Genomic DNA, 144,179 nt, shown 5'->3' with positions numbered 1-144,179 from the left:
GTTATTTTTCCTTTAGTTTTAAGTTATATATATATATATATGTGTGTGTGTGTGTGTGTGTGTGTGTGTGTGTGTGTGTGTATAAAACACACATATATATATACACACACACATATATATGTATATGTATATATATATTTTCCATATGGAATCTATCTGCCTAACATATGAAAAAATGAAAGAAAAATACTGATGGCCAAACCATTTCACCAGTCCTTTCAGTTGCCTTTGTCTCCTACCTTTATTCTTTCTTGCTGCCCTTTTCTACTCTCTCTTCCTATGTATTGCTTTGAGAAGGTAATTATGTGTCTCTCTCTCTCTACTCTGAGGGAAGCCAGCTGCCATGGTGTAAGTACCCCTAGGGAGAGGCCTATGTGTCAGGGAACTGAGGACTCTGGTTAACAGTCAGCAAAGACCTGAGGCCTGACAATAGCCACATGAGTGAGCTTGGAAGTGGATCCTCACCTCGCTGAGCCTTGAGATAACTATACTCCTGGCTGACAACATAACTGCTTCCTCATGAGAAACCCTGAGCCAAAGGACCCATCAAAACTGTATCCAGATTCTTGACCCATAAACACTGTGAAATAGTATTTACTGTTTTAAGTAGCTATGATTTGGGTTAATTTGTTACACAGCAAACATAACTAATACAAAGGCAAGTCACTCATTGTTTGAGCTTTGGTTGAAGGCATGTCTCAGTTTCCATTATGGGTGCCAAAAGGAACCAGATAAGGTCTGTCCGCAATTCCTAATGAATATGGGCACACGTGAGCATGTGTCCAAGGCTCAGCCTCTCCTGGAATAGCCTGGGATTTCGTAACCTAAAGAAGTAGGGCTGGTGGAGAAATGATTCTTCACAGAGGCTGCTCTGAGTGTTCATGGCAGAGGTACTAATGGTAACTTCCTAGCCAGACTGTTCCTGCAGTGAATCTTGGTCTCTGGTCCTCAATTTTCCTATCTGTAAAATGGAGATAACAACAAGTCCTATAACATAGGGTTGTTGTGAGGATTTCATGGACTTAAATACTGAAAGTGCTTAGGTCAGCACTTGGCAAACAGTTAAGTGTTATTTTAGTGTTGATTTTTATTATTATTTTATAAATGAGGAAACTTAAGGCCCAGAGAAATAAAATAATTTACCAGATTGGAACTCTTACTTAAAAAAACTGAGAAGGGGGTATAGGAAAAAGGGAGTTCCTTTTCTCATTTGCTCTTAGGGAACATGTAGAAAGATGACCTACGACTGGGAGATGATACTAAAGACAGAGATTTAATGAGAGAATTTTGAGTAGCAATGTGGATTCCTGCTTCAGCATCCCCGTCATTTGGTCTCCCCTCCATGGGAGAGACTTCAGATTCTCAGTGCAGTTTGTCTCTTCAGGGTTGAGCTGCTGACACAACCTCATATTGAGAAGTAGGAACAGGGCATCTCCAGGTTTTCCCTGTGGGCTATCCCAAATGGTTAATACTTCTTGAAGGCTTACTGTGTGACTGGCACTAGTCTACCTACATGCGTTTTATGCATTAACACATTCCAGCAATCTTAGGGGACAGTTATTATTATTATCTCCATTTTATAAATGAGAAAAACTGAGGCACAGAGAGGTTAAGTAACTTACCCAAGGTCACACAGCTAGTGAGTAGCAGAGCTTCGAATTTGGGCAGTCTGACTCCAGATTGAGCTCCTAAACACATATCCCTGCTTCTCAGGTGAAAAGGTTCAGTCCTACCAACCTCAAAGCAGGCTCACTCAAATACCCAGTAATTACCTCATGTGCTGGTCACTGTGGTAGACTGAATAATGGCCACCAAAGATACCCATGTCCTAATGTCCAGAACTTGTGAATGTTACCTTATATGTCAAAAATTTTGCAGATATGATTAAATAGAAGATTAATTTTAAAAAAAAATTTTTCAATTACAGTTGACATTCAATATGAACAGAACATTTTGAAAGGCAGATATTATCCCAGACTATCTAGGTAAGCACTAAATGTAATCACAAGTGCCCTTATAAGAACAAGACAGAGGGAGATTTGAGTACAAAAGAGCAACTAGGAGACCTGAGGATGGTATCAAGAGGTGGAAATGATTTGGGGAAGGAGTCAGGATTCAAGGAATGCTGGCAGCCTCAAAAAGATAGAAAAGGCAAAAAAAATGGATTCTCTTCTATGTCCCCAGGAAGAGCCAGCCCTGCCGACACCTTGCCTTTAGCTCAGTAAATCTGATTTTGGACTTCTGACCTGAAGACGTATAAGAGAACAAATTTGAGTTGTTTTAAACCACTAGGTTTGTGGTCATTTGTTACAGCAGCAATAGGAAAATAATACAGTCACCAATTCCGAGGGTGCTTCATTTCAGGGGTCATGGCATTAAGATAGTGATTGTAGGCAATTCTGCCTCTCTGTTCCCTGTCCCCCACCCCAATCAGTCACCTATCAAATCATATGCCAGCAGCTCTCATTCCTTCATTCACATATTATCGAGTGCCTTTAGAGTCTAAGCACTACTGTGTTTCCCTGAAAATAAGACCTAGTCAGACAGTCAGCTCTAATGCATCTTCTGGAGCAAAAATTAATATAAGACCCAGTATTATATTATATTATACCCGATATTATAGTAAAATAAGACTGGGCCTTATATTAATTTTTGCTCCAAAAGACTCATTAGAGCCGATTGTCTGGCTAGGTATTATTTGAGGGGAAACACAGTATTATAAGTCGGGCTTATAATAAACAGTAAACAAGACAAAAATTCCATCTCATGGTTTCCATTTTTGTGAAGGAGAAAGTCCATATACACAAAAATGAAGACATAAATACCCTGAAGATAGTCATCTGTTTAGGTTCTGCTTCAGTCATTTCTGACCTGGGTAACCTCACAGACTTCTAGCTGCCTCATGAAAGAAATCCTTGTCCAGTTCCTATGTATGTCAGATGCTTTGTGAGGCACCTTCGTTCCTGCAGCCCTCTTATCCCAACCAATGCAGTCACCACATCACAGAATAATTTCTTAAATGGCCCATCTGCCTGAGGGATCAAGGCCAAATTCCTAAGCATGGCTCGAAAAGATCCTTCATGATTTGGTCCTTGCTTTCCACTCCAGCCTCATCCCACCCTCCCCTTTCCCTGCCTGACCTTGCCCCCCAGCCCAGCTGACCCACCAGTGTTCCTTACTTAGGCCAGGGCCCCTGCCTAAGCCGTATCCGATCTACTCTCCTGCCTGAAATGCCCTTCCCCAATCCTCTTCTGGAAAGCCTTCCCAGGACCTGCAAGTCTGAGTTTGTTTTCCGTAGTACTTGGGGCACATTGCAAATATAGCACCTACCATATAGTGAATAATGTGTTTACATGTATCCTTCCCTCAATGAACTGCGAGCTCCCTAGGGATAGTACTGCCCACTTTATCCATCTTGGAATTGTTAGTTCACTTTAGAAAACCTCCAGGCTCATGGAAAACCTTCATAAATATTTTCTGAATGAGGGTGTGAGTGAGGATGTTTCACAAATGTAACCATAAGAGTGAAGAGAAAGAAGTCATTCACGAAGGCTAGGTGTGTCTTTTGGAGAATGTGAAATTTCAGACATGATTCGTGGAAGGGCCAAGGCTTGCCAGGGCTTTTGCACTCTGGCAAGCTGGAACCTGGCTTTTGGAGATAAAGGTGAGCTTAGAAGTCTGGGGAGGAGGCTGAGGGGAGGAAACTTGCCCAGATTGAGGCAGGGGTTGCAGGCAGGAAAATTTCAAGAAAACAGAAAGGTTTTTTAAATGGCTTTGGTGAGATATATGAGCCTTAATTATTAAGGTATCAGAAAACTGTCGAGGGTGGGTAAGTGGTAGTGCTTCTTAGATGAATTGGACCATTAGAAAATCAATCTCCAGAAGAGCCACTTCTGAACTCTTCATCTCTTCCTGTGTAAATACTTATCCTTGAAGGAGACAACTGGAATGGCTCTTCCTTTATCTGGGCCAGGCTGCTTTAAGATGGCTCGGACTGTCCCAGGGAGGAGGAAGGACCCCAAAAGAAGAGGAGGCATTGCCCAGGGCTGGGTGGCAGTTGAGCCTCCAGAAAGCCAAATGGCTAGAGGCGTTCCTGAATCTCCTCAGAGCTCCAAGATTTCCATATGCTTGAAGGCCTTTTAAAAACAGGAAGTGGGGCGGCTGGTTAGCTCAGCTGGTTAGAGCGGGGTGCTCTTAAAAACAAGGTTGCCGGTTTGATCCCTACATGGGACACTGTGAGCTGCGCCCTCCACCACCAGATTGAAACAACTACTTGACTCGGAGCTGATGGGTCCTGGAAAAACACACTTAGGTGAATAAAAAAGAGTTAAAAAAAAAAAGCAGGAAGGGGAGTGAGCATTTTCATTGCTCGTCTTAAGCTTGATTATTCCCCAGGGCTGCTTCTTTGATTGCAGTGCTTCAGAATATTTGTATATGAATGAGGCACAAGGGGACAATAGTTACCTTTCTGGACCAGAGCTGGAGGATTGAACTTCAACTCTTCCAGGAATCTCTACAGCAACTTAATGGACTGCAGACTTCATACAGAAGATGGGCTGGGTGGGCCCCAAATACTTTATTCTCTTTTAACTGTTTTAAGGCTGAGAGGAGATAGGGGAGGATGAAATTTCTCTTTTGCACCAGCATCCTCCTTCCCCTTTATTCCAGCCCTGCACGCTGCCACTTTACTCCACAACACCTATGTGCTCCCACTAAAAGGGCAGTCCCCCTTCATTTGCCACCAGAGACAGGACTTTTTGAAGGGCCAGAGTTTTTGTGGTTGTTTCTGGTCTGTGACAGCATTCTGATGTCAAATCTCTTACCTGATTCTGTGTCTTCACCCCTTCACTAACCCCACATGGTGTCATCTCACTCAACATCTCTTCAAAGGCTGGCATTGTAACCTTATGCTGCAGCAGGTGCTACTAGTGATGTTGTTTGTGGAATGACAGTCTAAAACTGTAGCCCTTAAGTGAAAGAAAAAATGCTTAAATGTAATTGCAAAGAAAACTGGGGACCATATATGTCTTTCCTGAATTGGGCCTCCTGTAGAAAAGATTGCTCATCACTAATCTATGCTCAATTTACTACCTTCTCAAGGTTTCATGGGACAGGCACACAAATCCCTTAGTACTCAAGACTGTGAGATCCTTGAAACTCGAGACTGTGTCGTATTTATTCCTGGAGTGGCCACACAGATTACATTCAGTCAATATGTTTGTATATTTAGGAGAGAAGTTGCCTGTATTTTTTGGGCCTACTTCCCCCTGCACTCCCTTCCCTTTCTGCATAAGTCATAGACTTGGGTCTCATCCCTGAAAAACCAAGCCAAACAAGTGTCCCCATAATCCATCTCCGGCCTCACCCCACCTTTTCTCACTTGCCTCTGCCATCGGCCTTAGATACTGTTTTTTTTCTCTGTTTTTCTTGAAAAAGAGCAGCTAATTCCACTTTTATTCCCCAATATTATGAAATCTGCTTTCAATTTCCATTACTCACAGAAATTGTACTTGCTACGTTCATCAGTAGCCTCTTCATTGAGAAACCATCTGGGCCCTGATTAGTCTCTTGGCATGTGGTGGTGTTGATTTTTTTCATTTTTTCGTCTTGACTGTCTTCCCTCATTGCTTCCCTAACAACACACTGTCCTGGTTCTGTTATGGAGGTAGGGTTCTCAGGTTTCCGAAGACAGAAATCAAGAGGTAGCTCCAGAAAAATTTCCAGACAGATTTTATTAAGCTTATGCTTGAGCACAAGGGAGACAGCACAAAAGAAAGGAAGGTCCTTCAAACTGGCTCGGAGGCCTGGCTGTATTTGGCTGCATTTAGAAGCGGGGGAGGAAGAGGGCTTGCAGGAAATGGTGGGCTTTTTGAAAGTGGCAGGTTTTCTTTACTAGCTGTGCTGCCTGGTAACCAACCATATTCTGCGCCTGCGCTGTGGGAGCAAGATGGCGGGCTGCTCATTATCACCATCCCAGGAAGGTGATATAGCGGTCATAGCTTGATCCACTGCTCATGAGGAACAGTGGTTGCTACATCTTCAAGGGAGTTAGGAGATAATAATCAGCTACTTCTGCACTTTTGTGTAAGGGGTGATGGCATTCTTTTGGTCAGCTAATCCAGCGGTTCGTCCTGGCTATCCGGCATTCCTTCTGCCCCAGGCCAAGTCCCTATGCTGTCTCAGTTCTTCAAGGACATTTTCAGGCCAGTTCTCCCCTCCCCATGCTTCAGATCCTTTTCAAATTTTAGCCAAGGTTTCTAAAGTTGGTCTCCCTGACACTTCCTTCCCTTCTAAAACATTGCTGTCAGTGTGTTCCACCTGGACCAGCAGCCATGGCATCATTGGGAGCTTGTTAGAAATGCAAACTCCTAGGTCCTACCCTGACTCTCTGTGTCAGAATCTGCATTTTTTAAAGATCTTTAATGTGACTAATCTGCACATTAAAGTTTAAGAAATGCTGGTTTGTAGAAGCACTCTCCAGTGTTGGAGAGGCTGTGGAGAAAAAGGAGCCCTCATACACTGTTGGTGGGAATGCAGACTGGTGCAGCCGCTATGGAAAGAAGTGTGCAGGTTCCTCAAAAAATTACGAATAGAATTACCATATGACCCAGCAATCCCTCTCCTGGGTATCTACCCCAAAAAATCTGAAAACATTTATCCATAGAGACATGTGTGCTCCAATGTTCATTGCAGCTTTGTTTACAGTGGCCAAGACATGGAAACAACCAAAATGTCCTTCGATAGATGAATGGATAAAGAAGTTGTGGTATATATACACAATGGGATACTATTCAGCGGTAAGAAAAGATGATATAGGAACATTTGTGACAACATGGATGGATCTTGAGAGTATAATGGTAAGCGAAATAAGTCAGACAGGAAAAGCAGAGAACCATATGATTTCACTGATATGTGGTATATAAACCAAAAACAACAAAAGAACAAGACAAACAAATGAGAAACAAAAACTCATAGACACAGACAATAGTTTAGTGGTTACCAGAGGGTAAGGGGGTGGGGGTGGGAGATGAGGGTAAGGGGGATCAAATATATGGTGATGGAAGGAGAACTGACTCTGGGTGGTGAACACACAATGGGATTTATAGATGATGTAATACAGAATTGTACACCTGAAATCTATGTAATTCTACTAACAAATGTCACCCCAATAAATTAAAAAATATATATAAAAAAATAAATAAAAAGAAACAAGTGAAATTAACTGGAATCATAGTGCATTTAAGTCAATATATCCCAAAATGTTACAATTTCAACATGTAACTCACTTAAAATTATTGAAGTATTTTGTGCTCCTTTTTTTTGTAGTAACTTTGAAATTAGGTGTGTATCTTACCTTTACAGTATATCTCAGTCCACACCAGCCACATTTCAAGTGTTCAATAGCTAAATGGCTAATGGCTACTGTATTAGACAATGCAGCCCATGAGTTTAGCATGCAGATAAAACTTAAAGTATAAAGTGAAATTAATCTGTGTGTGAACCTAGCTTCAGCACTCATTAGCTTTGTGATTTTGAGCAAATTACCCTTCTGTGTGGGCTTCCTTTTCTCACCATGTTATCAGGGAATACTATTAACTATCTCTCACAGGGTCTCAGTGAAGATTAGAGATGATGTATGTAAAAGTACACAGTTAGCACTTGATAGTGACTATTAATATGCTCCTCTATTTTCTTGGCTTTAATTATATGCAAAATTTGTCTCCTTAATAAACAACACATTAATTACCGTTACTATTATTATTATTTTTGCAAAAAGCTTTCTTACAATTTAGTGGTTATTAAAAGACCGTTTTAGTGCTTCTTCATCTGGCTCTTAGTAACTGATTCAAAATATAAACAATTTAAATCCTTGCTCCCATAGTTAGATGATGGCATAGACTGTGGAGCCAGACTGCCTGGGTCCAAATCCTGGCTCTGACACTCACCAGTTGTACCTCAGTTTTCTCATCTAAAATAGGGCTAATAATAGTCTCTATTCTATGGGGTTGTGAAGATAACGTGAATAAATACACACAAATCCCTTATACCAGTCCCTGACCCACAGTAGGCACTGCATGAGTTATCCTGATAAAGGATCCATTAACAGTAACAATTATGAACAGTTTGGGGATATTGGAAATGCCTATAATGTTAAATAAAAGAAACTAAACACGAAATGGTTCTTATAGTATGATCACAACTTTAAAACAAAGTAGCTTAGAATTATGGCTAGGAGTAAGACATTAAATATTCATTGTGGTCGTATTTGGGAGACAGAATTTTGAATGATTTTTTTCTTTCTGCTTTTCTAAGTGTGCATTAATCTTGTAATGAGAACCAAATTAACTCTATTTCTTGAATTGCTTACTGGTTGAGAGCATGGGGTCTGGAATAACACTCTTTGGGTTCCCTTAAAAGCATTGTGCTAAGTGAAATAAATTAGACAGAAAAAGACATACGTCGTATGATCTCACTTAAATGTGGAATCTTAAAAAAGTAAAACTCATACAAACAATAGAATGGTGGTTGCCAAGGGCTGGGTAGGGTGGGGAGAAGGGGAAATAGGGAGATGTTGGTCAAAGTATACAAACTTCCAGTTATAAAATGAAGCTGTTTGGGGATCTAATGTACAGCATGGTGACTATAGTTAACAATACTGTATTATACACTTGACAGTTGTTAAGAGAGTGGTACTCACCACACACACACACACACACACACACACACACACGAATTATAATTATGTGAGGTGATGGACATGTGAACTAACCTTATTGTGGTGATCATTTTGCTACATGTATGTGTATTAAATCATCACGTACACTTCAACTTTCACAATGTTATATGTCAATTATATCTCAATAAATCTGGAAAACAAAATAATAAATGAGGAAAAAATTCACTTTATATAGTTCAGAGAAGCACATTTAAATTTTATTAAATAAAATGTTTTTTAAAATTCCCTGGGTTCCAATTTTTGCTACACTATTCCCTAGCTGATGACCTTGGATAACTTCTTTCACTCCTATGTGCCTTGATCTCCTCATTTATAAAATGGGAATAATAATTATACTTCAGTCATACGAGTTGTGAGGATTCAATTATTATAATACCTGTAAAGGGCTTAGGAAAATGCCTGACACATACAGTGCTTTGTAATAATGGAGATGAAGAAGATGATGGTTTATATTAGTGATGCGTGCCTGGGTTTGAATCCTGATGATCCCACGTATCAGCTGTTGGAATTTGAGCGTGTTTCTTAAATTCTCTAAGCCTTAGCTTCCTCATCTATAAAAGGACTAACAAAACAGGCAATACATATGTATCATATAAGATTGTAATGGAGAACAAATAAGATCATGTATAGTGCCTGGATCATAGTTATCAATAACATTAAATTTTTCTAAAAAATTAAAACAAAGTGGAATAACAAAGTCTACTCCATAGGTTATTGAGAAGATTAAATAAGAGCACTTTGGTAACTACCAAATGAAGCACTAGTTATAATGTCAATTCATTTCCACTAGATGGCAGTAGATACAACCAAATACAGCTCATACTGGCGAACACAAATAATAATACAGGAGAGTTTTTGTGAAATTACTTAAAACAGGCTTAGTCTCACTTTTGTGATTGTACTGAAACGTAGTGGGAGTGCATATATTATTTCAAATAAGTGACCTACCTGCTTTGGCTTAGGAATCTTTTTTATTTTAGGAATCTTTGTTTTGTTTTTTAATGTAGAGTGTAAAAAATGATTATTTTTATTAAAGAGCCTGTTCTAGTTCCACATCCATCTCCCTCATTCCCACCTGCATCTATGCTCTGGCCTAGCCCTGTGTTACTCAAAGTGTGGTCCATGGACCAGCAGTATCAGCTTGGAGCTTGTAGAAATGCAGATGGTTGGGCCTCACCCTAGATTTACTGAATCTAAGTGATTCACATCCTTATCAATGTTTGAGAAGCACTGCTTTAGCCACATTGAACCTCTTGGGATTCTCTAAAGGAGTGAGTCATGCTGTCCTTTGCACCTGCGGTCTTCCAAATCAGAAACACTTTCACCATCTGCTAGGCAAACTATCCTCTTATTTACTCTTCTTAACTCATTAGTGAAGGAACCAATAGGACACAAATGCAGCTCACAGGAGAATAGAAGAGACTGGTAAATATGTGTGTGTGTGTGTGTGTGTGTGTGTGTGTGTGTGTGTGTGTATAGTCTATGAAAAAAATGTTGGAATAAGACTGCAGAATTAAATGCAACACTGTTTTATATTGACAGTAATAAAATAGTAACCTTTGGAGTTATCTTTTCTACCCAAAAAGTCATTCGCAACTTTTCTTCTGTAAGTTAATATCTAATTTTACAGACTCTAGGCCCTATCAATAGTAACTGAAAAACCAAATAAGATGACACCCCCTAGAATAACATGACCCCTATGAAGGCATCTTAGCCATGCCCATTCATTGACTTGTGCTCCATGGCTGCTTTTGTATTTCAGTGGCACAGTTGAAAGGTGTGACACACTATAACTCACAAACTCTAAAGTATTTACTCTCTGGCCCTTTATAGAAAACATTTGTTAATCCTTATTCTTGGCTGACAGATGCTGAGACAACTATGTGAAAAGCACCATGGTATAAAAATATTGCTAAGGTGTAACATCAACTGTTTGGAACAAAATAACATAAAGGCAGCAACATCCACCTACATACATTTATAACAAATCTATTTTGAGGGATAAGTGGCTTTAAAAATATATATATATTTTTTTCAGTTACAGTTGACACTCAATATTATTTTATATTAGTTTCAGGTGTACAGCATACGCTCTATAGACATTTATATGATTTATGTAGTGATGCCCTCGATTAGTCTAGTACCCACATGGCACTAAACATAGTTATTACCATATTACTGACTATATTCCCTATGCTTTACTTTACATCCCCATGACTATTTTGTAACTCTCACTTTGTACTTCTAATCCCTTCACCTTTTCCACCATGCCCCCAACCCCCTCCCATCTATCATTCCCACAAATCTAGTACCAATATGACATCATACATAATTATTACAATAATATTGATTATGTTTCTTATGCTATATCCTACATCTCCATGATTACGGTGTAAAAACCAATCTGTACTTCTTAATCCCTTCCCTTTTTTCACTCACCCCTAATTCCCCTCTCAATTGGTAACCATCAATATGTTCTCTGTATCTATGAGTTTGTTTATGTTTTGTTTATTTTGTTCCTTGATTCTACATATAAGCAAAATCTCATTGCATCTGTCTTTCACTGTCTGACATACTCCACTCAGCACAACGCCCTCCAGGTCCATCCATACCACTGCAGATGGCAAGAACACTTTCCTTTCCATGGCCAAGCAATATTCCATTGTACATATATACCACCTCCTCTTTATCCATTCTTCCATCAACAGACACCCAGGTTGCTATTGTAAACAGTGCTGCAATGACATATGGATGCACACGTCCCCTCAAAGTAGTGTTTGGGTTTCTTCAGATAAATACCCTGAAGTGGGATTACTGAGTCTTTGTCTCTTGTTACAGCCTTTGTTTTAAAGTCTATTTTGTCTGGTATAAGTATTGCTACTCTAGATTTTTTTTCCATTTTAATGAACTATCTTTTCCCATCCCTTTACTTTCTACTTGTGTATGTCTTTCAATCTGAATTGAGTCTCTTGTAGGCAGCATATATAAGGGCTTTGTTTTCTTATCCATTTAGCCATTGATAAAGCCTCATGCAGTATGCAAGTCGGGTGAGGCAAGGTTTCAGGGAGTCACTAGAGTGTGAGAACTGTGGTCACCAGGTTTATGCAAATTCTGATTTGGTGCCAGTGCTAAGCCTGAAGCTATTCATCAAAAGTCTCAGCACACTGAGGTCAGTCAATGCCCGCCTGGGTCTGCCAGACTGATAGTTTTCCAAGAAAAAGTGAAATGTGGGCAGGGTTGGCTGCTCTTGGAGAAAGTGCCTCTAGCATTGGGGGAGTTGGGTGGGGTGGGGTCCCAGTGAGTCAGCAGGATGGAGCTTCAGAGCTCACCAGACCAAGCAGATTCAGATTTGCCCGTAAGCGTAGGGGGAGGGCTCAACACAGGAAAGATGGTGCCTGCCTGCAGCTAAATCGAAAGAGGACCCTTCACAGGGAAAATGCCAACTGTCCTCCAGTCCTTGTCTCAAAGCCACACAACTCAGTCTGTACCCCATATGCCTCCGACACCCCCCAAGTTATTGTCCCTCCACTGGAGCCCAAGGTGAGTGTCTGGGAGTGAGAGAGTCTGTGCACAGGCCCTTTAAGAGGATGTCTGGGTTTCCTGCCGCCTTCCGTCCCACCTGGATGGTCAGAATCACCACTGTTTTCCACAGCAAGGTGTTGTAGGGCTCCTCTTGCCAGCACCAGTAATCTGGACTGGCCAGTGTGGGGCTGGGGTCCCTCGCTCCTCTGGGGGGAACCTCCATGGCTGATATAACCTCTGGTTCTCACCTGCCACATGGAGGTTTGGGGTTAGCCAGTTCCACATCTCCACCCCTCTTAGCAGTCTCATCCTGGCTTCTTTATATCCTTAGTTATAAAACTTCTGTTCAGCCAGACTTCAGATGCTTCTCCAGGTTGACTGTTCTACAATTTAGTTGTAATTTTAATTTGTTCACGGAAGGACTCAGGCACAGTGTTTATCTACTCCGCCATCTTGGATTTCCCTACGTGGCTTTCTGTTTGAAGCTGAAATTTCTATTAATACAACTCTAAGCATTTCCCTGAGTCTCTGTCAGATTTCAGTGTGTGTTCCTGAAGCATCAGAGGTGAAGATGTATATAAGCAAAAGTATGTTATTTGGTAACAGAAATCCAACAAATTTGAGAAAATATTTTACGCATATATCCATGTCTATCTATGAATCCTGATGAAAGTCTTTGGCAAAATAAGCCATCTGTGTTTTTGACCTTTGTTCAAATAACTTATGTGACTCAGAAAAATATTAACATTCATTCCAAATTTACCCTCTGGCCTCAAACATGATACTAGCAAGAGTTCAGCTGTGCATGGCACCAGGTGGAGTTTAAACTGCATGTTGTCCTCTTATCCCAGTTCTCCAGGTTGCTGAAGTCAAGATGTGGGGTATGCAACTGTGCCAGTCATTAGGTTATTGTATGTCAGCTCTAAAATCACCCTTCCAGATTCTGTGATGCTAGAACTCATTTCTACGTTGCCAACTGGCTTCCTGAAGGTTCTGCCAATAGGATGCATTAGGGGGACTCTGCAAAGCAGGAGGCCGGAGGAGGGTCTCATTCCTGCATGTTCACTGTTTCTTTTTGGTGCTCCTGTAACTTCCATTTAGATGAGATTTGATCACATGCTGGTCCAAGATGGGCGTGGAGTGACAACATATAGAGCAGTGCCCCAGCAATGTCCCTTCAGCCAACAGTAGCACTTGCTTCCAGCCTCTAGCTTTGTCACATATTCTCAGATCTGCCTCATTATACTCCCTCAGACCAGCCAGACACCACCCTGCTCAGAGCTCTGAGTCCCAGCTTTCCAGGACCTCTCCTCCAAATTTCCAGATCATCGCAACCTCTTCCTTTTATTTCTTCAGACCCAGGTGTGATACCTATGTCCTGAAGTTACCATCTCTGTGTGTTACCTCATTCTTCACTTTCTGCTTTTTTCAGTTCTCTAGTACTGGCTTGGCTAATTTATTGCATTAAATTCTCTTTGGTGCAATACCTAGAGAGTCTTATGTTTTCCAGATTGGGCCCTGACTGATACAGGAAGTATGTCACAGAACATTTGACACATTGGCCTAAGAGGTGGAAAGAAAATGGATTTGCCAATGCACGAACTTGCTGTGCCTCTTTGGCAAAATTACTTCTGTTCTCTAAACCTCTCATTAAGGTTTGCTGAATAGCTGCCAAAACTTGTATTCCAAATCAGATAATATGTCAAAGGCAGCTTCTTAAAGAAAAAAAAATCAGTAAATATTCTCAGATACGGTAAGAGGTACAGTTGGAGAGCACTGATGTATGTGTCTCAGAATAACCTTCCTTTTATTTATTAAATTTCTTAAAATTTAATTCTTTTAATAAAAGTGATATATGCATATAATTTTAATTTTTTAAATCACTTGGACATGCTGTATTAGTTTTCTAGGGCTCCCATAACAAAATATCACAGACCAGGTGGCTTAAACAACAGAAATGTATTTTCTCACAGTTCTGGAAGCTGGAAGTCCAAGATCAAGAAAGGTGTCAGCAGGTTTGGTTTTTTCCGAGGCCTCTTTCCTTGGGTTGCAGAAGGCCGTTTTCTCTCTGTGTCCTCATATGGTCATCCTTCTGTGTTCTCTGTGTCCTAATCTTGTTTTGTAAGGACACCAGTCATATTGGATTAGGGTCCACTCTAATGACTCCATTTTTAACTTATTTATCTCTTTAAAGGCCCTATCTCAAAATACAGTCACGTTCTGAGGTTCTGGAGGTTAAGACTTCAATATGAATTTGCTGGGAGACACAATTCAGCCCATAAAACATGCAACGTTTGTTAAGAATAATAACAGTGGGCTGCTCCTACTGTCATCCTCCTGCTCATTTCCCAATTTCCGTAAGAAACCAATTTGTACTCTTTTAATTTGTACAACGTGGGTATTTACCGTCACATCTCTAAATAATATGTGTAAAAACCTCTTCTTGGTTTTTTCAGGTTTAGATTTTTATCCCTTGATTTTCAGTATTAAAATTTAAATTAACTCTTTCTCACTTCCTATCACACCCACCACCCATGTGCACACTTCCTCTCCTCCTGTTCTCCCCAAATAGTTAATTATAATTTTGGTTAGATCAGTGATTGATGTTTATATTATTGAACAACTTTGTTTTTCATGAAGACAATATCTATCTTTTTTTTTTTTTTTTTTACTTGCTTAGTTTTTTATGTACTTGTTACAATCAATCCCCGAACTTACCCCTTTGGTGTAAATCTATGTCAATTACTTACTGTAAGACTCATTTCTTATCTATCTATGTCATTCTCTATAAACTGTCTCCCAGAGACTCTTGCTTGTTCAAATCTGAGTTGGCTGAACTCTAAGACTGCTATACTGCTGGCTACAAGTTCCCTTTGCTTTTTTCTTGGATTGGACTTCTGTTTCCTGGATCCCATGTTTTCCTCTTTTTGGTTGACTACCTTGTTGTGATGTCAGTGTAACATTTCAGGGATTCACTGATTTCCCCCCTCCTTTTTCCGCCTCCCCTCCACCCCCCACCACGGTTCAAGCTGTTGTTTCTCAGTCTAGTTGTGTAGGACACAGGTCCCTGGCCCGTGCTGGTGGTATTATGAGCCTTGCACTCCCCACACCACTCACGCTGGCCACCGACTGCACATGATCGCCCACGGCCGCTCCAGCAGCAGTACACACAGCAGCCGAAGGCAGCACACGCTGGCTGCCAACCACTCACGCTGGCCATCCACCGCTCCTGGCAGAGCCCATGCCAACCTCTGGCTGCTCAGGGCAGCCCAGCTCCAGGGAGAGCTGTTATTCACAATCTTAGTTGTAGAGGGTTCAGCTCACTGGCCCATGTGGGAATCGAACCGATGACCTTGGCGTTAGGAGCACGGCACTCCAACCACCTGAGACACCGGGCTGGCCAAGGATTCACTTATTCAGCAAACATTTATTGCCTTTGTGTCAGGCACAGTGCTAGGCACTTGGATACAGAAGTCAGAGAAATAGACAGTGTCACTGACTATAGGCTGGAGATATTTAGCTCTGTGACTATACAACAGCCAATGTGACATGAGTTAGGAGCAGGTGCTTAGTTGCTTAGGAACAGAATAACTGCCCTCTTTACACATGCCATCATCTCTTTCCTGGATCACTGCAAAAGCCACCCAACAAGTCTATCTCCTGTCTATTTTTCATCCAATCTATTAAAACATAAGTCATATCAGGGGCATTTCCTGGCTTAAGACCCTCCCTTGGCTTACCACTGCAACCAGAAAAAATCCAAATCCCTTATCATGGCCTACCCCACCACAGGGGGGACCTTGGCCTTGCAGTTCCATCTCCCCCTCTCTCTCCCTCCTTTGCCCAGGGCTTCAGGTGAAACACTGAACTGGCTCCTGCCTCCTGATCTGTGCACCTGCTTTGCCTTGAGCATTCCCCAGGATTCCCCATGATTCCCTCTTCTCATGCTTCAGCTTTCAGCTCAAATGCCATCTGTGAAAGGCCTTTCCTGACTTCCCAATGGAAAGTCTTCCCCTTCCCCACCACTCTCTAGCACTTAATTTTAGAAATTATTGTATTTATTCACTTGTTTTGGAGTTCCCTGTGTCATCCCACCCCCAGCACCTACCCTAGAAAGCTTCTTGAGAGCAGGGAACTTCTTTGCTGAGTTCAGCCCCAAAACACTGCCTGGGACGGAGTAGATGCTGAAGAAACAGGGGTTGACTGACTGCACACAAGGTTGTATCCCAGGGCTCTTACAAGGTTCTTGTTTGCTGCAGGGAGAGAGCTTCTCCTTAATCGTTTACTCCCATCCTCAGCGGGATGGGAGAGTGGGGTGTTAGTCAGGGAGCTAGCATCAGGCTCATCCTCTACTTTCCCTTCCTTACTTCCTCCCCTGCCCTCCCCAACCCTGTCCTTTCCTGCCTTTCCCCTTCCTCCCCTCTCCCCCATTGTCCCTCCTTCCATTTTCCTCCCATTTCCCGCGCCTCCCTCACCCCACCCTGTCTCGCGTCAGACCTGTGCACGCCCTGAGTGTTGCGAGGGCACGGGAGCGCGCAGCATTCCGTTGGCCAGCTGCTGAGGGAGGATGGCGCTGGTGGCGCTGAGCTTGGTGCTATTATTGCTCCTGGCCAGGGATTTGGCAGGTAACGCTCATCAGCTGGCCTCGTGGGCAGAGTAATGAGATGGGGTCTCGCCAGCTACTACCCTTCCCGGTACCCAGGCAGCCTTGGCGTCCCTCTCTGCTCTGGTTACTGGCGGTTAGCCAACCCCTCCTCACCCTTCCGGTCCTAGAGGAACGAGAACTTTTAGGTGAGAGGGAGTGGCTGTGGAGCCAGAGACCCTCTAGTTGTCGTTTGGGCTTCCCTCCCAGCTTCTTCTTAGTGACACCACGCTGACTACTCTTTCTCCCTTAAAGCAGATTTTTCTGGAACCAAAGTCAGGAGTTGGGTTTTTATGCACGCAGTGGCCCTAGTGAACCTCGGCCGGAGATGTGCAGGCATTAGGAATGATGAATGTCAAGTGCATCAGGCACTTGGGGCTTATGAGAAAGGGGCTTTAATCCACCTACACTTGACGCCCATTCTAAAATGTAGGTAAAGTGGTAACACCTAATGTTAAGTTTTGTTACCCTTTGTGTTGGTGACCCTGAGCTGCTGAGGTAAAGAATATCATGAATTATTAGGAGTTACTTCTCTGATTTTTATTCCATAGCTCCATAGTCCTTTCTCAAGCATACCTATTAGAGTGGTCAGTTATGGAACCCGTACCAAATATTCTTTTGTGTGCCTGCCGGAAGAGGTACCAGGAAACAACTGAATATCTTTGGGGCTGGGAGTGGGTCAAGGGCTATTTCAAACAAGTCAGGCATCAGAGGGAAAGGGAGGAGGTGTAGCTTGGACAAATCACAAGCTGGATTTCAAAAGCCCCTTATGAACAAGAATTGACCTTAATCACATACTTTTAAATGTCTGTTTTCTTCTTGCAGCCTCTGTGAACCATCAATTTGATCAACTTTCAGAATATAGAACAGTAAGTAGGAAACCACTTGTATTGTTTCTATTAATATACTGACACCCACAACAATTTGAGGTCGAGGCTATTTTTCTGTTCTGATCTGCCACTTTTGAAACTTGTTGACTGCTTTAGAAACCAGATTCCCAGGCAGGCTTTTTAATACAGATCAAAAACGTAAATTTTGGTTGAAAGTAGATCAGGCTTTGAAGGACTCAGGGCTTTGTTTCCTTTAATGATTCAGAAGGTCCTTGGCCTAATAGTTATGATGTGTACTAGACATTTCTTGTGTAGTACATTATCAAATTCTGTGGAAGCACATGAAGACCAAGCAAATGAGAACAAACGAAAGCTAATTATTCAGAGCTTGCTGTAACAAGAGAGTCAACCATGTCCCTTGTATTTTGGCTGAGACTCAAAGGCAGGCAGATGAGTGGGAAATATTTATGGTGAGAGGACGGAAGGCTTCAGGTGTGCCCTGATTTGAGGCTGTTGGCATGCGGAATCTGTCAGCGGGGTAACTAGAAGTCAGTATTCTATGTGATTGGTTAGTAGTGAATATTTGGCTTTCTCTGATTAGTCCTAAGTTGGAAGTGGGGACAAAAATGGGGAAGCTGTCAGTTATTAATCAAATCCCAGTCATTTTGGACCAATTGTTACAGAGGCTATTGTTTGGCTTCTTGCACTGTCACTAGAGATAGTCATCTGATTTCTTACAAGTTTAACTTATAGCAGGCTGGCTTTCTGGGCTGGTTATTCTAAATAATGAGTTTGTTTCTTGGGTAGGTTGCTGCAGATTGTGGGTCAGAGTTCTATTTTAATATCTGGTCTGGCATTGCCCATTGGTATATACAGTTTCTCAATTCTCACAATGACATTGTAGGATAGATAGATATTATTATTTTACATGTATGGAAAATACTGACCTCAAGGGGTTAGCTAACTTTGAGTATTCAATTCAGAGTAGACCTCGTCACAGAAGCCTTTCCACCCCATTTTCTTCCTCCAAAGCGTATATAAATGTACTTTCTCTGTGCTTCCATTCAACCTATACTTCATCATCATCATCAAAAAATCTTTCCTCTACCCTTCTAAGTTCTCAGCTGGGGCCCCTATTAACAATGACAGATTGATAAGAGAAAAACAAACCAAAGTTTATTAACATGTACACTGCACATACACATGAGAGTACTCAGAGATGAGAAACTTAAAGAGGTGGCTTAAAACTCTGGCTTATGTAGCATCTTTAACAAAGAACAGTAAATATGTAGAATGACAGGACAAAGGAAAATGGTTTTAAGCTTCCAAGGGCAGCAAAAAATGGGAAGCTAAATGTATAGGAAGAAACTAATAGGGTAAGGTTTGTTTCCAGATTCTTCTGGTGACATCTCTGGGCTAATAAGAGTTTAGAATCATCCCCAGTTAAGGAGAATTTATATTCTGCTTTTAGACAGGAAAGGAGGTGGGGGGAGAGAGGAGCTTCTCCTGGGTTTACTGCTTCTTAAACTGCCTTTAGGTCAAAATAATTTTTATGTTAAAGAGCCATATTTTAGGTGTAACATATTCTGGTTTCCTTCAACAGTAAATGCTTACATACCACTTCCTATTGCCAAGCGCAGTTCTAAATACTTTATATATAATAAATCAATGTTTTATAGCACTATGAAGTCAGTACCATTATTATCCCCTTCGCCAAGGTCACATGGAAATGGTGGATCCAGTGCATCATAGCATTGAATTGAAATTACCTGTCTTCCCCCAATAAACTGTATACTCCTGGGGTCAAGGACGATGGCTTATCCAAATCAAGAAGAAACAGAAAATCTGAACAGACTGATCACTACTAATGTATCGAATCAGTAATCAAAAAATTCCCAACAAAAGTCCTGGATCCCATGAATTCGCTGGTGAATTTTATCAAATATTCAAAGCAGAATTAACACCAGTCCTTCTCAAACTATTACAAAAAATTCAAGAGGAGGAAAGGATCCCAAGCTCATTTATGAGGCATTAAGACCACCATGATTCCCTTACTAGATGTGAAACTTTTTACAGGCAGGACTGAATTTGTCTTTGTATTTCTTTATACCTATCCTAAAATCTTAGCGTGTTCACTTATTGAATGAATAAGGGAATATGTCTGATAAAGTGTTTAAGAACCGTCCAGAAGAAAAGTCTCAGAGTATAAACCTCAGAGAATTATTTGAAAGTATATCACATCCTTCTCTAAAAATTAAAATGACTCTAAGGAATAAATACATTTGCCAGGTGGCTGTCTCCCAGAGAAGTGTCTTCTGAAGCTCCGAGGAACAGTCTGCCGGGGGTGACTTCCTATAGTTGGCACCTTGTAGGGTATAATTTAGAGCTTCCCTAGATGATGAATCTATTTTGAATTTTTTTCCTTTGGCAAGGGTAAATGAATAAAACTAAAATTTTATGGGAGAATAATTAATGAAATTATTTGACCTCATTGATAAGGGTAAAACGTGTTTGTTCATACAGCCTTATACCTCAGCTCAGAGAAAATCCAGGAAGTGAGTAACCCAAATGTCATAAAGTTAAATGGTAGGTAGCCAAACCTAATTTTGAAATCATGAGAATCATGAGACTGGAAACAGACTGGAACACAAATATGACCTTCCAGCTGGGCAGATTCCTCAAAGATCTGAGGGACATCAAAAGTCTTCTGTTTAAAAAAAAGAAAAAAATCTTCCTTACGAGCTTGTTAGTGCTCTTCAAAAGTCATATATTAGTCACTTGAGATGAAAGCATTTGAAAACTCTTGTTGAATATAAAAAAAGCCTAAGACTTTCAGGCATAGATTGATTTTGATTAAGCTAGTTGTTTACCTGGTCAGTCAGAGAGTGGGGCATAGGCAAGATATGTCTTGGTTTAAAGAAGGGAGGCATGAAAGGTCTAGAGCAGGGGTTTCCTGAATTTGTGTGCCAAATTGTGTGTGTCTGTGCATTTTCCTTAGCTTTCACCAAGTAGTCAAAGTGAACTGGATGCCAGGAGTCCTGGGAGCGGGGTTCCTAAACCCAGTCCCAGCTGAATCAGAATTCAGGGACCTCTAGATACACAGTTTCTACCCCTGGCAATTCTGATTGAGTAGGTCTGGGGTGAGGCCCCAAATGTATTTTTCATGAGCTTCCAAGATGACATGCACACAGTCCTGTGTGGATCCACCACAGACTAGTTGTTAACAGTAAAATCACACTCAACAACCCTCCACTTAAGCAACTCACAAACACAAAATGGTTCTCTCCTTTCTGAACAATTTCCACAGCATATCGAGCACTCACTGATTGTAAATAGACTACTCTCTTGTATGCCAGTAGACTTGATTTCCCATCAGTCAAGTTGTATTCTTACTGAGACTCAAGTGTGTGTTCACAACCTATTATGAGGGTTGCCATTCTTATTTTAACAAAAAATGTAAAGACAACACAAACATGAGTGTCAAGAAATGAAGTTGTACTTCAGATGAGAACTGTGTTGAACATTTTTGGAAGATTTCGTGAAAGACAAATTGCTGAAAAGTATTTCTGTTGAATTAGGTACAGGTGAAATAACTGTAACACATTGGGGAAAGATTTTAAAAAATTGTATATTATGTTGTTTTGCAAGTGTATTTAAATTCTCACTGTATTTTAAAACAGTGGATCTCAACTGGAGGAAATTTTGCTCCCCAATAGACATTTAGACTGTCATTTTTGATTGTCATAACTGGGAGCTGATACTGGCATCTAGTGCATAGAGAACAGAGATGCTACAGAACATCCCACAAAGCACAGGACAGCCTTCCACAGCAAAGAATTATCTGGTTCCAAATGTGCATAGGGGTTGAAAAATCCTGTTTTAGAGAAACCTAAACAGAAAATCATAGGTGATTTACTATGGGTGTGATTTTGCAGTGATAGCACACAGAATTCTAATTAGTGAAACACTCCAAAGATAGGTTTTTTCTCTCTTGTATTATTTAAGATTAGATTCAGCTGCAAGTAACCAAGACTCAAAATAACAGTGTACAGTGCTGCCACCCTAGGAAGTGGCCTTTGTCCTCCTGGTCTATAAGATAAAGAAAGGTTAGTGCCTCATGCCCCCAGCAGCAGGAATGGAGAGACAGAAAAAGAAGAATAAAAACGGGGAAGCAGCGGACAGGTACCAGCTTTCTTTTAAAAGGAGGTTCCCAGAAGCTACTGCACAACAATTCCACTTATGTCCCATTGGCTTGACCTTAATCAGACGATCAGACCTAACATTACAAGTGGTCATGTGCCTTTTCATTGTTTTGCAGCAAAAGATTGACAATTTTGTTTTCATTGATATGTTTTAAGATAAAATGTTTATGGTACGTATTATTATTTGTTACTGTTTTCTTGTTTTAATTGAGTTTTTCAATTCAATGACCAACTACCACTTGTCTCAATCTCATTGGATAAGAGGGCGTCTCCTCTACCTGTGAGAGCAGCCCTGGAAGGCATCATCTTAGTGAGCCTGGGGCAGCAGGCACACGTAGTGTTCCTAAATGAGTGGAGAGTGCTGAACAGAAGATGGAAAGGGTCAGCATAACCTCTTTTATTTCAGAGCTTGGCCTCTAGCCAGTCCTGCTTAAGTCTTTATAAAAACAGATAATATCAATAGAAAGGTGTATTTCATTTATTCAGAGTGCTAAAACAGGGTGACTTCTTTTACTGTGATGTAAGGAAAGGTGATTACCATTTACTAAAACAAACAAAATATACATATATATACATATATATATATACACATACACATATATGTATATACATATAACAAATATGTTATGTATATAAAAAACAGAAATGTAGCAGACTATATATTTAACCTTTTGTCAAAGTAGGACTCTGCACTCAGTAATCTGATCAGTATGACCAATTCATATCACCTCTCTGGTCTCAATTCCATTAAATCAGAGACTTGAGTTCCATGACCCCATATCAGTTTCTTATGGCTGCCGTAATAAAGTACCACAAACTGGAGTGTCTTAAACAACAGAAATTGATTGTCTTACAGTTCTGGAGGCCAGAAACACAAAATCAAGGTGGTGGCAGGGTTGGTTCCTTCCGAGAGCTGTGAGGGAGAGAATCTGTTCCATGCCTCTCTCCTAGTATCAGGTAGCCTCAGACATTTTTTGGCTTGTAAATGTTGTGCTCTCTGTGTCTTCACAGGATTTTCCCTTAGTGTGTGATTTTCCCTTTTTATAAGGACACCAGTCATATTGGATTAGGGACCACTCTAATAACCTTATTTTAACTTGGTTAAAATTACCTATATAAAGACCCTATATCCAAATAAGGTCACATTCTGAGGTACTGGGGGTTAGGACTTTAACATATCCTTTTTGGGTGGACACAATTAAACCCATAATAACCATTAAGGTCCAGTTTTGAACCTGCTGTTTTCTTTAGTGCTGGTAGTTAAATGCCAGTATCTTAAAAGTACAGACTAAAAGATGAGATTCCTGAGGGTGTCTTGGCATTATGTCAAGGGATTAAGGTGGGATGTAATAGAACATTCACATGGAAATAGTAGTGAAGTGCAAATTATGAAGCTGGAGGATGGTAAAGTAGGTATGGTGGCATATCTTGGACTTTAATTTAAAAATCAGCCGACTGACCCTTCCTTGGAGAGCCTTATCTTACATAGTAGGTATTGAACAATTGCTTCAACATTGCATCTGATTTTTGCATTAGAAAAATCTTTTTTCTTTATTTGGAAAATAGAAATATTTTTTAAGGATGTTTCTAGGAAATCTCGGGAGACATGGGACTTTGTACTCCCCTCAGCTATTTAATGATGAGACTGTCTCAAGTTATGCTCTAGTTTCTGTCTTCCTTTCTCTTTTGTAGCCAAACTGCGATCAGTATAAATTACCAGGATGTCCCAGAAACTTTGACCCTGTGTGTGGAAGTGATATGTCCACTTATCCCAACGAGTGTACTCTGTGCATGAAAATCAGGTAACATAACTGTACAGTATAGAATAGCCAAATTTTCTTTAGTCCTTTTCTTGAATTTTGATTACTTAGGAAATAATGATTCTTTTCTTGGATGAAAGAATCAAATATAACATAAATCTGTTTTCAGACTGACATTTCAAAAGACACAGTGCATTTTCTAGGCCAAAGTTAGAGAGTGACGTATGCAACTGTAGACCAGACAATCAAGTTATGTTGTTATCCATGTATGGGTGATTTCCCAAAATTAAGAGAATATTTAAGCTCTGTGGAATATTTAATGTTCTTTTAAATTCAGGGGGCATTGTGCACATTACCTGCATACCCTACAGCACTATTCAGGAAATAGGTATTTATAACTCTACCTAGAGAATGCTAAGTAATAAGTGTATTACACCTGATGCCCTTCCTGTAACACACCTGGACAGGTGACCATGACTCCTCCTCCAGGTGTGCTGTTTTGTGTGTCAGGGGTCCATTCTCTGACCTCAGTCTTCAGTGAATTATTTAGGTCTTCTCACAATGATTCTTTGGGGTTAATGCCCTGTGCTCTTGGTTTAAGGGAGAAAAATGACAGATTTGGGGCTCTCACCCTCACTGTTTCCTTGATTTAGCTTTAAAAAATGATTTAAGTAAATGTTGCCCTAGAAGGAATCTAATGTACAATGACATGGGTCTTCTTGACACAAATAGTGGGACAGTGTCCATATGGTAGGTAATAGATGTGTTTTTATGGTTGTTCAATTTGCAGGGAAGGGCGTCATGATATTAAAATAATCCGAAGTGGACCGTGCTGATGGAGCAGTTTACAAAAGAGAAATTGGAGGAAGCACCTTCAACTGCATAGTAGATGACTTTCATTTCCTCTTTTTCTCTTTTCCTATGTTTCTTTGCATGACATCTGTTAACCCACATTTTCTGAGAGAAGGTGTGGAAGAGAACCATGTGAAGTGACTGATAATTAAAACAGAAACCAAAATCATTGTTTCTTGGCTTTTACCTCTCCAGTTAAGCTTATTGCACAGATGACTTGTGCGTTGCTTTATTTAGTTGGAATAAAATCAGCATTGTATTCAATTACTGTTGTTCTCTCATGAATATCCATTCCCAATCAGCAGCCTGTGGGTGGCTCTTTCCCTCTCAGGCGATGGTGAATTTCACTATGAGAGAAGTGGAGTCATTGTTGACAGCCAAGATTTATTCAAATTCCCCATTTCCCTGAATCTTGGATAATTATATGTAATTGGTACAGTGTTCTGGATATGGTGACTAACCGTGAAATGCTTGAAGCTGACTTTAGCCCAAACTGATAAAGTCAAAGATTCATGGAGGTTAAAAATATTTACTAGATTCAATATCTCCTCTGAATACAGTTTTTCCTCTGGGTTAATGCAGGAGTTTGGTTTTTCCTTCCTTTGAGAGCAGCTCTTTTAAGCACCATTCTTAGAAAGAAACTGAGGCCCATGGAAGCAAACCAACTTCCCCAATGTTATAGAACACATTTGAAACAGCGTGTACTAGATGCCTGGGTCTCCAAATGCCCAGTCCTCTGCTCTTATATAGAATAGAGGCAATGAAGTAGGGAGTTGTATAACATAAATATGTCACAGTTAGTGTCCTGCAGTTATTTTTGGTCTAAAAGTTTTATAAAAGTACAATATGCTTTTGGGAGAATTAAAAAAAATACACAACTGTATGAAAATAATAAGTGAAAGTCTTGCCCAACCCAACCTCCAGAGGTGACCAATATTAACCTTTTGGAATATTGTCTCCTTTTCTTTCTCCTAAGTATCTGTGTGTATATATTAATAAAATCACATACACACACAATCACACATGCACACATGCATGCATATACACACACATAACTATTCTGTAAACTTGCTCTTCTCCCTATATTTGGGGTTTCACACTAATATATGTAGTTTCTTCTTTTAAAAACTGCATTGTAGTATTATTGTACCATAACTTATCCAGTCTCTATTGATCTATATTTGGATTGTTTATTAGGATTCTTTTGGTTGAAAGTGAGAAAATCCCAGCTCAAGCTAGTCTAAGTTAAAGGGAGAATTATTGATTCCCGGGTATAGCAGAGTAACTAAGCACATGACCTCAGTCAGATATCTGCATTATTTATTTATTTGACTCAGTTTCCTCATCTGTAAAGTGAGGAAATATATCATAGGGTTGTTGTGAGGAATAAATGAGATAAGACAGGTAAGGTGCTTAGTACACTTGAAATGTTGGCTATATTATAGAAAACTATATCTTTAAAAAAATAACCTGCTTTCTTGACTTAGCCCCAGCTTTATAACAATAGGTCATGGATATTTTCCCAAGTCAGTACATATAGATCTACTTCATTTTAAAAAGAACTGCACTGTATTCTATTGTATGAACATACCAGAATTATTGATGTAATTCCCTAGTTAGGGACATTTAGGTTATCTCTCGCTTTCCACTCTCACAAATAATGTTGCAATAACATCTTTGTACACATATCCTTCTTTATTTGTGCAAGTGTTCTGTAGGATAAATTAATAAGATTTGAATTACTTCTTTAGACGATAAACAGCTTTGAAATGTTGAAAGGGACTGTAGAATTGTTTTCTGAAAAAGTTGTACCTATTTACATCGTCTCTGTGGTAAATGAGTGCCTGGTCTTTTCACAACCGCTGTGTAGTAGAAGCAGTGCTGCCCCCAATCTGCTCACTCAGAGTTGTATGGCAAACTCAGATGGGTATCCATCCTTTATTGAAGAATTCCATTTTTCCCTCTCTTAAAAATATTCTCATTGGAAAAGTGATATGTAATTATAATCACCCAAAGTGAATGGTGAAAAGCATAATCCAGTAGTCTATGGAGAGTTCTAGAGTTCTATAGAAGCTCCCGTAGGATAGAGGTCTTGATAGTCCTGCTATCTTGGCATCTTCAGTGCCTGGGCCTGTGCTTAGCCTAGTGCATATTTATTGATTGAAGGGATGGCTAGGAGGCCTCACAAAAGAATGACAACAATACCACTAACTTCCCTGAATTTCCTTCCTTCCCCCAAACAAGCAAGATAACTCAAACACACAACCCACACACAAGGGAAATAGGTTTTGATTCTTGCCCAATAGTAAATTACATTTTTTTTTTTCTATATTACTCTGAAAAGGAGAATGACACAGAATGCCCAGGTGATCTTGAACAAGTCTAGGAGCATACCTTAACCTTGGTTTCAATTTTTTATTAAGTCTTCCCTTTGTATCTGATCGTTCACTCATTTATGCTGTGAACATGTGTGGATACTTATTATGTGCTGAGTACTAGGTATACTGTGATGAATGAAACACAGCCCTGTCCATGCACAACTCACAGGAGCATTTCAGTTTCTCTGAAAAGCAGAACAACTCTGATTTCTGGAAACTAAGAATCTGATGTCTGCTATAGACTATAGGTTAGAATCTACAATCCATGAGGTTAGAACCCATACTGTGTTTTCTACAATATTCCCAGCCTGGCAGACGGGAGATGCTTTATAAATATTTGTGGGCTGGCTAGCTAAAGTCGGTTCTGTTCTGTTGGTTTCTGCAGTATATGGCCAGTTATAGGATGGCAAGAGTATTTTGAACAGGAGAATCTGGAATTCAGGTAGCAAAGCAGGTAGAACAGTTAGACATAAATCACTTTCGTTCACTCTTCAAGGACAGCCCCTTCCTTACTACATGCTGGAGGTGGCTCACCCAGGCCATGAGCCTTAAAATAAGGGGATCTAGATCTTAGTTTATTGGGATAGTGTTGAATAATATTTGCTTTTAAGGAAGCACTGCGTTTTGCTTGTCTTCTTTGTTTTTAAAGATATCTAGTTATTTTGACACACCAGGTTTTTCATCTTGGCTAGGCCAAACTTTTTCTGTCTGTGAAGCCCAAGTATAACATACACACAGACCCATAGTGTTTGAACTGGGACAGACATAGGTATAACAGGTTCAATGTCATTTTATAGATGAGTGAACTGAGGAGTAATTGAGTTGAGATTTGCCCAGATAGGTTTGATTGATAGAGACCAAGATGATAATTATGCTGATTGCTGGCGTGGCATTAGCTTTCAGCTTTGTAATTTCCTCTATCCCTCTTTAGAAACAGGCAAAGATGGCAGAGAGCTCGAGTAGGTAGATGGGTGGTACAGCTGCCAAATTTCCTAGGGGCATGAGGAATTCCTTCTAACAGTCTATCAGAGTGAAGGTGCTCAGCTGAGATGGTAAGAGAAACCACAAGTCAGAATGATTAGAGCTGTGAACATGATACAGGCACTTGGGTCCCTGGTTGGCTTTCTGCATCTCTAGTTCTGCTGAGCTGCCTTTTGAGAAAGGTGGTCCCCATCTTTTTCTCTGCCTGCACATGCTCTAGAGTTGAGCACTCTGTTATTACTTTTATAAAAGGTTGGTGAAGTAGATCTCTTTGGACCCTTCAAGTAATCTCCATAGACTGGTCTAAAATGAAAATCCCACTAAATATATGGGATACATATTTTCTACCATGACATACATTCGAATCTTATACACTTCAAAGAATAACAATGGATTTTAAAAAAATAAAGCACAAAGAATAGGGCATAGACTACAAATTTGTTAACATACAGAAATATGCAATAATAATGATCAGAGAATTTGAGGTGTTATTAACAATTTAATATTCAATAGATTTTTTTGAGTAAATTTTGAATGTACATATAATAATGGCCATTTGCAATTGCCAATAACTGGATCATTTAATTTACCAAATTACGTAACTCCGGTAGGTCATCTTTACAGAAGGAAGTTTTATTTTTCTGTGTTGAAAATGGTAAAATGTCCATATACATTTTTTAAAGTGATATACAGGAAGTAGGTAGTCTATAGAACTATTTTCCTATAGAATTAAAGTGATCTGAGGGTCAAAATCTGAGAACTCCTGTTCCAGGGTGCTATTCCACCTGTGACTCCTCAAACCCCTGATCAGGATCTGATCTTGGCCCACACTGAAATATCTTCTGAGGCACAAGGTCTCCAAAGAAAATAATGGATCAGGAAAGCCGCTAACGCTACGTGAAACTTCCTTCCAGCCCATTCCAGTTCGTGTCCACAAACCCTCTCTGACACCATACATCCATATTTATATTGTATTGTCTATACATCTAGATGGCACAGACAACAAATAAATATAGAAGAAAAGAACTTGGAGAAATAAATGATTCATTCTCAGCTCCTCTTATAATGCTCTGATCCAAGCCTTTGTTTCTATATTCTCCATGGCTGAGGGAAAGTACTATATCTACACACCATGCAGAAATCGGACTAATCACATTGGAAAGCAGTTGCTAATAACGGCACCGTCTAGACTGCCCGATTTCCTAACAATGACAGGCCATCTTTAGAGCCGGGAGTTTTAGTTTTCTGTCTTGAAAACGAGATCATCAATTCAATGTGTCTACTAGTTGCATTCACTACAGTATTTGTAATCCACAGAATGGAAATTTTATGAGGTTCTATGATTTAAAGTGTTATCCTTTATGTTTTACGTTTTTGTCGAGAAAAAGGAAACTCTGTTTCTTAGTACTCTAGCAAATTCAAAAGTTAATTTTCTTGTGGAGGAAAGATCATGTTTACATGACATTTATGATAAAACTAGATTGCATAATTCTTGGCGCTTTTTTTTTTTCTGTACCCAAGTAAAATTAGGTTTCCTTATATGGAGAAAGAAAAAAAATTAAGGAGGAAATACATGAAAACCTTAACAAAATCAAATAATTGTACCCAATTTTTTCTTCAAAGAGTATGCACTCTTTTGATAATTAAAATATGTCTTTTTAGAAATCAGTGAGGAGGAAGAAAAGCTATAATTTTAAAAGCCAAGAGATGAAAGGAAATCTTATTTGAACCAACGAATCTAAGAGCCAGAAGTAGCCCACCAATAATCTTTTACAGACTTGAGCCAAATGTTCTTTCCCTTCACGGAAAGATTCCGGGCCGCGCTGAGACACGAGGGGGCAGTGGCTCCCTGGGAACCTCCGCTGCCAGCGGCTCAAACCGCTCAGCCTGAAACCAGCTAAGTGATGCGGCTCTAATTCATCGCCGCTCTGGACAGTCCCATTTCACCTGCAAACTGCTTCTTAAATAAAGGCTTTGATTGTTTGACGACACCATTTCTATGAATAAAACTGAACTAATGGTCCAGCTGGAGTTAACATGGGGCCAAGGACCTAGGTGAGAAGATGGCAAATGAAGAAGTAGAAACAATTTACCCTCTGTTGTGGAGGGTAGGCAAATGCTTTCAGATTGTGGCTGGAAAAGCTGGAATTTGGAAAGCTGCTGGAAGAGGAGGGTTCAAGCTTTGCTGATCTGAGCGCATAGTTCTGATGCAGGGACCAGGGACTAGCCTAAGAGGAGAACGCTTTTCTGTGGTGGGCACGTTTGTGAGGAAGCTTCCAACCTTTCTTTTCTAGTTTTTCTGCCTCCTAGTCCTCCTCTGTTTCATTGTCTTTCACCCTGACTAAAACTTCTGCCCTGGTGAGCATATGCATTACTTCAGATAATGCATAATATCTAATATTTACTTGGCTAGTTACAGCTTACAAAGCCTTTTTTATATTTTTAATATAAGTATATTTATTTAAATATACATGTATATTTTTCAAGTATATTTTTTTATGTATGTTTTTCATTCATGCTTTGAAATGCTTTGACTTTTGACCCCCCCCCCTTTAATGACCTTTATTATTAGAAATAAGAACTCCATCATAGAGACTGAAACTAATATGATAAACCAATGAAATGCTGGGACCAAGTGCCAAGGACATTGCATAGGCCGGGCAACATGGACCAAGCCGCTGGTTAAAGGTCCTGATGTGGGCAGAATGGAAGTTTTAGAATCTCATTTATTGAACTCAGCAATAAATTTCTTTGTGGAAAAGAAAGCAAGGCGGCACTATAGAAGAATTTACCATTCAAAGACTTTCAGAAGCATTCATGCACATGAAATTGGCAATGAATAATTGTGAGACAGATGACCCTAATTTTCAATGTGGTATGTTAGTCTTCACTGGAGTGAAGAAATCCTTTGTTTGCCAGAGGGTGATTTATTAGGAAAATTTGTCTTCATAAACCATATGTTTTTATAAGGTGCAACAAGTCTAAGCCAGGCAGAAAAACCTCTCAAAAGGAGCATGTGCTAGTTTTTAGGGCTGTGTGGTTTTACATCTTTAATAACTGCTTGCAACTATATTTGGATTTTTTTGTTCTACTTTTTGTGATCAATATTATAATTTTTGTGATAGGAAATAGCATTGTACATGTAGGAAATCAGGGTTCAATTCATGATGGCTTCTTTTTTGACTGTCAACCAGAAATGTTTTTGTTGTAAGTTGGGGGCTGTTGTGTCTCTATTTTAAGGTTTAGGAAACAGTCTGAAATTGGTGATGGGACCAGAATATAGATATTCTGCCAGAAAGAATTTAAAGCACCTGGATATGCATGTGCTTGTGTTTGTTTTTGGATGGATGAATGGATGACTGGATGGATGGAGACTTCTGACAGATCGTTTAGGTTAGATCAGTTGAGCGGGCATGTGAGCTGGCACAAAACCTCTATGAGGTTTAGACAGGTCAATCTCCTGACTGTTAGAGAATATTCTGAGAGCCTGTAAACCATTTTGCTATGTTCAGGGATACTGACTAACACAGATATCCAAGCATACCCCTTGCTTCACATGGGGTCCAGAAACCCCGTGGGAACTAAGTGGAACCCAATCTAGAGTTGCAGTTCAGACATGTAGCAATTGGACTTATGAACTGTGACCCTTAAAGAAAGGATTGAAAGCAAGACAGTAGACTTTTCCTAGTATAGCTAGCTGGACAGAGCATAGGGATTTGAGATTGTCCTGAAGGAGTATGTTCTAGCGGCAGGTGGTCTTGGCCACGTTGGCTTCCAGCCCCTTCAGAGATAGTATGTGTGCCTGAGAAGAGGAGAGCCATGGTGTAAAGAAAGAAAAGAAATAACCATGTCACTAGGAACCACCAGCTCTGTCTTGGAAACCCTTTTCCCCTTGGTGGGGTGACTGACGTGAAGGCACAGGGTCCACTGAAACAGATGGAAAGCTTTTGCTGTCGTCTCTGATTAAATGTGAGACTAATACACCCTCAACTCTATGGGGACTCTTGAAACTTGGGTCATACGTGTCACATATGAGTGTGAATATACGTTTAAGTTACTAATTCAACAATCTTGTATTTAGTTCATTTCACAGTATCAGTTCACTTATTCTCAAATCATCTCTTTATTTTTTTAAGGTTTTATTGGGGGAAGGGGAACAGGACTTTATGGGGGGACAGTGTGTACTTCCAGGACTTTTTCCCAAGTCAAGTTGTTGTCCTTTCAATCTTAGTTGTGGAGGGTGCTGTTCAGCTTCAAGTTGTTGTCCTTTCAGTCTTAGTTGCAGGAGGGCGCAGCCCACCGTCCCTTGCGGGAGTCGAGGAGTTGAACTGGCAACCTTGTGATTGAGAGGACGCATTCCAACCAACTGAGCCAAGGGAGCTCAGTGGCAGCTCAGCTCAAGGTGCCGTGTTCAATCTTAGTTGCAGGGGGCAGAGCCCACCATCCCTTGTGGGACTCAAGGAGTTGAACCGGTAACCTTGTGATTGAGAGCCCACTGGCCCATGTGGGAATTGAACCAGCAGCCTTCTGAGTTAGGAGCAGGGAGCTCCAACTGCCTGAGCCACAGGGCTGGCCCTCTCTTTTTTTTTTTAAAGAGTAAAGTTAAGAACAAACCAAACTTAGTCACTGTAGATCTGTGATTCTAAACCATAGCCTGCATCAGAATCCCCTGGAGGGCCCCACCCCCAGAGCTGCTGATTCAGTAAGTCTAGGGTGGGCTCAAGAATTTGTCCTAATAAGTTTTTTGAAGATGCTGATGCTGCTGATCAGGGACTATACTTTGAGAATCACTGCTATAGAACATTTCCTGGACCTGGAGTTTTAGCTGAAATATTCTGGAAATTGTAACGAGAGAGCAACCCCTTTCATAAGATAGTATCTTAATAAGGTGCATTCCTGGCTAGGTAGCCATTCTAAGATTTTCCAAAGGTTTTTATATCTAATAATAACAGATCCAAGAAGACTCCTTCTCATGCCCGCCCTCAAATCATTTGACTCAAACCTTTATAAAATCACATATAATGAATATTTTCAGAACTGTTCCAGCTTCAAACTTGATCACATTATACCAGAAACCAAGAACACTTCATATTTTTCCAATGTCTGGAAATTGAAGCCCATTTTCCAGGGCACCCCATTCCTGGCTTGAAGATTTATTGGACTAAGAATGATCAATTTGAAGGTAACTTGTTGAACATAGAATTAGAGTAAATGGAATTGATAATTTTATGGGAACTATGCCACAGTTTCTGACACCAAAATTTAGATATATCATCTGATGCGTGGTTTAATACATGTTTTGAAAACATAACAGTATGTTTTAAATTAAAACTCTCCAAGAATGTCCTGGACATATGATTGTCTTACATATGGGAGCCATTCATTTATTCATTCTTTAATAAATATTTATGGAGTCTCATGCCAAGAATGGGGCTAGGTGCTGTGGGTACAACGATAAATAAGGACTAGGTAAGATTGTGTAGTAGTTGAAACTTATTCTGGAGCCAGATTGCTTGGATTCAAATTCCAACTTTGTCACTTACTAGCTTGGAAATCCACTTAACCTCTGTGCCTAAGTTTCTTCATCTGTAAAACGGCAATAGCAATTTCACCTATCTAATATGGGTGGTATGAGAATTAAATGAGTTTGTGAAAAGGAGAGAACACTATCTGTCACATCATATGTTTTTTTTTTTATAAATGTTGTCATATAAATGTGCCAGTTTTGTCCTTGAGAAACTCACAGCACTGGGAGGTAAAGAGTGACACGCAAAGAAAGCAAATTTCAAAAAAATGTAGTAAGTGCTATGATGAAGGTATGAGTGACGTGCTGGACTTTCTTTGCTGCATGATGGACTACAGTAAACTCTCTGGGGGCTAGATGACATGTGCTTGCCACATATAACTTCCCTCTGTAGAGCCACGCTGGAGAAAATCCAGCAAGTTTTTATCCTTCCTTTTTATAGCTCCCACTATAAAAACAACCTCCAGGATGCTAACATATAATTACCATAAATGGCTTTCAAATGTCTTCCTATCAAATTTAAATGATAGTGAAACTCATTTAGCAGACCACCTGCTTGAACTTCATAGGGCGCAGGGGCAATTTATGTGAAAATAAAAATTGGGTAACTGTTCTGCAGTTGAAACTCTGGGTGGGGCACCAGGTGAATTAGATGTGGCAATAACCTTAGAAGTAGGGTGGCCAACATATTCCAGTTTGCGTGAGACACTCCCAGTTTTAAAACTGAAGGTCCCACTTGCTAGGCACTGCCTCAGTCATGGATGGACCAAAGTTTAAAGTCATGGCAACCATTTTGATAGAAAATGGAAGCTTTAAAAAGAAAATATAAAACAAATATAATGGTTGACATATAATGTCAATTAAATGTAAAAAAAAAATTAAAAATGAATGTTGCAATAGCCCTATTTCAGGCTTCATTAAAAAAAAAAGAAAGAAATAACTTTATGGAAAGAAATAACTATAAAGGAAAGAAAGAACTCAGAGCCCCTTGGATTGGAGATTACTGGAAAGTATAGTAGAAATCAACCAGTTTTACTGACTTTCTATTGAAGAGACAGACACATGTTCCTGTTGTTACATTACAATCTGATTTGGGGAACAAGAAATAAATCAGTAGAAAGTTAAGTCAAAATACATTTACATATAAGTTCAAGACAATAAGAGAAATGGTGCTAATGGCCAAATCAATTTTACATTCTAGAATTGCTATGGGAATAGAGTTCAGAGGAAAGGAAAAGACCTCACTGGGGCTGGAACATTCAGGGAAAACTTTATAAAGTGGTTCTACTTTACAATTGTTTGGAAGAAGTGTGGGATTTTGATACACAGAGATGAAGAAAGGAGCCATTACAGGTAGATGGTACAGCACAGGTAAATCTACAGGACTGGGAGAAGCATAAGGCAAATAAATGCAGGGGACAGGAAGGAGGTGGAAGGAGAGAAGGAGCCAGGCAGTGAGATGAAGTGACTATGCATACGGAGTTCTGTGGTAGCAAACAGACTCTTAAGCAAGGGTTAGAGGATTGTTTGTGAAAAGACCACTCTCTTTCCCTTGTGTAGAGAAATACTACCTTTCCCTCTAAATTTTTCTATTTCCAAACCCTAATTATAATGCAGTATAAGTAGTTCTTTGTTTTGGTTACCTAGTGTTGAATAACAAACCACCCTAAACTTTCTGTGGGCCCCCTCAGCGAGGCTGGCCTCCCTACCTGGCGGCTGGCTTTCCCTCGCATGCGGAGTCTGAAAGCAGAAGCTTCCAGGCCTTAAGTTCTAGGCCCCAAACTGGTCCAGCATCACTTCTGCCTCATTCTATTGGTTAAAGCAAGTCTCAGAGCCACCTAGAGTTAAGAAGAGGGACCTTCACAAGTGTGTGAATGCCACGGTTTATGGGGCAGTTACTAAATTGACAGACTCCCACACTCCTTAGGCTTCTATTGTAAGGCTCTTCGGTCAAAAATATTTTACAACACAGAGGTTTTACTTAACATTTAATTTTATGCATCTCTGCTTAGAGGAAGAAGGCAGTCAGCAATCTCCCCACAGGGAAAACAGAACCTAAACAGGAAGTTAGGTCTATTGAGTTCTAAAAGAGACAGCTGTGTAAAAACTGACCAGGCCCTGAAGCTGGGTGGGGGCCAAGCCCAGGGCAGAGTATCCGGAAGGGGAATCCAGTGTTTGGATTTGAGCTCTAAGGGCTGGCCAGCAGCCCGTGTCCTTCAGGCAGGAGTGCCGTGGGGTTCCTGTTCACATCTGCAGGAAAAGGTACTGGAAACAGAGAATTCGCCTTAGTCATCCATAGAGCACTGGCTGCTGTACCACTGGACATTTGAGAGTGCCTAGGAGTGAAGTGAGATTCTGGCAAGATTGGGAAGATTTGAGGCTAGGAGAGTTGTCATGCTTTCTTGAGTCAGTCGATGCCAGGTAAGTTTTTTCCGTGCGTTACACTGCAGGTTTACATAGGATTATTGACAGTGACTTTTTGTACTAGCTTTCCTTTGTCTTCCTCCCCCAACTTTTCTTCAAGACACCAGGTACAGATTTGAGTTTTAAACAAGCACCTATCTCAGAATGCATTCTCATCAACAGTGTGTGCAGGGCCCCCTCTCTTTTCTAAAATGTGCTTTTCCCCAACCATACCAGCCACCCATTCCCATCACCTGCCCCCTATAGACATTCCACTCTGATGTGATTGAGATGTGTTCTTGAACATATATGTGTATGTATGTATATATACGTATATATGTGTATATATATACATATATACGTATATATACATATACCTATGTGTGTGTGTGTGTGTGTGTGTGTGTGTATATATATATATATATATATATATACACACACATATATATATATATGTACACATATGCTATATTTGTGCTTAATATGCATAAAAGCAAGAAAGGGGAAGGGGAAAATATGAAGAAGACCTCCAGGTGAGCCGTTTCCCCCTTTTGAGGAACTTTGCAGATATCCTACCCAACAACTTCTGCTTCTATCTTGTCAGCCAAAACTTTGCCACTTACCCACTTGTTTCCATCTGGGAGGCTGGGAAAAGTAACTGACTATATTTACTGAATTGAACATATCACCATTTGCAGTAAAATAAAGGTTTATTAGGGAGGGAAAAGGCAGAAATGGCTGTGGGTAGCTACTTCTGTCACCGTAAGAATGAAGAAGGGACTAGAAGAGATTTCCTGGTGTCTGGGGGTCCCTATGCAGGGATGGAGGCAAGGAAACAGGATGGCTGGAGAAAGGAGGCTGGCTCAACTCCACTCCATCTGCATCCATTTCCTTAAAAGTGAAGATCACCAAAAGTGACCACAAGGGACATTCACTATAAATGTCTTTTCACCCTAGAGGGAATGTGGCCAGATGATCTTGGGATAATTTTAGAAACAGGGGAAGAGCAGGCAAGGGGTAGGGATGGACAACTTGTAAGCACGGACTACAAGCGGGGAGGACGTAGAGACTTACCCTTCATGTTTCATTTTCTTTGTACCTTTTTAGAAGTGCAACTTGCCTTCACTTGAAAAATATCCTCAGCATGTTGTTCAATGTTTATAAATTAACTCCAAATTTAAAGATAATAAAGAAGTAGTTTTTGATGAATACTTTGTAAAAGTCACCATGTAAGCCCAAGTGAAGGAGAAACAGTTAAACATTTCAAGGTGCCAAACCAAAAATAAATAAATAAATAACCAGAAAAACTCTCACTGGTATGACACATTTAAAGACTGGGATTGTGATGGTAATTTTATGGGTTCACTTGACTGGCTACAGGTTGCTGAGATTAAACGTTTCGGGATGTGTCTGTGAGGGTGTTTCTGGATAAGATGAGCATTTGAGGCAGTGCCCTCAGTAGATTGCCCTCCTCAAATGCAGGAGGGCATCATCCAATCCATTGAGGGAGGGCAAAAGGCAGAGGAAGGATAATTTACCCTGATTTTCTTTTTCCTGCCTCATTGTTGAGCTGGAACACCTCCTTTCATCTTTCCCTACCCATGGACTGGGATTTACACCATTGGCTCCTCTGGTTCACAGACCTTTGGACTCAGACAAAATTACACCACTGGCTTTCCTTGGTCTCTAGCTTGCAGACAGCAGATCATGGGACTTCTCAGCCTCCGTAATCATGTGAACCAATTCCTTATAAGAAATCGCCACAAATCTATGTCTAGGTCTGTGTCTGTGTCTCTATCTCTGTCTGTGTCTGTATAGCTATATCTATATCTCTTTATACCTTTATAGCTATCCTATTGGTTATATTTCTCTGGAGAACACTGACTAATATACAGTGATCTTTGGGGGGAACGACTGATATTTTCATTATCCTGATTCTAAGATCCCAGTCCCAATATTGCAAATGACTCTTGATTTCTTTTCAATACTTTTTCAGTCTAGACATCAATGTGGACTTATTCTTACACACCCTTTTTTCTTGTACCTGCAGTTGTCTGTTGGGCACAGTGAAGGGAAGTTTCACCCCAGCTCAGTTTCTGCCCCTGTGAAAATCCTGAGGGCGTTACTTACCCACTGCATTTAGCACCAAAGGCCTGCTAATTCTATGTGGAGATGAACTAGGGATTGAGTTGTTTCTCTTATGTAGAATCAACAAGCATTTCCTTGGCTCTTGGAAAGAGCTTACTTCACCAGGCCAACCCAGAGGCTGAGAAGTTGGCAGAATCATTGGCAGAAAGGTTGAAGATCAAAGACGAAGTAGAAATAGGAAGTTTCGTCACTTACATCTTCTTCCTGAGTCCATTTCATGTTAAGGTGCTAGGTTTCCAAAGACACCTAAGTTCAAACCAATGACTGCACCTTTGTGTCTAAGCTACACCAAGGGTATACGTAACTTGTTCAATAACTGGTACAGAAGCACGGCTGAAATGAGCTCGGAGAATGGGATCCTCTTCACCCCATTGAAGAAGACCCGATTAAATGAGAACAAGGGGCTGCTCTGGCAGTCAGTCTGTCAGAAAATTCTGGGGCATACATTTAGATCCTGCCCGACACAGCCTTGTCAGAGCCATCACTGTTTCTTTGCCTTGGAGAATGAACTACTTCCTGCAGTAATTAGATGTAATTTAACAGTATCTTCTCATCAGAAACCTAAGCCTCCAAGTGGCTTGCCTCCACACAAACCATTTGGCTCCAGCAAATCTATCTTTTCTCATTGCTCTTGGCAATTGGGTGTACGTGTCTAATTTCTTCAAGCCAACTTATATGTATTACAGTTGCATAATTACATAGCTCTCTGTATCACAAGCCCAGGAAACAATTTGGTGAGCTGGCACACGCTCCAGGGTTTACTTCTTCTTCTTCTTTTTTTTTTTTTCAGTTGGGGAATATTGGGGAATAGTGTGTTTTTCCAGGACCCATCAGCTCCATGTCAAGTCGTTGTTTTCAATCTAGTTGTGGACGGCGCAGCTCACTGGCCCATATGGGAATCGAACCTGCGTTATGGGAATCGAATTGGTGTTATGAGCACTGCGCTCTAACCACTGAACCAACCAGCCGCCCCAGGATTTACTTCTACTGTAGTCCATCTCAGCCCCCTTATTCCTTAGAAAAGCACCAATGAATCCAGGACAAAAAAACCACTGCCAGTCAGACCAGGACAATTCCCATAGCACCAATGACTACTGCAAGGAATGGAGAGGGGGAGGGGAAGGTATCTATGTTCTCTTTCTCCAGTCTTCCTAGATCCAGACCAGATCCTGTTTTTGCACAGGTACAGTAGGTCCGTTTGTCAGCCTTTTATTCTGAATTGCAAAGTCCACGAAGAATCTGCACCCCAGGCTTCTCTATTTGCTTCTCTCTATACAGGGAGTCCCCCTCCACATCTCTAGGTAGTTGTTACTCTCTTCCACTCCACCTACCACCTCTTATTTTAAAAATTCCTCAGCTCTTTTGGTCACCCAAGTGTTGATAGCAACTCAGTGTTATTTCTCTCAAATATTCCTCCATTTTTGCAAGGATTAGAATCTCAGGTTAAAGGAATGGACTATTGACAATGAATATTAGGCATCACCCAGCAGAAGCAGGTGAGAAGGATTTGCGGGGTGCTGCTTGGTTTCCAAAAATCATACCATGGAGGCAAAGGTATAATTCAGCTGTACCAAACCCAGACCTATCTGCAGGCTTTGGGGCAAAATGCCTGACTTTGTTTTGGATTACATTCTGCCCTGATTCCTCAGCCCTTAAAGGAGTTCTCTGTGATCTTGCAACCTTATAATTTCTAGCGATTGATGAACAAAGGTGTATACTGGGTTTTTCCACAGGTACCTTCCCCTTACTCCCATTATCTCCTCTTGTCTGTTCCAAACACATATGAAACACTGACTAAATGGATTGGCTCATGGATTAGCATACCCCACCCAGGGTTTATGATCATTGAGTATGAATCTTGGATAGGCATCAAATGGATAGATCCATTGGACATATATTGAGACCCTCTGTATTCCAGGCCCTATGATAAATACCAGGGAGTCAGTGATAAAAAGTCATGGTCCTTAGCACAAAGAGTGTGTGGTCTAGTGGGTAGACAGACATGTGAACAGGTAAAAGCTATTGTAGATTGTGATGGTTAATTTTATGTGTGAATTTGACTGGGCCATGGGCTGCCCAGATGTTTGGTTAAACAGTATTTCTGTGTCTGTGAAGGTGTTTCTGTATAAAATTAACATTGGAATCAGTAGACTGAGTAAAGTAAGCAGATTGCTCTCCCCAGTGTGAAAGGGCCTCATTCAATCCACTGAAGGGCTGAATAGAATAAAAGGCTGACAGAGGGAGAATTTGTTCTCTCTCTGTCTCGTAATCTTCAAGCTGGAATGTTGGTCTTCTGCTTTTGGACTTGGACTGGAACTTACACTATCAGCCCTGCTGCTTCTCAGGCCTTCAGATTCAGACTGGCACTACACCATTGGCTCTCCAGCTAGCTAACTGCAGATCTTGGACTTCTCAACCTCCATAATCACATGAGCCAATTCCTTACGGTAAATCTCTTTATGTATCCTCTTGGTTCTGTTTCTCTGGAGAACCCAGGCTAATACATAGCCCAAACAAATTTCAGTAGTCATTCTTGGATGTGCAAGAAACAAAACCCTTCTAATTTTTGCTGTAAGTAAGCTTAACTTTTGACTTGAGTCCCCGTTTTGCAGAAATGTAATTATAATCAATTGGGCTTTCTCAGCCAGTGAGACTCTGTCTCTTTCCTCTTCGCTTCCGGGTTACATCTCAATCCTGAGAGCTACGTTAGGACATTCTTGTGAGGAGGGGGAAGACTGGCTAGTGTCTAGGACTCGACGGACACATTTTACCAGGTTCTTGGTTGTTCTTCATCTTTCCCACTGGACTTTTCTGGGCGGGGTGGGGGGAGAGGGGTTAGATTATTGGTCAGGGGTCCAGGTAATTATCTGCTGCTATGTTTCTTCATTCTAATTATAAGACTTTCTCAGGCTTATCTGCTTTTGTAGTTAACCTTCACCTCTCTCCAAGGGCATGGGAAATGCTTGGCTCTTGTTTAACTGACTTGAAGGTCTGGGACAGTCAGTGGGGCTGTCTCAGGTGCTCTGGGCTTTGACATACCTTCATTTATACTCTGTGTCCATTCCATGCTGGGTTCAGGCAGATCCTATGACACTGGTGTTCAGGAACAGGTTCCTTCTCCACTGGACGACCCCAGCCAACTTGGGTCGCCCAAGTCTACAACCCCACCATAGCAGTTCTATCATTTTCTACAACCCCACCAACTTGGCGGTTCTATCATTTCCCTTCACTCCACTCTCAGACTTGGTCTGGAACAGGACACTTACCAGCATTGTCCTTGCTTCTTACCTCTGTCCAGAGGATCTTTATTTCCTCTAGAATGGAAAAAACTTAGTCTTACATGAGCATGCATTCTTCCAAATTTATTAATGATAGAAATATCTGACTGCCCTAAACTCTTTGGGATTTTAGCTTCTAATAATCAAAATCTAGATACTGATGCTTAAAAGGCTTTTGAGACTGAAAATATTTTCTCTCAGGCTACTGCATTTGGCATGAGTTTCACAGTCTGTTTTTAAACCAAAAAAACTAGTAATTGATTCTGTCTTTCCTTGCCTGCATTTCTGCTCTACCAACCCTATGCTGAGGGCAGTGAATACAGAATATTCTCACTACTGCTCAAAAGGGAGAAGGGTGGAGGTGGTAGGAAATCCTAGGAATAGAAAATGCTGGATAACAACAGAAGAGCTAAAATGAAAAAGACTGATAATAATGAGTTGCTGAGGACGTGGAACAACTGTAGCCATCAGATAGATAGATAGATGGATAGTTAGATATTAAATACCACAGCTCTATATCTATCTATCTATCTATCTATCTATCTATCTATCTATCTATCTATCTATCTTACTTTATGGAGTGTAAATTGAAAAACTGCTTGTTGTTTTCTACTAACTCTAAGCATAAGCATAGTTCATGAACCAGCAATTCCACTCTTGGATGTGCAAGAAACAAAACCCTCCTAATTTTTGCTGTATCAACTGAGTCTTTAGATTCACCAATGGAGAGGTGCAAGAATTTTCTAGCAGTATTATTCATAATAGTGAAAAATAAAAACGAAACATGAAAAAATCCTAATGTCCATAACAGTAGAATTAATAAATTATAGCACTCACATAATGGAATACTACTCAGCAATTAGGAAAACAAACAAAAAAAAACCAACGACATCTATATGTAACAACATAGATAAAGCTTAAGGACATAATGTTGAGCAAAAGGAGCCAGATACAAAAATATATGCTTTCATATGATTCCATTTATATGAAGTTCAAAAGCAGGCAAAACTAATCTATGGTAATAAAAGATCAGTGGTTACCTTTAGGGGGTGTTACCTGGCCAGGAAGGGCCATGAAAGAAACTACTACTATCCAATTGTGTTGGATAGTGGTGCTGCAATAGTGCACATGTAAAAATTCATTGTGCTGCATACTTTAAGTTTTGCGCACTTTTCTATCTGTAAATTATATCTTGCCATAAAATAAAAAATATAGAATTTAATATATAAAAATATGATCCTGACTGACAATATATGTATGTTGTCAATGCCCTAACAGTAATGTGTGGATGGTGCAATGGGCATGGAGGCGGAAGGACAAAACCTGCCTTGGGGAATCAGGGGAGGCTTTCACAGAGGAGGGCATGCTTGAACCAGGACTTGAAGGGCTTGTAGGCATTGCCCGCTAGACATCAGGGTAGGGCAGAGATAATCAAACACACAAAAGCAGGGAGGCCTAGCATATGTGAGGAGTTATAAAGAGTTTGGTATTTCTAGAGCATAAAATGAAACAAGGAAGGATTTATAAAAGTATGCATTTGGTGTAAGATAAGGTAATTTAGATAGAGAAGGACTACATCATATCGTCCTGAACGGGGCCGTTCAAGGTTAATGGAGGGTTGACATACATGGCTGTGTTGTGGGGCATTGTGGTTAATGGGGAGTCAGGAGCTACCATTTTGACCCTGAAGTCAGGGAGACCAGTAAAGCAGGCTGGTGTTTTGTTCATGAAAGAAGTGATGAAAACTTGAAGAAAAGAAAGCAGCCAACAGTAGGAACAGAGAAGCAAAGGTAGATAAGAGGAAGATTTTGGAGGCTGATGGCCAGGACTTGATTGGATATAGGGTTTGTGGGAAAGAAAGGAATCTTTGATTATTCCCAGTTTTCCGGTTTCAACTTTTGAGTAGATGGATACTGACATCCACTGAAATAGGTGAAAACGAAGAAGAGCAGGTCTTCAGGAGAAGATGAAGAGCTCAGCTTTGGATACGGTGAATTATAGGTACTTACAGGACATCCCTTGGAAACACTCAGTAGACAGGCATTTAGGTTTGTAGTTCAGGAGAGAGATTGGTATTGGAAATTAAAGTTGAAACTCCTCTGTGTACGGTTGGTAGGTGAAGACATGGGAAAGAAAAATTTACTCTGGGTGAATGAATAGCATCAAAAGGAAAGAGAGCCAAAGGAGGACCAATAGCTGCAAGACTTAGGAGGTATCTAGTAGAAGAGCAGCCTATAAAAAAACACCAAAACGGAGAAATGACCAGAGAGATAGGAAGAGAATCAAGAGTGCGAGGTTGACATGGAATCCAGGGGAGATGAAAAAGATTCATTCTCACTACTGAGGAGCTCACAATCCACTGAACCAGTTAGACCAGGAGGAAATGCATCTCAAGTTACGAGGAGGGTGTAGTCTGACCAGAATTAGAAGATCTCGGGGTTTCTTTCTGGTTTTTCCACTTTTGTACAGTTGTTCTCCCAAGGCCTAAATTCTCTTTCCATAAAACAAGCAACTATGAGATTAGCTTATTATATATAATGATATAATTATATGTAATATAATTAGCAGGGTTGTTTTCTTACATTAATGAAGTTGTGTCTATAGGATCTTTGAAGTCACAGAGAAACAGGGCAATCATATTTTCTTTCTCATCATTTTTCCATCATCTGTAAAATTAATAGCTTTCAGCATTTGTTAACTTCACTCTGAACTGAAAAACAAAACTAGGTCTTAAATTTTTTGACCCCTAATTATAGCCTTGGAGGAACTAGTTTCCAATGACCACTATCATTCAGCCACCCCATCAAATGCGTTCAAATTATTTTTCACATAATGAAATAGACAACCCGATTTTAGCAAATACAATTCGAATACTCACACTTTCCTTTGAATATTTTTGATTTTTAGCCCTGCAGCTCCTAGAATTCACCTATTTTTAGAAAATATTGCTACGGCTTCAAAATGCTTTTCTTGGTACCAATAAAATATTTAGTATTATCATTTGCCTGGACTTATTCAATAATTTAGCAGGTCCACTTAAGGATATCTGGACGTTGTCCTAAGGCATGAAGCATAAAACCCTCTGATCACTTTGTGAGAAAAGTTCTGAGAAATACGCAGGCACTAGAAAGAAATATGTGAGTGTAGCTTCCCCCCCACTCTGATTTTTCACCAAAGTTTAATATGATATAAATAGGTATTTATAAAGCACTTATTATCATAGCATGCTTTTCATTTGTTTTTCTATGTCAGCTTGCATCACTTTTGTTATTGAGAGGGGCACTTAGTTTTCAAGTGCATTGTATTATTTATAAATGGTGTTTTTGCAATGGCATCATCACCTACTCTTATGATCACTAATTGATAAGAAACTTCTATTTGGCCTCCCTTGCAAAAATATCACTATCATTCTTTATGTTTGGAATAATTCAGGGCCACAATAACCCTCATTAAATGGTGCTAAAGTTATGAAAACAACTCCTACCAAGCTAGAGATAAATGGGTGGAATTAGCCCCATCTTTATTGAGAGGCTTAATTGTTTGGTGACCAATCTGATACACCAGAGGATGTAATGTGTTTGAATATACTTTGTAAACTACAAAATATTCTATAATTTTTACAGCAGCGATAGGACAGCTAGAATTGAGTCTTCACCCTGTTTAGAGTGTGTTGAAGAGCACCTACCTTACAGTAAGCACTCATTGAATATTTGATGAATGAATGGATGATTGAATGAGTAGATATCAGTTGTCTTCCTATTGACCTTGAATTGTGGCCCAGAAATAGAAGGCCGTTATGAAGACCAAGAAAATGGAGCTGGGGATGATGAGAGAGCTAATTGGCAGAAGACGATTTGTCAGCAGCCTTTGCTATTGCTTTTGGGGAATTAGGAATTGGCTACACATGGGTTTATTTGGGTAAATGGAGATACAATACTATCGTCTTGCTGTATGTTGTAAGAAAATATTTTGGGGAAGAAAGCCATCCAATGTAACCATGCCTCCAGTAATTATTCCCTTAGGCAGTGGTCAAGATGGACTTGTCTTATACCATGTTGTAAAATCAGATTAGAATAAAATTTTCCTTTAAATCTCCATTCTGCTACATTTACATTTTATTTCATACCCATATCTCTAGCTTAATATTTTAATATTTTGTATGTATGTGTTTCTTGTCTTTCTTTTTCAATTTCAAAACTTAAAAAAAAATTCCACCAGCAGTATTTATATATAAAGAGCCTGCTTCCCTCACCAACACAGCATCATCTGTCTTTTGAATCTCGGCCAATGTGTTATGTGAAAAATGGTCTCTTGGTATTTTAATATGCATCTTTTATTATTAGTAAGGTGGAACATCTTTCTGTAAGTTATTGCATTGATTCTTTTTTAAAATTGAGGTATAGTTGACATATAACATTATGCTAATTTTGGTTATACAACATAATGATTTTTTTTTAATTTTTTTAAAAAAATTTATTGGGGTGACAATTGTTAGTAAAATTACATAGATTTCAGTGTACAATTCTGTACTACATCATCTATAAATCCCATTGTGTGTTCACCACCCAGAGTCAGTTCTCCTTCCATCACCATATATTTGATCCCCCTTACCCTCATCTCCCACCCCCCACCCACAACATAATGATTTGATATTTGTATGTATTGCTAAGTCATCACCATAAGTCTAGTTAACATCCATCACCATACATAGTTACAAAAACATTTTTTTCTTTTGATAAGAACTTTTAAGATCTATTTTCTTAGCAACTTTCAAGTATGCAATACAGTATATTTGCAACTACAGTCACCATGTGGTACATTACAAATATACTTGTAAGTTTATTTACAAAACTTGTACTGTAATGCATGCCCTTTCCTAAGCAGGATTCTTTAATGTAACCAACTCTCTTACTGTAGAGAAAGGCCATGACCCTTGTTAAACACAGAAGGAGGAAAGAGACCTCTCTGTGCTCGGATTTCAGGGCTAAGTTCTCCTTGGAAGGTTCTGAGCTATACTGAGACGGCTAAGGGGATAAGAAAGTGATGATGCTTTGAGCTGGAACTTTACCTATAAACTGGCCCTAACATATTTGAAATAGTGAAAGGGAAACAATTTTACAACTTTAAGCAGATAAGAGATAAAAGGTAGAAAGTTCACCTCTGAGGTAGATTTTTTTCCCTCTGAATTTCGTGTAGCACACAGGGTCTGTTTCAGCTTTCTGTAGTTGCATAACAATGAGCTCCAAAACGTCGTGGCTGTGGTCAAATAGTGGCCTGGCTGGAACCTGAAGGATGGCGTCATTCATATGATTGAAGTAGGGATGCGTGGAAAGTTGGGACCTCTTTCTATATGACCTCTTCCCTATGTGGTCTGCTTAGTAGGGTACTGACTTTTTACATGGCAGATCAGGGTTCCCAAAAGTTCAAAAGTAGAAGCTGCCAGGCCTTCTTTAGGCTTAGGTCTAGAACTGGCACAATGTCACTTCTGCTACATTCTATCGGATAAATGAGTCATGAGACTAGCGCAGATTTTGTGTTAGAGGACTAGCCAAGGGCTTAATACCAGGAGGCATTGTTCATTGGGGGCTCTCTTCAGAGACTGGCTACCATACCTCCTTCTAGAATGGACAGGTTTGATATGTATGGCCAAGGAGCTAAACTGACCTGAACGATAATGTGTCATGTAGAGACAGCACATTATTTCTTATTTTTGGAAAAGATCTGCATAAGTATTGCTTTGCAAAGAGTTCATAGGAGATCAAGACACAAGACTGAAAATAACTGGAGGATTGTTCTCTTAAATCAAAGAAGATTCTGAAAAATAAACTAGATTGGGTTTGCTGTGCATGGCCTGGTGCTAGACTGTGATCCGATAGAATAGCGAATTACCTGGACCTCTTGAGAAACTGTTTGCCCAGTTGGGGCAAGGTTATCCCTTCCTGGTTGGGAATGGGGCATTTCTGCTGTCAATCATTCTGGGAAAAGGTCTTCTGCCGCATGAGACAAGGCTGCTGAAAGGGGGCTCAATACTCGTGTGAGTGGGCAATTCCTTCCTCACCTTGGGCCTGAACTCTTGGAAGAGAAGATGTACACAAAGACTCACTCAGGGGTCAGGGGAGAAGTGAAATTCAGTGGCCTTACTACCTTATTGAAGGCTCGGGTTTAAGCACAGCTGGGTTCCACAACGGGCGCCTGTGGAATGTCCTAAACTTGTGGAGTTTCTAGGCCTGTGTTATAATTCCCTCATATTAACCACCAGCTTCTAGAAAGCCTTTGTTAAACACTACAACCTGTGCCTAGTTGGAAGGAAGCAGTATAAAGGAAGGAAGCAGCAACCAGAGAAAGGGCACTTTAGGAACCTCCGGAGGAGGCAGATGGCAGCACAAACAGTGGCCCAGGATGGCTCAGCGATGGGGTGATCACTACTGAGAAGGCATCACTACTGGAATGAATTTGGAAGCAAGTAAACATTTTCCAGGAATTTCCAGTGGTACTTGTTATAGAAAACAAGGTAAAAAACAAACAAACAACAAACAAAATAACTAGATATTCTACAGGCAACCTAAATAAAGACTTAAGCTGATATAATTTGTCAATGAGAGGGAAATGGGGCATTATTTGTAGTCTCTGGTCGGAAAGGCCTAGGTCTATACATTTGTTTACAGTACATATATAAGATATATATGTGACTATCTCCTATCTATCTATCTATCTATCTATCTATCTATCTATCTATCTATCTATCTATCTATCTATCTATCTATCTATCACCTATCATCTACCTGAGTATTCATGTGTATTTGTATGTAAAAGAATTTAAGAATTCCAAAAATATTTACCTACAGTAGTCGTTCTTTGGCATGATTCCCTTAAATTCCCCATGCAACAATTTGACAGCCAAGAGAGAGTTGGACACAATCGATTGTTTTTAACTTTGACCTCCCTCAATACATGGTGTCTGTTGAACGTTGTAGTCAGAGTTAGCCCTAAAGCTGGATCAAAAACCGTAGCAGGCCACTGCGGATTTCTGGAGGTGAGCTCATCTAGTTCTAAATTTCCCCTCTAATCATGGTCTGGTGATAATCATGCTCAAATTTCCCCGCTTGTTTGCGTTATCCTTTTTGTGTTCTACTAGTACTGTATGGAGATGAATGCATGAGCTTTGTTTCTGGGTTTGCACTGACATCTGAGCTCTGCCAATGCATTTCATCCCATCATCTCACGGTATCCTTCCTGAGTTTTAGCGTTGTTCGCTTTGTGTTCTGGTTTCATAGACGCAATTGCTTCATTATGTTTTTAAAACTCAAGATGAAATATTTGATTACAATTATTGTCTGTTTCATAGCAACATTATTTCAGTGTAAATTTTTTGTTTACCATTTAGTTTCCTGCTCGTTTCACTTTTTCCCCCTATACTACCTTTGTATAACTTCCTGTACTCATTTCTTTTATATTATTTTGCATTGCAGGAGATGAATTTTTTCCTTGATGAGCTATTTACAGAAGGTTTGTGTGGGGGAGGGTCAGTCTAGCTGGAATTTTTCTTGATTTAGGGTTTTAAGTGAGTTTGTTTAGCTTTTGCGTCTCCCTAAGCAATAAAGATGAGCAGCTGTGAAGTTTTTATAATGCAATGACCCTTTTGTGCTGCCACAGAGGCAGAATTTCTTGCAAATATGGTTAGTCTCGAGTTTCTTGGAAACCCCGCCTTTGTCTTTTGATACTAAACAAACTTCAGAGACATTCTTCTAATCAGCAGATGCATGCTTGTCCCAATATTACAAACAAGAGAGTTAGGTTTTGCCCTTCGGTTTCAAGAATTGCGTCTGGCTCTTTTTTTTTTTTTTATGGGCAACCACTTTATTTTATTTTTTCAGATATAATTGACATATAGCATTGGATTAGTTGTAGGTGTGCAACATGATGATTTGATATGTGTAATATTGTGAAATGATCACCACAATAAGTTTAGTAGTTAACATCCATCACCTCACATAGTTACAATTTTTTTTGTGTTATGAGAACTTTTAAAGTATACTCTTTTAGTAACTTTCAAATATATGGTAAAGTACTGTTAACTTTAGTTACCAAGCTGTACATTATATCTCCAGAACTCATTTATCTTATAATTGGAAGTTTATAGTTTTTGACCACCTTTACCCATTTCACCCCCCTCCTACCTCCATCCTCTGACAACCACAAATATAAATATTTTATTTCCTTTGAATCTATGAGTTCTTTTTTTTTAGATTCCACATGTAAGTGATATCATATGGTATTTGTCTTTCTCTGTATTACTTATTTCACTTAGCATAAGGACCTCAAGTTTTATCCATGTTAAATGGCAGAATTTCCTTCTTTTTCATGACTGAATTATATATGACTGAATTATATGTGTGTGTGTATATATATATATGATTCATGATGGAACATATACATATATATATATTTCACAACTTCTTTATCTATTCATCTGTTGATGGACGCTTAGGTTGTTTCCATGTCTTAGCCATTGTAAAAATGCTGCAATGAACATGGGGGTGCAGATATCTTTTTGAGATAGTGATTTCATATTCTTTGGATAAATATCCAGAAGTGGAATTGCTGGATCATATGGTAATTCTAATTTTAATTTCTTGAGGAACCTCCATACTGTTTTCCATAATAGCTACACCAATTTACATTCCCACCAACAGTGCCCAAGGGTTCCTTTTTCTCCATATTCTTGCTAGGACCTGTTGTCTCTTATCTTTTTGATGGTGGCCATTCTAATAGGTGTGAGGTGATATCACCTTGTGGTTTTGATTTACATTTTCCTGATGATTAGTGGTGAGCAACTTTTTGTGTACCTGTTGGCCATTTGCATGTCTTCTGTGGAAAAATGTCTATTCAGTTCCTCCATTTTTAAATTAATTTTTTTTTTTTTTTTTTTTTTTTTTTTTTTTTTTTTTTTGCTATTGAGTTGTATAAGTTTTTTATGTATTTTGGATTTTAAACTTTTCTCAGATATATGATTTGCAAGTATTTTCTACCATTTTATATATTGCCTTTTTATTTTGTTGATGTACCTGGCTCTTTCTGAAATACACAGCCACTGTGTCCCCTTGCTGTAGCTTCTCTCTGCTTGCTCCCAAATGCCCCCTTACTGATCTTTACTGACTTTTGCAACCCTTCCAACTAACTGGACACCTAGGATTTTAATTATCTCCTACCTTCTAGGAAAAGAAATTTTGAGTCTTCGTTTCTCTTTCTTTGTTGTTTGGGTCTGATTTCAATGAAGGGAAGAAGAGAAACGCTACCTTTACACCACTATGTTCAAAGCAGAAATGACAGTTCCTGGGCTTTTGAGTCAGACAGACCTGGATTTGCATCTTGGCTCCACTACTTGTGTTATTGTGTTACTTTGGGCAAGCTATTTCACCTTTTTGCTCCTAAATTTCCTAATCTCTAAAATGGGGCTTTAAACGACCATCTCTAAGAGGACTATTAAGAGTGTTAAATGAGGTGATGCTTGTAAAGCTCTCAGGACAATGCTTGGCACCTGATAGGTGCTCAATAAACAGTATGGCTATTAGTGTCACTGCCACAGACTGGTCATCAGAAAGCTCTATTTGACTCGTAGCCTGCTGTTATTTGGGAAAAATATCTTCCTCAATTAATATAATCATCCGGAAGGGATTAGTTTCCAAAAATGTGTTTCGTGGAAGACTACTAAACAAATAATTCTTAGGTATGACTCAAAAACAAAGGCGGGGGTGATTTCATGGATAAATAAGCCTAAGAAACATCATGTACCATAATCTACCCCTTTGAAGAGGCACATACTTCTATGATGGTGTTGTAATAGGTCCCATCATGGAGGAATGTAATACGCATTATCATATGAGCACTGAGAGTGTTCTGACGCATTTAAGGGAGCAAGCCCCACCCACACATGCAGGTAAATATCTCAAATAAAGATAAAGGAATTGGCAACCCTCCTCCTACAGAGAGAAACTGCAGAATCTTAATCATTAAGTCTGGGAGTCCTTCTGGGATAACAAAGGGAGCTGCTATTCAGAAATACTCTCCTTTCTTTGTTATTCTGGTAAGCACAAACTTCACCACATGCTGGGCACTGCTCTTAGTACCTTCACATGCACTAATTCTTTGAATCTACAGCTGTTTGAAAAGGTTATCAATTCCCCTTTGCAAATGAGGAAAGAATTCTTTTCCAAAGGATGAGGAAAGTGTTTTCCTCCTGATAATAAGGACCTAGATGAAGAGAGTTGTTGAAAGAGGAATGTTTCCTTCGTAGTATGGGTGTAAATGTTATTGGTTGAATTTAATGTGTTCATTAGTAAAGGAACCAGTGTATATGCAGCTCACAGTGGTGGACTATTGAAAGAGAAAATCCTGTAAGAACCTTGGACCCACTGACTTGAGATCTAGCAGCCCCAGCTCGCGGTCACTTTGTTTTGCAATAAGGGCAAGGAGTATCACTGGCCACGTGGTACAGCCCTGTGTGTGTGTGTGTGTGTGTGTGTGTGTGTGTGTGTGTGTGTAGATGTAGGGCATCACGGTGCTTGAGACCGACATGGGTGAAAAGGCAGGAGAGGAAGCAGGATTGGATAAAGTGAGTAGTTGCTTTGTGATATAGACCCAGCAAAAGACTTCAACCAACCCCACTGGGAGATCTGGATCTGAAATGGTCCTGCAGAGTTGCCTCAGGTTGCAGTGAGGGGTTTGGGCCTTTATGCTCCTATTTTGGTCAGTCATTGAATGTGGGATACACCAGGAAAGAGGTTGACTTTGGGTAAGTCAATTTTTATTATCAAAGGCAGTCTTCAATGAGATCTGACAGTTGAGAGCTGTCTTGTGGCTGCATTTCCAGGAGCTGGGAGACTAAGTCCTTCATTCCATGGGGATGGCGGGAGGAATGGGGGGGACCCATGTGGCACATTGCAGCATCCATTACAAAGTGCATTTTGAGACAGGAAGTTTTTATGCACTGAACGTAAAGAGGTAAACCACTCTAGGAATGAACTCCCTCCCTGTGGTTAACACCTGAGTTTTCCTAAGGAGGAAATTTGGGGCAGACACGTTTCAAAGAAGGAGCTACTTGGAGAAACGCACATCCCCATCAACATTTGGTATTATCTTTTAGATAATGTTCATCGTGGTAATGGTGTGAGGTGATATCTCATTGTAGTTTTGATTTGCATTTCCCTGACGACTAATGATGTTGAGCATCTTTTTATGAGCTTGTTGGTTGTTTGTATATCTTCTTTGGAGAAGAGTCTATTCAAATCCTTGGTCCATTTTTAAATAGATATATTTGTCTTTTTTGTCATTGTTGAGTTGTAAGAATTCTTTATGAATTCTAGATACAGGACCCTGATCAGACATACGATTCACAAATATTTTCTCCTGTTCTGTGGATTTCCCTTTTACTTTATTGATACTGTCCTTTGACTCTTGAAAGTTTTTAATCTATCTATTTTTTCCTTTTGTCATTTGTGTTTTGGGGGGCCATATGTGAGAAACCATTGCCAAGTCTAAGGTCATGAAGTCCGATTTATCTATTTTTTTTCTTTTATCATTTGTGGTTTTGGGAGCCATATAAGAGAAATCATTGCCAAGAAGATTTGCGTCTGTTTTCTTTTAAGAGTTTTATGGTTTTAGCTCTTACATTTAGGTCTTTGATCAATTTTAAATTAATTTGTATGTAGTGTGATGTTGGGGTCCAATTTAATTTTTTGCATGTGGATTCCCATTTGCCCCAACACCATTTTTTGAAAAGACTACGATGTTTACATGTGGCGTGGGCAAAAGAATGGTCTCATTTTTAGCAAGGTGGTGAGTGGTGAGGGTATCACGTGAGTTGTTACCTATACATTTCTCTCTCACTCAGAGAAGAACTGGCCTTAGCCCTACCTGAAGCAATTGCTGGTACTTGGAAACCTCAAAGAAGAATAAGGCAGGGACAGATCCAGTCTTTATTTAAGTTTCTGATAATTTGTTCATTAGGGATATTTTACATTAATTCTGATTTGTGAAACTATTACATTATTCATCTTGATTGCTGAGTTTGGGGCATCCCCTTCCGCACTTGCCTCACCCTAGTCCTGGCCCTACAGGGGCCTCACTTTATAAAATTTTCTGGTAAGTGTCCTTCACTGAGCTTGCCTATTGCATTGTGAATAGGAATCAGTTTAGAAGTTTTTTGTATACCTTTTCAGGAACACAGCTAGTACATAACAAAAGGTACAACTCTCTATTTTCTTTCTTGGTGTTTTAAAGCCCTTAGCAGCAATCAAATGCCTCTAATGCCACAGGGCCGGATCTCCAACTCCAAGGCTGTTGCCGATTCTTGCCCAGTTTGGAAACTTCCTCTCAGCCAATAAGCATTCTTTATTCTGAAGAGAACTTTGTTTAACCCTGAGTGGGAATGAAATTAAAGTTATGTAAAAGCGAAACTTTTTTTTTTTTTAAAGTATTCTATTTTACTTTCATCCTGGCTTCTGGTATTTATTCAAAGTGCTTTTTTAACAAACTGGTCTGACAGAAACTGATACTGCAGGAAGCAGGAGCCCAAAACAAACATATTGAAAAAAAAAAAGCACTTAGGTTTAGCCTGTGAAGAGCTTAACAGGCTCCCAGCAAGTAAAACCCAGTTCTTTGCAGTAAGCACACCCACCTCCCTATCTTATCATGGAAAGGCCAACCCTAGCAGTTAGTCCCTGACCCCTTGCCCCAGGCTTTTTATTGTAATGGTCTCTCCAACTTTAATGCAAGCCCAAGTTTCCAGAGATGCCAGACTTTACTCTCTGTCATCCTCCTCCCCATGGCCTGAGCAGGGGGTTTCGCACTAATAGGGTAGAGCAGGACAGTTGAGGTGGGTGGTAGGACACTCCCCAGCTACTTGAGTGCTTGAGGAAGGTATATTGGGTTTTATCAAGCAGCAGATTAGTAAGGAAGGCCAGCAGGAAAAAAAGACAATAACATAATTTGTACTTATACTTTATTAAAAACAAAACAAAAACAAAGCTCAGGTTCTGCTTAGACATCTCACGACTTGCCCACAGATGCTCAACCAAGTGTTTACAATGCCCAAGTCCCATTCGGTTCTACCTACATCCTTTCCCGTGCTGCAGCTCTCAGACTGGGCCACCCCACAAACACCTACAGTATGTGATGACCTTGATGGTGGCAGGAGCTTGGGCTCACATCAGGAAGTAACATGATCCACAGGAATACCTACACACAATGTACAAAGCTTGTCTGCCAGGGTTCCTAACAGACTCAAATTCATGTGGAAAGCAGGGCAACCGTTTCTTTTTAGAGGGCATGAAATGAAATTCCTTTCTGAACTGCATCCCAATTACTCTTCACCTTCTTGAATGGGTCTTCGTTGCCTAAAACATTATCTTCCTCAGTGTCAACAAGATGCTGAAGACTCTGCTGTGAAAATCTTTTTCACGTTGACAATTTGTATTGCAGTGTGGTCTTCATCTGGAGAACCAGTTCCCTCAGAGGCAGCAGTTTTTAAATAGAGGCACCCCAAGCCACAGTTTACGATGATGCACTTCTGAGTGCTGTAGAGAATTTCTAAATAGATGATTGTATTTATAAAAAACATGATTATACTGGGTGACATGCTCAATGTAAACTTACTCTTAAAAAATAATTTTTAAAAAACTGTCGGGAAAAAGTTAATTTTTTACATTCAAATGATTCAAGAGTCAAACAGTATAAAAGAGTATAATGTGAAATTTTCCTTCTCTTTCTGTCCTCCAGCCACCCTGTATCTCTCCCTGCTATACAGTTTGCTTTTTCATAGGAAACAAGAGGTGATTTGTTTCTTACTATTCTTCCAAAGATGTTTTCCACACAAACAGTAGCATCCTATGCACACTTTAAATCTTTCAAATTGAAATATAACATAAAGAAATGTGCACACCTCAATTAATTTTCATGCCCTGGACACATTTGTGCCACCAGCACTCAGATCAAGAAACATCATTACCTGAACCCCTCTATGTCCTTTCTGGTCACTACATCCCTCAGGGGTCTCCACTATGCTGACAACATGCATTTGCTATCTTTATACTTTCTATAAATGGGGAACCTTGGCTTTTAACATCATAGGTTACTTTTGCAGTCTGTATACCTTCTATACATGGAATGATTCAATGTGTTTGTGTCTGGCTTCTTTTGCTCAACATTATGGTTGTGAGATTCTGCTATATTAACAGATATAATTCATGCATGCATTCATTCATTCATTCATTCATTCTTATTTGTGTTTAATATTCTGTTGCTATACACACTGTTTTTGCAACTTGTTTTTGTTTTACAATATATCTTGGAGAGGTTTTTTTTTATCTGTATAGTAATAGTGTCCTTATTTATGCTTTCTTTGTGTTAGTATTGATATTCCATTATGTAAATGCAACATCTTTTTTTTTTTTACTCGTCTCTTAAGATGGACATTTAGTAGCAACCGATTTTTAAAACTAATACCTGCTTCTAAAAAAACAGGGACTAATTTTATACTACTCTTAGTATGCTAGTAAAATCATTTCCAAAGAAAAAATTATGTAAAAATTATACTTTATTTATTTACATATATATATATATATATATATATATATATATATATATATATATATATACACATATACAGAGGGTGCCAAAAAATGTATACATATTTTAAGAAAGGAAAACTGTATTAAAATTTTAATACTCAATATATACCGATAACGAAAGATGAATACAAGTCACATTTGACTTCTGCAATTACAAGAGGTGCCCAAAGTGGTTACCATCAGCGTCCAGACACTTTTGATTATAGCGAATTATTGCTTGAGCAATGTTGACCAAAGTGTCTACTTGTATACATTCTTATGGCACCCCTGGTATATATTTACTTATAATAATAAATTTATTTGTTTTACAGAGAAACCAGATTCAGTAAACTTCCACGAAGGCAGGAAAACAGTGTGAATGAACCTGTGGTTTTGGGGAAGAGTGGATGGACAGGGTGGGACACAGCCTGAAAAACAAGTTAGTCTTCCTGATCCCACAGCTGAACCATTATCCTGGATCAATTCCAAGGCCATTTGCTTTGCCTGCCAAGCCTAATGGTTTTCAAGTTTCTGCCATTGAAAAACTAAGAATAGAAAATGTGTTTAATATACCTCCAGCTAATGAAGAAAAGTTGAAATTCTCCCTGTGTAGTTGGGTCATAAACATTTCGGCAGCAGCATGAAGTGTAATTGTCTCAGGGAATGTTGGTAACATATTCTAATCCTTTGATGTCAGTGTGGGAAACAAACTGAGTAATTTAATAGTGAGCTTATGCTTTAAGCACAAAGAATTATTGTGGAATCATATGTTCGTTTCTGAATTTAGTTGTCAGTTGCTCTCAAAGTACTTGCTCTTAAGTTCATTAACAACCAATGTGTTTTTAAATTTTTCTTGAGATCATGTATAAACAGTTTGATCAAAATTGACCAATTGCTTCTCACCTACTGTGTCTTTTACACATAAAAATAAACCATTGGTTCAAATACTCTTTGATTCTCTTTCCAGTTCACAGAAAAATGGTCTGTGATTTGTTTCATTTTACCAAATAAAGAATGAATTTGGAATATACACTTTCCCCCTCTCTTTGATAAAATGTAGAAACACAGAGAAAAGTCTTCCATTCCTGCCTCATTATGACTCTTTCTTAATCATAGTCCTCAAATTTGTTTGGAGTAAGGTACAATGTAGCCAATGGCTGAGCCCCATGTTTCTGCCTCCAAGAGTATGGAAGAACTCTTAATTCTACTTTCCAAATTGTGGGAGTTAAATTATCCTGGCCAGTCAGATTCATAGCTGCTATACTCCTGTTTTGAAAGGGGAGTTGTGATTTATTTCCCCACTTACATAAACTCAATGAGTCTCCACAAGTCATAGAAACCCAGTCAGCTGACACATTTGTCTCATAATGAAGCCATGTAAAACGCTATGTGAAAGCAACAGTCAAATTCTCATCATCCTTCAGATTGTTTGACTCTTTCCAATTCTGAAATAGTGAGTCTCTTGTTTGTTGTGGCTGCCAGCTCTTCCTAAGAGCAGTACAAATCAAATCATGTGATGTGAATTTTCGGTTTTAAACTCATCTTCAGTTGAAATTGTTTTTGCTGTGAATCTCTCATGAGCTCTGGGTAGTGGAAGTGTCTCTACTGAGAAGTTTCCTGTTTGGTTATATCAGACCTTTGAGCGTTACAATGGTCCTGACCAGTTTTTATATTAATTGATTACCTTATGTGCTTAGGATTTCTGCAGCACATAGGTAGTGTAAAGCCAGGGTCTTGGGTTTTGATTTCTCACAAGTGATATATATATATATATATATATATATATATATATATATATATATATATATATATATATATATATATATATCTCACCCAAAATCTCAGGCAGAAGACAAGCTGCCACATCTACGTCTTAAGGCCAGTGGGAAGAGTTTTCTAGATCATGATTTGTGGACAAGGCAGCTCTTAATATTCCAAGATTTATTCAGAGGCTAAATTCCAGTTCTCCTATTTCCCATGGGCAAAAATTGTTATATTTTCTGTCTCTAGACTAGTTTATAGAGTCCATATTTGAGCCTACAATCTGTCCAAGATGATTTTGGATGAAAAGCAAGTGATAAGAAATAGTGAACTCAAAAGGAATATTTAATAGGTCTTTATTTTAATTTTAAATGCCAATTTTGAATTGCTATGTGAACTTTGGTTTATTAGAGAGGCTACTTCTCACTTTCTTCCTATAAATGATACCAAGAGCTTATTTGTTACCTATCATTCAAACATTCACATTAAATGTACATATTAAATATTCATATCGGCAAGGCTACGGCCAGTTTACAGCAAAATCATGAAGTTCATAAGTTGAGGGGGCTCCTGATACTTGTTGGGGCAGGAATCAGAAAGGGTGACTCCATAGTAAAATGGAAAAAACTGATCTTGAAGCCAGGCAAGTCTGTGTTCAAGTCCTGTCTCTGGTACTTACTAGCTGTGTGCCTTTGGGAAAATCAGTTAACCTTTCTGAGCCTCAGTTACTCAGGAGCACAGCAGTTTAGTGTTTCTGAAACTATTAAATTAAATTATGTAACTTATAGTGAGCACTATATCACACACACAATTAACTTACGTGAATTCAACAACACTTGCCCTTTTTCTGCTTTTCCCTCTTATATAATTAAACATCCTGAAATGTTCTTTTTATATGTAATTTTTACTGTAGATACAATGTGTATGTTTTGCATTGACATATTCATATTACCATAAAAGAATGACTCTGTGTAAAGATTATTTTCTGAGTGATTTAAAGAATTATCAAGATTTATTTTGATCATATGTAACTTTTTCTCTACATGCATGCTTTAGAATCTCACCCACACATGAGATGGGGCCCTGTTGTTCTCCAAAGTTACTTAACAGAATTTTCCCTTTAGTTGTTCTGTTTTAGGCTCTTACTAAAGTACTTGATGTTCTCATACTGCCACTCTGATCACTTGTGAAAAGAAAACATCCAAACCTTTATCAAAAACAGTTAGAGATAATTGCTTAGAACTTCCCCGACCGAATATCACTGCATTGGGAAAGTGGGAGAGCGGGGAGGAACGATTAACCTAAAGGGATGTGTGGGAGAATATTGGGCATGAGTGGGAGTGGTATTTTGAGATGAACGTGGGCAGGGAACTTCTCTGAGTCTCAAATGTCATTATCAGGCAATCACCAACTTTATTTCCATGTAAAGCCAACTTTATCCTATTGTTTCTATAATGCACCCAGGTGGCTTGCATGTAAAAGAATTTAGATGCCCATGATCTTTTTTGTTGGCTGCATTGTACAGATGTAGTATTATTTATTTAACTGTCCCCTCTTGATGGACATTTAGGTTACTTCCAGTATTTCACCGTTATAGACAATACAACAGTGAGCATCCTAATAGACACTACTCTGTGTTTCTGAACTCTTAGATCATTAGGAAAAATTCTTAGAAGTTGAATTGCTGTCAAAAAGAATATGTATTTAAAATGTTGATGCATATCAACAAATTATTTTCTGGAAAATGTGTAGCAATTTACACATTTAATAAGAATGCATGTGTTTTTCTTATGTCCTTGCCAACATTGCTCATTGACAGCTCTTCCTCCTCCTCCTTCTTTTTTTTTTCAGAGCCTGCAAAGTATGGTAGTTAAGAGTACAGGCTATGGCATCAGAGCACCGACATTGGACTCATGGCTCTGCCACTTTCTAGCTGTGTGATCTTCAGCAAATTACTTATTATCTCTGTGCTTCAGTTCCATCATCTTTAAAAATGAATCACAATAATATTTACCTGATCAGTTGTTGTGTAGATTTAGTGAATTAATATTTGTAAAGTGTTTAGCAAAGTACCTCACTATCTCAGGTTAAGCTATATGAAATCAACAATTTAAAGGTTCAAAAACAGTTAAAAATCAGCAGTTGTATAGGGTTCAATGCAAGTGGTTGGTAGTGGATCATGAATAGACAATTAAACCCATGACTCAGATAAGGGAGCTCAGAAATAAACCTAAAAACTGTGAAAATTTAGGGTTTGACAAAAATGGCATTCCGAATTGGAGCAGAACAAATATTTGTTAATAAATCGTGCTGGTAAAAGTGGCTGGTCATCTCGAGAAAAATAAAGCTAGATCTCTAGTTAATTCTATACACCAAAACCTCATAAGTGGAGAAAACATGCAAACCTAAAAAGTGTGACCCATAAATTGTTAGAAAAAATATTGAAAAACTATTTAAAATTTTAGAATGGAAAAAAACATGCAACTCTGAATTCATAAAAAAAAAAAAAATTAAATGATTTAAAATTTCTGCATGGATAAAAAATACCTTTAACAAAGTAAAAAGACCCAGAAAAATACTTAAATCAGTTATGATAGAACAAATGCTAACTTCCTTCATATACAAAGAACTCTTACAAAACAATAAGAAAAATACTAGCAACATAAAAAGAGAAAAAAATGGATGAAGGATGAACATAGGCAGTTCACAGAAAAAGCTTTTAAACATTGGAAGAGATGCTCAACTTCGCTCATCTTTAAAGAAGTGCAAATAAAAACAAATATCATTTTCACCCATCATATTCGCTAAGAATTGTAATGCTTGATTCTTTTTACCATGTGTATATTTCTATTTCAATAAAATAATAGTATTATTTTCAATAAAATAATAGTTTAAGTAAATCTACAAGTTAAAAATAACAGTTGATTTTGAAACCAGAAATCTGGCTTCAGATCGAGATAAATTTTCTAGTTTATTTAAAGTTTACCAAAAATCTTATTTTATTTCAACCCCTCTGAAATCCTTAGGTAAATGAATTCTTTCTGCTATAGTAAAACCATGCGTATTACAAAGCATAAGTTTTAAGAGAAGCAAAACTCCCCTGTTGTTCATCTTTCTCCTCTTCCCTCAAGAAGAATAGTTGGCATGGTTTGTTCAAATTCTAGGACATTTATTTGGTCAAGTTTGCTAGCGATCAATGTGCATTAAAATGTCACTCATTTTGAGTATGGAAGAATTGGTGTTCTTTCAGCACTCTTTTCTCTCCATGCTGCAGAACTCTCTCTCTCTCTCTCTCTCTCTCTCTCTCTCTCTCTCTCTCTCTCTCTCCTCTCTCTCTGTTGCAGAAGTAGTAAGTGGACACAGGGCCTGCTTCTCTTTACACTGCCCAAGGCCAACCCATCAATCACTGACAGCTCAGAGCCTGCTCTCCTCCCTGCTCCCTTTTGGAGCTTTGACAAGCACAGGCTCATCATCCCAGCAGCAGTCCAAGACCGCTCAGCACTAGGCAGTGAGAACAAGTACTCGCTGTCTTGCTGCTTACATGCTTCCTTCTGGATACATTCCCTGTGTCTTCCTGGATGTGTCAGATTGGCTTTTGGTCTGAAATTTCTTAGCCCTAATCAGATTGGCAAAAAGGACTGATCCATGTGGTTCAGTTCAGCTCACCCAAGTTCCCCTCCCTGAGTTCCAGGCCCAAGCCCAGCCAGCAGCACAGGCACACCAGCTACTCCTGGGAGGAAGGCATCGATGCAACTTCCAGACTCTCCTTGCTAAGTGGGGAAGGGGCTTGCTTAGACTTGGCTCAAGGGTCAGGAGTTCAGCCTGCAGCTGAGGGGACTGAGGAACAGAGCAGTGGACTTGGATTTGAAAAGGAGGCTTAGCCCAGTGCCAGGACATAGTGAGGGCCAATAAATAATGACTGAGGTCATGACTGAGGTTGAAAAGACAAAAGAAACACATAGGAAAACTTATTTTCACAATGTAAGAATACATGTCATCAAATACTACGTGAAAACATGGTTAAAATTTTGTAGGAGATTATACTAGCTAGGATAAAGACTATGCTACTGCAATAAAAACCCCCACGCCTTTGACTTAAAGAGGACAGAGTTTATTTCTCTCTGATACAACAATCCACTTAGTCTGGGATAGCAAGACAGAGCTAATCTTCAAGGCCATTCAGAATCAAGTGCTTCTCCCACTGCTGCGTAGGGCTGCAGTTCCCAAACCGTGCATGACGTTGTCCCAGGGACACCTTGCAGGAGCACCACAGGATATGTTAAATTTTTGAGGAAAACACAGTGATTCTCAACATCTGCCAGACACCACATAACCTACTACTTTGAGGTACTTCACAGTTTCAACGTTAGCACTGTTTTCTTTTTGATGACATCATACCTTTACGAAGCTAGTGCTTTGGTGGTTGCTGTGATAAAAGGCAAGTACTTTGAGAAAAATGAATGTGGAACAGAGAATGAGTTGGTGGTGTCCCATCTGGGTGTAAGGGCTGAACTGTTCTGCAGCGCCCAGCAGGCACACATACCCCATTTCCAAGTGATCGCGGTTGATTAAAAGTAAAATAAACTATTTTTGCTTTCAATTTATGCATAATAGATATATTTTTGCAAATGGCTACTATGTATTTGGAGACAATTCTCCATTGATATCATTTTGCATATGTTGTAAGCAGAGGCACTGACTGCCTTTGACCCAGACTGTCTTTTCAAGGATGTTTATATAGCTAATAGCCTTGCAAGACAGAGATAGTGACTGTCTCTGGAACAAAAAGCAGGTCTGCTTACTGTCTGGGGTAATAGAAATGATGTCTCTCTCTAGGGCAATGACCAGGCAGGTTTACTGCCCATTACAAAAGATTCAGATTGCCAAAGCTTGGTAACCTGAGATTTAGGTTACCCCTCCCGTAACACAACCCACTGTGTGTGCAGGTGTCCCACAGCCCTCTTCACGTAGTCCCATAGGAATTGGGGCTCCGGGAACCAGAGTGAATGCTGACACTCTGACTATTGCAACTGCCATGAGTAATGCATGCCCTTGTCTCTGACCCAGAAGTCTCATGTCTTTTGCCAACATCTATGAAACTGTGGCAAGATAACTTGTTAGCTGACACATGGGATAAAAATTTCAGCCCCCTCACAGTTCTTTACACTAACTTGTTAGGACATAAGTACTTATTAGGTCGTTTGGGCAAAAGTACTTAATAAACAGAACGATTAGTTATTTCTTTTGGCCTAAGAGCACCATGATAAAATTACTGAGACACTAAGGGTGCTATAAACTGCGAAGTCTAGGCTCTCTGTGCATTGTTCTCATCTGCATGTTTCAAGGTGAGACCTATCGCTTTCCAGCTGGCAGGGAGGGGAAAGGAAAAAGTCTAGAGAAGAAATTTCTCATGAAAAGCAAGCCAGACACAAGTCACACACATCTATCCTGCTCACATTCCAAGTCACATGGCCACAGCCAGCTGCAAAGGAGGCTGGGAAGTATAATTTCTAGATGAGTGTACCCAAGCTTGGCTTAAAATCTATATCTGTGGAAGGAGAGGAGATGGATTTTGGCAGACAGCTAGCATTCTCTACTACAGATACTTCTCTATGGTTAGTTATTGTTGCTTGAAATAGTAGTGGGGGGTGAGATGTGTAAACAATCTTTTAATATCTTTACTGTGAGCTGGCTCTGTATGGCTTTTATCTGAGAGGTAACTTCCGTAGTTTCCTTCCTTCCTTATCCTCTCTTGGCATCCTATCCCAACCCCAACTTCCAGGAACCCATTAATGAGAGTCTTTTCATTGGCAGCCTCTGGGATGCTCTGCTTATTGTCCTGGGTGGCAGGTCTTGGGATCTGGAATGTTCACTCTTGGGCTTACAGCTCTTGGTGGAGAGTGGAGCAGTGATTGGAGCAGGGATACTGGACTCATGTTTACAGCAGGGTGGGGTAACCACATTTTTGCACTCAGTCAGGCAGGGTGGATCCAGGCTTTGATGGGCCTGAAGTTTATACAATTTGGGGGCCTTCTCTGAGAAAAAGAATACAAAATTAAGTATATACAAAAATCACAAAATAAATTCTTATTTAATGAGAAAAAAATCATAGCAATTTTCAAATGCAGAAAAGCTGGCAAATATTACAAATCTCTCCAAATTAAAAACTATATATATATCGTTTTTATTCATTAATTGTCCAACATGCCTCTATAAAGTTTTTGGAAAATTTTTATGTGATCAGTAATTCTAAGAAATATACAATTAATCTGAAATTAAGGCACACAGAAGAACAATCTTAAATTGCTTCTACATATTGGTCTACATAATTATGTAATCAAATATTTTTATATGACCTACATTGATTTGTTAATGAGTATGTGTGGAAGTTTTGACACAGGAACACTTGTTTCTTCAGGCCATTTTGCTGTGTCTATGGCAATATGGTTTCATTTTCATTGATAACAGACTTTGTCAGCACAAGAAGCATCAGATATGCTGACAGGCGATCTGGCCTGATATGATGCATACACGTGAGACTTCACACAGAGGTGTGCTTGCTGTTGGTGATACTGCTGCAGGTTTGTGCCCTAGAAACCCAGGAATTGTGATTAATTCTATTTTGCAAAATTCCCATCAAAAAGAAAAAAAATACCCGCTGTGTTAATAATTATGTACTATCAAGCATATTTATGATAGTACCAAACTTTACTTTAAATTAGAGTCAATAAGAACTGAATCTTCCACTTACAATTGTACGCATCTGATGATTGGAAGAACTTTCTGAAGACTAGCTTTTACCTCCATACATTTCAGACTTTATTTCTCCTCCATTACTTACATCTATTTCTCATGCTGAGTACTGTGGACATGTTCATGTCACAGTTTTGCTCTTGGCCCTGCACTTTTATTTTATGGTGCCAGATGAGTTGGCACAATAGGGAACAAGGTATTCCTGAAAGCCATTCCTATACCAGGAGGCCTAGTAATAACCTAACTACACATGAAAGTGACTGCAAACTGCAGAAATATATGCCACTTAATCCAAACTTCATGTATCCCCAACACAACTTCTCTTTAGCCAGATACCAAAAATGCCTACTGTCACACATCACTATTCAACAGAAAAAAACTGATGCTGAGAAAGTCGGAGAGGAAAGACATAGCAGTCTTAACTAATTGCTGTTAAAATCCCTTCATTTTCCAAGCTTTGTAGAAGCATATGACCATCAGAATACACTGCTAGGGCTGCTCAGTGGGTCTTGGACAGGCCATGTACAAGTGAAGCGTAACCTGCATTAGCTTCCTTCCCCTGGCTAGAGGTTGTAAGTGACCATAAGAAGATCCATTTCAAAACAAATGCAATCCCCTCAAAAACCAACTATCATTTTGAAGCACTTTATAATTTACAGACCTTTCACGCTCATGATTATATTTGATCCTCAGAGCAGCCTTTAGGTTGCTAAAGAGATACCAAAGTTTGGGGAAGTAAAATTATTTGCTCCAAGCAAGTGAAACCTCCTGGACTCAAAACTGAGGACTTCAGAATTCGTGCTCTTTCCACTACATCACACCAGAAAAGAGTCATACATGTCAAAAGACATTTTTGCATGATATATATTAACTGCTCAATAAATATTCGTGGAACAAATGAAAGAAAAGAAAGAAAGAGAGCAGGAGTGAGGAATCATTTCAGCGACTAAGGAAAGACTTTCAGTGGGAAGGCAAACGGGCCAGAATCCCATCTTTCCAGCTGGGATTGATACTTCCCCTACATCTTTGCCAGATATCAATCTGTTGTCCATGCCCTGTGGCCCAGTCCTGTGTTATGGGGAACAGAGCATAGATGATATCTCTGCAAAAGGGCTCTGTGTTCACGCACTGTCATAAAACAGTTTCTATTTTTCTGAGTTACCGGTGGGGAGCGGGTTGCGTTTTCCTCTGCAGGTGGGTGTGGGACAGTGAGGAGCAGATGAGTGAGCCTCAGTTAGGGTTAATTGTACTTTGGGTAAAGAAAATATGCCGAGATAGATTTCTGATGGATGTATCATTCACCAGTTCAATGCCTGCTGCTTAACTTTAGTTGTTAAGTGAGAGGAGGTAGGAAAAGAAATCTGGACTTTTAATTGAAAGATCAGCTGGTCTGATCTTTATTCCAGATGTAGTGAGATCAGTGATATGCTCTTGAGCTTCTCTTCAGTCTCAGACTGGGGGAGGCTTTTAATGCTGAATTCCAACACCTTAAAAGCAGACAAAACGGATGGAAACTTACGAGAGTTGATTTAACGCGGCCCAGTTCATTCAGGAATCTCGTGGGCCTCTGAATTTCTGACAGCCTAATTGCTACTCTTCAGCATGAGGGCAGAGATGGGCTTACTTAAAATTGGGGCCCAGTCATTTGGAGAGTTGGGAGATCTCAGCCAAGAAAATGAGTTCTGTTTAGAATCATTTCCACTTATGCTTAAACCTCAAAGGCTTCCTTGCTGCCCTTAGAATAAAAGCCAAACTTCTTGCTGTAGCCCAGCAGGACCCGTATGTTCTGGCCTTTGATCTCTCCTTCACTCCCCATTCTCCAGCCACACTGGTGGCCCTTCTGGTCCTCACATATGCCACGGCCTTCCTGTCTTATAGCCTTTGCATGTGTTGTTCCCCTGGCTTTTCATATATTTGGCTTATTATTTTTCAGGTCTCAGTTTAGATTTACTTTCTCAGTATGCCGTCTCTAACCACTTTATCTAAAAAGGAGCATAACTGCTTCCTCCTGCCATACTTACCTACTATCATCTCATTGTGTCCTCCTTAGTACCTCTCAGTCTATAATGCTCTTATTTATTTGTGTCCTTACTTGTTATCTGCTTCCTCCACTAGACTCTAAGCTCCATGAGGGCAGAAGACTTATTTCTCTCATCATCAGCATAGCCCCACCTCCTAACATAGCATTGTGTCCATGGTATGTGTTCAATACATGTTTGTTGACTAAAGATTGAAAACATGGTTTCCCTTCAGAGCACTAGCTTATCTATTTATGGAAGGTTCATCGTAATTCTCAGACTGGTTTTCAAACTCTCAACACCTTTCTTTGCCTTCCTACCCTGGGCTAAGCCTTTGGTCCATCAGGATCTGAAGACCAAATAAAAGCTCGACTTAGAACTCTCTGAGGCCTCTCCTGGTACACTGAGCACACTAAGGGAGCAAATATTTTTGCTGTGGGTGAAACAGTCTGTTTCCCAAGGGCGTGCCCTCTCCTCAGGTTGGACAGGACGTGCCCTCAGAGCTTGCCAGGGCATGCTTCTCTAATAATGAAAGCACAGTTCAAGCTCAACAGGCAGAGTCACGGGAGCATGGCAGCCAGCAGCATCCATGGGAGACGACTAGCAAGTTCAGGAGAGATGCACATGGAAAAACCAATCTCTTCCTTTAGAAGCCAGACTAAGGCAGGAAATTCCACTTGGAATGAAATCCCAATAGTCAAGAGCCAAGAGAGTGGGAAAACACAGAAAAACTCTCATCTATATATACGCTTTCCACTGGAGCTCATTTCTGCATTTGCTTCTCCAGGGCCTTGCCATGAGGACTTTGCCTGCTTTGATCATCAAGAGCATTTGGTTCAGGGAGAAAAAGAAGAGGAAAGTGGAATGAAGATAGCAAGGCAAGGGGAAGGGTTGCTGTGGAAATGCTTTCTGACTCTAGAGGGTAATGATCTCTGGAGTTTCCCTGGGGTCTCCTCTGGACCCCTGGTCCCAGGGAGGAGGGAGTATGTTACAACAGGGACAGCCATGGCCTGATGGCTGAGAGCCCTACGTGCACAATTCCCATCTGTGCTACTCATTTTGCCAAGTGACCTTGGACAAGCCACTTCACCTTGAATTCAAGTTCCTCTTCCATTAAGTGAGAAATGAACCTTTAAAAAAAGACGCTGAAATATCCATAACATAACATTTAACATTTTAACCATTTTTAAGCCTACAGTGGCATTAAATACATTCACATTGTTGTGTTACCATCTTCACCGTCCATCTTCAGAACTTTTTCATTTTTCCGAATTGAAATTTCATACCCATTAAACAGAAACTTCCCATTCCTCCTTCCCCCAAACCCCTGACACTCACCATTCTACTTTCTGTCTCTGTGAATTTGACTGCTCTAGGTACCTTACATAAGTGGAATCGTGCAGCTTTTGTCCTTTTGTGACTGGCTTATTTCACTTAGCGTAATATCTTTAAGGTTTATGCATGTTATAGTGTGTCAGAATTTCTTTCTTTTTTGGTCTGAATAATCTTCCATTGTGTGTATATACCACCTTTTGTTTATCCATTCATCCACTGATGGACACTTGTATTGCTTCCACCTTTAGCTATTACGAATAATGCTGCTATAAACATGGGTGTGCAACTGTCTGAGTCCCTGCTTTCACTTCTTTTGGGCATATACCCAAACGTAGAATTGCTGGATTACATGGTAATTCTACATTTAATTTCTTGAGGAACTACAATACTGTTTTCCACAGTGGCTGCACCATTTTACGTTACCATCAGCAATGCACAAGGGTTCCAATGAGAAATGGAATTTTTATTAGTCAGAGAATCCATTCTTTAGAGGAAAAGTTCCAGGAAGTTCTATATACAAGAGACATTAGAGTGGAGTACTCCAGAAGCAGTGGGGGCAAAGAGCTCAACAACCCCAAGTAACATTTCTGTGGAACAAAATGAAAACTGGATAAGACATTCTCTAAGTCTCCTTCACATGTTAAGCAACTATTATTCTACATTCATGTGACATATTGAGCAGCCAAGAGGCACAAGCATATTTGATTTACTTATGCCTTACCTGTTCCAGGATTTGAGAAGATTTGCAAAAACTCATACAATAGAAAAGGATAAAACATATAGTGGAGAGTATCAGGGCAGAGAAAGGTAGAAGGGATAACTTTAAGATATGTGTATATGAGCAGACGCTGCCTCTGCCCACAGGTTATTTCAGTCTGAACATTGTAGGTGAAGGAATGTTGGAGAAATCCAGGGGAGACTGCTCGATGGACCTGTGGAATCTCCAGAGACAAAGGAAGGCAAAATTGTTTATATTGTACATAACTTCACTCAAAGCCACATTGCAAGATTAAAACATCAATCAATCAATTAAGAATCTACTTTGAGAACAAAAGTTTGTTGAGGAAGCAAAGTTAGTCCTTCTAAGACTGGACTCAAGTCATAAACCCTATGTTTAAATCCTAGCTTCACTACCTGCTAATCCAGGGCAAAATACTTAATTTCTTTAAGCCTTCATTTTCTATAAAATGAAAGTAATGATAAGGATTGCTGTGAGGATTAAATGAGACAATGCATGTCAGACACTGAGTCCAGGGCTATTAGTACATGGTAGCTACTCTTGCTGGAATTGTATTTTGAAGGTGACCATGTCATGTCTTTCTGTTTATCCTTCCATCCCAGCACTTAGCAGAGTGCCTGGCTCATAGTAGGTGTTGAATGGGTATGTGTAGACTTGAACTGATGTAACTGTTTTTCCTGCTTGACATGCTCTGTGCCACACTCCCTCTGACGGTGGTAGGTGACAGGTTTGAAAAGCATGAGGTCAGGCTGGTTAAAGGCGTTGCCTACTAGTAACACCCAGAGACTAAATGCTATTGGGCTTTGATGAAATTAAAGCTGTGGAATGTACTTGATTATGTCCAGGTCAAGGGCCTCTGCCATGCTTTCCTTCACACCATGCTTCTTTAAAGGAATATGTCTCACCTATTCCAGCAAAAGATGTAAAATGATAAGTTAGATAATAAATTAGGACAAGAGAGATATCAGCCTTGTAAACTTCATTCCAATGAAGCTACTACTTATTGAATGTTTAACATGCATATATTTAAGGCTCTTTGCTGCGCACTGTTGGCTATTCAAAGTTCAGCAAGAAAACACGTCTTCTGTCAAAGCATGTGCTTTCTAATAAATGGTGGCATATGGATATGGCAGTACAAGAAAAATGCCCTAGAGAAGATCAAATGAATGATACGGGATATGAAAGAAGGGAGAAAACATACTCAACCCTAACTATCTGAATGTGTTTCTCAGGGGTGGTGACTTTTCAGATGCTCTTTGAATGTGGTACCGTGGAAGGCAGGGGGAGCAGAGGGAAGTGGAAGGTTTTAGACTCAGGAGGCATGATGGGAGTAAGAGGCATGGAGCAGAAAAGTATAGAGTGCTTGACAATTGGTGAGTCATCTATTTTAGATGGATCATACAATTTCCTGTAGAAGACATCTAGAAAGAGAGTATTGAGGGTCTTGAAGGTGTAGGTGAGGATTTATAGGGAAAGGGGAGAAACTGAGAGATTTTGAGCAGGGAAATGGTGAGGTGCTCCAGGAGTGTCCCTTGTGTGTGCCTTCCTGCTATAGTTGAGCCTCGATTGCTATTGGCATGTCAATGAGTAGGATTAAGCCTCAGGCTGACTGGCTATAGGGTTTGGGCACACCCACAGCTTATGGGCTGCTGTGCAGGAAACTTACCTCACTGAGTGGGATTTGCCCCAGCAGGCTCTGGTGCCTGTTGAGACCACGCTTTGTGTGTGCTGCTTCAGGGGCTAATTGGGGGGTGCTCTGCTGTGGTCTGAAGCCATTTTCCAAACAGGTTGGTTCTGCAGCCTCATGGGAAGGGCTCCAGTGCAGGTCCAGGTTAGCCACTGCCTGCGATTGGCTGGGGGTTACCTGGTAGGAGCTACAAAGTGATCCTCAGGTGTTTTCCATCTGTGCTATACCTGGAGGCACATGGGAGAAAGAGGGTCATGGGAGAAAGTGGGTCCATGCTGTGAACCCAGGGCAGCTGCCACCAGTACCAGGCCTGCGGTAACTGCAAAAAGCCAGGACACCCAGAGGCCTGCTGCCACCTGCTAGCTCCTTTAAGGTTCAGCCACTGATAAAAACCTTTTCAGTATGTGAGTTGGGTGAGGCAGGGTATCAGGGAGTCACTAGAGTGGGAAAAGTTGTGGTCACCAGGTTAATGTAGACTCTGGTTTGGTACCAGTGCTGAGCCTGGAGTGACTCAGCAAAAGCCTCAGAGCACACTGATGCCAGCCACCTACCGGGGGCCTGTGGATTCTGATAGTTTTACAAGAAAGAGTGCAATTCTGGAGGGGCTGGCTGCTCACGGAGAAAATGCCTCCAACATTGCAAAAGTTGGGAGGGTTGAGCTCCCAGCTGAGTCAGCAGGGAGGAGCCGTGGAGCTCACTAGGCCAATCAGATTCAGATTTGGTGTGTAGGGGCGGGCTCATTATAGGAAAGATGGCACCTGCCTGCCAGCTGCACAGGAGCAGGACCTCTCACCAGGAAATTGCCAACTGTTCTCCAGTCCTATTTCTGAAGCTACACACCTCTGGGACCCCCCAAGTCACCTTCCCTCCGCTGGAGCCCAAGGTGAGTGTCTGCAAGTCAGTGAGTCTGTGTGCAGGTTGTTAAAGAGGAAGTCTGGGTTTTCTGCATTCCACCCGAACCATTGGAAATCCCACTGTTTTTCACAGCCAGATATTGTGGGTGTTTCTCTTCTCAGCACCAGTACTCTGGACTGGGGCGGCCAGTGTGGGGATGGAGTCCCTTGTCCCACCAAGGGAACCTCTGTGGCTGAGCTATCCCTCCTGATTTTCACTGCCACAGGGAGGTTTAGGGTTTGTTCCGCATCTCCACCCCGTACCAGTCTTAATGTGGCTTCCTCTTTATATTTTTAGATATAGGACTTCTGTTCAGCTAGACTTGAGATGGTTCTCCAGGTTGATTGTTCTATAATTTAGTTGTAATTTTAATGCAGGGGTGTCCAAACTTTTCTCAACGGTTTTCACCAAGGGCCATATGCAGTAAAATACACAAACAGCCGGACCACTCACTCGAGGTGAAGTACATATTGCCTCACCTGGCTTATTTAAGTAAACTAAATATATTTTTGGAATTTGCTGCGGGCCAATTAACAATGGATCACGGGCTGCAGTTGGCCCGTAGGCTGTAGTTTGGACACCCCTGTTTTAATGTGTTCACGGAAGGACGCAGGCACAGGTTTATCTACTCCACCATATTGGATCGCTTCCTAATGTTTTATGCTTTTTAATGTTTTGTTTTAATGTCATACCATGCCGACACTGGATAATATTGTATCTCAGCTTCTATTTGGGTTATATAATAGCATAATGATTAACAGCAAGAATTCTGGAACAAAACTCTTGGATCTCAAATCCCATTTCTACCATTTAATATCTGTGTGACTTTTGGCAAAATACTTACTTCTCTGTAACTTAGTTGCTTTGTCTGTAAAATGAATTAACAAGAGTATCCCTTCAGAGAGCTGTTGTGAGGATTAAATGAGTTAATAGTTGTAAAGCTAATATAAAGCTCATTTAAAGCCTGGAATGTAGTTAGCACTATGTAAACATTAACTATTATTGGTATAGGAAAATTTAAGGTTATGAGGTTTTTTTTTGCTTTGGTTCAACCAAGATGGTGAAGATGGCTGTCAGAGAACTATTCTCAGCAGAAGAGATCCTAAGTTTTGGGAAAGAATGGAAGTTCTTGGCACTTGTGATAGGTAGATTTCTAGAATGAACCCCAATAATTCCCATCTTGGGTATTCACACTCTTGTGTAATCCACTCCCCTTGAGGTGGACTGGAACTGGCGACTTGCCTGTAAGTCGTAGAATATGGCAACAATGACAGGATGTCACTTTCAAGATTAGGTTACAAAAGGTTGTGACTTTGGTGTTGCTAGCAGACTCTTTTACTGGCTTTGATGATGCAAGATGCCTTGTTGGACAGGCCCATATGTCAAAGAACTTAGGGAAGCCTGTGGTCAACAGCCTGTACAGAATTGAGGCCCTAAATGCAACGGTCCTTAAGGAACTGCCAGGAACCCATGAGTGAGTTGGAAATGGATCCTATCTCAGTTGAAACTTGATTGCAGCCTTTTGAGAGACCTTGAAGCAGACATCCTAGCTAAGCCAAGTCTGGATTCCTAACTCTAGAAACTGTTGGACAATAAATGTGTGTTGTTTTAATGCATTCAGTTTTAGAGTATTTTGTTATGTAGCAATAGCCTTGGGAACTAAATTAAGGGCAGTGGTCCAGCTCTGGAACATTAGGGTGGAAACTGGGGAAGGATTATGGATGACAGCCACAATAGAAGAAGCATCCTATGGTCAGTACTGAACCAAACATACCCTCTTTTGTGTGGGGAGGAGAACAACTCAGGCTGAGCCCTTCAGTTTGGGGTGACTGAGGCTATCCTAGCGCTCTCTGTTTCAAGTGCAGATCAATCTGGGACCACTTAGTTCTCACCTTGTGTCATGGACTTTTTTTTGCAACATTTGAGTGTGTACTCTCCTGGCAATGCTTCCTTATCTTTACGATACCTCTCCTTTTGTTTATTTATTCATTCATGCCACGACTATGAGCTGGACACTTCTATGTGGTATGAATACATCATGAACAAGAAGAAATGGCCCTCACTCAGTCTATAATTTCTTCTGGCTTTGTTCCTCTCTTTGTAACTCTTCTTCTGTGTCCTTCATTGGGGTGACTTTTGTTCACATACCCCTTAAACTCTGGTGTTCTCCACGGTATTGTCCTTGTCCTTCTTTTCTCCTCACCTTACATGTCCCTCTGAATGATTCCAGGCTTTATTTATCACCCATGTACTGTTAACCTGAAAATAAAAGGCCAAGGTAAGAGGCAATAAACATTTATTTGAGCTCCAAAAGAATAGCTATTTGAGAAACACTGATTCAGGCAGAAACCCAAATAGTATTCCAATTAGGGAGTGAAGGCAAGGGGTTTTTATGAGAAAGGGAATGGGAATAATTATGTGACTAGAAAAAAGGGACTTTTACTGATGTTAATCAAGGAAGGAATTTCTATAGGTGCAAATAATCTGTTATTCTTTAGCTATATGTGGTGGTGCTAATTCCAAAGAATGTCTTTTAATTTTTAATCTGGTAATCAGAATGTTTGCTTTTCTGTTAGCTTAGCAAACAGTTATTTGGAATACGATGTTACTTTGGTTCAGACCAAAGGTTATTTTGCCATGCTTAAACATTCCAAAGCTTTGAGGAGTAAAAGGTGCAAAGCAACTCCCCTGGGCTGGCAACTCTGACTCCATTTTGAAGTGGCTCCATTTCTGTTATTTTGCACAGTGCTGACGATCCCAAATCTACATCTTTATCTTAGAACTCTCTCTAAGTGCCAGACTATACATCCAACTGTACTTATATCTCACAGACAGTTAAAGCTCAAAATGACCAAAATTAAAATAATTTCCTCTACATCCCCCTCTCTTGTCCTGCTCAAGCCTTCCTTTTCTCTAACGTTTTTCTCTCCTAAATAAGTACACCGTCATCCACCTAGAAAGAATATTGCAGCCTTTTTTTTGAGATCCTGAAGCAGAAATCCCAGCTAAGCCATGTCTGGATTCCTAACTCTAGAAACTGTTGGACAATAAGTGTGTGTTGTTTTAATGCATTCAGTTTTAGAGTAATTTATTATGTAGCAATAGCCTTGGGAACTAAATTAAGGGCAGCGATCTAGCTTTAGAACATTAGGATGGAAATTGGGAAGGGCTTAAGGATGAGAGCCACCATAGAAGAAGCATCCTATGGTCAGCACTGGACAAACCACACCCTCTTCTACGTAGGGAGGAGAGCGACTCAGGCTGAGCCCTTCAGTTTGGGGTCATTTAAATTCATTTTTCCTGTCCCCCTGCTTCCTACTATCTCACTTAGTCTTATAGATTTTACCTCTTAAATACCCGTTTCCTGTTCTCCACTATATCTGTCATGGGCCCATTTTATCTTGTGTCTTTAAAAAAAACCAACAAACCAGGTCTGATGCAATAACCTTTACATTGATTTTCCTGTCTCTGTGCTCACTCCCTTAGTGTCATCCTTCACAATGGTGCCAGTGTGATGTTTGTAATTGCTGGACTATATAGTTCTGACTCAAACCCTACAATGGGTGCCCATTGTCCACAGAGTAAAGTCATTATTCATTAGCTTGGTATCTGCAGCCCTTCGTGATCTGACTCTGGTTACTTCTCAGCCTCATCTCCAGCTACTTCTGCACACAAATTCTATGCTCTAGCCACGTAATCTGCAGTCTTCCTTGCCATGCTGTGGCTTGCTCTCTTTCGCTTGGAAGGCCCTCCCCCAGTCTTGTCTACCAGGTGAATGCGGAGTCATCCTTCAAGCCTCAGCTTCAAATATTTATTTGGCTTTCCTAAGTTAGAATTGATGTCCCCTACTGCCCTCTGTATTACCTTTCTTGTCGCTTTTTTCATACCTTATTTGCATTCAATTGTTCCATATCAGTGTTCCTTGCCTGCCTGGGAGCTCCTTGAAGGCAGAAACTCTGTGCTTCTGTTTTCAATTCCACTACTTGGCCTGTTCTGGGCATCCAGTGAAAGTATGCTGAATGAATAAGTGAATGAATGAACAAATGAATGAACTGGTCAATGCAAGACTGAGTCTGCAGGTGGAGAGATAAATGGGTCCAGCCATGAGGAGTTCCAGAAGGAGAACAGGGGAAGTGGAGCTATTCCTTTCCATTCTTAGGGCCTGCAGCCTGTGTTTATCACTTTATACAGATGTGCCTGCCACAAGCCTTCTAATTGTTGAAGTCAGCCCAAAAGGTATAAATCGCACAAAGTCAAAATGAGCCCCTTGAGAATCCCTTACAATGCCTCTAAAGTATAGTATGCAGATATACCATTTCTCAATCTAGTACATCTGGTTTTCTCTCCCGCATGAGAACAGATCTATTTCTTCAGTTGAGAACCAAATGACGTAGGTGGCTTGCATTCAGGGGCTCTATTGAAAGAAAAATGATCATCGCCTTCAACTTGGGGAGATGCTCCTCACTGTGAGAAATAGGAGGAAACAGACTGAATAAGAGACCTGCTGACTCTCATCTAATGTATTTCACTTGACTCAGGCTGTACGTACTTGGCAGCACCCCGCCTGCTCCACGGCTGCAGTCACCCAAATCCCAAGGCCAGTTCTTGACCTCAAACCCCCTTGCCCGAGCCTGAGCTGTCCGTACCAATCCAACCACACACCCTGCTCCTCTCAAGAGGTACTCTGCTCAAGTGAGGTCAGCTTTCTCCCCGATCTCTACTCCAAGATCTTTCCCACCTTTACGTCTTTGCTCAAGCTGTTCACTCTGACAGGATGCTTTCCTTGGTCCCCTTCCTTTTAAATCCCACCAACAGGTTGCCCTGCACATTTCCACCTTCCCAACGATTCATATCTCTCTATGTTCACACTGATCTATCCCATTTCTGAGTTCTTGTTGCCCTTAGGCCAGAAACAAGCATTGAAGTTCAGCCTTTATCTGTTGGTCTATGACACCTTTTCTACGGCTGGGAGTTTTGCAGTTCACTAGCACATATCTGTATCTCTTTATAGAAGGGTATTTGGCAAATCAAGAATAGGTAATTAGAGGGACTGACAAAACCCAGTGTTGGCAACTGAAACTCTCATACACTGCTGGTGGGAGTGAAAACTGTTAGGCAGTACCTATTAAAGCTAAATATTTATATATCCTTTGACCCAGCAGTTCCATTCCTGGGTAGGCACCCAAGAGAAATGAGTGCATGCCCACCAAAAGACATGTGCAAACATGCTCATCATGCCAGCTTTATGCATAATAGCCAAAAATTGGAAAAAATTCAAATGTCCATCAATAGTAGATCGGATAATAGTCTGTGTAATGGGATGTTACACAGCAATGAAAAAGAATAAATTTAGGGAATGGGGTCAGTGGAACTGTGGCAGCTGTATGCGATGTCGGAGGGGTGATAGATTGGGGGTGGTGGTTGTCATGTTGTGAGGGGTGTAAATGTCTAACTATTACATTGTTTTGTACACCTGAAACTAATAACAATAAAAAAGAATAAATGAGTGCTCAGTGCCAGTCCCACTCACCGTTGCTCATCTCTGCAGTGCCCTGGCAAGGTGACAGTCATAATCTCCCCTTTAAAGCCAAAGAAGCAGGAAGCTCAGAGAACGTTAGTGCCATCATGAGCCCAAGGTCACACAGCAAGTGCATTGACAAAGTAGAAATTTGAATGTGGATGCAAGTTGATTTCAGATTCCTTGCTCCTTCCTCTGTATGTCATACTGATATACCTCCAAGTAGGAGAGTCTGTGGGAAGGAGCAGGTGTGTCCCATAAGTGAGTCAAAAGATCAGAGAATCTCAAATTTGGAATCTCTAAGGCACCTTAGAGGCCATCTAGTCCACCTCTGTGGACCAGACACATGAGTTCTTCCTGCAGGGGTACAGCCAGGTCAAGGATCAGGGAAGGAGGCTGACCAGGGTGTGGGGCTGGGCCTGTGTCCTGGGCAGGTGGTCATGGTGGAGTGGGGGAGCAGTTGTGTAGTAAAGGAACACCGGTGCCTGCTTTCCCTGCTTTTTTTCACAGCCTGAGTCTTCTGTGTGTGAGTGCATGCGTGCATACACAGTACATACACATAACATAAAATTCACCATTTTAACCATTTTAAAGTACACAATTCGGTGGCACTTAGTACATTTACAATGTTGTGCAACCATCACCACTATCTAGTCCCAGAACATTTTCATCATCATCCCAAAAGGAGGCTTTCTACCCAGTAAGAGGTCACTGTCCATTTTCCATTTCCCCCAACCCCTGGGAACCACTGCTTTCTCTCTATGGATTACCCTCTTCTGGACATTTCATATAAATGGACTCATACAAGATGTAGCCTTTCTTATCCGGCTCTTTTCACTTGGCGTAATGTTTTCAAGGTTCACTGATGTAGTAGCAAGTATCAGCACTTCATTTCCTTTTACATTCATAGCAGTCTTTATACTGCTTTCTTGAACATATTTTCTTACAGTGTTAAAATATTAACGAGTTGTCGTTTGAAAGATACCCGTTTTTTGAGAATGTGATGACAGGGCACAATTTACTCCCCTGGGGTCATGTAGCCACCTTCCTCTCAGATATAGGGTCATCTAGTCTCTTCTAGTGTCTGGGCTCCATGACAGAAGGAATCTTTCTGTTCTATTACAAAGTATGTATTATACAAAGAAAACTATAAAACTTTATTGAGAGTTGTGAAGGACTTGAGTAAGTGATAAAACAAAATATGTTCCTAGATAGGAATAATAAATAAAGATGTTAATTCTACTTAAATGGTTTTATAAGTTTAATGCAATTCCACTCAACATCACAATACAAAGCTGTTTTGCAACTTGACATTATTTTAAAATTAATCTGGAAGAGTAAATGTTTTAGAACATCAAAGAAAATTCTGGAAAAAAAATAACCCTGACGGGGCTAGGCATTTTAAAGGACAAAACTTTCAAAGTTACAGAGATGAAAACAATATATGAATAAATATATTAAATTCTGGAATAAACAGGTGGAACCATTTAGAGTACAGAAACAGACAAACTCAAATGGCCATTGTTTCAGTGCAATCTCCTATCCTGCCATCTGTCTCCTTTAGTTATCCCTGTAGAACTGTTTCTTCAATCTTATGGAAACCTTGAATCCCTGACTCCTCTTCTTTTGATTATCTATCCCTATCTATTTGTCTGGTCTTCACTTCCTTCCCAACCTAATAGAGATTCCATGTTTCATCATCTCAACAATTTTTTGTGTATACTTTCACCTTCCTTACTCTATTTTCCTTACATTATACACTGGCAAAAAGCTCAAAACAAATTAAAACAAATAAACTTGGCTCTAGTGATTGGAAAGAGGCACAAAGAGGGTATACTAGGTTGGGTAGTGTCCTCTCAAATTTTATGTTCACCCAGAACCTCAGAAATTTCCTTTGGAAATAGGGTCTTTGCATCTATAATTAGTTAAGATGAAATCATACGGGAGGAGGGTTGGTCCTAAATCCAATGACTGGTGTCCCTTATAAGAACGCTATGTGAAGACAGAAAGCCACAGAGACACAGACATACACAGAGGCGTGAGACCATGTGAAGACGGAGGCAGGAATTAGAGTCATGTAGGTATATAATCCAAGGAGCCCCAGTGATTGCTAGGAACCACTAGAAGCCAGGAAGAGGCACAAGGGAGCATTCTCCTCTACAGCTGACACCTCGATTTCAGACTTCTAGCCTCTAAATTGTGAGAGAATAAATTTTTGCTCTTTTAAGCCACTCATTTTGTGGTAATTTGTTACAATAGCCCTAGGAAACTAATATTGGGGGTTCTAGGATGATAGGTATAGAGGTACCTTTACTGTGTGAATTTGTCAAGTTATACATATGTATGCACTCTTCTATGTGTATGTGATAATTTAATTAACAGTAAAAAAAAAAAGAAATCAATAAGTCACCACTCTTTCTTCTCTGAGCCCACACCTGTGCTGTTCAATGCTGCTGGAGAAAACCTCACCCTCTCAGCGAGTGGTGCTTTTGTCTGTGGGGCGCCCATGCTCCCGGTCATCCTTCCGTATGTCCCTGGGAAGGGCTTTCTCTTGCTCTTCATGGGGCTATTTCAAAGCTTTCTTCCCTTCTCTTCTTTTCTCTTTTCTTCCCTTCCCTTCATCTCAAAATTCATTCCATGAGAGCATTTCTTCCGTCACTCTCATTAAATGAACTTTCCTCCAACTTCTTAAAAAAAGATGCCACTTGAAGGGGACTTCATAGCGTCTTGCCATAGATCTAACACACATCCCGTTTCTTTTCCTCCAGTTCAAATGGAAGAGCTTTCCCTCCTTCTGGCCTTTGAAAAGCTCTCACTCTCCTGCAATATTCTCAAATTTATAAATAAATGTATGCTCCCTTTGGCTAAATATAAAGATCTGACGAATTCCCTCTCACCACATTCCCTGGAGAACCTGAAATATTTCCCCTAGCAAAGTGCGCTCTGGTGCCCTTTTGAGAATCCCTCTCTCTTCTCTTTTTCCTCACCAGGTAAGAAGACTCTGTAGAGCATGATGTAAACAGTAGATACATATGTGTATTGCTTTTCAAAGGAGGCAGGTAATATATTAAACCTTTTTCCTGGTATTTCCTGTTACCCTTTCCCATCCCCACATTTAGACAGCTAGTCATTTTGTTTTGTTGTCTCAGGAAAGGGATGACACAGCAGAAAGTGGGTAACAAAGGAGGTTTATTTTTGGCTTTGGAGTTTCAAAATCCCAGGCCTCAGGGCAAACGCAATGAACTAAGAAGAATATAAAAAAGTCAGGCTACCCTTCCAGACTAGATAAAGATTCTGGGGCCTGAGGAGTGAAAAGAGAGTTGGAGTGGCCAGGGCCCAAGGAAGCTCATAGGCCAATGAGCCATGGGTGGTGAATGCTGCAGAGGCCCACATTCCCCTTTGAGGACTGAAGACTCATTGGCTCCAGCTTCTGAAAGTCTTGCCAGTTGAGGGCTCTCACTCTTCCTGAGTCCCTCTCGAGGAATTGCAGGGGGCTGCCTTGTCCAAGGTTATGGCCCTTCCCTACAGAAAACCAGTAATAAGGATTTTTCTGGGTGGAAGAACAAAGGTCCTGCCCCCTTGCCTTAATTTAGGATAACTCTGAAGGGACATCCAGCTTCAACGCTCCCTGAGGAATTGGTGGTGGCCACTGCTGCAACTGTGCCAGTTCTATCTCTCCCTCTGCCCAATCATAGCATAGCAATTGTTCCCAAAACCTCCCCAACCCCATCCCCCACCAACTTCTTGCACACAAATATTCATCTTCCTAAGAAAGTTGCTCACATGCGGCCCTGCCCCCTCCTGGGATGATTTGTATGAAAACTGAAGACTGGAAGAAAACTGGAGAGGCCCGAAGAGTTGCTGAAGCTCGGACTAGTGCAGGAGCGTAGAGGAGAAGTGAAGTGTGGTTTATGCAGCCTGGATGGCCCGAGCAGGCCTCAGCATTTCCCACAGGCTCGAGCTTCTGCCAGCACAGTTTGGTATCATCCGTGCGGTCAGGAGGGTCCCAGATATAACACTGGCAGATGGTGGTCCTGAAGAGATCTTAGGGTTGGGACCTCGAAGCCAATAATCAAACCAAAAAATAAACAGTAGACTGGGGGAAATATTCAGCAAACATGAAGACAAAGAACTACTATTTTTAACACAAGAGTCCAAACAAACGGATAAGAAAAACACAACAAATGGGGAGAGGGAAAGGAGAAATAGGCACCAAACTGTTGTAGGGGGTATCTTGGGTGCTGTGGGTGGAATTATAGAAGCTTTTCACATTTGCGTAATTTAAAAATTATTACAAACTATAAAAATTTGGTTATAAAAGCCAATATATTATTGTTTGCAGCCAAATATCTCATACTCTGTTATTTGCATTACCTCATCAGTTATCTCAATTGTCTTTTAAGCAAGTTTTAATGGTTTTGCCCTGTGTGAGAAAAATGAGGCCCAGGAGAGGATGAGCCTTACACAGTAAGTGGTAGAGTTAGGATTGAAACCAAAGCCTGACTTTGTAGTCGTGGGTTTGACCAGTGTGCTGTATTGGCATATATGTTATACGTGACAAAGCAGCATATTTTACATAGTATGTTTTAGGTATATGTATGAATATGTTTTAGGTATACGTACGTATGAATATATGAATGTTTTTATATATGTGTATTTATAGTATCGTATATATTATATACACATGCATATATATACTGGAGGCATATATATGTTTTAATTTGCAGTTAAAATATTTATGAGAACAATTACAAACATTGAAAAATGCCAGTTAGATAAAGTAACCTAAAAGGTGACCCACAAAATGTGTGTACACTCTGCTGTGTGATTTTCTACGTACATCACAGGCACCTCTGCAGAGTCTGCATTTGTGGTTTGCATGTCAGAGACTTTGTCTCTTTATTTGCCAAAGTATACAGAGCAAGTACCATGAGTTGAGGGGTGAACCCATTCATATGCAGTTCAGGGGTCCAGGCAGGACCCGTCCTTCCTACACCATCACGCTGGGTCATCCATGTCATGCTATCATCGTCAGTGTCATCGTTTGCCTCTCAAATGGCACTATGAATTCATGAGGGGACTGAAGATCAAAGAGGTGAAGTGTCTTGGCCAAGGATGCACAGCTAGGAAGAAGCCAGCAGGGACTTTGAACCCAAGGTTCTCCAGATTGGACCCTGGTGTTTCTGACTTCTATTGTAGTTGTTGTTTCCATTCCATCATTCTACTTCTTTATCTGTCTAGGAATTGAAACATATTTTTAAAATATACTTTCCATTTTGGAATAAGTTTAGACCTACAGAAAAGTTGCAGAGATAGTACAAAGAGTTCTGTATGCTTCTCACCCAATCTGCCCTAATATTAACATCTTTCATAACCATGCTACACGGTCAAAATTAAGAAATTAATATGACTATTGTTATTAACGAAACTCCAGACTTTATTCAGATTTGACCAGTTTCCCCTTTAATGTCCTTTTTCTGTTCCAGTATTAATCTAAGATATTCCCTTTAGTTGAAACTCATTTTTCTTTCATTCGCTAAAAACATCAAAACCCACTCTTTAATTCCAGTGGAAAACACTGCACAATTCTGGCTGTGGTGTTCCAAATCTGCGCAAAGAACTTTTTGCTTTTTCAATGACCATCCTCAGGAATATACAGTCTAGTCAGTTCTTTTGAGTATAAGGAACAGAGAACCTCTCAAACTAGCTGAAGTAAGGCCATGGGAGAGCCCATGGACATTAAAGCACAGGAAGCAAAGATTCAAGGACAGGAAATGGAAGAACTGTCAGGAATGGAGGAAAGGCTCTCAGGCTTATCTCTGAGTCTGTCTGTCTGTCTCTCTCTTTCTCCCTCCCTCTCCCCCACATTCCTTCCCTCCCTCCTTTCTTCTTCTTTGCTTCCCTTTGCACCTCTCTTTTCTCTCCTCTCTTCTAACCTAGCTCCTCTACTTAATCGTCCTGCACATGCCCACACTGGCCACCTTGGCCCACAATCCACATAGTTTAGCATGTGCCGCCATCTGCAACTGCTTTACTTAAATCCCAGCTCATATATTCCAGCCAACCCCTAAGTCAGACCGGTGCCAGTCAGTCAATGGATGGCTGTAAAACTTGGGTCTATTTTCCATCCCAATTAACCTTGAAAGACATCTATTATAATTTTTTTGTTATTGTGGTAGAAAAATCAATTTATTTATGATGCAAGTTATCATTGATTTTTGACAATAGCATTATTAGAATCCACTCATAAAAACTGCAGGAAGGAGGTCATTAAAATTTCATTTTTAATTATTGAGGGGAAATAGAAGAGAATAAAATCTCTAGGCATTATTAATCTCAAAGGATTTGGGGCAAAGTATATGAGATTCAAACATTTCCCAGAATTTTAGTGGAAACAGAATTTAACTGACATCCTAAAACAAAGTAAACAGCTAACCCAAATTTGCTAGTTAATCTAATAGAATACACTGGCTCTTGATGGCTTTTTTCCTTTTGGGAGAGAAAAATATAACCCTGCTTATAAAGTGATATTTCATTAAACAGACAGACTGAAATATACTACAGTTCTTCAGGGATTTTAGGCTTCAATAAATCAATGAGAATATTCTTCCTTGAATACACATGCACATCCTGTTCACCCACTGACATTTTCCACCCTTCCTTTCTTCCTTCTCCTTCCTTCATTCCTACCATAAATACTTATTTGAACACCACAAACTGTTAGGCCTTGGTGAAACAGCAGTTAACAAAATAGTGAAGGCATTAAGAACACATCACCCCAAAATATGCTACTTTGGCACATTGATTATTTTGAGCTAAAGGCATTGAAAACAACAGGTGCAAGTAGGGCACTCTGACCTCCCCTTTTCTTTCTGAAAACAGGAGATGAAACTCCCATGTGAAAGATGCCCTCTCTGTATCAGAAGAAAGACAATATTCTTATCACCAGAGGTGAGGACACCTAACCCAAATTTGAGGTCGAGAGAAATTTGTATAAACAGACCCTGTTAAAATAACTCTTATCTTCCTTCAGTCCCTCTGTATATTTTAGCTACTTTTCCATAATTACCACTTTTTTGCTCAACGTGGTATATAAGCACTTAGGCCTAGACATTTCTTTGGGTCTTCATTTTCCTCTGAGGACTTCCATGTACATGTAAATTTTTATTAAAATAAAATGTGTATGCTTTTCTCCTCTTCATTTGTTAGGACAGTTTCAGGCAAGAAACCTAAGAAAGTAGAGGAGAAATTTTACCGCCGCTACAGTAGTAAATAAATAAAACAGAGTGTTAGACATATAATGTACTTTGGAGAAATACAAAGCACATGAGTGGGGGTAGGTCAGGGAGAGCTGATGAAGGACAGGCACTATGATTTCAAATAAAGTGTCAGGGAAGGCTCATTGGGAAAGTGATATTTGGGCAAAGACCACAGCAGGTAATGAAGGAAGCCTTGCAACTAATTGGGACAAAAGCAAATGAAAAATGCTGCTGGTGGAGTGAGCTTGGAAGTTTGAGAGCACCAAGGATCAGGGATGAGGTTAGGGAAAGGTGAGTTGTGAAAATGCAGGGTTGGATCCTGTCTTTCTTCCAAATTTTTATATTTTGTGTATCATGGATTTTTTTTTGGCATTAGTTTTGATAGTATGTTAAAATATTATTTATTTTTGTTATTGAGTTTTTTGGTGTCTCAAGGCTAATGCCTCATGAGCTTCACTCTAGTCCAAGCCCTGGAGTTGGTGTAGGGGGTGAAGGGGTGAGTAGGAGAGAGTAGTGGGGTGAGTAGGAGGAAATGACATCAAGAGAAGAGGAGGTGTGTGTTCCGGGGAGCTTGGTTTTCACTCTGAGTAGGATGGGAAGTTGCTGGAGGGCTGTATTCATCTTCTGTTACTGCTGTAACAAATTACAACAAATTTGGTGGCTTAAACAACACAAATTTGTCCCTTACAGTTCAACAGATGAGAAGTGCAGCACAGGTCTCACCAGCATACAAATTTTAGCCCTGTTGTCAGGGCTGCATTCCATCTGTACTGGAAGCTCTAGGGGAGAATCTGTTTTCTTGCTCATCAGCTTTATTAGCAGAATTCAGTTTCATGCAGTTGTAGGACTGAGGTCCCCCTTTCCTTGCTGTTGGCTTGTGGCTCCTTCTTCCATGTTCAAAGACAGCAGTGGAGGGTCTAGTCCTCACAGCGCATCTCTCTGACCCACTCTTCTGCCTTCCTCTTCCACTTTTAAGGACTCATGTTATTAGATCATACCTACCTGGATAATTCAGGATCGCCTCCCTGTCTCCAGGTCCATACCCTAGGCATATCTGCAAAGTTCCTTTTGCCACGGAAGGTAACATATTCCCAGGTTCTGGGGATTATGATGTGGACATCTTTGTTTGGGGAACTATTTTTCTGCCCACCACGAGGGCTTTAAGCCATGGAGCAATGGTCACTCTAGCTGCTCTGTTGAAAATGTTTGGGGGAGGGGTAACAAAGGGGTAGGGAGGATAAGAAGAAACAGGGAAACTGGTCAAAAGGCTACAGCAATAACTCAGGAGAGAAATGATAGTGGCTTGGACCCGGGAAGGGGCTGTGGAGGAGAGAGATGAGGTTGGATAATTGATGCTAGGTTTTATGGGTCAACTTGGCTAGACTGCAGTCCTCAGTTATTCAATTAAACACGAATCTGGGTGTTGCTGTGAAGATTTTGTAGATGTGATTAAAGTCTCTAATTAGTTGACTTTAAGTAAAGGAAATTATTCTAGATTCAGGACGGGCCTGATTCAATCAGCTGAAAGGCCGTATGAGAAGAGCTTAGGGTTCCTTAATAAGAAAAAAATGTGTGTGTGTGTATGTTGACAGCAGCTTCAGCTTGTGCTGAGAGTTCCCACCCGCCTTTCCCAACGGCCCACCCTATGGATTTTGTACTTGCCTAACCAGCCTCCACAATTATATAAGCCGATTCCTTGCAAGAAATCTTTTAATATGTATATCCTACCGGTTCTATTTCTCTTGTTGAACCATATGTAGATATACTGAATAAATCTTGTGATTTAGATTGCATATATATATATATATAGAGAGAGAGAGAGAGAGAGAGAGACTGATACAGATACTGAATACGTTTTGAATGTGGAGTCAACAGAACATGCTGGTGGGATGTGAGAAAGAGAGCAGTCAAGGACGATTCCAAGGTTTTCACCATGAGCAGCTAGAAGGATAGTTCACTTGTCTCCTTCTAAGGTAGGAAGTGCTCTACCCTGAAAGCGACCCGAAAGAGCCCATCCAAGTGACAGTGAGGGACGATACCTCATTTACCTCCAAGAAAGCCCCTTTCAGGGGGAAGACATAACAGACAAGAATGGGTGGGTGAGCCTGGCCCACCCAGAAGTAGGCAACCTCCAATCTAAAGGGAAAAAAGTCACCACTGTGCACCATGCCACTCATTCAGAACTATTGCGGTTTTCCATTACATTCTAGAAGAGCAGGTCTTTTTAATGTTCTTTACAGTGAACCCCACCTCCCCTGCTGGTCTACACTCTGTGGGAACCAGTTAGCTGAACCCTGAGCCAAAAACAAGCAAGGAGAGCTGAATAGAAACTTTATGAATAAATGTTGCTCTGTGGACTTCTTTTTTCCTTGTGAAGGAACAGGGTGTGCTTGAAAGTAGAAAGCGAGGTGGTTCTTTTGTTTTGTTTTGTTTTTTCAAATCCTTCTGGAAGGCAGAAAAGAAAAAAACAAAAAGGGAAGAACAGCATTGGTCACTTGTACTGCTCCAGTTAACACAATAGTTGGGCCCCTGACCTCTCTTTAGCACTGAACCTGGCACTAACTTGGCACTGAATAAAAACTGAAGAAATGAAAGGAATTTTTCCACAAGTCTGGCAGCTCAGACAGATGCTGAGGTGGCAGAGCTGTGCGGTACCAACCTACATTTGGAGGCCTCCATTTCCTTGTACCTTCTAGAATGCAGTAACCAGAGCTCCACAAACCTGCAATCCTGTTTAGGAAAACCTCAACTGCACATCAACTCTTCACAGATAATCTCAAATCTTCACCCCTGAAGGGGACAAGGTGGGCTCCTCAGTTTCTAGCCTAGTCGTTTCTGATACAAGTGTTTGAGTGGATTTCTGATAAATAAATCAATACAGCAATGGAATCTGAAGGGGGCAAAATATTATGCTTTTTTGGTCTCATATATCAACAAAAGTTTCCTATCTGAGGTGCTGCAAGAGGAGAAACTTTATTCAGGTGAACAGTTTGCACACCAAGCAAAGCAGCCTCCAGTGGAAACCAAGTACACTCCTCCTAGACCAAGGGGAGGCCACTTTTTATAGAGAAAGTTCCCACCCTGGTTCCCGATTGGTCCATTTTTATGTAAATGAGGAGTCCATTTTTATGTAAATGAGGAGTCCAAATCACACAACTCTGATTGATCTAAATTGCACAGTCCTGATTAGTTGGCTTCTCACATTCTGATTGGTCATTATGAAGCCACTCTGATTGGTCAGTATAGATGGCCAATGAGGATATTGCTGCGCAGTTCAGATTAGACAGGGCAGGTCTCAGTCCATTGGCTGAAAGATAATACCAGGCGCTGTCTTATAAAGGTCAACTCAGAAGGCAAGAGTACAGAGCAGGAAATTGAAAGCTCAGTCCGTGGCTTTTCCTTAAAATGCTGTATGTGTGAGAGGCCTCTGTCAACAATGCCTGGTTATGAATTTGGGCCTAGTTAATCATGCAGAGTCCCTGTTGACAGATATAGTCCTTCTTAAGGTTCACACATACAAATGGTGAAAGATTTTATAGTAGGAAGTACTTTGTTAAGTCTGCTAGTTTCCAGAACCTTCTCCCCGCCGCGCCCCGTTCTGCACTGGACTGCCAGTTAGAAGTCAGAACTAGATCCTTCTACTCAGAGACTTTTTCAGTGTTTGTTTTTCCTTCAAAAGCCAAGTCCTCAAGTTTCAGGTAGACTTTGGGTGATTTCTGCAGGGTCTTTGCTCTCCCTCCACCTGAAATACTCACCGCTGAGGTCAAATTGAATGAGGTCTTTATCACCTCTGATACATACTATAAAGAAAGTGAAGTATTTTTGTCTCACCTCCCTCTGTCCTTGATCTCTACAGGAAAGGAACAAAGCCCCAAGGAGTCTGGTTTGGAATAAAAACATGCCCCACACAAGATTTTTGTGAGGATTAAATAACTTAGGTCAAAGTATTTTGAAAGCTGCCAAGGGCTCTCCAGATAAGATATACAGAAGTATTGGCTGCAAGCCGACCTAGATTGACAAGCATAATGCAGACGTAAGAAGCTGAAACAGCCTCTGCAATCCCTGGGGGTTGGTAGCTAGACAGGAATGTACAATCATCACTGATGGGAAAAAGAGTGTCCCAAGAGGAGAAGACAAGAAGAGATTCTTGATCCAGCAAAGAACCTAAAGAGAGGGAGAAATGGCAGGAGCAAAGTAAAAAGTGACAGTGATGTAGGAGGGTCTGTGGGGTTTTTCTGTTTCTGTTCACCTGGGCTATAGATGTCTGAGGAACACACTCAGTGCTAAGGGCACACCACAGAGGCCTGTAGGAAAACCAACCCTGAGGAGTCCTTGCTCCCTCTGTCTCAGTGCATGGGGTGAAGGACATTCAGAGCGTGAGATTTGGGGAGCATAAGGAATGTTGGCTTCTATATGGTGTTTCCAGACAACATATTTGTTACTTTCTGTTAAACTTCTTTTCTGATGATCTTGTGGTATGCATGCTAGCAAGAGGGCTGAGCTGGCCATGTCTGTCCCACATTTCAGTTATTCCCAGAAGTGCTTGGCAAAGGAAAATGTGGGTGGAAAGTGTGACAGCAAAATGCCCGGAAACATGCAGAAGGATGCACTGCTGGAGAGGATGAAAATAAAGCTAATGCTGACTTACTATAGGCCAGGCACTGTTTTAAGCATTTTATATGTATTAGCGCATTTGATTCTCAGTACAACCCTACGAGGCAGGATGGTTATTTTTCCCATTTAATGGATAAGGAAACTGAGGCACAGAGAAGTTAAATAATTTGCCCAAGGTCACACAGGGAAAGCCAGTTTTTGAACTCAGATTACCTAGCTGTAATCTTCCAGTAAGTGGTTATAGCATATTTCCCTAGCCTGTGTCCAATTAGAAAATGGGGAAAGAACATGCTAGCAAGGGCAAGAATCATTTATTTTGCCTATAAAGATACAGCATTACAGCTTAGAATGTTAAAATGCTTTTGGCTACAAGTAACAGAATCAAAATTAATTAAACAATAAGGACATTTATTATTTCAAATAGCAATAAGTCTGGATTCATTCTAACTTTGAAAGATTGGGTCAATGATGTCATCAAGGACGGAAATATTGTCCAGCTCTTGGCTCTGCCTTCCTGGGTATATCAACCATGTCTCCCTTATACTACCAATTTGCTGCAGCAGTTCCAGGCACCACGTGCCAACAAGATTATATGTGAAGGAGTTTCCTATAAGACCCTCAGCAGACTTTGCAGCTCAGTTGGATTAAATTGGGTCTCATATTTATACTCTAGAGGATGTGAGTGGCTAGAATTTACAGCTCTAGTGAAAGGATGTGGGATGAGGGGTGTTGTGTCAGTGATTTACCACCTACTTAGTAGTTTTATATTTTACTTTTCTTTATCACTAAGGTTCAGACCTTTACTCGCTCCCCGGTTATGTTTTTGTTGTGCAGATGCACAAAGGACAGATCAAGGTTTTGACTGAATGCAAATTGCTAAATCATGACCAAGCAAAACAAAACAAACAAACAAACAAACAAACAAACAAACAAACCTATAGCAGCTCCAGACATGTTTCTGATCTGAGTTGGGCTTAAGATCTACACAGCTTGAAACATCCACTGCTGATGCCAGCCCCATGACCTTCTGAAGAGACTGTGGCAGCATCCCCAGGACGTTATGGGTCGTGGCAGCCTCGGGTGCACAGGCTGTGTCCTGCCTCCTCCCCACCTATTTAGAAAGAATCTATCTGTTCCTCGCTCTCTCTTTTGCTCTTCAACCTCATATCCTCCTTCTCACTGTAAAGAGAGAGCTGACCAGTGTGGGGAAGACAACTTGGGTCATTCCCTGTGAGTAGAGTTTGTGTAAAATGCTAGAAATGAGGTTCCTAACGGCCACTAGAGAGAAGTACTACTGTTTCCAGAATGATGGGAGTCACACTTGTTAGAATTAAGTGCAGCTGCAACAGGGACAGTAAACATGGCTCCCACGTGACTGGGGTGCATGTCTCTCTCATGTCCGAGGCCCGTTAGCAGTTCAGGGCGGCACAGAGGGCTCCACAGCTAGGGCATGGCTCGGCGTGATCCTCTTACCTCATGGGGTTGTCATACAAATTAAACAAGGTAATTTATTTGGTGTCTAGACATCATAAATTCTCTTTTCTTGTTTGATAATGAAAGTAATAATAACTAATGTTAACTGAGCCTTATTTATGTTCCAAGCCCTGGATAAGGGTGCTCTACATATTAACTCATTCAATCCTCACAATACCCCTGAGGAAGGGACAGTGCTTTTTTTCATTTTATGGATGGGGATACTGAGGGATGAGGTGTCTTGATAAACATTACCTAGTTACTTAGTTAGTGCAGAGTTGTGACTCCAACCCAGCCTGTCTGAGTCCTGAGCCCTAAAGCCTAACCACCAGGCTATTCTACCACCTCTTCATATCAGAGCCCTCCCCATCATCTGTCCCCTTCACTCCTTTGACAGTAAAACAGTCACGATGTAACTGGGACAGCAAAGCATGTAAAAAGAGGGGGGGGGGAGAGAGAGAGAGAAGGAGAAGGAAGGAAGGAAGGAAGGAAGGAAGGAAGGAAGGAAGGAAGGAAGGAAGGAAAGAAAGAAAGAAAGAAAGAAAGAAAGAAAGAAAGAAAGAAAGAAAGAAAGAAAGAAAGAAAGAAAGAAAGGAAAAGAGAAAGAAAGAAAGAGAATTTGTAATATGAGGCAGTGGGGGTTAAGTGCAAATGAATGGTATAATTCAGAAAAGGGAGAGGTTCCACTTCCCTGGAGGTGGGGCAAGAAGGTGAAACAGCAGGGAGGGTGACCAAGTTGGGTCATAATTGACATACAGGATTTAGAAGACTGGAGGAGGGTGTGCCAGGTATGGGGAATGGAGTGGGTAAAGGCTTGGAGGTGGGAAAGGAAATAGCATGGTTAAGGAATAACTAGGAAACAATCCTGGCTAAATCTTAAGATTCTCGCAGAGGAGTCCTGAGAGACCAGTTTGGCAGTAAAGATTGGAATTAGATTAAGAAGGAATTTGAATATTATTCTGCAAAGCTGAACTCCATTCAGTAGATATTGGGTGGTTTTGAACAGTGAAATCACGTGATATAACCAGTTTCTTTAGGAAGAATGTGGTAGTTACAGTAGGGCTGACTTAGCGACATGGAGTCTGGGAGACTCGTTCAGAGGCTTTTGAAATGATCTAGACATGAGGTAATGAGAACTTAAAATGAAGTGTTAGCATAAGGCATGAATGGAATGGGAGGGATGTGAGAGACATCACGAGAGCAGAATTGAGGTGCTTGGTGACTAGATCTGGGAGCGCGGGAAAAGGAGGGGCCAGGGATGACTGCCCAAGTCTGGTGACTGGAAACTATTGTTATAAACAATATCCGACTCTTCTAGTCAGAGGGGAATTCTGTTTGCCATCCATCCTCTGCCGGGTCTCTGTATCCACTGAGCATCTTCACATACTCACCATTCACCAAATGTACCTGGACCAGCCGGCCATCTTCTCTTTCTTCTTTGCTATAAAGTGCTGCTTCCACCAGACAAGACTCTAAGATGGAGAGGAAAGCATGGGCTTTGGGTCAAAAAGATAGGAGTTTAAATCTGCTCTGTCTGTCACCAGCATGTGGGCACGTTTCTTAATTTCTCTGAGATTCAGTTCTCTTTAAAATAGGGATGATAATGCCACTTGATGGGGTATTTGGGGAATTAGAGAACAAACACAAAGCATTTAGTATTGTGCCTGGCACATAGTAGATGCTCAATAATAATGAATGGCTAAAGCATTGAGCTTACTGCACATGCTGTTCTAACTGCTTTACCTACATTCACTCGTTCATTCCTCAAAACGATCCTATGAGGGACATACCACCATTGCCTCCAACACACGGCTGAAGGAAGCAGGCATAGAGAAGATACAGGACTCACTGAGGACACAGGGACCATGTGAGGCTGAACCAGGGATAGAACCCAAGAAGTCCAGCTTCAGAATTTGTATTCTTCACCACTACCTTGTCTTTATATTAATAAGCAATGCTATTGTTTGCACTAAAAGGAGGCAAGAGTGTCAAAAACGTCTTCTTTGAGGGGGATATTAAAATACAAAACCAGAATGGCTGGATCGTCGACCTGAGAGAAGGGCTGCTGGCCACAGCTTGGAACTGGTCCTTTGGGCCCCTTTGGCTGATGGATGGTGGAGAAGGGATGTGGTGCAGTGGTCCCAGGTGAGAGGCAGAGTTACGTAGCTGTGGCAGGTCCTCCGGAGGCTCACAGCAGTGGCTTTAAACAATTCTTACAGAGAGATTTCGACATTTTAACCTCCAGCATGGCAGTATGGGTGTGTCCCAGCAAAACACCAAAACTGGTTATCTCTTAACGTGAGATACTACGGACCTGTGGACAAAACAAACTATGACTTTGAAGGGCATTCTCAGTGTTGAATATTATATTGGTTTTTAAAATGTATTTATTATTAATACTGTGCTTAAATTATTTTTTAAAAAGATTTGAGGTAACTCGTACTAAAACAACTCTTTAAAAATAAACTCATTAAGAAATAGGCAAATAAGCATTGTGAATGTAAACATTTTATATCCAAAAACCTAAACTAAGACTACAGAGTGAAATTGAGTACTAAATTTGGCTCTGGGATCCCTAGTAGTCTAGATGAAAAGAGAAATAGAATGAGTTTCTGAGAACTGATAATGAAAATAGACCTAAATGCTTAGGTGTACAGGACCAAGATGGCATTTTGATATGAAAATGAGAAGCCTCATTTTATATTCTTGCTCACATGCTACTCCACGTGAGTATCATATAATCAAAGTCAAGCATCCCTTACTGGCTATACTTCTACTGTGTAAAACAACCAGTCGCAGCCAGTTATTAAAGTGAATAACTAAAGAGAAAAACAGGGAAAGGGTATGCTTGGTATCTCGGGTGAGGAGAATGGGATTTTGATTTGCTTTTAGCTTCAATGGCCAGCCTTAGAGTAAAATGCTAGTCTAGATGGCCTCTTAAATTATCATAAATAAAATAATTTGCATTGCATTGATTTCCCTCGACTCGGGTATAGGACCAGTCAATTATATGCAATCCTCACCAGAGAAAAAAATGATAATTTTGCAAATAATAGAAGGTGTTACGGTGCCTCCCAGTCTTCCTGGGGAGGCAGCCACATAACTTGTCTGGGATCCTTTCTGTAGCACATTCCTATAATTTTAAAGTCCTTAACATTTGCTGTTATTATTTATTGGCTTAACACTAGATCAAAGAATTTCAGGGGATTTATTTCTAATGGATCTTATAATCCTGAAAATTAGTTTTTTAGGACTAGAAGGAATACCTTCTGCACCATTTTCACTATTGTTCAAGTGACCTGAATATCCCAGATCCCACTACCCAGTCAGTACTAAAGAGATTGCACCGGGATGCCCAGCTCCTGACTCAGGGCTTCAGAACCCTAAGGTTCCCCTTAAGATTTCTGGGACTCTCCAGGAAGTGTTTTTGCAAACACTAGTAACAAGTCTGTTCGCAGCGGGTATCAGCTAGGCCTCATCCTTGTTTGCTGGGCATCTGCTGACTCCTGCCTTTCCTGCTACTCCTCCAATGACTGGAGAGTACAAGATAGACTGGGCATTTGGCTTCTGGAAAGAGGAGAAGGGGCTGTGGCTTGCACAGGACAAAGGTTTTGTCCATGAGACAGCAGAGACCCGGGTCTGCTCCTGATTTGGTATATCACCTTGCACGGGTCACCTTGGTGCTTTTTTTGCTTCAGTTTCCTTTACTGAAAATGGCAAGAATTCTCACATTTCACAAAGATGTAGTGGGAACTGGCTATTTAATGATTGGACGGTATTTTGAAAACATCAAGAGCAGAATAAGTGCTAGGGCAAGAAAGCCAAAGATTTGTGGCTTCCTTAATGAGGCAGCAGGATATGCCTATCTTTTTCCTTTTCTCTTTAAACATCCAAAAGAAATAAAATTTAAAATGTCTGTATAATATTGAGAAAGAATGATCTTAAATCCTCAAAGTCAAAAAGTTGTCCTTTGAGCCCCCTTAATGAATAGGGTTGCTGCATAGGTAAGCCCCAGGTCACAAGGAGGATACAGTTTTAGAAAATCCTATGCAACTTGAAGTTATATAACTAGGGCCATTAGGACTAGAGAAAATTTCGGAGGGAATGAGACCCCATAACCAACATTTGATAATTACATTTTTAAAAGGACATTTAATCCTAGACTACTCTAATGGCATTAATAGCCTTAATGAAAATCTTAAAATTTAAAGATGTTTAGTAGGTAAGAGAGAATGACAAGGACCACGGGAAGGAGAAGACACATAAAAATTTTGAAAATTTTACCTGAGATTAGACCCTGCTCCCAATTTATTCTCTCAGAAACTATATGAAAAGAAGCTCCTTCCTTCAGAAAATAAAGGGCATGTTATAGGTTGAATTGTGTCTCTTCAAGATTCATATATTGAAGTCCTAAATCCTCAGTACCTCAGAATGTGACTTTATTTGGAAACAGGGTTATTGCAGATGTAATTAGTTAAAATGAGGTCATACTGGCATGTGGAGGGTGCCCTAATATGACTGGGGTCTGTATAAAAAGGAAATCTGACACAAACACATGCACTCAGGGAGAACACCAGGTGAAGATGAAGAAAGAGATTGGAGTGATGCTTCTACCAGACAAGAAAGAGCCAAGATGACCAGCAAAACACCAGAAGCCAGGGGATAGAATCAACAGCCCATCAGAAAGAATCAACCCTGCTGATACCTTAATCTCAGACTTTTAGCCTCCGGAACGGAGACACTAAATTTCTGTTGTTTAAGCCACGCAGTGAGTGGTCTTTTATCATGGCAGCCCTAGCAAGCTAATATGGCACATCATACCCCAAAGAATCAGAGGTCGGTGGAGAAGAAGAGATTAAAAGTAGTTAACACAAGTTTCTTCAGTACTTACTCCACTAACTTAGAGATGTATTTAGCTTAACGCATTATTTTCTTAAAACACAAAAATTTCCTTTCAGAGTTATGATCCTCAGTTATTTATACCTTATGGTATATTGAGCTTTCCAAAGACGGCCACAATATCTCCCTTCCCACATTGCTCTTCTAGAACCTCACCATTTCTCCGTTATGAAGTAAGACTAAACCCCCTTGAATCTGGGTGGACTTCTGACTCACTTGTAACCAACAGAGTGCGGTAGAAGTGACTTCTGAGGCCCTGTCATAAGAGTTGATACAGCCGCTGTGTTGGGAGCTAAAATACTTGCACTGGAACATTTAACTGCCCTGAGGTTGCCAGGTCGTGAGGAAGCTCAAACTAGCTCTGATGGAGAGACCACATAGAGAGAGAGATACCCAACAAGACTGTAGCTGCTCCAGCCCCTCTGCTGCTCTAGCTCCAGCTGCTGTCTCATTGCAACCACCTGAGGGAACTCAGACCAGGATCTCCCCATGGTCCCTAAATTCCTGATGATGGAAATGGGGAGGGGTAATAAAATGACTGTGGTTGATTTAAGTCATGAAGCTTTGGGATGATTTATTATGCAGCAATGGCTAATGGGCATGCTTTAATGCATTACTCTGATAATCAAATTTCTTGAATTTTAAATGAACTACCCCAGAACTTAATTTTCTTTACAAAAGGGTGGGAAGCCCAGAAGAAAAGATGATTCGGTAACCTAGAAACATCTCCTTTGCAGATTTCCTCAGAGTCTGGCGGGCAGTTTTGTGTTCCACCAAAACCAGCAGAGTTGCTGTCCTTGGCATTCTGCCCCGTGGGTAACTTAGAATGTAAATGTGAAGGAGGCACCACAGGCTTTGAAACCACGATCACGCTAATGTTTATGTAAATCAGTAAATGGGTTGGAGAGTCCTTTTTTGCTTTCTACTCCCAAAGGTGTCCTAATTATGCAAAATTGTGCGATCAATTGCCTTGGACATGAACTAGTTCGCAATCCCTGGTGCCCGTCTTGCATGATGAATTTTCCAACTTTTAAAGCCTTCTATTTTCAATTAGAATCTGGCACTAGTTCTTAAGATTCTTACTTCATTTGTGATGGAGTGAGAAGGCTGGGATGGTGAAGATGTTGGCCCTTTGAATAATCCCCAGCCCTTGGCATCCTCCAAATAAGACCCCCTCCCGTGGTTAGTGCTGAAATAGCTCTGCTCAGTTATGAAGGACTGCTTCCCCCGGTCATTTCCTTCCATTCAGAAAAAGACTTGATCCCTCTGACACCTTCATGTTCCCAATCCTGCCTATCAGCCTGTGGCTTGTTTTCTATGGCGTCTTTGAGTAAGGCCTTCTTCTATCAGGGTATGTGAATAAGTGACACCCTCCTCCTTTCCTTGTTATCGGAGTTCCTGCTTGCTGCTTCTGGTCTCCAAGACAGCCCTCTCCCTTTACTGCCAGGGATTAAGATGCCTGTGAAATTCACCCTTGCACTGCAAATGCCTTGCAAGGGAGTCCTTTGAAAACGTTGACTTCTTTTCCTTTTTCAGTCCCAAAACAGTAGTTACTGGCAAATAGTCATTCAGAACAGGGCTATTAGTTAAGCATCTGTGCAGACAATAGCTGAGGGGCAACAAAGATGCTGAAAAGAAAGGCTTCATAATCTCCTATTTGTGACTCCCAAGTAGCTGCTAAAAGTGACTTCTGCAGGCAGACAGCTGCTTCTGCCATTTACACTTAATCAGATAATCATAGGGCTGAGAGAGGCCTTAATCCAACCTTCTCCATTAGCCAGGGCCTGCTAGGCTTTCTGAAGACTGTTCCAGAATCCTCAAGTGCTGTCCTCACACCTATACTTGGAAAAATCAAACACATTGGAAGGGGAGACGCCTACTCCTTCTTGGAACAGAGGCAGAAACACGTCATTTTTGTCACCGGATCCTCTCTTTTCTTCCAGTCTTTGGATAGATATTGACACTAGTCCTGAAATACCGTATGAGGTTATCATTATCTTCATTTCACATATGAGGAAATTAAGGTTCAAAGAGGTTAAATTACTGGCTATGAATTGAGAGAACTAGGAGGGGGTGACATACCACCCGGGACTGGGGGGCTTTGGGGGCACAGGACTTTTAGTGATAAAACCAGGACAGTTCTGAGGAAGCCAGAAGGTTGGTCACCCTTGGTTTGAACCAGGTCCACACTGGCCTTTCCTCTGAACCTTTACACAACCCAAACTTGTTCTCAGCCTGAGCTCTGGCCCAGGGACAGACGGGGCATCTACTGCAGCACCTTGAAGAATGCAGAATTCATTTCCCTCTGAGTCAGAGAACAAAGTTAAAGGTGTCGGCTCTGGGAGATTAACCTGGACACCAGGCCTGCCGGCAGGTTACTCAGAACCCACTGGAAAGACCAGTCCAGGAGCTGACTCTCCAGAGAGGTGAAAGCCAGATGCAAGAGGGCACACCACCATTTATGTGATTCACCACACCAGAGGACATTTTACAACAGACCACAAATCATTACCCACTCCACTGCCAAGGCCTCGCTACAGAAATGTCGGAGACAGCCAAGGAGGAGACAGGTTTTTGCTGAAATGCACAGAGCAGAATTGCACTGAATTAGTTAACAAAATCAGACCATGGCATAGTTTTGCCAAAAGCAGAAATCAAGACCTTCAGACATTTTTTTAGGGATGATCTATAGTTCTTTCTTTCCTTCCTTCCTTCTTTCCTTCCTTCCTTCCTTCCTTCCTTCCTTCCTTCCTTCCTTCCTTCCTTCCTTCCTTCCTTCCTTTTTTCCTTTTTTCCCCTACCACCCCCCAAGAGTTTTATCTTTCAAACTGTCTCCCTGGACTGTAGTGGAGGACCAGGCACTGACCAAACCACCTGGTTGAAGTGTTGTGGCTGGAGCATTGTCCTGGTTGCTCCTCACTTACACACACATACACACACACACACACACCACAGTGCCAGGTATTACCCTCTAGTCGCTGGATCCTAGGAGGTCTGGGGGAGGCCCAGGTTGTTGAGGGCGGGGACTCAGGACCCTCGGGGAGTGACTACTTACCAATAGAAAGGGAGTGGAGTGTTTCAATGTTCTAACAGTTGGTGAAGTTGTCCTGTGCATTCAGGCTTTCCTGCAGCCTTAAGTTGGGGGAGCCAACATCCCACTATGTCTGCTCTGGGTCCATCTGCTCCATCGACCTGCCCCTGATCCTCTCCCCTTGAAGGACAGAGATTAAAACAGAAAGGACCTCAGAGAGATACCTTGTTTCCCCGAAAATAAGACCTAGCCAGACAATCAGCTCTAATGCATCTTTTAGAGCAAAAATTAATATAAGACCAGCTATTATATTATATTATATTATATTATATTATATTATATTATATTATATTATATTATATTATATTATATTATAGACCTGATCTTATATTATAGTAAAATAAGGCCGGGTTTTATATTAATTTTTGCTCCAAAAGACGCATTAGAGCTGATTGTCTGGCTAGGTCTTATTTTTGGGGAAACACGGTAACTAGATCGACTCCCTCCTTATACAGAGGGACTTGAAGCATGGAGAGAAGATGTGAGCTTCCAAAGTCACACAGCGAGTCCACATTGTCACCTCTGGGGTGGACAGCAGGAGGGAAGAAGAAAAAAGTCTGTAGCTTCTAATTAAAACTTCTCCCCTTTCAGCTGATCCATGATTTTGGCCCAAATTATTTTGAACCCTTTCTCTAATGTCAAGCATGCGAATTTTCCTTTTTTGATTTTGCTTCAAACTCTATATTTTTGTTAGCTCAGTCCTCCTTTCTTCTTCTTCTTCTCTGTTCCCAACTGAAACCATTTACAGAAGTCAAGTGTCTTACACAGATGGAGCTCTGGGCTGCGGGCACCCCATGGGCCGGGGGTGAGGCCTTCTGTTCCTCTCCTGGAGTCACCATTAGAAGCCACTGTTACTGTGTTTCCCCCAAAATAAGACCTAGCCGGACAATCAGCTCTAATGCGTCTTTCAGAACAAAAATTAATATAAGACTGGGTATTATATTATATTATATTATATTATATTATATTATATTATATTATACCCAGTCTCATATTATAGTAAAATAAGACTGGGTCTTATATTAATTTTTGCTCCAAAAGATGCATTAGAGCTGACTGTCTAGCTAGGTCTTATTTTCGGGGAAACACAATAGAAGTGGCCATGACTGTCATGCCAGGCAGTAGTTAAGAGCATGGACTGTGCCTGAGTTTGACACCCAGTCGAGCAAGCTTTCTACTGGACGGTTTTGTTTCCTTTCACCCCAGCTCCCCACCCCCTGTTTTCTAAAAGCGCAGGGCCCATCCCTAAGAGTTCAGCAGTGGGTGTGGGGACGCTGTGTCCTCACCCTGTGTGCTAGGGGATTACAATCAGGCAGAAGTGGCCCCAACCTGCAATGGCTTCTCATCATTCATGGAAGAGGCAGCCTCTTAGGTGAGACTCCACCCCCACCCCTCTTGAGAGTGTTGCCACGCAGCTTCTGGTGCAGCTCCTGCCAGCGACAGCAAGTCCTAATGCTGAGACAGAAAAATGAGGCATTCCTGGTGAAGGAAGTTGCCTCCTCCTCCCTCCTTCCACAGATGGGGTGATACTCCCCATTACCAAGAGCCTTTCTCTCTTCTGATCGGTAGTATGAGTGGGATTTCTAGGGAAAACAGTGCTTGTGATCTCCTTGTTCATTAGGCTCTGGATGAAACTAAATGGAAGAAGAAGAAACTGTGGTTCTTAAGTCAAAGAGCAAAAGCAACATGGGCCACACCAGATGGAAGAGCCTTCCCTAGGCACTTTCTGTAATGGGCTCCCAGCATCCTAACTTCCAGTGGTCAGCTGACTCAGGACTCCATGAGGACAACAAATGGATTAGGTATGATCATGGAATCCACGCTTAGAATGAAATACCTGCAGTTCACCGAAAGAATGATCCAGTCACTACTAGGTATACAAAACCCTGCAAAGAATACAGAGAGTGATGATGTTAAAACGTCCAATCCCTCTCCACCAGGGAACTTGTGAAACCCTCTGCCAAGTGCAGCCAAGGGAAACATCTCTGACGTAGGCCAGCGGGCATTCTCTTCTGTGTCTAGTTTCTCTTCATCTGCTGACCCTTTTCTACCTCCTACACTGTTCCGCATCTCAGCCGAACTGGGCCAGGAAGGGCACTCAGGGAGTCAGAATTTCCATACCATTCGCAGAGAATGCTCAGTCTCTCTTACTGCAAATTCCTATTTTTGGGGGAGAACTTTCAGCAAGCATGCTTCTATACTCCAGCTACCCCTGTTCCAAATTTGCTTCTTTGTAAGTCAGATTTTCGCTTTTGGGGGTTTTATATCCTTACTGTGAATTTTCTTAAATGCCTTTGGTAGTGTTCTGTCCCCCAAGGAATGGCCTTTCTCTCTTTGCACCATTGCTTGGTTCCATATGTTCCACATTCAGAAAGTGGACCGCTGCACTTCAGTGATCTCCATATTTGGGCAGGAAGAGAATAGCTGCCCTCACTGTCCAGGTATCACTGCCTTCTATGTGGCTCTATCAAACACCTCTGTTTGCTGTAGAACTTGAGGGGTTTTTTTTAAGGAGGATGCAGCTCACAGTGGCCCATGTGGGATTTGAGCCGGCAACCTTGGTGCTACCAGCACCATGCTCTAACCAACTGAGCTAACTGGCCACCCCAAGGGTTTTAAGTTGAACTGTTTTGTGCCTACCATGTGTGCACTCCACCAAGATGACTAAGGAACATCTAGCTTCTTATTGTAACTTAGCACGAGCCACCATTTTTTGAGCATACACTATGTTCTAGGCATTATGCTAAGTGCTTAACATATATTATCTCTAGCCCTTACAGTAAACCTGGGAGATAAGCATCATTATTCCCATTTTACAGATGAGGAAACTGAGTCTGAGAGCAGTTATTTAACTTGCTCTGGATCACATAGATGGTACGTGGTAGAGGTAGGACTGGAATCCAAGTCTGCATGATTGAGAAGCCCACACTGTTTCCTTTGTACCATTCTTCCAGTCACTCAGCGAACACATTTTGAGCACCTACCTCTCCCAGACAGTGTTCTTTCCTTGTGGAGCCTAACATCTAGCTCACCTCATCCTTCATCCTAATTCTCTTGATCTGTGACAGTGGAGAAGACAGTTTCTGAAGCCCACTGCAAGGAAAAGGTCTAGAACAGCAAAGAGAAGGAAAAGCATTACCTAATTGCAGGTGTTAATTTGAAGTCTCCTAACCACCAAGAGAAAACTAACTATGTGAGAATTACTGTATCAGCCATATGTTTTTAGTTTACGCATCCCAGGCACCAGCTGGAGCTCCCAGGCAGAGACAGAGGCAAACAGGTAGGATTGTGGAATTCCCCTGAAATATCATAAACAAGAGGAAGAGCAGGAAAATGAGTCTTAAAGCTTATAGACTGTTTTACAATCTTTTTATAATTGGTTACAGTATTAGACTTGATGTTTCTAAGAAATCAACAGCATTGTCAATCCTATGTGACATAGGAGAAGACAAGAGGCTGATAGATTTTGTGCTATTTCTTGGATATATGGAAAATCAGTAATGATATAAAGACCTAGAATATAAATCTATAGAGAAAAAAGGAATCACTATAGCCAGCTACTTCCCTTTTTTGTGGGTTGTTAAAATAGCTGTAATTTTGCTGAGAGCCAAGGCAAGCTTTTCTTATTAAGAATAAGTGTACATAAATATAGAACTGATTTAGTGAAACCCAATAGCCATGGCTGAGATTAGTGCCCAAGTACTAAGGCAGTTTAGGTTATCATACTTTAAAAGATTTCTTGGATTGGCTGTTGATGGTACTTTTCTACTTCTTCCCTGTTAAAGGATCCTCATTTTGTTCAGATTATCAGGGAAATTTGTCTGGGGAAGGTGGATCCTCCCTTAGGGTCCATAAAATGAACCGTGATCAACCTGATTCATTTCCTCTTTTGCCGATGTGGTGGTTATTTGATATGGTTTTCAGCAAGGAGACACAACTAGAAGACTGCTAGTGGCTTCTGGAAAGATTTTCCTCTCTAACAAATAAAAAGAGAGGCTAAGGAGAAAGTCCATGTCTCTTCTTACCTGTCTTTGGATGTTTTTGTTTAAGGATGTGATGTTTGGAACTACAGCAGCAACTTTGCCACAATGAGGGGAGGTAGCTCTGTCACATTGAGGGCTACAGAATGAAGAACAGGAAGAGCCTAGGTTCTTGGTGAACTCACTGCAATGCTGAACAACCTGAAACCACACACCTGCAGAGTCCTTAAATGATGTAAAAATGACCTATGGTTTTCACCACTTGTAGTTTCCTCTCCATGACACACTGGATAAAGAGAAAACAGCTTGAAGCCAACACATTATACAAGAGCCAAAAAATGTGTCTGAACCAAAATGAGACTCTGCTGATGCCAGAGCCCTCTGTCTGTTGGGTTACAGAGCCTTCAAAGGAATTTAGAAACTGAACAAAAAGCACATATTTATTGAGCATCTACCATGTGACATACACTGTTCTGGGGTCAAAGAGTGGACAACACAGAGAAGGTCATTGAGGTCATGGAAATCACATTCTGGAAGACAGATGAGAAATAGCTAAAGAAATAAGGATAGGTGAAAAACGTTCTCAGGCAATTTCCTAAAGATTGATTCAAATCAGTCCTGAGTATAAACCCAGACTCTGGAACCAGATAGATCTGGATTCAAATTCTACCTCTACCACTTACTGTGACCGTAGGAAAGTCATTTAATCTTTCTGAGCATCAGTTTCCTCATCTGTAAAATGAAGATAACACAAAACTAACACACACTGTTGTGAGGATTGAATAAATGAACAAACTCATTGTAACGTGCTTTACATAGAGCCTGGCACATAGTCAGTTTCTCTACATCCTACATGATGACGACCATGATGATGAGGATGATAATCACCATTTTTTTCCACCACCCTAATAATTTATTCCAGGCACTGTGGTGTCAAAAGATGAACAAGACGTAGACTCCGCATTCAAGAAATCTGGGAGGCAAGAATTCAGATTTGGTCGTAGAACAGTCAAAAGTTAGGCAATGAATTAGGCAGAAGACAAAAGAATTCCTCTGGTAACCAGGGTTAGAGTAGGCTAGGCCCCCTGTCTCTACTTTTCTCCCACACATGTTTTATATCCATTTATCCCTTCTTCCAAGACAGAAAGAAATATTCTGAATGATTGCTGCTCTTTCACATACAGCCTCTGTTCCCAAGAGAATCAAGTGGGCTTTTTCTTTCTCCAGTGAAGTGAAAAATATAGGATGTGTATATCTGGGTGGCACTTACCAGTCTGTGCTATGTACCAGCAAATGCACACAGATATTCCCACAAATGATCTCACCAAACCCTGTTTTCCTTCTGTCATCCTCTCAAAATCATACCCACTTAATGTGTTTAGTGTTCAGCAATTGACTATTAACTACCGTATCTAGCTATAAAAGACAGATAAACATTGGCTAACCGGGTCCCCACACCCACACACACACCCTCACCCTTAGAAACATTTCCACTGATGGTCACACAAACCACTGAACACTCTCTCACACTTGGAGAGCATCTTCCCACAGGCTTGTTCACACACTGGCTTTTTATTCGAGCTCTCATGGGGAATCTTTCAACTCTTAGATGGGAATTTCATTAACAAAGAAAGGGGAGGGAAAATCAGAAGGAAAGTACAGATGCCAGGGGAAAGAAATTACTGTCATTTTTGAAAGGGACTTAAAATTGTATCATCCTAGCCTGAACCTCCCTTATAACTGTTCTTTATTTGTACATTCTGTGCCTGAAACAAAATGAAACAAAACAAAACAAAAACAACTTTTCATTGATTGGGCAATTGTCCAGGCTCTTAGCTTGGCACCCAGCCCCCAGTGCTGTGAAACCAGCCTTACCAAGCATATGCTTTGAAATGAGGAAACATCTAGCTGGAAGCCTGTTCAAAATAAGGAACTTGGCACGAGGGTCCAGGGTCCGGTGTTTCTTCCTTCTCTCAGCCGCATCTCTCTCATCCGATCCTGGTGAAGAGTCTTACGTGGCTAAGAAAGATATTCAGAACAAGAAGGTAGTTGGATGAGACTCTCAGAAGTCACCGCCTGAGTTTCAAACCTGAATAACCGAGAGATGTAACCTCGGCATACTTTCAGTTGTTTTCCTGCTGCCCACGCTGCAGGTTTTTCAGGTCTTTGCCTGAGTGTGTACTCACAGCATAAATAGCGTGCTATCAACAGCCTGTTTCAGTCAGCCCAGCTTTTTAAGCAGGCTGGTATCAGAGGATTCGGCTTCCAAATCCAGGGCTTGCCTTTGCCACTTCCACGTAAGTAACTTTCAGAGGTCTGTCTGCAGATGCAGAGGAATGGACTTTGCGTAGAAATGACTGAAGTGCTATTGTTACTATATTTGCTATTCTGTTGGGAAAGGTGGAAGTGAAAGGGAGAATAAAAGTTAAGAGACGGTCCCAAGCAGGGAGCCAGAGAATGCTGCTGGGTGCAAGATATATCACCTCCTACCAAACGTGCGTGGGGCTGAGTTGGATTTAGAGCAAGGCGGTGTCTGTGCTGGCCTTTTGGCCAGCAGGTAAGATGTTTTTCTTGCTCTCTCCTATGTCTGAAAGACTTTGAAACCAGCGCTTGTATGACTTTGCCAGATGCACATGAATTTATTATTTAGAAGCCGATATTGCTATTCTACATCTCAGTCTAAAATAAGACATAATATCATTTAGAATATTTTTTGTGTTCTATTAGGTTGGTGCAAAAGTAATTGAGGTTTAAAAAGTTAAAAATAATTGCGAAAGCCACAATTACTCTTGTACCAACTTAATACATAGGTGGGGAAGGGATGTGTTTCTGGATTGAGTAGTGGTGGCTCGATTGTGAATTTGCAGTGCTATATATTATTACTGCCGGTTTTCATAATACTTGTGAGTTGTGACAATGCAAACATTGACCTTGTATAAGATATAAAGGAATCCCCATGCTCTAGGGTTTTGAGGAAATGTAGGTCAGTGATATTTGGGCAGAATGGTATCCAAGTATCCAGGTAAATTCTTAAGTAGAGTGGAATAAGAATTATTAAATAAAAAGGCACAGCATACCGCATCGCTTAGGTGAGACAGTCTTAAAGAGAAGAGGAATGCAAAAAGTTCCCTAAAGTAACACTTCACTCGGCAGTCTGCAGTGTATTTAGTTAAGAAGGGTTAGTATAACCAGAGCAGGCAGAGAACAAAATAAAGGTACTGGGGAGGAAGGCAGGGAAGAGAAGGGGAGCAGATAGTAGAGGTTTTATAAGTAGACATCATATTCACAAAATGCATAAAGGAATATAATATGGGCTAAAGCATGACTTTATTCTGTAGTTTCTCCCTTTGGGTCAAGATCTTATGATTAAGAATCTAGTGAAAGCCAAGAGCCTTTCGTTGGTAGTTCCCCCATCTCTGCATTCCCCAACATACACCTTGATGCTCATTTTCTGGATCCCTAGAAGTCCATGACCCTAAATGAAGGCCTCTGGTTTAAGCTAATGCTTTTTTTTTTTTTTAATTGAGTTGAAGCTGTTGACTGGGAATCTACAGAGAAGTTGGAGGAAGTTGAGATTCTTAACATTGCAGGCACTTCTTGGCCACCAAACTGAAGCTCAGTGTAAGGTCATAACAGTCTGATTTCAATCAAGAAAATAATGATTAGAGAGCTTCTCTGAGCAAAGATAAGTTGGGGCCAGGAGGAAGAGGAAAAAAATAGAAGGTGGCGTCTGCTCCCAAAGAGCTTAAAATCTGAAGTACAAGAACATAACTAATAATTATGGTGAAAAATAGTACATACTGTTTATGGTTCCACTGGTGTAAAATGATAGAAAACACAAATAAATTTATAATAACAGAAAGCAGATCAATGGATACCTGTGGAAGGGGAGTGGTGAGAAGAGGGTTGGGGGTGTTACCAAGGGGCACAGGAAACTTTTAGGGGTGATGGATATGTATACTACTGTGATTGTGGCAACCATTTCTCATATGTAAAAATTTATCAGATTGTACACTGTACACATGTACAATATTATATGCCAATCACAGTGTGTCTTGTTTTTTTAAAAAACAAATAATTGTTTATCGTTTTTTTTAAAAACAAATAATAGCAGTATATCTTTTTAAAAAAAATAATTACAAGCATTTTGAAAAGTCAGCTTATACAACATACTGAAAATAAAAAAAGAGTATGTCCGGAAAAAAATTAATTCAATAAATGACACAGAGGACCAGACAGTCAGGATTGCGGACTTTTGTACAACTGGGTGGGTCCCAGAGATCATCTGACTCCGTTTCAGACCCGTTGACCTGTTTTTTTTTTTTAATTACCTGAAACTGCGCCCCACCCTAACCAATTAAATCAGACCCCCTGGGTGTGTGCCCTGCATTGTTTTTTAAAGCGCCCCAAGTGATTCTGCTGTGCGCCAGGGAGGAAACCCAGTGAAACCCAAACCCTCAGTTTACCCGTGAGGATAGTGAGGCTGAGAGAGAGGGCGTTGTCTGCTCTGGCCACAGGACCCCTGGGGAGGGCAGCAACAGGACCTCGGAGGAAGAGGCACCCCTGAAACCATTGCTTCAGGGTGCCCAAAATCATACTCCCAACTCTAGTGAGGATAGTGTGTTTCAAGAACATTCTGGAACCTAGATATATTCTGGGGTGGCCAGTGGGAGGAATTACTCAGAGCCTCAAAGGTGCATTACTTAAAGATTGTGCTAACGCGTGAGAAGGAATGGTGAGAAAGGATGTTTCAAACTAAAGCTTCCTTTTGTTCCTTACGTAACATCTACGCTAAGCCAGAGGATTATCATTATTGAAAAGAATAGCGGCAGATGCACCGGGCGCTCTGCTCTGGGGGATGGCCAGGTTGTTCCTTCAGGAACCAGAGTGAGTTTTCAGCATTGGGATGAGTGTACTTTGCACAACAGGGTCTTTTCATTGCGGTTCCCAGGTCACCCCCGGGCAGAAGTGTGAGTGGGCGAAGTCTGTCTGTGTGGCTTCTGCTCTTCCTGTCTGTCCCCCACCTGGGCACTGGTGAGGGTGCAGGGATGGCCAGCTGGCCATGTTGTAGGTTGTTTCCCATCTCTCCTCCAATCCAAACATCCCCGATTTCCAGGGTCTCATCCCTTCAAGGTTTTGCTTAACCAACTCTGGAAAACTAATTAAAGTTATAAGGTTAAAGACAGTAATTGTTTTAATGAGTTATGTCCCTCCCTAGTATATTAAATAGGTTCCAGCAAGATAACATGTCTGGGAATTCTTTGGAATGTTATATAAATATAATTATCATTTGGGGCAATCAGGAGATTCAAAGTTTCAGACAAAAATTCTGACCTAGAGGTCAGAATTCCAAGCAACCTCCCGGGGGAGGGGGAAAATATACCAAGATTTGGGATTTTCAGTAGAATTCCTCAAATCATATGTCTCATAGGGAATTCCCTATAGATTGTGGGCCCTGAGAGCTTTATTTTTCTGAAATTTTTTTTTGTTGTTGTTAAATGCATTCATCTTCATCGTAGATGGCTGCGTTTCACTTACCTTTCTGAAAAATGGGGACCTGCCTTAGGATCACTACAGTGGAGATAAAACATCAAGAAATTCTGCTCACAAGGCTTTATAAATATTACCTGGTTCCTTCTCCAGAGCAGCAGGCTGCCACTGGCAGAGCAGTTTGCCCAGCCTCAGTCACAAGGGACCTCCTTTCTTGGGGACCTTGTCCTGCAGCCTGGGGGAAGGGCCCCCCTCTATTCCTGTGACTCTGGAACCTTTCTTTCTTTGAGAGAGCTGAGATTGCTGCAGCTCCTGTTAGCAAGTGGCAGCTGCATGTGGCACGTCCTACCTCTGAAGAGGGGCATGGCCAGGGGAGTAATTAACCTCCCTCTGGGGAAGCAGAGTCTGTAGGCAGCTTAGAGTCCAGGGCAGCTGGGCAGAGGGCACAGAGTCTTCACTGGTGACTGGTGAGAGCAGTGGTGAGGAGGGAGGAAGAAGGTAAGCACTGTGCTGAGCCCGGGAGACCTGGAGACCAGGAGATGGGGAGACAGGGGACTTGAGCTCTGGGGGAGAGGATTAGGCTGTTGGCATCACTGTGGTGGCTAGTACACTGGCTTAATGCTGCTGTTTGGAAGCCGAATGTTTCTTCTTGTTGCCATTTGAAGTTTCACCAAAATAATAATTTAAAAATGAGGGACAGGTTTGCACAGCTGATACAACAGGTTTATATAACAGTGAAAGAATTTCTGCCTCCTTTGGATGACTTTTCTTTGAAAAGTCACCTTTATTTCCAAATTCTCTTAGTGTGGAATGGCTTAGTTCCCTTGGACATTTTTTTTTTAAGGCTGTGTCATAACCTAACCTAATTAATTTTTAGAAATTGTTGATGGCTCCCTCAAGCTTTGAAAAAGCCAAGTGAATGAGGATGGTGGACAGAGCTGCGCAAAGATGAAATTGTTGACAGAAGGGTGACCTGTGGCCTGGAGTGATTTATAAAGTACTAACCTACTTATTTAAAAACCAACCCCTGAGGATCCTAAGGCAGTGCCTGGACTGCACCCATGTCTGCTCACCTTGGGTGGGCTGGTGGAGAACAGTCTTGAGGTTGCAAATAGAAGAGATTCTCCTGATGGGGGGTGATGCATCCGCCCTCATCCTGGCCCTGGCTCCCTCTGCCGCCCCTGCCTTTCAATGACCCTGATGTGGATTTGGCACTCCAGTGCTGTTGATTCTGAACACACGTGGGTGTGGGGTGTGTGAGTACGTGACCCAGCAGGTGCAGGACAGGTCGTCCTGTTTATTTGCTGGGACAGTGCCGTCATTGATCTTTGTGTTGAACACCCTTCCAGAGAACCCCAGTGTAGATTGGTCCTGGCCGAAGATTGCTTGGCTCGGGGAGCAGAGTATGGGTCTGCTAATCAGGAACCTGTGTTTTATTTTCCGCTCTAATTCGGCTGCAAAGGAATTTTAAAGCGAGAGTGAGCCCAAAACATCAGTTGTGCCAGTGGATTATTAATAGCACCTCCCTTTCAATCTCAAAAACACCTGGCCAGAGCAATAAGGTATATAGTCTCATAGGAACACAGCTCACGAAGGTACAAGAGAGTAAAGTGAGTTTGCCCTAAATTTTAGGACTTAGAATTACTTGGTGGCTGACTCTGGGACCCAGGCCTGTCCACACCTCATCTGGCCTCTCCGCCAAGTCACTCACTCCCCCCCGGGGATTCACGTTCCCTGTGGGAAGCATTGTATCTGTACTGCTCAGACAGACAGCTGGACTATTTTTATTGGCTTGCTCCAAATAAGTTCAGCATGAATGCTGGGGGTTCAAGGAATTGTTCCTCCCAAGGTCAAGTTCCTCTGTTTGCTTCAGGTTCTAATGTTAGCTTATGGCCATATTTGGCCAGCGATAGAAACCCTTTCAATAGTAGTCCAGTTAATTTTTACCCATCCTCATATCATTTCTTGTAAGTTGCTTCTAGTAGGTTTGCTAAAATGTGACCAAACATGAAAACCCTACCTGATGCTTCAGAGCTACTCTGTCTTTTTATGTTAAAAACAAAAACTAAGACATAAACAACCCATTGCAGACATTGATCAGTTCTAATCTCTTAGTGTTGACTTGGCAGGAAACTAATGGCAGTCATTTTAGCAATTAGATCTAGACAGATTACTATGGAAATTTCCTGGAATTCTTAAGGACATGACAGATGTGCTTAGATAGTCCAGCCTTTGTTGATGTGTTTTCATTTGCTTCCTGTGTGATTTCTCCCTAAGGAAGTTTACAGAAATAATCTTCCCTAGCTCTTCTGTCCCTTTACTCCTGTCCAAATTTCTAGTGTCCTGGTGCCCAGGAGGGAAATCTGTTTTAGAAAAAAACTTCCATTCAATAACTTATGCCTGAAGATATATATCACTTTATTATGTATTCTTCACACCCTTCCCGGGAGTAGATTAGCTCCTTTGGGGAATGACTAGACCTGGGTTTTTAGAAAGCAGGAGTGAAAAAAGCGGGAGGTCATCTCCTGCTTTCATTACCAGTGTACCTGGTTCAGGGTTCACAAGGGAGGAGAGTCTTTGGAGGTAGCTCAGAAAGGCTCCTGGATGACTAAATACTAATAAAATCAGATCTATAAGGAATGGCAAGAGGACTTAATGTTATATAACTTGGATAAGAGAAGGTAGAAAGCCATTTGCTAATGGTGTGGAGAAGGACGGAGGGGGGTCACGGAGGTCAGTGGCCAGCTATTCACTTTGCCCTTTGAGGGGAAAACAACCAAGCCCAGGGATTGGTATAGGCTGCAGCATGAAGAGCATTAAGTGTGCAAAAAATACATTGGAAAGAATCACACCAGCAAGCTCTGAAAGGTGGGGCAGTTTAACAAGCTTTTTGATTTTTAAAGTCTCTCTTTTTTTTGTTTGTTTTCAGGCTCATGTTGACTTAACATGTTCCTTAATTCATAATACACACAAGACCCTTCTTATGTTTTACATCTCAGTCTGTTTCTTCTGCTTTCCCACTCTCCCTCTTGCTTTCTCTCTCAACTCAACACCACGTTACTAAGATCTACCTATGCTGCTGATGACATGTCTACTATTTCTAATGCATTATTTCTAACTGTTTTTTAATAGTCTGCTATCTAATCCTCTGGTGTTGGACATTTCTACTGCCTCTAATGCTCACAAATGAATATCCTCCTATGTGTACGCGACTACTTTTAGATTGGCCGGTGGGATACAGATGAAGGGAAAGGGGTGGGCTAGATAGCCTACGTCTTCATTAAACAATATGGGATATTGAATTGTCCATGAGAAATGGACACACATGATATCACAAGTTCTAGTTTAGTACTTCAAACATTTAGAAGCCTCTCTGAGTTCCTTAGTACTTTATAAGTGAGTGAAATAATTTTCTAGAACTTAAAGAGTGTGATTTTCCATGATCTCCCCTTCTCAATATCATTTTCTTAAACGTGGGCTATTCAGTTTTAGAAGCATTTCATTTTTCCGCAATGGTCATTGATGACCTGGGCAAAGCAATCTTACTGGTTATAAGGTTGAGTGAAGTTTTAAAAATGTCTCCCTATTTTAATGATTTCAAAACCTGATGTCATTCGGTTGCCCAACATTATATACTGAGTCACTGGGAAAGCCGGATTAGACCATTAATAATGGTCTCTTGTATTTATATAGCGTTTATAATTTCTAGTGCTATTCATAAACATAATCCGTCTCATTGAACCCTGTGAGATACATTGGGGTAGGGTTATAGCTTCAATTGTAGATGAAGAAAGGAAGGTTCAAAGCAGTTAAGTGAGCTGTCCAAAGTCACTTGAAGTTTTAAGTGACATCGCTGGAAGGAGAGTGCAGGTCTTCTGAGGCTCCATCCAGCCTCTTTCTGCAACAATATGTCTGAGGTTCAGAGAAACAATCTAGTGTAGGTTCAGAGTTATCCCCTGAGCTGGACTTTTTGGTGTATCTGTCCTTTTCAATGATTTTGTGATATTAATGAGTAGGCTAACGCTGCACAGCCTGTTTGTCTCATTAGTTGAACACCTGTTCATAAAAACAATTCAACTGGGGAAAAATAAGCCCCGTAGAACTGAGTCCCATGGCAACAAGCAACATGCGTAGTTGGACTTTGGAGCGCTACAAAGTACCAGATGTGTGTCATCTAACCCCATTACTTAATTACAGTCATAAAATAAGAACGGTAGTTGGACCATAAAAAACAATAATTGATTCAAGTATATCTGTGCAAAGTGATCATTTTATTTTCTCAAAGAGCCTTTTTTGTACATTTCACAATGTACACACAGCCTGAGCAAGTGGTGCCTGCTTACTTACGTTAGGCGGGTCACAACAGCCTCTGAAAGGACAACCGAAGCATCCACTGCTCACGCACATGCAATACCATGAAGGTCTCTAACTACTGTTCTTTACTATGTAATTAGGGATGGGGCAAAAATATTATAGAACCAGCACACATCTTTCAAAAAAAATAAATCATGATGACTTGTCTTCAGAATTAGAAATGAGCAGTCCTTTTCAGACTCAGGCACTGGGAATGAGAACGTTTTCAGAAAGAAACTATTTTTTCACACTCTAAAGTGACTGAATGGCTACAGAGCAATATGACAATTCTATCTACTTGATTCTCAACCATCTGTGTATGGCATATCTGTATTACATTCTAAAAATACCAGACTGATTTCTATCATCAGCATTTAAGTTTTTGAGCACCCTTCCTCTTCAATGCAACAAACACATACATCTCCCTACCCTACAGTCTATTGATCTAATTAATCTACTTAATTCTCTCCAAAATAAAATATAATTAGGAAGCTAAATGGGTGACTAAAAATTAATAACATACTCTAAAATATAAAAAGAATATTTATCTGCCATTTTAACTTATTTGTGCCATATTTTCTCTCCACAAAATGTTTAGACAGTTGATTTTTTAATTTGCTTCTTAGCATAATAGTGCAAACTTTTCTTTATGCTTTCATGTTTTCTTTAGAAAATATTGAGATTCCCCACCCCACCCCACCCCCTTCTAGAAATCTATTTGTCTAATTTCTTGGTGTATTAGGGCATCAGGCATTTTCAAAGAAGACATCTGATAATTCAATTTACTTTACAAGTCTCACCCTTCCTGTATTATCTGGTTTGAAAAACCCTGAGCACATGGCTGTGCTCCATGGAAATCTCTAGTACAAGCTGTTTTTGTTCCTTTGTTTATATTTGATCATAGGACCAAACTCGGTATGAGATGCGATGGGTATTCACACTTACTAAGCATTAGCACAACCACACTAACAATACCCAAGGCAGGCAGAGGCCCAAGCATGATTCATCCCACCAGACAAATCTCTACCCTACTTATTCAAACTGCAATAAAAATGAAAGCTCAGGAAATTTGAAGCTATACTGTATCCTCTTACCTTTAGCCACAAAACTGCAACAATATGCTTTCCTAAAAGCAAAAATCAGCCTCCTGTTTGTTACTGTGGCTAGGGGTATGTGGTTCTCTCCTCTAAGATCCTACCAGACCCACATCTTGCCAATCTATAACAGCAGTATAGAGGCCTACATTCAACAGGAACATTTTTGCTATTCCACCCCTAAGTGAGAAATTGAACATCTTACATATTAGGGGACCAGATGTCCAGGTTTGCCTGGGACACATCTGATGTATGGCTGGTGCCTTAGCACCCCTTTTGCAGGTTGGACGACAAATTATATGCTCATGTTAATTTAACAGCCTGAATATTAAAAAGCACTTTGATTCAAAATGTTTCATGGGCTCCTCAGTTATCCTTTGAAGTAGAAACCAGGCATGAAAGGTTTGGCAGATCAGGGACACAGCTGAGAATAGACCACTGTATTCCCCTTTCTCAGATCAATGATATCAGCACACTGTTGATGAGAAATAACATGATGATTTAAAACCCAGGCCATTCTTATTGTCAGAATTTTAGAGGAGATACGATCTCAGGGGTCATCTGCCCCAATATCTTCACTTTTCTGGATGAAAAATAATATAACTCTCCTAGAAATGTGTATGTCATTTTAATTTTCTAAGTTGTTTCATGAGTTAACCTCACTAGACCACAACTGCAGTAAATAGACAAGGAAAGAAGTTCTCAGCCACATTTTATAGAGAACTGTGTTTTCAGTAACGTTAAAAACCTCAGCCACAATCATGTGACTGTTAAGTAGTGGAGTTAAAATGGAAATCCAGGTCTGACTCTTTACACAGTGCTCTATTACTCCATACCTGTTCAATATTTTCATTTAGTAATGAGGATTTACAATATATCCCCTACCTATAATGTATCCGTTGAAGACATACAAACATTCTCCCTGTACCTAATACTATCTACTCAAAAGAACTTTATTTCTGCTTCTCTCTTTCTTTTCCCACCTATAAAGAGCTCCAGCCCACAACGAAACTGTTCTTGTCTGACAGCGCTACATGGTGGCTGGGTAGGCACAGAACCTATCTCCTTCCTTGTCCGTTGCGTAGAAGGATGAGGAGGAGAGGACCATGCAAAGTAATCGCTGGCTTTCTCTTTATTTTCATTAATTATGTCTCAAACAACCTACTTGTCACATCAATACTTTTCAACACCCCCCTTCTTCCTCTCTCCCCCTTTATTTAATCTATGACACAAATACAGCTCTAATTATTATGCTTTTATAAGATAAGGGAAAGTCATACTTTTTGAAGTGAAAATAAAGTTTAATCTACACACATTCAATAAGTACATACATTCGACCATGTGTCAGAGACGGTCTGGACACGAGATACATTAGAGTTGTGCTGTAAACCTCTAACATCAGCAAAAGTTCCCTGAAAACCCCTCCTATATTTCATTTCTCTAGGCCAAATTTTAATTAAATCTCCTTTTTCTTAAGCATTTACGTTCACAATGAAATGTTTTCTTATTAAATTTCACTAAGGTATTTCAACAGGATTATTTTCTACTTTTTTTCAGTAACCAATAGGTAGTGTTTTAGTTACACTCCCTTTTTGTGAGTTAGCTTGGGATTCTGTCTACAATTTGTAACGTTCTTTCTAGAGAAAACTGTTTTCTGAATTCAAAACAATCACCACAGATACAGACCTCTGGTAAAGCAACCTGTTTACAATATGGAGATTTCCTATAAGGAGATTATGGAAATGAGATTGCCCTCTTTCATTTGTCCATTTATTTCTAAGGAGGTAGACTAAATACTCCATTTATCTCACAGCACACTCAAAAAGAAGCCTAAAATTTTATTATTGTCTTTCACCATTTTCCTGTATTTTCACATACAAAACTTGGGATTACAACATGAATTGGGCTAGCAATAAAAATAACTCAGTGTGTATACAAAGAATTTTATATCTGGGGTTAATTAATGATTAAATCACTGCTGGAAGTCATTCACAGACACGCTCCCCTCCATTAGCTTTTCAAAATATCTTGCTATTTTCTGTAAGTTGCCATAGAAAGACAGCACCACTAAGAGACTTGTTCCAACAACAGTTTCAAGAGGTTGCTTCATCAATTCAAACAAACTCTACATCTAGGCATTAAGTCACTGAGCAACAGTCACTGAGATCCAGCTGGTTTGGTTGAAGCCAACCTTTCTATTCCATTCTGTCAGATGCTGTATCTTTTTCCCATTTGTGTACTCTATCATTCCCATAATGCCATGTTTCAATGATGTCTGCACCAAATAAAGAAGGGTATGTGGGGAAAGAAAGTCAGCCTGTTCGGCAGTAAGAAAAGATGATATAGGAACATTTGTGACAACATGGATGGATCTTGAGAGAGTAATGCTGAGCGAAACAAGTCAGACAGAAAAAGCAGAGAACCATGTGATTTCACTGATATGTGGTATATAAACCAAAAACAACAAAAGAACAAGACAAACAAATGAGAAACAGAAACTCATAGACACAGACAATAGTTTAGTGGTTGCCAGAGGGTAAGGGGGGCGGGGGGTGGGAGATGAGGGTAAGGGGGATCGAATATATGGTGATGGAAGGAGAACTGACTCTGGGTGATGAACACACAATGGGATTTATAGATGATGTAATACAGAATTGTACACCTGAAATCTATGTAATTTTACTAACAATTGTCACCCCAATAAATTTAATAAAATAAAATTAAAAAAAAAAAAAAAGAAAGTCAGCCTGGCTGGTGGTGCTGGTGATAGTGACTGAAATCACCGGCTAATCCATTTAGCTGGGTCAGAACCCTGTCTGGTCACCAAGGTTGATAAACATGCTAAAGAAAGGGAAGGTGCTGCTCCCAGACTAGCCTACTCCACAGGGAGGCAGAGCACACACAGGACACCACCTCACTCCTGTCCCAGGTGGAACCACATAGCTTTACTGCTTCTCTTTCCACAACCCCCATCCAGGCTCTTCTGTCTACACTGCTACTTGATACAAAGAGAAAATACAGTGTAGTGGTTAAGAACATGGATAGAGAAGCTAGACTTTCTGGGTTTGAATCCCTCTTCTGCTACTCACTAGAACTGAGTTTGGGGAAAGTTACATCCATCTCTTTGGGAAAGGTATGTAAGTTTCCATCTATACCAGTCTCCACACGTGTAAAATGGAGACAATAAGAGTGCCTATCACATAGTGTTGCTTCCTCTAACAATTAAATGAGTTAATGAATCTAAAACACTTAGGACTGTGCCTGGGGCATAGTAATTACTCAATAAATATGGTGTAGTTATTGTCATAATAGGGGTAAGGTTTCCGTATGTAACTCAAAACTATGAATCAAATCTGTGCTGTTTGAAGCAGTGAGGACCAAAAAATATTATAAGGCTAAAAGGTTATTTTTCCCAATGTTATGTTTTGGTTTTGAACATGGCCAGTCCTGGTTGTTGAAAACACAGAGCTGTGTCTTCCTAAATTATGTCCTAAATCAAGTCATGTTAGATGCCATTGGTTAAGTTCAGTTTAACAGACATTTAATGAGTACCTATTAAGTGCCAGATACTGCTAATGAATGCCGGAGAGATATAAATTTATAAGACATGACGTATCCCCTGTAGGAGAGCATAAAATTTAGTGGGGAAGACAGGTCCATGAACAAATTATTTCAAAACAGTTTCAATTGGTCATTATTCTCATAGGCCAAGACAGCCTAGAAAAAATCTAGCAACCAATTCATAGATTATTTGTTCTTGCTTATTTTTAACTTTCTCACTACTCATCTTCTTCCCTATTAATGTTTCCTCATTAACAGGTAAGAGGAAAAGATAAATTGGAGAGTGGTGCGGAGGAAAGAAACCATTATCTTAGTGAAAATACCACAACTGAGGTCAAATCAATGTACAATGTAGAGAGAAAATGTGCTTAAGATGTGACTCCCTGAAATCTATGTAATTTCACTAACAATTGTCACCCCAATAAATTTAAAAAAAAAAAAAAGATGTGACACCTCCTCCCCCAACCTTGTTAGTCTTGAGAAGTTCCATCCAGGGATACATCTTCTGATGAAGCAATATATACAGCATTTGATTTTTTCTTTTAAGGTTCTGATTTCAACCATTGTGCTTTACTATTCCAGAAAGATTAAAAAAGAGAGACTGTAACCTAGAAAGAGTGAAACTTCTAAACTGTTCTTACCAGTTTGCCAACCAGGAGACCGAATGCCTAGCTCACACTTATTTAAAGAACGATAATCTCCTTTGTAAGCAAGCACTTTACAGTTTAGAAATGCTTTCCTTGCAATAATGTATGAACTTTACAACAAAGCTGAGAGCTAGGCAAATGTGTGTATTATTATATTCCCTCTTCACATGAAAGAAATGGAGGTTCAGCAAAGCGAGGTTTTGAATGATTAATACTCAGGACTTCTAATTATTTGATCTCTTTACTACATTACCTCAAACTTCATTTTGCTCTTCATTCTGCTGGGTTTCCTGAGACAGGCGGGCTTCTAAGGCAAGAGGAAAGTAAATCTAAAGAGGAGGACCTGGAAAGTAATTAACTGAGTTAGCAACTACACAGAGCACATATAAAAGTGCACATCAGATATGCAGAACTTAAAAGAAGGCAACACTTCATATTTTTAAGCCTTGGATTAGCTACTGAGAAATAATGCCAGAGCAAGGCTGAAACATCAAACACCAAACCTCATCACAATTTCGCCTGGGGGAATCAGAGGTACTTGGGATGCTATGGTCACTGGAGACCAGTTGGAATGGCATGACTGCAAGTATTAGTTGGCATCCCAGTCTTTCTGCCTCAATGAGTCAAGTGCAGCCTGTTCTGGAAGAACAGTGTGCTTGTCACTGTGAGCTGGCAGGCCTGTTCTGCATGTGCCTGTAGATGTTACACTGGGTCAAAGATTAAAAGCTCAGATCTTACTGGACGAACATGAACAAATGTCCCCAATTTATCTGCACCTCAAAAAATGGAGTCAGAACAAAACTTGAAGGGGGCGACTCCATTATCTCTTGGTTGCCTTGGTGTCAAGTAGACACCAGGAGACGTGTGGAGGTCTGCAAGAGGGCTGCAACAGCAGCAAAGGAAATGAGGCTGGAGAGACCACAGTAGGTCAGCAATGGGCTAGCCCACAATGGGAAAGACTGGCTGCCTCCAGTCCCGATTCTTCACTAACGTGAGAGACAATAATTAATTTAGAGCTCAGTGATTCCAAAGTGAGAGACAATAATTAATATTAGAGCTCAGTGATCCCAATAGGTGATTCAGTGGTATCTTAGGATTTCTGACACCCGTAGAGCATAAGGAGAATACATAGCATTTTGTATGTATAAATCAATCTTGACGCCCATGACATCACAAACCACCTTTCCTGCTGTAGCCAGAATAAAAGGTAGAATTCGGAGTCTTCTTCTGATGCTGTAGACACGTGAGTTAACCACAAAACAGGACTAATTCCATTCTGATTCCTAAGATAGGCTTGTGAGAGGCACTAAAAGAGTAATACCAACTTGCTTTTGATCTGGAGCTCGGCACCCTACGATCACCGTATTGCAGTCCAAACACTTGAGCCCATTGTTTGATTTTACATGTTTATATCCTATTTTAAACCCGTGGCTTAATAGTCTCTCTTACACTTCCTATCTATCCCTACATCCTTTCTTCTTCTTTACTCAACCATTTAAAATTCAACTGTGGTGTTTTTCTTTGGAGACTTTGATATTCATTTCGAGGGGAGGGAATAATTGATACGGTTAACACATTTTTGAAAGTGCAGAATCAAGTTCTGACTCCCAGGAGCTCTGTAAAGGGGAAAATTGTAACATTTTCAGCAGAATACAGACAAGGCCTACTGTAATGACTTTTCCATATATCTTTTGTATTGTTCTTGGTGACCAATGGAAATAGCAAGCTAGCCTGGAGACAATCTAAACTCTCAAAACATACCTCAAATCTCCTTCTGGGCTGGAACAGGAAATACGTTCACACAGTAAACAGTAAACATATGGAACCTTTTAGCCCCAAGAAGTTAAGCAGGCTGAAAACATAAATAGCTTCGAGAAGGTTTAGATATTTTGCATGGATAAAAAGAGTACCTAAAAATAACGGCAAAAATTAAACACTTGGCAATACAAGTAAGTGTTTAACGAGGCTGTGGAGCAAAGGAAATACCATGCACTGCTGGTAGAAATGTAGTTTTATTCAACAACTTTGGAAAACAAGTTAATATTATGTTGTAAAGTTAACAGTCACGTACCTTATAACCAGTGCCTCTTCGTGTATATAACCTAGAGAACCCCTCCTAGACGTGCTTCAGAAGGTATATACAAAAATGTTCAGCGAGGCAATGTCACCATAGCAAAAAACTGGAAACAACCTAAATATCCATCAACAGGAAAAAAACATAAAGTGTGGTGTATTCACAAAACAGAAACAACACTGAATATGAATGAACTTCTCTAAATGCAGATATATGGATGAATCTTGGAAGCATATTGATGCAAAAAAGCAATTCACAGAATTGTACATAGTGATACCATTTTGATACATCTCAAAAATATACAAAACTGAAAACAGTGTGCTTTTAGGGATCCATGCATATATGATGGAACTACTTTAGAAAGCAAAGGAATGATTAATACAAAAATCAGAACCTTGGTTTCCTCTGGAGGCAGATAAGTCAGAGGGTAGATTGGGAAGGAAACATGCGCGTAAGTAGCTCCCATAGTCTTGGTAATGATTTAATGTTTAAATTGGGTGGGGTTCACTAGTGTTTATTTAATTTATGCTTCATAGCTTACATGTACATTACATATATCCTTTGATACCTAATGATCTTTCAGTGGAAAATGAAAATGTTTACTTCCTTAATCATCTAGGTAGACTTAATAAGAAACAACTCCTGGCACATACTTATCCTGAAAATGTAATTTGGTACCAATACTCAGATTAAACTGTGGGCAAATGCACCATTGGTCTGATCAAGGAGGTCTTTTTTTTTTTTTTTTTAATAAAATTTCTAATTTCAAAGTAATAAATGTGAAAACCCGGAAAAACATAAAAAATTTAGTTCACCTATAGTTCAACAATCTAGATATAACCTCTGTTAATGTTTTGTTATATTTTCTTCCAGTTTTTTTTTTTTTTACTATGTAAAATTGCAATCAATATAGTGCTTAAAAATGTATTTTCCCATGTAGGTTTGAAATCCTGTTTCCCTGAAGACAGCAATGATGCTATGTGAACATGGTATATACATAGCCTAATGTTCAGTTTTAAGTCATATTACATATGTTGTCCAAATAAATGATAACTTAAATTTTAACATTTCCCTCACTGGAAAATTTAAGAAATTAGAGAAGGATGATCAAACTCAAGGTTGCCAAATCTTTTCCACTGTAATTTTTAGCTTCTAAATCAATTATGGAAATTTGTACGATGCAGTGGAAGGAATTTTTCTTTCAATAACCTGCTTTCTTCAACTCTGATCTCAACACAAGAACGCATTTTCCTGAAAGATTTTTAAAAGGGTTTTATGTTATTTATAAATTTTTGAAAGCATGGGAAATTTTCTCTTGATAATTCCTAATTTTAAAGGCATTTCCCCCATTCCTGACCATCTACAAAAGATTAATAGCAGGGGGTCTAAATTTTTTTTCCAATGTGTATTTCTAAAAGCTTATTGCTAGAAAATTACCTCAACCTACCTTCCACTCAAGTGTTGATATTACACACAGCATCAAAATTAGAAGATATTTTAATGCATCTTTACATGTTAGGCATAAGGTATAAGAAGTTCTAAATACTTATAGTTTATATTAATGATTAAATCTCATAAGAGCTGAAATAGTTTTTGTGTCTCTCCCATGCTGGATCCCTAAAATGTGCTTCTGATTCAGGAGGTCTATAGTGGGCTTGGACATTTCTACAGGTGATTCTGAGGCCCAACCAGGCAGAACTACTGCTCTAAGCTTAGGGACAGCAACCAAACAAAAACCAACACAAAATGAAACTCTCTCTTTTTCAACCAGCCCTGTGTTTGCCTGGGGAGGCAGATCAATAGTCCACTCCTGTTGGTCAATTTCTGAGAGACACTGACAGCTTGGGTGACCCCCTTCCCACTCTGTCCAGAGTAGTTCTGTAAGTGATAAGTGGGGAAACCCTAACCCCTTCTAAAGACCCACCACTTTTCTTAGGGAAATGGCAGCACATCATTTGTCTCACTTAAGAAAATACAAAATGCTTCAGGAGCCCATAGCTTCATCAAGTCCACGGTGAACATAAAGGAAATTTGGGCTTAAGAAAAGTGGGAGATGGCTCTGAAGAATGATCCATCTGCTGTTTTCGCTTTTGGCCAGCTTACCATGGGGCTTTGTTTATGAGGAATATCTGTCACCAATAACCTTTTTCTCTTGGTTTGATATTGGTAGCTTTACAAAGAGGTTGGAATGGCTGGAACAGGGAGAAGAAGATGAGAAATATGAGTGCACAGCCACCTCTGCAGGTTCCCAGTTGTAGCACTCTCTGTGGGCTAGTTCATATAGGTAAAACATCTTTAAAATAAGTAACTATAGGATTAGGAGACAAAGGTAAAGCTGTCTACCCAAGCATTGGAATTAATTTAGAAAAAAGCCACCAGTTTTCATTTAACCACTTTGAAAAGGTTTATGCATTGTCTTCCCCTATCCACAAAAGAAAACACAATCACAAGACAAATTACTCTTTGAAAATTTCATAAGACATTAATAACCACAGCAACAATAGAACTTGTGCTAAAATTAAAGTTTAAGAAGCTTTAAAATATTTTCAGTTCTTTTCATCTGAAATTGTTTAGACTACCTTCAGAGAAACTTTTCAACAGTTTCCTTACTGGAAAGAGTTGAGAAGTTTTATAAAGCCAAGGTCACTAGGGTGATTTGCTTTATAAGTTTCCTTTAAGAGAAGGAGAGAAGAAACAAAGCAGTAGCAGTAGCAGCAGCAGCATCAACAGCAAGCCCTTGTCAGCCAAAGAGGGTTGAACTAACAGATTGAACTTTGTGGAGAAATAACAGGTAGATCTGACTGTAGGGGTTAGATCTTTCATCCTCATTTCTAGAAATCAAGTTTGTTTGTTTGGTGCACCTTGGAGAGGTAGGTGCTTTCAAATGGTCCTCCCAGAAATCTCCTTAGCAGGCAGCCAAATCCAATGGCCCTCAGCCAACTAACTAGAGTAGTTTAAAGTCAACAGGAGCCTGTCCATGAAACCTCATATAAAGTCCTGTAACAGGAATCCACAAAAACATAATAAGAGAAAATGCACCTGATTAAATGGAAGAACATTAGTCACCTTTGAATTATATACTAGCAATTAAATAACAAAAAGAGGAAAAGAAGTTCTGCATAACAGTCCTTGAATATGAGTCCAGTTTAGAAATCTGTACATTTGATTAATAGTTCTGAAGGACTAAGAATTCCACAAAGAAGCAGCAAAAATTTTCATGGAAGAGGCAGCATAACTATGTCAATGGAAATAGATGGAACATTTCTAGGGCAAGTAATAAGATCAGATGCAACAGTTTCCTCTCTCCCATGTTTTTAGGCAAAATGAGCAGTGGTGCGTGGGTCCCTTGGGTGGCTGTGGCTGGAATTGCCATCCTAAGAGATAGATAGTCAATACCCATTCAAAATGGTAATGGCCTGCATTTAGGCTGTTGCCCTCCTGATTTTTTTCTGCCAACCTAGAGACAGAATGGCCTGTTGAAAAGGGTCTAGCAGAATACAGATAATGTATTATAGAAATGTACACTTGAAACCTATGTAATTTTACTAACCACTGTCACCCCAATAAATTTAATAAAAAACAAAACAAAAAGCACAGTGAAAAAAATTTTAAAGGAATTAAAATAGTATAGTAGGAAACATCCATTTAATTGAAGTTAGTAAAGGAGAAACAAATTAGTAATGAGACATAGAAAACAAAAAAAGCATGAATGCAGATATAAATCCAACTACATCAATAATAACATTAAATGTGAATGGATAAAACAATCTGATCAAATGCAGAGGTGGTCAGACTGCTTTAAAAAAAAGAAAAAAACAAAACAAGATCTAACTATATGCCTTCTACAGGAGGCATATTTTAGATCCAAAGATACAAAAAGGTTGAGAGTATACTGTACTTTCATTCTCTACTCCCTTCCTCCAATACATTTTTTATTCAGAGTCTGTGGCTTGAAATCACCTAATTGCTTTCTATTACACTTAGAAACAACAAAATAAATCCAAATTTGCTGTTCCATGTTCAAAGACCTACATCACGGGATCACCAAGTGGGTCTTCAGATTAGAAGCATCAGCATCACCTGGGGACTCATTAGAAATGCACATTTGGGGCCCCACCCCGGAAGAAAAAAAAAAGAAAAGAAAAGAAAGGAAAAGGTCTGGGGGTGGGAGATGAGGGTAAGGAAGATCAAATATATGGTGATGGAAGGAGAACTGACTCTGGGTGGTGAACACACAATGGGATTTATAGATGGTGTAATACAGAATTGTACACCTGAAATCTATGTAATTTTACTAACAATTGTCACCCCAATAAATTTAAAAAATAAATTAAAAAATAAAAAAAATTTTAAAAAGGAAAAGGTCTAGCAGAGCACAGGACTGAAACTGAAGCTAAGGCTTTCAGTTCTAGGTCCTGGTCACTATGAAGCTAAGGCTTTCAGTTCTAGGTCCTGGTCACTAGTACAACGTGGGGAAAGTAAGGCTTCCTGGGCCTCATTCTCCTGGGCTGTTCCAGGAGAGGACTGGAGGGGTTCATCTCCAAGGTTCTTTCCAGCTCTGAAGTTCTGTGTCAAAGTAAGGGAGAGACTGATGCCAACAGGAGAGGAGGTATTTCTGACCTGGCTTGACCCTATCCTGCCTCAGCACGGTGACAAAAATCACTGCTAAAGGTTTTAGGGGGAGCACAGAGCTCCCGAAAAATGCAGGGAGATTATATAGTGACCTGATCAGTGGCTTGAGCCCCAGACTCTCACAGTAGAATGGCTTCTTGTCTTTTCTGAAAGCCTCTTCAATTGACCTAGAGGAGAGGTAAAGACATTTATTTAGGGAGCCTAGGATGCAGTCACAACAGAAAAGGTAACATTAGGCATGCAGGCAGACCAGTGGAGGGTGGCTCACATCCAAACACAAACCACATCAAAACACGCTCAGGATTGTACTGGATGATTTTGCAATTGTTTGTTAAAACAACAAACCAACATGATTCCCACACTTGCGCTTGTCTTTTACAGTCAGCAGCGTCAAGTCCTGACCTGTTTGTACCAAATCCACAGCCAAGATTGAAGACTCTAACTTCTTATACCTTGATATATCTTAAATTGGGGGGAGGGAGAGGAGGGGTACACAGCTCCCTTTTTTTTTTTTTTTTTGAGTCCCATTCAGAGGCTACTTAGGAATGGAGAACACGTAGCTGGAAATCATGTCCAAAATCTGTTAGAGCAGTATTTGACTCTAAAGTAACGAAGTACAACAGACCTTGAAGCTTGTAATACACCCATTCTCTTGACTTTGCAGTATATTTTAATACAATCCGAGGGAAGTCTGAGATTTTAGAAGACAGTTGCTATAGGTTGTTCTCAGTTGGGCTTTGGCTTTATCTTGGAAGTCCTCACCTAGAGGGACCACCTGTAGGTGAAGTGGGCTACCTACCACACGCTGTGCAACAATGACCAGGCCACGTGGTGCAGTGAACAGCCGTGTAGGCTGGAGGCCTCGGACTTAGAAAAATCGCGGGGTGGAGAAGTGCAGGCAGAGCCCGCTGATTGCAGAGTGACTCAGACAAACCCTCAGGTGGAAAGTTCTCCTGATGCTCAGTTCCCGGTCTTTCTTAGGAACTCCAGAGTAAATCCCGTCTCTGTGGACCTATCTCCACCTCTGTAAAAGGGAAAGATTAAAAGCGCCGCCCCCATTTCCCCAACTTTGAGAAGTCACTTCTGTCCTGTGGGTCATTTCTTTGGAAGAGGTGTGGGTGTTACAACCCTCCCCCACGAGGGCCCCGAAGTACTAAGCTACTTTAGAGGCAGAACCACGGATACCGGTGAGGCATCCCCGCTGCGGACTGGGGTGTACCCGCCCACGCCATCTGTCAAGCCGGTCCCCGGGGCAGAGCCTTCTCCCCGGACGAAGCTTTGACGGCGGTTTTTCAAAATCTCGCAGCGCTTCCTCCACTCCTTCCTTAGAGCCTTAGGGCTGGGAGGGCACGCGGCGTCATCTTCCTCCCAGCACCCCAAATCGGGGGCCTGGAGGAAACTCGCTGTAAAATTTGCCGGGCAGGTCCCGCCGCAGCTTGCAGCCTCCTGGGACCCGCGCAGCCTCACGACTGCGGGAGGGGACAGACACCCCGCGGGCCGAGGGCGCCGGGCCGCGCCCGGATCTGCGTCCCTCCCTGCGTTCCGCCTGCTCACCGCAGCCGCTTCTCCTTCCCGCAGCCCCGCCGGGACCATGTCTGCGGAGACCGCGAGCGGCCCCACCCAGGACCAGGTGGAAATTCTGGAGTACAATTTCAACAAGGTCAACAAGCACCCGGACCCCACCACGCTGTGCCTCATCGCGGCCGAGGCCGGCCTTTCTGAGGAGGAGACCCAGGTGAGCCCCGCACGCACCCCGCGCGCCCCGAGCCCTGCCCCCGGGACCGCCGCGCCCACCCTCGCCGGGGCCAGCTCGCGAATGTGGAGGTCCCGCTCGCCCTCGCCTCCCGCCTCTCGCTGCCCTCTCCCGATCGTTCATCGCTTCTGCCTGCATTCCAGGACCCTGCATCTCTCCCTCCGTTGCACCCCAGCTTCGGGGCTCCATGGGTGCCCGGTCTGGCCCTCCATGCCCAGTCCGCGGGGGCTCCCCCAAGAGCTGCGTAGAAACCTCACGTTCTTTCTTCCTTCTTGTTTTCCCACTGTCCGCTACAGCCCTGGGTAAACGCTGTCTCCTCCCTCTGGGTTGGGAGCAGCGTCCCTGACCCACTCTTGCCTCGCGATCCCGGGCTCAGTTTCTCCCTTGGGCTGTGAGCAAAACCTTCCTGAAAAGTGCTGAGCCCAGTGTCCTCAGATCTATTCTTCGCGGGAATGTCAGAGCTGGAGGGGACCTTAGCGATCAACTATAAATTCAGACCTCAAGTTTGGCAAACGAGGAAACTGAGGCCCAGCGGGAGGGAATTGCCCGGATGGCATGGGTCGTTAAGCATGCTCTTTCCACTACCTCACACTGCTGCTTCCTTTAGCAGCAGAGCTAAAATTGCATATATTAGCCAGGGAGATTTGGTTCAGATTTTTTAAATTTCCCCCTGCTCTAAGGTTTAGAGTCTTTTTCTGGAGTTTTCCAAGAAGGTAGACATCAGACATGACAGCTGAAGGGAGTGGACACAGATGTCCCCTTAAATGCATTGATTTATTTATCTGTTTTTAAAAGCTATAAGATCCTGAAAATTGTTTAGGGTAAAGAATGCAACACTATCCATGATTATTAACCTCCAGGTGCAGTTGTTGGCTGCTCCAACTGACTTTTTTTTAAAACCCTGTCTAAACTCTGACTTATATTTTCCCTTGGGTCACGGAAAGACAATTAGTTATGCATGATAGTACTACTTGGAACTGCTCTAGCATCTCTCCCTTGGTAGCCCAAAGTACTTCACATCTCTAGTCTCAGCTCTAAAGCAGAGACGTTCTTATTCTTCCCAATGTGTAGACCATTAAACACTTGGTTCTCTCCTCACCATGAGTGATATTCAGTTGAGGCTTAAAAGTTTGTAATGGTTGCTCCCATGGATCCTCAAACCAAGACCCCCAGCTCCAAGTCCAAAATGCTTTTTACTAATTAAACCAGAACTTGTCCTTAAAAAATGCTCTCGTTGCTAGGTCAAATAGAGAATCAAGCATACCTGTTTTTAGCAAAGGGAACAGATGTCGGGTTAACTAGCACCAGAACTTAATGGAAGGTGATTTGCAGTAATCCAAGTCTTACAACTCATTTCTTGGAACCCCCTGAGGAGGCAGCCTGCTAAAGTTTTATCATTTAAAATCCCACGCTATATTTAGTAAAGAGGAGTGATCACAGAAACAATAATTAGTCATCTTATAAATAGAAGCCTGTGGATTTATTGCGGGCACAGAACCAACTAGGGGCTAAGCTCTTCTCCGCCCTGATTCTCCTGTGGTAAATTACTATTACTCCTTTACCTGTAAGGCAGCATAATTATGTTGACCTTTGTCATGGCTAATACTTGCCAGGTATTGTGTTCCAGGCACCCTTTAAGTATTAACTCACTTATTAGTCACAACAGTACTGTGAGGTTGGCACTATTAGTCCCATTGTTCATATACGGGAACCGAGGCACAGAAAGGTTAAATAACTTGCTCAAGAGCACAACTAAGAAGTAGCAGAGTTAGGATTTGAACGCTGGAAGTCTGGGCACAATCCAGACTCCTAAGCAGGATGCTGTGTTATCTCCACAGAGGAAGAATGAACAGCTGGGTGGGATGGGGGGGAAAGGACTGAAAATTCAACTTAGGTTATATGCTTTCTTGAAAAAAATCCATGCGTTACATGATAGTCATCCTGGGTTGTATTCAATCTTTCCTCAAGATTCATCTTATATTACAGTATTGAAATCAAGCGAGGGGCAGGAAGAAAGAAAGGGCAGCTGCTTCTTTCTGTGATTGAGATCAGCCAATTCAGACCCCTGCCCAGTAGGTTCATCTCAACCTCCAGGCTGTGCTACTCCTATTTCCCCTCTTCTACCTTCCTCAAATGAACAAATGGTAGACCCAACCCTGAACTGACTGGGTGTGGGCGTGAGTCAGCCTCATAGCAGGGCCCCTGACTTCCTTTTCCTGCCCTGAAGCCAATACCTCCTTCCTCCCTGAGGCTGCCACAGCTGGGCTTTCCTCTCAGTCTTCCTGCATAGACTACAGGGAAGTGTCTGAGACCCCAGAGTACAGAGAGGGGCAACATTTAGCAAGTTCATTGAAAGAAGCTTCCTAGGTAACCCTCTGTCACCCCTTACTCGGTTGAGTCTCATCTTCTGACTTTCCATCCCTACCCTCCTGCCCCCTTCAACCCTTTCCCAACCCTCATCACCCCAGTGTGCAGTGGTGGGTGAGAATGGTTTCTTCTTCAATTTTCTCAAACAACGCTTCCATTTTAAAAAGTGTCTTTAAAAAAAAAAAAGAAAGTATCTTCTGGAGATGTCATGCCCAATGATGAACTTTGAGGCATAAATAAAATTATTTTCATGTATACAAGGCTTTAAAGGGACCCTTTAAATAACTCAGGGAAACCAGGGTGTGCTGGGCCTCCATATAGGCAGTGTCTGGTATCAGCATATCCCCTGTTTCTATTCTTCATTAGTTTTCCCTTTCCACAGATAAAAGTAACCAAAATAATATGTATTTCATATGCTTGATTCCCTCATCCCTAACGTCCCCCCTCCTCCAGTATTCTTTATTTTTCCATAACAACTGATACATTAGTACAAGAAAAATAAGCATGAGCTGCTCCTGTGAGATAATAAACTAGAGCTGATTCACATTGCTGATACTTTGGCAGGGGAAAGAGGGACTAAAATTTCTCTGACTGGGGGCTTTGATGACTTCTTTATAACTGTCCCACTGTAGGACAATGTTCTCTGCTATGGGGAGGACACCTATAGGAACTGGAGTGAGGTGAAGGGTGCTCAGTGGAAATAACTTTTAAGTTGCATATGCTGAGATCCTAGAAGGGGTTTTTCTCATGACAGTAATTAGATAGCTCCCACAATTAAATTAGATAAACCTTACAGAATACTGACCGCTGTATCTTTTATGGTTTTGAAGTCAGTGTTAGAAGAGGCTGGGAAAGCTCTTTCATTAGCCCCTTGGGAGGTTGAGATGATCTGGCATTTTCTATCATGAATTCAAGCCCAGTGTAGCTGGCGTTGGTGCTTAGAGAAGTTTCCAGTGTTTTTATCTCCTCTCATGTCCTGGGACTATTCCCAGAACTCAGTGGTTTTAGTTGTTGGATGTTTTATCTGTGGAATAAAGACCTCTAAAGGTCTCCTCCTGAAAAGAATGAAATGTTAGTTACTAGAGAAAAGGACAGGAACAATGTTATTTTGCCTTAACCCCTCTCCATCACAGTGTCTAATTATCATCTGTTCACTCGAAGTAAACAAATCTCCATCAATGGGTGAGGGTAACGAGGGCATTCATTTATAAGCAAGCGAGGAATGAATGTCTTTCCCAGGGGATGACTGAAACAAAAAAGAGACAGATAAAGCCAGGTGGAAAATTAGTATTGATGTGAGATGTGATAAGATTCAGCAGTAGAGGGGAAAAAAGCAAGCAAGGTGTTTACCAGGTTTTGTTGGACAGCAACTGGTTTGCTAAATTATTATATACATAGTTGATTTAAAATAGGTATCTTCAGAAAATAATCGAGCTTTTCTTGAACCTCGTTCCATCCCCCAGTGCTAGGATTCAATTTGTTAAGCATTTGGGTGCCAATTCACCAGTTCACAAATGTGGTCCTTGCTAAAGTTATGTTCAGTAACTGTACGTTAATATTCTGCTTCATTACTAGTGTAAAGATGTGGGTGGCTCTTCTGAATGAGGCCAGCTCAATCACTTTGTCTTAAATGAATCCTGATAGAAAATGAGACTTTTTTCCTCCAAGTTTTAATTAGTCAGTCTTTAAAACTCTGTCCTTTATTCAGCTCTACTAACTGGAAATCCTATTGAATCAGACTTGTAGCCTTGAACCGCCCACTCCCCCCAACAGAGCTACCTCATTAATGAAATTGGAGCCATGCTGCTCTCACACCAGATTTCAGAGTTAGTGAGACACACACACGGATTACAGAAGAAAATGGCGTCCACCGTTAGCAGTAGAACTTTGGTTAAAGCCACCGGGGTGAGCTCTCTCTTCCCCTTACGGATAATGATCCCCAGGAATGAAACATGGCACCTGGAGAGCAACCCCAAAAAAGAAGGCTTCCTCAAGGGTAGTCTGCTGCCCCTGGCTTTAGAGTACTTTTCTCTGCTGCTACCCTGCAGTCCAAAGGTGTGTAAGACAGCTGATCTTGACAGCTGTGTGTGGCATTTCAGGGTGTAAATTCTGTTGTACATTTAGGGCGAGTTGCAGGTGTGGTCCCACTCTGTGCAGCCAGCCTAGCATTGCTACAGAGCCCTAACTGCCCTGAGGCCTCACTCCCTTCTAGCTCCAGAGGACTCGATCCTTAGAAGCACTCCTCCTATGCTCCTCACTCTTTCTTCTGATCTTGGGTTTAGGACGAACTGCCTTTCAGCTCTCTAGATCTCTGAAGAGATGAGATCTTCCCCAGCATGGCCCGAGAGCCCAGCCTATTTATTCTGAGGTTAAATGTGCAGCTGGGCGGGTGTCCACCTATGCTAAGTCAGAACCCTCTAGACATTTCTCACCGCATCATCTCCATCAGCACATCCCAGGTCTGGCATCCCATAGCTGTGCTCTTTCTGCTTCCTTTCTGTCCCTTCATCTACTTACCCCTAAAAGAAGTAAATTTTAGGAAACCCAGAAGGGACAATAGCGATCCCCTGAGATTACCTCTTCATTTACAGTTGAGCTGACTGGTGCTCTATTTGTATGGACTTCCTCATGTTCTCATAGACAATATGAGATACAATAGAGCTTCCCGTTGGCAGGGCCCAGTACTGTGGAGCCCCCACTGGTCACCTTTCTAAGCAGCTTGCCTAGTTATACCAGTGGGACATGAAAACAAACCGCAATTACTTTTGCAGCAACATAATATCATTCTCAATGTATACCATGATATGTGAAAGGTGAGAAGGAGAATAAAGTCTGGAGATCCCAGCCTCTCATAGAGCCCTCTAACTCATCCGATCCCATGTGGATCGGTGCTTGCTGCTTCTATTTCTCACCAGTCCTTCTTCGATGTTGTTTGTTTCTTTTTTTAAATCCCAGTTTCCTCCTGGTGAACTTGGTCCATACTCCAGTCTTTTCCCCAGCATGAGTCTCTATCTCCTCTTTGCATGGTTCCCCACCCCTGCAGTAGCATAATAAAGGCAGCCACTGCTTTTCAGCATATAAAAATATTTTAGCCCTCACGTGGTACCATGTATAGAAACATCCCATCTGGGGCCTTTCCTAAATCCATAGTCACTTTTGTGAGGTGTAAATATTTGGGTCACAAAAAACTAGAAAATTCTGAGTAAACTGGTAGGCCCACTTTATCTTCTCTCATTGCCCAGCCGCCCTGGAGCAGGAGAGATTTGAGTTAGCCTATTTCATGGAGTTCTTCGAGGTTGTCCAGCGCTCAGTTAGCCATTCCATTTATTCGACAAATACTTACTAAGCACTACCGATGAGTAAGGAAGGTCCTTGGTGAGATCAGCACACATTGATGAGATGTAGCAGCATAGAGATCTATGTGGGCCATTGAAGAGATGCTTCAATTTGTTCATTTAGTAAACATTGATTACACTCTAACTGTTAAACCCTGTGCTAAGGGCTAAGGATGAAAGGATGACAACATGAATACAGTCACTGCTTTCATGAATCTTATATTCCAGAGGGAAATGCAGATTAAAAGATGAATACACAAATAAACAATTACAGATTTTAAAAGTCTTGTGATGATAATAAAGTACTAAAATGAGTGGAGAACCAACTTTAGATAAAATGGTCAGAGAAGTTTTCATTGAGAAGGTTCTATTTATACTGATGCCTGAGGATGAAAGGGAGATCATCAGATAAAGAATGAAGACAGAACATTCTAAACAGCGTGGGCAAAGGTCCTGAGGCAGGAAAGATTTAAGTGTGACAGTGAGAAGAACCATCCCCCTGGATACACTCCTTGCTCTCCTCCTTTCCATTTGGGCCACAGAGACTACCTTTCCAAAGAGAATGGACCTTTTGGGTTTTTTTCAGTATGTGGCAGGTAATTTTGCACCTTTCCCTCCTCCAGAAATGGTTTAAGCAGCGCCTGGCCCAGTGGCGGAAGTCGGAAGGACTACCCTCAGAATGCAGATCCGTTACTGACTAAGGAGATGGTGGGCATTGGTGGCTTCGCTCCATGAAGACCATCTGCTGTTTCTCACCTCGGCTTAACCAAGCTATTTTTTTTTTTTTTTTCAGTTCAGTGTTGTATATTCCATTGTTAGCTGTCCTGCTATTTAACACAATGTTGTATTTTTTTAATGTACATAACTAATGAAAATAACAATATGAAGCTACATGCAGCTTCTGTGTAAAGCAGTGGCTTGGCTAAGGAAGTGGTGTGACTTGTATTTCCCTTTGGGTCTTAATGACAGATAGTGTGAAAACCACTGAAGTCTGCTTTTGATCATCACCTCCCGATAACAATTTACTTTCAACATCCATTTCAGAGCAGGCAAAGCAACTGTTGAAAAGAGAGCCTGACCAAGCGGGAGACACACTTCTTTCTGAATCTACTTCTCTAACTTGTTTTCCTTGTGTTTCATTTAATACATTGAGGTTGAATGAGAATACAGATGAATATTTGAGTCATTCAGATTTCATAAAGTAATTTCTTGGATTAAAGCTGTGTTAACTTAGAAAGAATCCAGTTAGGTTAGAAGGTAGAAACTGCAAGTGACAAGACAGAAAAGCAAGAAACCAAGAAAAACATCCACAGAAGTCTTGAATTTACCTTATTTAAATGCATTTGATAAATTTATTTTGCTAAACAAAACAAACTGCTTTTTGTCTCTAAAATGATATTCTAAATAAAACCTTAACTTTTTGTTGAAAATGTACTGAATGAGTCCTCTGCAGATTTTTAATTGAATAACAATCATATCAAAGAAAAACAGACTTGCAACAACATAGGAACAGACTGACAAAAGGGCTGTCATTTCCTAAATTCTACTCAAGATGTGATTCAGGATTGGCATTATCAGCACGAGCTGCAAGCTTGTGAGAAATGCAGACTCTCAGACAACAATCCAGACCCACTAAATCAGAACTTGCATTTTTAACAAGGTCCCCAAGCAGTGTATATGCACATGAAAGTTTGAGCAGCACATTTCTAAAGGACTCTGCAATCAATTTGTGTCCTTTTCTCTCATGGCACATTAAGCGTCTTAATAGTCTATCAATTAAGATTGTGTTTGATTGCATGGAACAGTAACTTGATTACAATAGATTAACCAAATAGACCTTTTTGTCTATTTGTTTAATTGATCCATTATTTTTACGTAAGACATCAGCAGGTAGGAAGCTCCTAATGTTGTCAAGGAACTACAGTCATTTTATCTTCCTACTTTGCTATCTTCAGCATAACTGTTGTGTTCATGGATGCAAGATGGATGCTTAGGCACGGAATCTGCATTTCAAGAAAAGAAGGAGGAAGAGGAGGAAGGAAGAGGAGGGAAAGAGAAAAAGGCAAATACCAGCTAAGACTCTTCCCTTTAGAAAAGGTTTCCTGGGAGCCTTCCCACCCAGCAACTTCCACCTACATCTCATTAGCCAGAATTGAGTCACATGGCTACTCCTAACTGCAAGGGCATCTGGGAAGGTATTTTAAATTGGGCATATTTCTGCCTTGAGCAAAATCACGGTTCTGTTGGTAAGAAAGAAGGTGGGCTATGGAAATTGGAGTCTTTACCTAAGCAGTGTCTGTCAACATATCCTGGAATGATGCTGGCGTATACTTCAGAATTCTTACCTACAGTCTTCTCAGTTCTTTAAAATAAAGAGTCCAAAATAAGAAACACTAACAGTTATCCAGAATACAAATGTTTACAAGATCCCATTAAACATCCTTGGCAAGCTTCCTCTTCCTCTACCTTAAAACATTTCTTCTATAAACAATACACAGTGAACCAGGATCTGGACAGAACAGCCTTATCTGGCACACTCCCCTGCGTTGTCGTTAATGGTGGTCTGAGCATCTGTCAGCACCCAGGGCTGGATGCTGACATCACTTTCTGGAAAGGAAGAAGGGAGAAGGTGAGGATGAGGCAGGAATATGTGCATGTAATAGACACTGGTGAACAGATAGGATGGAAAAAGTGTGCTGCTAATCTGACTGTGGGCATAGTGGACACAGAGGTTGGTGATTTGCCCATGTCAGGCAATGAGAGAGATGCTAAACCAGGACTAAGACCGAGATCAGAAGTCCTTCTAACACACTAGAGACATGATTCAAGAACAATCCATCCAGGACAAGAAGAGTTAACCAGCTGGGCAGAGAGTGTGACCTTAGCTGGATGCTGAAAAGAACCATTTATGACAGAAGGATCATTTCCTGTGCATATTAAGCCCAACAGTCAGTCGTTGAATGGCACGTGCTGGGAGGAAATGAGGATTTGTGTCCATTTTATTTTATTTATTTAAATAAGAGTCAAGTTTTGTATTTGTTCATTTGTTTCATTTGAAGTACTCCTTGATGACATCATTAGCTTAAGAATCTTTGCCACAGTCCTTAACTACCTCACAAACTGCAACCAGCTGCTCTAAGGGGTTCTCCCTCTCTGTCAATTTCAAAGAGGCCTACCCATCCCCCTAGTTTCTTGTTGTCATCAGCCTTAATGAGGTGGATTTGGTGTTTAGCACAGAGGGTCTCCACCAACTTGACATACACAGGTTCATCACAGATGGATGCACGCTCACAAAGATGGGCTTGGTACTTGTCGAAGGCTTTGGCAGCAAATTCCACATTAGGCCATCATGGGTGAGTCTGGTCAGCACCTTTTATAAAGCAGTTTTAAGATCCATTATATCACCAGCTACAATGCTTTCCTCAGCCATGACAGTGGGTTACAGATGGAGCCTAATCGAATGTCCCCGAGCTTCCACGTCTGTGTGGCTGGACAGCAGCAGTGAAAGAATTAGTGTCTTTTAAATGTGAATTTGTTACCAATACTAACCTTCTTGAGTTTACTTTTTCAACTGTAATACAACAATAGCAATATTCTTAAAAAAAAGCACTTCATAAAGAGTAATAATATTACTACTGCTACAAAGTACTAATGAGGACAGGGCAAGGTTCATTTTGATCCCAGAGGTCTTCTAGTTTTATTATCAGTAGTCTCTTCTGGATACCTAGGGTCATACACCAACGTGATAATACCCACCCCAGAATGAGAAAAACTGCACAATCTCTCTTTCTTTGCCTTGTGTCACAATTCTGCTATTGCAGACATTGTTGGTTGCTTAGACTGATATTTATTCCCAACCCCTTTCTCTGTTACCACCTTTCTCTATCAAGGCTATAGAAGCTGAAAAGCTGGAATACTCCCTTCTCCATCATCACAGGAAGCTGTGGTGGTCATGTGACATGGTCTGGCCAAGGAGGTTTAGGTTGAAGACTTGGGTGGTGGTGGTGGTGGTGGTGGAGCCTTTTGGAAAGGATTTTGCCTTTCTTGGTAAAAGGTACAGAGGCAGTAGGCTCTGTACTTTTCTCCTTTCTTACCTTGAACTAGTTTCATTTGTTAATTGTAGAAATAGCCATAAGCAAAAAGAAAGAAAGATAGAAAGACTGTAAAACCAATAAAACCCATAAAAATTACCCAAGATCCCACCACTCAGAGGTAACCTTAATATTAATCTTAATATATTAATATATACCATACTGAGGGGAGGCATGTTTTTTATTTTTATTTTTTTAATCAGAGGGTCTTATGACTCCCTCCTTGGATTTCATTAATTTGCTAGAACAGCTCACAGAACTCAGGAAAACAATTTATTTACTTGATTACCAGTTTATTATAAAGGATATAACTCAGGAACAGCCAGATGGAAGATATGGGGGGAGGGGTGTGGAATTTTCATGCCGTCTCTGGGCAGCCACCCTCCCCACACCTCCATGTGTTCACCAACCTGGAAGCTCTTGGAATCCTGTACTTTAGGGGTTTTTATGGACGTTTCATTATGTAGGCATGGCTGATTAAATCGTCTACCTTTCAGGGTTAAATTCAATCTCCAGCCCCTGGCTCCCCTCCCTGGAGGCTGTGGGTGACAGAGGTGGGGCTGAAAATTCCAACCCTCTAATCACATGGTTGGTTCTCCTGGCAACAGGTCCCCATCTTGTCTAGGGGCTTTCCAAAAATCACCTTGTTACCATAAAGTCAGGTGTGGTTGAAAGGACTTGTTATGAATAACAAGACACTCCTTTTACCTTCATCATGCTAAAGCTATTTCAGAAACTGGAGCTATTTGGACAATATATAATATTTGGATAAAAGACCAAACATTATAATAAAAGATGCTCCCATTGCTCTTATTTAGGAAATTACAAGGGTTTTAGGAGCTGTGTGCCAGGAACAGAAAAAAAAGCAGATATATATATTTCTTATTTTAAATCACAATATCACAGGATGGACAGATTCTTCCTAAGGAGAAAATTTTCTTTTTTGTTTTTGAAAACACCTTGATGAGTTGTTTGTTTGTTTGTTTCTTCTATGAAACAGGTCTAGAAGGAGATAAAAAAAGAATTCAGTGGCTGTACATGGTAAAGTAGAAGGAATTGTGTCCCATGGAAACTCAGGTAGGAGGATACCTGAGATCCTCAGCCACTCGGAGGAAGATGATCTGGTAAGGGAGAGCAGGCTCCAGAGGTCGTGGGTCGACATGTCAGCTGCCCCAGAAGGCTGGTGGAGTTGGCTCAGGAACTGTAAAGTATCAAATGTTCTATTTCAAATTAATATTTGTGCAGCGCTGGGCCTGCAGTTGTCGTGCTGCCATTGTTCTTTGTTTTCCTCAGCCTTCAGGAAAGCTCTATGACACAAAATGGCCTAGCATTGGTGGGATGGGGAAGGAGCTGCTTGAGCTATGCATGTGGCATGCAGTGGACTGCAGAAGCATTTGTTTCTGTCTGCTGTCTTCTTCGTGTAAAAGGGTAACAGCACCCCTTTACATTTGGGGAACTCCTTCTGCTTCATGTGGTCCTGGAAGAGCAGTTAATCAGAGTGCCCCAGATTCCCCACCCTATTCAGAATTAGACACGTGACCCAGGCTGGCCAATCAAAATGCCATATCCCTTTGCACACAGGGATGGAACCAAGGAATGGGCCCTTGACCTCAGCTGAGCCAAAGTCCTTTACCAGGGTTTTCCCAATTGTAGCTGGAGGAGTAAGAGTTAGTTCTCTATTTCACTCATGCATGGAGGGGGGTTGCAGGCAGCCATCTATCCAGCCAACATAGAGAAGGCCACTCTGTAATGTGAGAGAATGAAGCCAGGCAGAAATGGGAGTTGGAGACAAAAAGACACAGAAGCCAGGTCCTGAGGCTCTGGTTCTCACTCTTCCCTTGGGCTACCCCAGCCTTCCTGGCTCTGGGAACCAGTGAATTCCCTTCATGGTGTATATCTGTCATTTGTAGCAAAAAGAGTCCTGACTAATGGCAGAGCGAAGAAAGGAAGAGATGAGTGTATAGAAGGAGGAATATCAGCCACTGGAGTGATTAAGAATCCAGGAGAAGCAGAAATTCAGAGCAAAAGACAGCCAGGAATATATAAGCTAACAAATCTTGAAAATAGATGGGCAGAGAACCAGAGAACCAGACTTTTCTTTCTAGATGGAGACTTGAGAAAAAATATTTTTGCATAGTAAAGGAAAAGATGACAAGTAGATAATTTATGGACATCAAGTACATACTTTTTTTCTTTTATAAGAGTTTATTTGAGCCAACATGATGATATATGCCGGGATGCAAGATCTCAAGTATTCTCAAATACATACTTTTTTTAATTAAGTGCAAATATGTGGTAGATAGGAGTTTGTCACTTTTGTGAGGACTTTTTGTTACTCTCTCTTCACCCTTACCATCTCCATTTAGAAATCGCGTTCCACATTATTCCACTGTCCACTAAAAAGTCATTAAAAAACCTCATTCCAACTGTTTCAAACATATCTCTGCCCAAACTCAATGCCAAAGTAACTATCAATAACAATGGTAATAAGAAAAATAATTGGAAACTTCACATTCTTTTTCCATGGCAGAAATACTAAGAGGTAGTGATGCACTCCTAAGTCAAGCAAGGATCTGGGACAGCAGCCACTGCTTACGATGGCGAGGCAGGAGAAGAAGATTGTTTGGTTTTAGGAAGCCTGGTGCTATTGATGCTGTGGTCTATAATAAAAACAATTATAGGCATGAAGAAGTGAAGTTTTCTAGAGACCTTCTCTTTTTCACCTTCATCAGCAGTTGTACCCTGACAACTACCTGAGCTCTGCTGCACTTGTGTACACCTAAATTCAATGTGGCTTCTGATAAGAGTGCACCACTTACACTTAGGAAAACATAAGAAACATTGGGTTTGAATTTCAGTTTTATGTAACTCATCTAACTACTTAAATACAATGACAAACTGACTCATAGTTCATCTGACTCATCCTTAGAGTTCCAGATTAGTAGTACAGAGGATTTTCTTCCTCTCTCTTTCAAATGAAAGCTCCCTCTCCTCACTCCTTTTTAAAAAAGCTTTTTAAACGGGAATTTGGCATTGTGTGGGAGTGAAGAAGGCAAATTTCTGGGGACAGTGACCCTAAAGATAAGAATCCTCAGGGGCATAGGAACTCGAATCAAAAGCCTAGAATCTTTGTTGTTTGAAAACAACAAAGGAACAAGACAAACAAACAAAGAAACAAAAACTGATAGGCACAGACAATAGTTTAGTGGTTACCAGAGGGTAAGGGGGTGGGGGGTGGTAGATAAGTGTAAACGGGATCAAATATATGGTGATAGAAGGAGAACTGACTCTGGCTGGTGAACACACAATGTGATAAATAGATGATGTATTACAGAATTGTGCACCTTAAACCTATGTAACTTTATTAACCATTGTCACTCCAATAAACTTTAATTTAAAAAAAAAGCCTAGAATCTTTTCAGGATACAGAATGTGTATTCACATATGAGAAGGAAAGTGCACATGTATGTTTATATGGCCAGAGGGGAAAGCCGAAGCAGAGCATTCTGTTTGTCCCTTAGTCAGTCTCTCCTACTTCCTGTAGTTTTATCTGAAAAGATTGCTGTCCCCCTAAACACTAAGTTTTCTCACCTCTCATATAGTTAGGTTTTTTTTTAGTCAGCCTCCAATCATCTCTATCCCCTGGTATTTACACCTTTTCATAGTCCCTTCTCACGTACTAGGGTGGGTCTGTGTGACCAGCAAAAAACCAGAAATGATGGTGTGTCACTCCTGAGGTTAGGTTCTAAAAGACACTGCAGCTTTTCTCTGTGTGTGTGTGTCTGAAATGAGTTGCTCTAGAGGAGATCAGCTGCCATGTGGAACAGCCCTATGGAGAGATCCACGTGGCAAGGAACCAAGGCCTCCTGACAACAGCCAGTGAGAACAAAGTTCTGCCAACACCTCCCGCCCCGCCCCAGCATTCACACAAGTGAAATAACAACCCAGCTGAGCTGCTCTTCTGGGTCATGCCCCTCAAAAGAGTAAGTGTGCTCTCTTGTTTCTCTTCCCACATCTCCTAAACTAGAATGTGACTATGGCGGTGAACTGTCTTAGATCATGTAGATGATAACACCTTAGGGTTTGGAGGGCAACAAATAAAAGAGCCTGGGTCTCTGTTAGTCAGGAAATACCAAGTTTAGCTGCTCTAACAACCATCCTGCAATCTCAGTGGCTTTTAAGCCCACTCTTACTGCCACAAGTCTGTTGCAGCTCTGAGAAATTTCTCAAGATGGATGTCCTTCATATCAATAGTGCTTCCACAAAGTTCAGTGAAAGAGAAAGTGAGAGCAGACAGCCATGTAGTAGCCACTAAATGCTTCTGTGACACATCTCACACTCACATTTCTGGCCAAACCAAGTTGCATGATCCTATCTAACCCAAAGGGGACAGAGAAGAACAATCCTTCCTTATTCCCAGAGGAAGGAGACTGGAAATATTTTTTTAGCAGAACTAATTTCTACCAAAGCACTCCACACCAAGTCATCACACCAGCCCTGGACTTCTCTACAGGAAGATACCCAATAGAGAAATAAATTCAATCTTGGGTAAGTCACAGGGTTTGGGGATCTCTTAATTTAGAGCCTAGCCTATATCCTGAGCAATAAAGGAATCTAGATAAAAGAATGGATCTAGGACCTGCCTACCTACAAACTGGTTCTACAATTATTGTTAATATTCACCAGGAAAATGAAGGCATATAAATGGATAGTCCCATTTGCCCTTCCATAGCCACTCTCCATACTTTTCTACCCTCCACTGTGGCCAAGGAAGGTGACATTTTCAGATTGCCTCAACCAGACTCCCTCGCCCTCTGGATTCTGGTTGTGTTTAGCCAATGACAGTCATTAGCAGGAGGTTGGGGAATAAGAGTAGAATAAGGTTGGGGTGTTTTTTCCCCTGTTGATGTCCAAACAGATGTCACGCTTTGACAGTGATTATGTTCTTCTAGCCAAGACCACAGCCTCAGTCAGGACTTCTGCACAGCTATCGGTCTCTCCAGCTTCCAATAACTTTCCCTCTCCTTGACCCATTCTGACCCATTCTGAGCCTGTTATTGGCTCCAATGTTTCTCTACCCTTTGTTCATTTCCCCACATCTTTGTAGAGTTCTTTCATTAAATTGTCTTCAGTTACCTCTGCCATCTATTTCTTGTCATACCCTGAGCAATACAATACTTCTCCCTCAAATTACAGCTGTTAGTCAAAACAACCAATGACATAAGAAATGGGCAGACGTGAAAGACCCAAAAGGATGATGATAACCTTTTAAATCAACAGTGTAATAATCAAAGCAAATGGGCATTAGCAAACGGGCATTATCTTACAGAGCATGGGAAAGAAATCCCCTTTATTGGCATTGTCTAGATGATAAGAGGCCAAGTGGCATCTTAAATATTTGTGACTTTATGTCAAATCATTCCAGGAAAAGTTAGTTGACATAACTATCCAAGAATTAAAGCTTATTCCCAAATAGCTCCATTATTCATTTCAAATATCACTGGCTTACCAACTTAATTCTTTAGCTGGAGTTCCATTGGTTTCAGCCAGGAAGCTCTGAATTAAAACATGGAGTTTGCCAAGTTTCTGTTTGAACAAGATTCAGGGAGACTCCGAAAGTTTCATAGTCCATCAGGAGTACAGCCTATAGCTCAACTCATTTCACGGTGAAAGAGGGAAAAAATAGAGAGAATGAAGGGTGTGGGTGGGGAGAGGAAGGGAGAGCTAAACCTACCTTTTAGTTCATGGAAAGAAAGATGATTTTTCAAATGAGGAACTGCCTCTTCTACATTAAAAACAAACTCTAAAAAAAAAAAAATACCTTCAGTTGGGAGCTCTCCCCAAGGGATATCCAGGTAGGAGACCTAGAAGAAACTGTGCTTTTGCTTTCAAACACGTCACCTTCTTATGGGGGATCTGCAATGGCCAAAGGAGGAACCAATAAGACCATGGAAGATGATATTTATCCATAGAGCTACTTGGGATAGGAATTCCTCTTTGATCAAACAACACAGCTGAGAAGAAAATGAAAAATATCAGAGTCTTCATCCATTTATTAAAATATTCACCCATCCTAATCCAAAATAAACAGCGTCAACAAAACCATGTGTATGTGTTTGGATGCTTTTGGCTATAAGCGACAGAATACCCAACTGAAAGTGGCTTTCTATTTTCTCATATAACAAATGTAGGTGATTCCAGGCTTGGATAATTCAGCCACCTAACTAGGCCATGGCTCTAGGTTATCCTCATTGAGATTGTCTTCTCTGTCTTCTTATGGTAGCAGGATTACTGCTTCAGTTTCAAACATCACATCCCACATAACATCATCCAAATGCCGGAAGGAAAAGCCCTGGCTTTCTCTTCAGACAACTTTCATTTTATTTTATCAGGGAGGAAACCCTTTTCCCAGAAGCCCCCGGTAGCCTTCTCCTTACTCTCCATTGTCTGGAATTGGGCCCCATGGCCCACCCCATTCCTAGAACTGGCAAAGATAATCATCACATAGAACAGACTGACACAGAGCAGGAGATCATTAAATTTTGTTGAATGAATAAAAGGTGAATTGGATTACCATGGTTACCTTAGACTAATTCCAATCCATTTCCTAGGACCCATTTTCCTAGAACACATGTCGCTCGATGGCTCAAGAAAATTGGTATTTTCTTATCCAGGAAGAAGGAAGGAATGGCTGTAGGGCAGTCAGTCCATAGTGTATGCCACATTACGCTCTTCTTAAAGCAGTGAATGACAGCAACCCAAGTAAGGGCTTATTATTTTCTAACGGTAACTTTGAAAAGAAATGTTTTGGGATTTAAACAAATTGTTCATGCAAGGGGGTATATCAGTAGTGGACAAGTTACTATATTCTAAAGAGAAATGAACCTTTTTTTCTTTCTGCCCCAGCAGAATATTAGTTCCTTCAGGATATTCTCTTTCTGACCAAACCCAGTCTTGGGTAGGTGTCTGTCAATCTATTATCAAGCACTCTCTACCTCTCGGCAGTACAGCATTTACCACACCAGGTTATTCTTCTCCCCTGTAGTAGAGACTGTTATGTGCTCACTAATGTCTGTTTTCTTTTCCTTCCATGTACTGAGCCATGTTTCCCAACTGCCTTTGCAGTTAGGTGTGGCCATCTGATTGAGTCTGGTCAATGCAATGTTGGTAAAGTGATGTATGCCAGTTCCGGACTGGGCCCTAAAGGTTAGCTAATATCCTAGCTCCCTCTTTTTAATCTTCTGGCTGAATGGAGGGCTTTGTAGACAGAAAAGAATGTGGAAGGAGCCTGGGACCCAAAATGACTACATTGAGCAGAATACCTGTCCTCTTCCCAGTCTGAATTAGATTGGGATGAAATGTGTGAAGAGCACATTCTTTATTATGCTAAGCCACTGAGAGTTAGGTGTGTGTGTGTGTGTGTGTGTGTGTGTGTTACAGCAGTTATCCCATTCTAACACTGTTGCCCATTAGAATGAAAATCTCTTGAGAATAGAAGCCTCTTTCATCTTATTCACCATGGTATTCCTTGTCCTAGCATAGTGTCACATAATAGGCACTTAATACATTTTAAATGAAATAAGTGTAATTCTCTCAACATGTACCTATTATGTCCCAAAATAGCTTTAACTTTGTAATGCTATATTGGTAATTTTTGATATCTCTTCATAGCTCAACATTGAAATGAACAGTAAATCCCTTTAAAAGAAGGCAGGGGTAACCTGTGGTGATTGTCCGCCTTGGCAACAAAGAAGGAAGGAAAAAGATGCCTCTCACTTTTTAAACATTTAAAGGTCAAAAAGGACAGTGTCAACAAGGTGCTATGATGTAAAGTCAAGTGAAATAGGAATATTCTTGCTATTGCTCACAGTATACATGTGCAAGCCTTGCTCAACTTCTTAAACTTTTTAGTGGTTTTTGAAAACCAATGACATCACCTGGGGTGTCTCTTTAAAAATGCAACATCTGTATTTTTAACCAGCTCTCCTGCTCAGTGAACTATGAGAAACATTGCTATCTATCCTGCTTTTTCTTTGTATTATTGTTTTTTAGTAAGTTGACTGGAAACAATTTAACGTCTCCCATTCCACCAAATCTCTCCCCATTAACTAGCTAATATCTATGTTAGGAAGCGATCCAAAAATAGCTGCAGGTTTTCCTTCCTGCTGGCACTGACTGGTGTGGGACAGTTACAGGTGCTCTCTCTGGCCTCTGTTTTTATTGTTTTTCTTTCATCACTCAGCTGCAAAGCATTGCTGGTTCCCTATCTTACAGATCCTTGCAAATTTCATGCTGCTAGGACCTTGGCCCAGGTTAAGGTCATTGCTGACTTCCTTGTTATCTCAAAAATGACCAATGGAATTCTCACTGTTGGTGTTAAGTGTAAAATGATACAACCACTTCAGAAAAACTGTTCGGCAGTATCTACTAACATCAAACAGACACCTAACTTATGACCCAGCAAGTTCACTCTTAGATCTATCCTCACAAAAAATGAAGATGTATGTTCACAAAAAGGCATGTGTGCAATGTTCATAACAGCTTTACTTATAATAGCCCCAAACTTGAGACAACCCAAATGTCCATTAACAGGAGAATGGATAAGCATAATGGCATATTTATGTCATGAAATACTACACAGGAATAATACAGGAATCAACTATTGACACACATAACAATAGGGATGGACCTCAAAAACAGTATGCCATGCAAAAGACTCCATACACAAATGAATATATGCTGTATGACTTCATTCATATGAAGTCTGAGAACAGGCAAAACCAATCTGTAGTGACATAAATAAGAACAAGGCTACTTTTGAGTGAGATGAGGGGGGTTCTTGACCTGAAAATGGCATGCGATAATTTTCTGGGAAGACGGCAATGTTCTAAGTATTGA

The 144,179-nt window shown here is 40.8% G+C and overlaps 2 protein-coding genes, 1 long non-coding RNA gene and 1 pseudogene across 10 annotated transcripts; 2 read left to right on the top strand and 2 right to left on the bottom strand.

Annotated features, from left to right (window-relative positions):
* Window positions 1–16,612: 16,612 nt before the first annotated feature.
* On the top strand, window positions 16,613–24,802 carry SPINK2 (serine peptidase inhibitor Kazal type 2). Its single transcript, XM_019740091.3, has 4 exons — window positions 16,613–16,884; window positions 17,727–17,770; window positions 23,626–23,735; window positions 24,484–24,802. The coding sequence occupies exons 1-4, from the start codon at window positions 16,827–16,829 to the stop codon at window positions 24,527–24,529; spliced, it is 258 nt and encodes an 85-aa protein (XP_019595650.1). The 5' UTR covers window positions 16,613–16,826; the 3' UTR covers window positions 24,530–24,802.
* A 56,461-nt stretch (window positions 24,803–81,263) lies between these two features.
* Window positions 81,264–103,899, bottom strand: LOC109451704 (uncharacterized). 5 transcript variants are annotated; one of them, XR_012493711.2, is made up of 5 exons: window positions 103,760–103,898; window positions 97,869–98,024; window positions 91,965–92,228; window positions 91,306–91,386; window positions 81,264–81,805 (listed from the first exon to the last, which is right to left on the bottom strand). It is a non-coding gene; the product is annotated as an uncharacterized LOC109451704 (long non-coding RNA). The 5 variants fall into 5 exon arrangements; XR_012493708.2 differs by lacking the exon at window positions 81,264–81,805 and adding an exon at window positions 81,813–86,272; XR_012493709.2 differs by lacking the exon at window positions 81,264–81,805 and adding an exon at window positions 81,813–86,272 and having other exon boundaries at window positions 91,965–92,126.
* HOPX (HOP homeobox) lies at window positions 103,792–132,624 on the top strand. 4 transcript variants are annotated; one of them, XM_019740139.3, is made up of 3 exons: window positions 103,792–104,181; window positions 125,314–125,470; window positions 131,814–132,624. In XM_019740139.3, the coding sequence occupies exons 2-3, from the start codon at window positions 125,327–125,329 to the stop codon at window positions 131,889–131,891; spliced, it is 222 nt and encodes a 73-aa protein (XP_019595698.1). In that variant the 5' UTR covers window positions 103,792–104,181; window positions 125,314–125,326; the 3' UTR covers window positions 131,892–132,624. The 4 variants fall into 4 exon arrangements, with proteins under 4 accessions (XP_019595698.1, XP_019595702.1, XP_019595699.1 ...); XM_019740143.3 differs by lacking the exon at window positions 103,792–104,181 and adding an exon at window positions 104,291–104,441; XM_019740140.3 differs by lacking the exon at window positions 103,792–104,181 and adding an exon at window positions 107,718–107,872.
* Window positions 132,625–134,239: 1,615 nt separating this feature from the next.
* Window positions 134,240–134,620, bottom strand: LOC141570002 (small ribosomal subunit protein eS12 pseudogene; annotated as a pseudogene).
* Window positions 134,621–144,179: the final 9,559 nt, after the last annotated feature.

Source organism: Rhinolophus sinicus, chromosome 1 (genome assembly GCF_057876585.1).
Source record: "Rhinolophus sinicus isolate RSI-liver-muscle chromosome 1, RSI-T2T, whole genome shotgun sequence".
In the NCBI taxonomy this organism is placed as follows: Eukaryota; Metazoa; Chordata; class Mammalia; order Chiroptera; family Rhinolophidae; genus Rhinolophus; species Rhinolophus sinicus.
Note: the sequence above shows the minus strand (reverse complement) of the source record. Positions and strands in the feature narration are given on the sequence as shown.

What these genes read in the sequence shown, in the direction of transcription:
- SPINK2 (XM_019740091.3), top strand. Translation starts at nt 16,827, where the DNA reads ATGGCGCTGGTGGCGCTGAGCTTGGTGCTATTATTGCTCCTGGCCAGG. An exon ending in CCTGGCCAGGGATTTGGCAG is followed by an intron (nt 16,885 to 17,726) that starts GTAACGCTCATC and finishes TTCTTCTTGCAG; the next exon opens with CCTCTGTGAACCATCAATTT. An exon ending in AACTTTCAGAATATAGAACA is followed by an intron (nt 17,771 to 23,625) that starts GTAAGTAGGAAA and finishes TCTCTTTTGTAG; the next exon opens with CCAAACTGCGATCAGTATAA.
- HOPX (XM_019740139.3), top strand. Translation starts at nt 125,327, where the DNA reads ATGTCTGCGGAGACCGCGAGCGGCCCCACCCAGGACCAGGTGGAAATT. An exon ending in TTTCTGAGGAGGAGACCCAG is followed by an intron (nt 125,471 to 131,813) that starts GTGAGCCCCGCA and finishes TCCCTCCTCCAG; the next exon opens with AAATGGTTTAAGCAGCGCCT.